General features: G+C 42.8%; 6 protein-coding genes, 1 long non-coding RNA gene and 9 other non-coding genes across 20 annotated transcripts; 9 read left to right on the top strand and 7 right to left on the bottom strand.

Moving 5' to 3' along the window:
- Positions 1–8,487: 8,487 nt before the first annotated feature.
- Positions 8,488–16,889, top strand: CPOX (coproporphyrinogen oxidase). Its single transcript, XM_066572071.1, has 7 exons — positions 8,488–8,896; positions 8,988–9,131; positions 9,835–9,945; positions 10,343–10,484; positions 12,520–12,738; positions 14,438–14,542; positions 16,359–16,889. Exons 1-7 carry the CDS (start codon positions 8,488–8,490, stop codon positions 16,444–16,446), a joined length of 1,218 nt encoding a protein of 405 aa, XP_066428168.1. The 3' UTR covers positions 16,447–16,889.
- Positions 16,890–17,320: 431 nt separating this feature from the next.
- TRNAD-GUC (transfer RNA aspartic acid (anticodon GUC)) lies at positions 17,321–17,392 on the bottom strand. The gene has a single exon. It is a non-coding gene; the product is annotated as a tRNA-Asp (tRNA).
- A 284-nt stretch (positions 17,393–17,676) lies between these two features.
- On the bottom strand, positions 17,677–17,750 carry TRNAI-AAU (transfer RNA isoleucine (anticodon AAU)). The gene has a single exon. It is a non-coding gene; the product is annotated as a tRNA-Ile (tRNA).
- Positions 17,751–21,192: 3,442 nt separating this feature from the next.
- On the top strand, positions 21,193–21,264 carry TRNAD-GUC (transfer RNA aspartic acid (anticodon GUC)). The gene has a single exon. It is a non-coding gene; the product is annotated as a tRNA-Asp (tRNA).
- Positions 21,265–21,413: 149 nt separating this feature from the next.
- TRNAH-GUG (transfer RNA histidin (anticodon GUG)) lies at positions 21,414–21,485 on the top strand. The gene has a single exon. It is a non-coding gene; the product is annotated as a tRNA-His (tRNA).
- Positions 21,486–21,736: 251 nt separating this feature from the next.
- Positions 21,737–21,810, bottom strand: TRNAI-AAU (transfer RNA isoleucine (anticodon AAU)). The gene has a single exon. It is a non-coding gene; the product is annotated as a tRNA-Ile (tRNA).
- A 263-nt stretch (positions 21,811–22,073) lies between these two features.
- Positions 22,074–22,155, top strand: TRNAS-AGA (transfer RNA serine (anticodon AGA)). Its single transcript has one exon. It is a non-coding gene; the product is annotated as a tRNA-Ser (tRNA).
- A 313-nt stretch (positions 22,156–22,468) lies between these two features.
- TRNAT-AGU (transfer RNA threonine (anticodon AGU)) lies at positions 22,469–22,543 on the top strand. Its single transcript has one exon. It is a non-coding gene; the product is annotated as a tRNA-Thr (tRNA).
- Positions 22,544–23,105: 562 nt separating this feature from the next.
- TRNAI-AAU (transfer RNA isoleucine (anticodon AAU)) lies at positions 23,106–23,179 on the bottom strand. Its single transcript has one exon. It is a non-coding gene; the product is annotated as a tRNA-Ile (tRNA).
- A 290-nt stretch (positions 23,180–23,469) lies between these two features.
- Positions 23,470–23,552, bottom strand: TRNAL-CAG (transfer RNA leucine (anticodon CAG)). Its single transcript has one exon. It is a non-coding gene; the product is annotated as a tRNA-Leu (tRNA).
- Positions 23,553–24,051: 499 nt separating this feature from the next.
- On the bottom strand, positions 24,052–43,789 carry TTF2 (transcription termination factor 2). The gene is made up of 23 exons (XM_066572060.1): positions 43,762–43,789; positions 43,567–43,678; positions 43,266–43,352; positions 42,134–42,200; positions 40,713–41,669; positions 39,689–39,815; positions 38,652–38,834; positions 38,276–38,433; positions 37,299–37,380; positions 36,892–37,005; positions 35,801–35,951; positions 35,028–35,133; positions 33,854–34,044; positions 32,826–32,979; positions 31,955–32,046; positions 31,152–31,234; positions 30,552–30,691; positions 29,617–29,787; positions 28,985–29,043; positions 27,953–28,106; positions 27,763–27,845; positions 26,718–26,792; positions 24,052–25,857 (listed from the first exon to the last, which is right to left on the bottom strand). Exons 1-23 carry the CDS (start codon positions 43,787–43,789, stop codon positions 25,713–25,715), a joined length of 3,519 nt encoding a protein of 1,172 aa, XP_066428157.1. The 3' UTR covers positions 24,052–25,712.
- Positions 43,790–44,217: 428 nt separating this feature from the next.
- On the bottom strand, positions 44,218–55,155 carry GPR161 (G protein-coupled receptor 161). Its single transcript, XM_066568964.1, has 8 exons — positions 55,103–55,155; positions 54,412–54,502; positions 53,946–54,232; positions 52,479–53,073; positions 51,230–51,954; positions 49,619–49,723; positions 48,250–48,369; positions 44,218–46,911 (listed from the first exon to the last, which is right to left on the bottom strand). The coding sequence occupies exons 4-8, from the start codon at positions 52,916–52,918 to the stop codon at positions 46,664–46,666; spliced, it is 1,638 nt and encodes a 545-aa protein (XP_066425061.1). The 5' UTR covers positions 52,919–53,073; positions 53,946–54,232; positions 54,412–54,502; positions 55,103–55,155; the 3' UTR covers positions 44,218–46,663.
- Positions 55,156–55,289: 134 nt separating this feature from the next.
- Positions 55,290–67,051, top strand: TIPRL (TOR signaling pathway regulator). 4 transcript variants are annotated; one of them, XM_066572073.1, is made up of 8 exons: positions 55,290–55,356; positions 57,062–57,466; positions 59,814–59,993; positions 60,842–60,941; positions 62,046–62,177; positions 62,567–62,662; positions 63,259–63,321; positions 63,997–67,051. In XM_066572073.1, the coding sequence occupies exons 2-8, from the start codon at positions 57,069–57,071 to the stop codon at positions 64,066–64,068; spliced, it is 1,041 nt and encodes a 346-aa protein (XP_066428170.1). In that variant the 5' UTR covers positions 55,290–55,356; positions 57,062–57,068; the 3' UTR covers positions 64,069–67,051. The 4 variants fall into 4 exon arrangements, 2 of the variants coding, with proteins under 2 accessions (XP_066428170.1, XP_066428169.1); XR_010785716.1 differs by lacking the exon at positions 55,290–55,356 and having other exon boundaries at positions 64,011–65,990; positions 66,130–67,051; XR_010785717.1 differs by lacking the exon at positions 55,290–55,356 and having other exon boundaries at positions 64,011–65,990; positions 66,682–67,051.
- A 122-nt stretch (positions 67,052–67,173) lies between these two features.
- SFT2D2 (SFT2 domain containing 2) lies at positions 67,174–77,524 on the top strand. 2 transcript variants are annotated; one of them, XM_066572074.1, is made up of 8 exons: positions 67,174–67,313; positions 67,780–67,866; positions 68,185–68,270; positions 69,361–69,442; positions 71,568–71,603; positions 71,733–71,791; positions 72,539–72,568; positions 73,185–77,524. In XM_066572074.1, exons 1-8 carry the CDS (start codon positions 67,242–67,244, stop codon positions 73,222–73,224), a joined length of 492 nt encoding a protein of 163 aa, XP_066428171.1. In that variant the 5' UTR covers positions 67,174–67,241; the 3' UTR covers positions 73,225–77,524. The 2 variants fall into 2 exon arrangements, with proteins under 2 accessions (XP_066428171.1, XP_066428172.1); XM_066572075.1 differs by lacking the exon at positions 67,174–67,313 and adding an exon at positions 67,374–67,472.
- An 8,971-nt stretch (positions 77,525–86,495) lies between these two features.
- Positions 86,496–99,295, top strand: TBX19 (T-box transcription factor 19). The gene is made up of 8 exons (XM_066571749.1): positions 86,496–86,707; positions 92,084–92,348; positions 94,210–94,344; positions 95,089–95,150; positions 96,166–96,227; positions 96,863–97,051; positions 98,064–98,196; positions 99,043–99,295. Exons 1-8 carry the CDS (start codon positions 86,511–86,513, stop codon positions 99,293–99,295), a joined length of 1,296 nt encoding a protein of 431 aa, XP_066427846.1. The 5' UTR covers positions 86,496–86,510.
- Positions 99,296–110,977: 11,682 nt separating this feature from the next.
- Positions 110,978–113,639, top strand: LOC136568811 (uncharacterized). Its single transcript, XR_010785283.1, has 2 exons — positions 110,978–111,405; positions 112,790–113,639. It is a non-coding gene; the product is annotated as an uncharacterized lncRNA (long non-coding RNA).
- The last annotated feature ends 26,215 nt before the right edge of the window (positions 113,640–139,854 follow it).

A 139,854-nucleotide genomic window follows, 5' to 3' on the forward strand; every position in this document is an offset into this window, starting at 1 on the left:
TGTTGATAACATTGATCAAGTTAGCCAAAGTCCTCTCGGGAAGTCGCCAGAAAGATACATGTGAATATGCCACTTCCCGGATTCGATCAACGCTGGCTATCAACCAGCTCTGCACAGTGAAAGAACCAACTATGAATATGCAGAGTTACAAAAGAAACTTGGACTCCTTTGCCTCGGGCATAATAAACTGTATAAAACAGTTAAAAAGCCTGCTAGAAGTGGCTCTCGTGAACGAGGGCGGGATTTGATGCAATAGAGGTCGGATCCAGGTTCACCCAGCACCGATCCCGGGCTTGATGCTGTCTCTTTGGCTGTGGTGGTTTTGAGGACCATATTTTGGTCGCAGAAAAAGATAAATAAATCTTTTTGCTTTTTTGATAATTTTGCTTTCAATTGATCATTTATAACACCAATTTTCTATATTGTAAAATTATTCTTCAAGAAAGGTATCTGCTTTTTAAAATGCTCATGCTTTCATGAAGCACTCAAAGTCATCCAGTAGATAATACCACTATAATCCTGTGACAAAATTGCCATGGAAATATAACAGGAATGAGCCAAAATGTTTAAGAACAGTATCTTCCAGAATTCCACAGTCTAATAGAGAGTACTGTATATGGTTTGAATTACCAAGAGAAATGTTACAGCACTATTAAAAATAACTCACTTTTCACTGTTACAACAGACAGTTCAAATAATGCTCCACAAGTTTACAGAACTTGATACACAGTTCTGAGAGAGCTTAATATTTTATGTCCTGTATCTCTTCTTCTAGCTAAATACAACAAAAGCAGGCACCATGCCCCTGTGACAGGTGATATCTGACATTAGTGGAGAATGGGGAAGTCTAGAAGAGAGAAAAAGTTTGAAACTTGTGAGAGAGGAGAGGCTGCAGGAGTGTTGTTACACACAAATGAGTAGAAAATAGCTCTCTCATGAAAAGTAGTCTCAGGACAACAAATGTAAGGACTTGTGTTATCAGCAGACATGGGATCCATGGGGAAAACCAGTGATGAGCATGTGACAGTCTAGCCAGGGGTTTTCAAGGCAGTTTTGAATAACAGGGGAAGGAAGGCATCAGGACAGTGCTATGAAGTTTATTACACTGAAAAAGAATTAAACAGAAGAAGTACCCAGAAGGGAAAGATAATGCAGAGCCAAGATCCAGTATTGTCTAAGACATTCCATTTCATTTAAAAGTTGAAAAGACAATGAAATCCCACAGAACTCATGACAAGGCAAGCCCTGGAAGGAAGGCCAACTTTTATAAATAGACAAAAAAAGAAGTCTAATGCTGAGATGGTGCAGCTGCTCTACAACATCCTACACCTTATCAACATTTTTGAAGTCTCTGGTAGGGAGGTGTACAGAGTAAGCTCTTGACAGGTTCTAGCATCAGTTAGAATTTGACTCTGTGGTTTTCAATACACTGACTCAAATCCATTTCAGTCTTTGCAACCCACAGTTACCCAAGAGAGCTCCCTTGCAGGAGTTCAGCCTGCTTTGGAAAACTAACTTTTAAAAAACATTTGTTGTGTCCAAAAAAACTATCCCAACCTTTCCCCAGAAAATTTTGCTCTCTGCCTCTGCTTCTGCTCTCCTGAAAGTACCCCCATCTGTAGGGAGCCTGCTCCACCTCTCCACTCTAGCCCAGTCTCCAGCGCTCCTGCCTAGACTTGTCTCTGCAGTCCTCAGGCTCATCTCTGGCATGATATTTCCGCTTTGGTGACATTGCCTCATCCACAGACCTAAACCAATGTGAGGTGAAAGATTAAGAAATTCAGGTAATGAAGGAAGTGAAAGCTGTGATTCAAAAGGTGGTGATTCACTTTAGGCAAGACTGCAATCTGACTGCTGCCATGACTTTTACCAACTGGCCTTTTGAAGTGCTTCTTTTCAAACCAGACACAAGAACAGGGAGTAACAAAACACTGTTCTTTGTTTCTTAGAGTTTTGAGAGAAGAAAAACTGCTGAAGGCAGTGAGTTCACTTAGGAACTCACTAGCCTGCTGATGAAATTTCAGGCTGAGAAACACATGCATTTTCATGGGTAAGCAATGTGTTCTTGACACACCCTTTGCATGTGGATGGGGACAGTGGTCACCATGCAAGGAGTTAAAGGGTTATGATCCTCTACTCTGATGCAGAGACAGGCCTGATGGCATGGATAGGAGAAACTCTTCAGTGTCTCTTCATATATTCAAGAATAAGAAGCCATCAATGATGCCAAGAGAAGCCGTGTTCTAGGCAAGCAGTACAGATCACAATGCTGCTTTTCTGAGGATTTTTTAGCTGCAGAAAATTCTCAAGAGAGCCTGAACAAGGATTTAGAAGAGAGGCCTGTTGACAGTCACTAACTAGATCAATCACACCAGGTTCATGAAATCCCTAAAGTGAAAACACACTTAGTCTGGTGTTGCAGTGTGAAGCAATATCCTGTTTTAACTATCCCAGTTTCCCAGGTGTGCCAACCTCTCCCTTCCCCTCCCCCTTGCCCCCTTGCTAAGTGCTGTCTGTCAATCTTAACATTCCAGCAAGGGCGTCGTTTGGTTGGTCAAGTTCAAAAGATGCTTCCCAGCCCTGGGGTCATTGGTGTCATTGTCCCCTGAGACTGCCCCCCTTTCCACCTGGTTGGTGGCACACCTACCCCTTCCCCTCCCCTTTTCCCTGGGCTTAAAAAGACAGGGACCATGCGGTCAGCATTCTGTTGGAGCTGTTACTAAGATTCGGAGATCTGTGACCATGGAATAAAACTCTGGATTAACCCTCTGGCAGAATCCATCTCCTTTTCCTCTTCACCTCGCCTAAAGCCTTCCCATTTGAGGTAAAAACTGAATTCCTGCTTGCCTGGACTTGTTCCAAGTGCCTAGCTACAACATACAGCAAGCCAGGGGTGTCTCTGAGGTGAAAACACCACAGTTGCCGCCTCTGGTCAAGCAGCAAGGGCCAGAAGAGCCCAGGCACGTTCCACCCCGTAATATTGGGATTTTACTCCAATAGTCTGGGAACGTATCTGGCTTAAGTTTTGTGCCTTATTCTTCTGCTTCCTGGCATCTTCTTTTTGGATTTGGCTTGCTTTCAGTCAGGTCAGATGTTAGATCTGGTACTTGAATAATGGCCTTGGCAAAACCTGTAGTTACAACTTCTATGAACTAACAGCATGAAGAGTTACCTCTTACTTGACAGCAAATAATGGACTAAGCAGGCTTTATCATTAGTTTTCTGGAGGCAAAGCAGGAAAAACAGTTTATCTTCTTTTTCACTGAATTCCTGAACTTATCCCTGCAGTACAGTGTAAGGGTCAGATAAAGATGGTGCATTAAGCCTACAGTTCCACCAGATGGTGAATGAGTCCCACCAGTGGGACTCATTCACCATCTGGTATAACTGAGCCAGGGATCATCAAAAAAATGCCTGAGCTAGGGATCATCATGAGTCCCAAACTGCCAGCTTTAAAATGACCACCAAAGCCCTCTTGTGTGCTGTCCACAATTCTTAATATTGGTCACTTTCCTTGTCAGCAAGGGTGAGCATAGCACCTTTTTTCATAGAAATTGCTTTTCTGTCCTAAATCCCCCTACTGCTTCTCAACATATGCATCCCCACCCTTCCCTGCCTCTAGTCTTCCTGATAATCCTGAGCTGCCCAGGATTAAAAAAGTTTCAATTATACTGCCACAATGTATGTCTGTTACTCAGAACTAGCTGCAGACACAAGTCTCTCAAGACCTGTGAGCTAAACCAGCCAGTCCTTTAGTTTAACCATAAAAAAATGTACCTATTATTCCAGGGAGGACAAAAAGCGATGTATTTTGGTTGCTGGATGGACTTTCATAACAGTAAACATTACATGTAGTGTGTATAAACAGCTACAAAAAAAAAAATTGCGACACTGGGGCAGGGGAGTAACACAGAAAGAATTCTTGCCAACAGATCACTTCTGCCCATTGTTTCCCTTTCCTTGGAAACCTGGGAGAGAGGTCATGCTTCGGCTTCTTCTGGATGAAGTCACATGTACAATAGCCATGGCTGGGGAAAATTCCTAATGTGTTATGAAGATGGTGCTGTGTGAGAGCAAATCTGAAGGCAGAGCTCAAGGAAGGGCACAGAGGAAGTGGGAAAACAACAGATCTCATCACAGGGAAGATGTAGTACAAAACACATACAGGTATGAAAATGGACAACACGCTAAGAAACAAAATATTCAAAGTCATTTCACCATGCATATTTTCAGTCAAACTTATAAAACTGACATGGAGATTTTAAGGGAGGCCAAAACCTTGGGATTTCACGTAGCTCTCTAAAAAAGCAAAAGGTACATTTCCTCAGATTCAATTCTTGTTCAGGTAAATGCAAGACCAATTCCAGGTTTAAGTCTTGGCCCTAAGCTAAACTCCAAGTGCCTTTTTCCTCTTCTATTAGTACTTCCACAGAAAGGCCTACCCTACACACTGTCACTATGTACTGCAAAAGCAGATCAAAATGTGAGCTGTCATTTTTTTACCTTGTATCACTGCTGAGCATCTCACACACATCAGTACTTGGCTGACATTTCAGCCTTAATGTGCTGCCAGAGAGGAGGTCCTCACAAGGTGCTAACATGACAGTATTTAGCACAGAAACAGTGTGAGTGTTTTTTACACTTTGTCACTCTGTCACTCCTCACCACCAACAGAGAGTGAAAGCCTGACTAGGCCTCTGCATCCAGCCTGAGCAATCCCAGTGTGTAAAGCAGTCATGCTTCTAAACTTCACCAGCAAGACCAAGACATTGACCTGGGAATGTGGTCGCAGCAAAGGAATTCTCACCAGATTTTTCCTGCTGGGGGTGGTGGAGTGCTGAGGCAGGAGCCCAGGAAAAATGAGGAAAGAGGTTTTTCTAACTGCAGCTGGACAAGGAAGGCCTTGCACAACCTCATCCAGACTGGGAATGGTGAACCCCTGGGGCTGGACTAGAGACCTCCAGAGGTCCCATCCAGCTGAATTACCAGATGTTATCAATTAAAGATTGCATTCAACCTAGTACAGAAAAAAACCCACCAATATCGGAGGGAATGTGTTTTACCTGTCTTGGCCCCGACATTTATTTGTTTTTAATAATGTCTAAAAAAAACGCTACTGAAAGAGCAGAGCTTACTACAGTGAAGAGCTTGGAAGGGCAGTACCATCTATAGGGTTTTGGCTGCTCTTTCCACAGCTCTTTATCCAGGCTGGCAGTGATAGCTCAGTTTCTTCTTGAATTGTATTTTCTGAGTACATCTAAACGTTTTAATGCTAAACAGTATGCATTATGCACTTCCAAGCTATTTACAAGCCACAGACCTCTCTTAACACATTCACTCCTACCTCCACTGGGTCGAGTTTCCTTGCTTATCAGGGATCATGTTCTCCAGCTGATGGCAGAAGAGAGACGAGCTCAGAGAGACAAGCTGAGATCTGTTCCTCGTTGCAGAGCTTCAGAAGTTTCACAGTATCCTCTGCTGCCAAAGAGCAGAACCAGATCAGAAATAAGAACATGGACTATGCCTTCGAGCAAACATTATCACTTTATACAGAGAGACACTCCCCCCCAAAATCATCTGCAGTGAAAAGAGGCAGATAATGAAGCCCAAATCCTTAATAGGGATTAATCTCCACCCTTTCCTCAGAGCCATACTTGAAACTGATCTATGCTCTGGTAGTACAGGTGCAAATCAGTTAATGAAATAAATAGGGCAGGAGATCTTTCTCCTTTTTAATGCCTTTATTAAAAATCAGTTCAGGTGGGAAGAACCAACGGGTCACTGCCACCGCTGCTCCCAGGAGTGGCACGGAGGAGGAGGAAGAGTGCAGCTGTGTTCGCTGGTCTGCAGGCAGAGCTAGGGTTTCCATCCTCATGAGAGCACCAGGAGATTTCCGGTTTTTAAGTTTGACATTCGGGGTCCACTTTCTAGCTGATGTCTTTTTAGGTTAGTGAAACAGGTCTTAGAGGACACTGGATTCTGTTCTTCACATCTAGACATCACTTCGATCTCTTAATTCCGTGGTGGCTTGTTGTTTTTAGGGGTTTTTCCTGCTGGATTTGGTGAGGGGTTTCCTCATTTGCATGCCAACCCCGATGTCACCTCCTCCTCACAGTCCCGAGTGCCATCTTCCAGGAGGCAGCAGGGTGATACTCGACAAAGGGGGATTTCTAACCACCAAGAACAGGTAATTAAAGGAAAACTATTAACAACAGGTGATTACAACATGAAATTATTAACAACAAATAGTTAGAATTCCAACTTGGCAGCAATTGGTTTAACTTGTGAACTCTGCAACCTTTAAAAAATGGACAACTTTTCTACTCATAACAGTTCAGAAATACCAGATTACTGTTTCCAAGGAACAGTCCCATACCAAAGTGCAAACTTTGCAGGGCTAAGCCATTTTTGTGCTATGCAGTACTTCTCAACACCTGGAGGTACACAGACCTTCTCTTTGTTATTTTGAATTCTTATTTTCACAGAATCACAGGCTGGGTAGGTTGGAAGGGACCACAGTGGATCATCTGGTCCAACCTCCCTGCTCAAGCAGGGCGATCCCAGAGCACATGGCATAGGATTGTGTCCAGACAGTTCTCCAGGGAGGGAGACTCTCTGGGCATCCTGTTTCCATGCTTGGTCACATTAAAGAAGTTGTTCCTCCTGTTCAGGTAAAACTTCTTGTGCAGCAGTTTCTACTCAATGCCTTCTTGTTCCATTGCTTGGCACCACCGAGCAGAGCCTGACACCCTCCCTTCAGTTATTCATAGACACTGATGAGGTCCCCTCTCAGTCATCTCTTCTCAAGGCTGAACAGACCCAGCTCCCTCAGCCTTTCCTCATAAGAGAGATATTCCAGACCCTTAATCACTTTTGTTTCTCCAGCAAGGCCTGTGACTGTGAGGCTGCTTCAAGCTGTCTGTAGAAGACCTCATGCACTTTCTCCTGCATGAGGTAGCCTGTAGCAAACATGCACAACAGTGTTACTTCTATTAGCCTGCCCTTTTTTCCTAACCCATGAGATCTTGACTGGCTTGTTGTCCACCCAAAGACAGAACTCGATACATTCCAAGTGCTCTCTCACAGACAGGAAACTCCACACCGCACCTTTCTGATCTGTCTCTCCTAAACAGGGTGTAGCCCTTCATGACAACACTGCAGTCATGCAAGCTATCCCACCATGTCTCTGTAAATGCAGTGAGATCAAAACCCTTTCACTACACGTGTGTATAGTTCCTTCACTGTATTAGGAAACAACATGTGCTTCAACTTTAGAAAGAACAAAGGATGTATAAGCATGTGCCCTCTAAGATCCATGGGAAAGAATCCTAATGCACTAAACTGGTGGTCAAACAAACTATTCAGATCTAAAAACTCATTACTATGAGTAGAAAATCAGAAATGCCATACACAGAAGAGCAATTCCACATGGTTCACAAGACAGCTCAGTAAAATACAACTTTACCCCTATTCCAGCAATGCCCAGCTGGCCCTGCACAAGCCATTACTCACAAAATTACTCTGCAGCCCCATGTAGTTGCATCAACAATATCAGGTTATTTGTAAGCAGTATGCAGAGATGTTTTGCAGGCACAAGGACAGCACAGCCCTCTCTCCCAAAGCTGCACCAGGCAAGGTGTGGCACCTGAGTGCTGCATCCATGGATGCTTCTCCCTGTCACAGCACCCTCACACAATGGGCAGCCCAGATCCAGATGGCAGGGTTATGGGATGCTTGCACTCTTTCACAGCAGTCAGTGTGGATGGGCTTTCTTGCACACATGTATGAGCCAGCTGTGTGGCGATGGCATTCTGGCCTGTTTCAGAAATAGCATGACCAGTAGGACTAGGGAAGTGATTCTGTGCTCAGCACTGGTGAGGCCACATCTCAAACACTGTGTCCAGTTCAGGGTTCCTCAGTTCAGGAAGACCATTGAGGTGCTGGAGCAGGTCCAAGGAAGAACAATGAAGCTGGTGAAGGGTCTGGACGACAAATCTTATGAGGAGCAGCTGAGGGAGCTGGGGTTGTTCAGCCTGAAGAAAAGGAGGCTCAGAGGTAATCTTATCACTCTCTACAGCTACCTAATAAGAGGTTGTAGCCAGGTGGCAATCACTCTCTTCCAGGCAACCAGCGACATAGCGGACATAGAGGACATAGCGTTAAGCTGTGCCAAGGGAGGTTTAGGCTAACATTAGGAAGAATTTCTTCACAGAAAGGGTGATTAGACATTGGATTGGAACGCCTAGGGAGGAGGTGGAGTCACTGTCCCTGGAGGTGTTTAAAGAAAGATTGGACGTGCCAGTTAGTGCCCTGTGGTTTAACTGACAATGGGGTGATAGACGACAGACCGGACTAGATGATCTCAGAGGGATTTTACCTAATCGTTTCCGTGGGCAGACACAAATTCATACCCGGCCCGGCCCCCGCCCCGCCTCGCCCCGGCCCCGCTCCGCTCCTCCCCGCCCCGCCGGCACTGCGGCGCCGGTCATGGCGGCGGCAGTGCGCCTGTTCCGTGGGGCCGCCCGTGGCCCGCCCGCCCTCGCCTTTACCCGGGCACTGGGCTCCGCGCCGCCGGGGCCGGTGAGCCGGGGGGCACGGCGGGCCGCGCTGGCGGCCGCAGGGACGTTGGGCGGGCTGGGGCTGGCGCTGGCGCTGGGGCTGTGGCGGCGGCAAGCCGCGTTGGCAGCGGCCTGGGAGGACGAGGAGGAGAAGGAACTGCGGCAGCGGTTCATGGCGCCGCCGGTGAGCGGGCTGCGGGAGCTGCGGCGGCGGCGGCGGGAGCTGCGGAGCCGCATGGAGCTGCTCATCATGGAGACGCAGGCGGAGATGTGTCGCGCCCTGGCCGACCTGGACCCCGGCGCCTCCTTCGCTGTTGACAGCTGGGAAAGGAAGGAAGGTACGGGGGAGCCGCGGGGGAGACCGCGGATACCGGCACCGCGGGTTTGGTCACCCCTCGGTGACCCTGACCTGGAGCCTGGCGTTGGCAGGCGGAGGCGGCATCAGCTGCGTGCTGCAGGATGGCGAGGTCTTTGAGAAGGCAGGTGTGAACGTGTCCGTCGTGTCCGGGCTCCTGTCCGAGGAGGCAGCACGGCAAATGCGGAGCAGGGGGAAGTCTCTGAAGGCCAAGGACGGTAAGGCGTCTATCGCGCAGTTGGGATACGGAACCTGGATGTGTTGACCTGAGTATTCCCGTTCAGGTACTCTGAAAGCAACCTGGCCTTTGAGCAGAACATGAGGAAGGCCAGACCGATGAAAGTTCAAAGGCTTTCATTTGTATCATAGTGATTTCTAATCAGGAAGCTTGACAGGTGGACTTTCATGTCCCTAGAATGCCAGGTATGGGAGTGCTTCTCTCTCTGTCTTGTTGCTATGAGGAATGTATTGTAGGCACAGGTGGCCTCTCAATAATGAGGCTCTAGTGCAACAGTGAAACAGTGCAGGAATTATGTACCAAAAAGGTGGAGGGAGAAAACCAACAACACCTGAAGGCTAAAGGGGACTCAACACACCTTTGTGTAACAAAGGGTAATTGTGAGGACTGGGGGTGGTAGAAAGCCTTAGCAGTGCCTTGTGTTTTAAGTGGTCTTCATCTAGTGGGTTCTCCAAAGTATTGTCACGTTTTAGAACAAATACCAAAGACATCGCTGAGTTAGGTGCACAGAAGTATATGGGTAAGAAGTAACTTGCCCACCGATTAATAATGATGGTGACCCAAATGAGACACTTTCCTGTTGTGGCTTGGAGCCTAAGGGAAAACAGTGATATTCCTTAAATGATAACAAATGAAGTTTATTGAAAAACTGAAGATCTTTTCCTGTGCATCCTTTTATCCAGGGAAGCTGCCTTTTTGCGCCATGGGTGTGAGCTCTGTTATCCATCCAAAGAATCCTCATGTTCCAACCATGCACTTCAACTACAGATACTTTGAAATTGAAGAAGCAGATGGTAAGGATTATTGTCCAGTGAGGAATGTATGAAATGTCTGACTCTGCCCCAAGGAAGTGTGAATGCATGGCTGGGTAAGAGATCAAGAACCAGTGCGAGTTTGCTCCCAGGTATGTCAAGACTCACCAGCCCATCTTGTGAAATTGCTGTCCTGTAGTCAGGGTCAGTAGTCCAAAATGGTTTTCACTACATTGAAGTTTGTTTCATCTTTTCCTGAAGTCACTGATCATTGCACTACCTTGTAGTCAAATTTTTCACTATTGAAGTTTAGGGACACCGCTGAAAAATGATGTTTTTTTGTATCATAAAAGTAGTTGTTAGTTTTTGGTGAACCACTAGCAACAAGTTGCTGTTCAGAAGTTTAAAAGAAAAATTTTGCTGCTTGCCTCTGCTATAGGAACTAAGCAGTGGTGGTTTGGTGGTGGGACTGACCTCACTCCAACTTACCTGAATGAAGAGGATGCCGTTCATTTTCACAAGACTCTGAAAGAAGCCTGTGACAAGCATGATCTAAAGCTGTATCCCAAGTACAAGAAATGGTACGTGGACGAAGGTGTGCTTGGGGGGAGCAGAAAGCAGGACTGGGTGTTGGCAGTTAAGTGTATGCTAGGAACTGTAGGTTCTGATGCCTTTTGAAATGTATCAGAAAGCCCTAATGAAAATCAGAAGTGTACTGGGACAAAATGTTGTCTAAAGAAATGTCTTATTTACAGAATCCTGGATTTTTCAAGTCTGAGGGCTCACAAGTAGGATCGTAAGTCTACAGCCCAAAGAAAAACTAAGCTGATAAAATTCCTTTTAGCCTCTGGTGTTAAACTAGGATAAGACTTCTGCCCCATGAACTTGCACAAATTCTCTTTGCAGTGAACTCGTGGTAAATGTGCATGATTCAGTGTGAGCTCTTGGGCCATCACAGCAGTTTTGAAAATCCCATTTTTGTTTTTCTGCCTTCAGTCTGGCCTTCATAGCCAGGTAATTTCCAGGTATGTCAAGGACATTGTCCTTAATGTAGAAGCTTCGTAATTTGATGAAGCTGTATTTTTTTCTCTGGTGACACATTCACTAGGAGTTCAACAGCACATTTTCTAAGATGCAAGCTTTTAATGTTCTTGAGCTGAGAGATACAAGTGATGGGATCTTCCACTACTAAGTGGGAACTTGCTGTTCTGTGTCTGATAATCCTATCTGCCACAAGCTGTGTATGCAGGAAGGTGGGGGTACCCTTTTGTAAGCTACTAGGTCTTGTCTGAGGACAGGAGATAAAGTGGGTGTTATAGTTTGGGTGGCAACCACTTAGTAGAGAGACATATTGTAGAGCCTTGAGATTAGAGTCTTGCTGTCTGAGGATTTTTTGCATGGTAGTTTAGAGAATCTACCTTAATGGTCTGGTTCTTTGCTGCTTAAGTAGGTTTGCAATGCCAGCTGCAGGGGGTAGGAGACGTTTTCCCACTTCGCTAAAGAAAAACATTATTACACTTACCACATTGTCTACCTGATCTAGATTTAAGATTTTTGTCAGGCTTATTCTCTTTTATGTTTCTGACTCGGTGTTTTTCCCTAACTCTTCCTGCTATCATAAAATAGAAAACACTGATTATCCTAGTGAATAAAAAAAATAGTGTAGGTTATCTGTTATATCTCTAGGTCTCTCTTGTTATGGCCATGCCACATATAATGCTTGAGAACGATTGTGGATATATGGAAAACTGGTTCTGTATGGAAAACTAGTCCTAATGGAAGGCCAGGTTTTCTTGATGTTGATGGTTCCTGCTTCATACTTTATTTTGCTTTCTCCTCCATGTGAAGACTTGCACGCCCAAGCAAGGAATTATAAGAAAGATGGAGTTAAGTCATTCAAGTTACAGTAATTTCACAACTAAATACTCCCTGTAAATACAAAAGAGATTAATTGCTTTTAGGACAAGCTGTCCTTACTCATTTATAAACTTAAACATGAGTCATGAAAAGCCACTGCTATAATGACTCAGTCTTTCAAGTCTTAACTATTAAAAAGCCTTTTTCCAAGGGAGGGTGCCATGACAGTTGCTTTCTTATCTGGTCTTGGGGCCTTAGGTTACTTTTGTTTTGATGAAGAAAATTCTTTTACTTGGATGGCAAAGAGAATAAATTCTCTTCCAAGTCTGAGTTCATATGAAAGCTGTCCAAATAATTTGAGAACTACATATAATGCTGGGAATGGAATCTATCAAGAGCCCTTTGTTTTGAAAATTTTGAAATCAGATGTCTCTGTTCGGAGTTGGTTGAGGATATGGATTGGATTAACCCACATGGACGCATCTGCCAGGGTGTTCAGGGTGTTTGTGGTGATGTGTAGCTTTACAGAGACCATTTAATCAGAGCTTTTACTGCAAGTGACACAGGAGTGCTTTCCAGGTGATGCTGCACTGTCCTGCCTCTGGGTATCAGGGAAACAGTGGAGCACCCAGCCCTGCAGAAACTGACTTATGGGCAGTATTTCACTGGTTCTGTCCTGTAGCATGCAGCTCTTTAGAGTACTGTTCATGTCTTTGAATACTCTGGACCATATTACTAATCATCTGACGCTGCTTCTAGGTGTGACGACTACTTCTATATCAAGCACCGTGGCGAGCGTAGAGGGATTGGAGGCATATTCTTTGATGATGTGGACTCTCCCTCCAAGGAGGAAGTATTCCAGTTTGTAAAGAGTTGTGCCAAAGCTGTTGTGCCTTGTTACATTCCCATTGTGAAAAAGCACTGCCATGACTCCTTCACACCAGAGGAAAAGCTATGGCAACAGCTTCGGAGAGGACGGTGAGTACTAGAGGAACAAAAGTATACACAGGAGGTGGACTGGGCTGGCAAGAAAAAAATATGAGCTAGTTCTTCACAGTTACAGGTTGTGTGGGCCAAAAAAACGGACCAAGAATTTCAGCATTTTTGTGCATAGAACTAATTCTGAAATCCAATGCTAGATTGCTAAACAGGGTGCAAAGAAGGCATTTCCCACTCTCCCATGTTGCAACACAAGCAAAGCACCACCATTTCTTTTCAACTCCTTCAAAAAGCAAGAGAAGCTTCTGCTGTGTAACAGGCCAAGGGGTGTGGGTGTGCTTCATGTCCTGAATCCTGCCCTCTCCTGCAGCCCAGAGGTAGTGTATATAGGGCTGCCCTGTCACATGAGGAGCTAAGGGTAAAAGAATGGTGGCTTCCTATTAAGTAATGCAGGAAAACCCCAGAAATTCAGGAAATAACTGTACTTGAGTGTTTTCAGCTCCTTATATACATCTGATCCATCTGATCTTGGCATTGAAATTCCTGTAAAGGAATTGAGGATACCTGTAAAAGAATACAGAGGGTTGGATTTTTTTATTCTGGCATGGTCCAAGGTTACTGTAAAATACTTAGGAGGATGCTTAATGTCACCAACTGTTAATGCTGCAAAAAGCTTACGTACATTGGTTAATACAGTTGCACTCTGTTCTCCATGTCCTGTGACTGTTTGAGTGTATGGAGAATTGAAACTATACTTTGTGCTTTGTGCTCAACTAGAGTCTTTAGTTTCTGCCTGTTCTGCAGAGAAATGTGAGACTGGCATGGAAAGAGTGTAAGCATTCAAGTTCAGATCACTGGCCTGCAGCTGTTGGTCACTTAAGCAAGCATCCTTAATTTGGTGGGACTGTTCTTGGGAACATTGGACTTTCAGGATCCAGCCTGTGGATGGGATTTAGCAAACCTGCAAAGTTTAAAAGGCGAAATACCTTTTCGAACTTGCAGCCAGAACCAGCTCTTGAGGCCTGTCTATTTCCCTGGGTCTGTTCGCAGGTTATGGGGCTATGTAAAGCTTTCTATTTCTGCACGTGGATAAGAGCTTTTCCCTTCCTGTATCTTTAAGTACAAACACCCTGTACTGGCCCTCAAGATAATCCTTGATGAATTGTCACAGCTCTGTTCCTTTGCTGGGAGCAGAAAATGGTCTATTTCATCACTTACAAATCCCAGCCAGCACTCTGATGCTATCTGACTTTTGCTGTTTCTAGATCTTTCCAGGAACCAGGAAATACTTTTCTGGCCTTGCTGCTTATGTGTCCTTCCGCATGGAGGACTGCACAGTAGAATTTTTTCTCTGGTTATTTTCAGTACCTTTAAGACCTCTCTTTATTGCATCCCCACAAAGAGAAGAACCAAGGTAAATGTAGTGTCAAGCTTGCCAACAGGGCTGAGGCCTGGGAAGAGTACAGTACAGCACAGGAGCCTGCAGACTGCTCTCCTTAGAACAGTTGGTCTGCTCTAGTCTCTTAGCTGAGGTCACTTCTCCCTGTGCTCTGTGGAGTGGCAAGATCACACCTGCATTCCTATGCAGAGGATGCTGCAGAAGAGTTGACAGAACAGTTGACGCCAACTCAGCAGAAAGACAGACTGGTTTTGTTTGACATCTGCCATTTGAAGAAAGCACAACCAACTTCTGCTAATAAACTAGGGATTTTTCTGTTGCATCTCTTCATTCCTGTAGGTATGTAGAGTTCAACTTGGTTTATGACAGAGGTACAAAGTTTGGCCTCCTGACACCAGGATCAAGAATCGAAAGCATTCTTATGTCTCTGCCACTGACTGCAAGGTAAGGGTGTGGTTATGTGGAGTTGCAGCAGACACTGTTCTTAGTAAAATACTTCACAGGATTAAATCAAAGGTCTCTTCTAGTCTCTTAACAGTGACAAGTTCATGCCTGATACAAGAACTGGACAAGTACAGTTCTCTATTCTGCAAATGCAGCTGCTTCTCCGTTGTACTCACCTAGTTGCCAGTAGTATGTGGCATACAGATTTTCTGGCAAAAAAAATTATAGTTTTTTTGCTTAGTTCCTCTTGATAGATTTATTATTCTCACTCCATGGATTTTTGTTTAGTAGCCCTTAGAGAGCCTTTGGCAGTCCTGCCAAATGTGGGGCAGGGAGCTGCACAGTTTAACTAAGCGTGTGTTATATGAGAAAGTACCTTTTTGTTTTCTACTTGGACCTGATGACTTCATCTGACTTCTCACTGAGTAACATGATTTTCTTCTGTTCATTTTCTCCATAACAGTTTTTATTTTACAAGGCTTCTGGGGGTTTTTCATTGTTTGTTTTCCAGGCTGACAGTTTGTTTTCCTGCTCTTTTTAGTTTTTTGTACAGTTGATGTTTCATACTTTTGCTAGGCTTAAGTTTTCTGTGCCGTTTCTGAATGGGGGATAAGGAACAGACAATGTAAGCTACATATCTGGATACAAGATGCAGGTGTGCTCCTGACTTATAGTGGCATAGCAATATTTTAATTCATTATTCTTTCCACAATCCTAATATTCTGTTTGTTGGTTTTGACTGCTGTTCAGCATTGAGGTGGCTTTTTTATAGAACTGTTACAATGCCAAAGTTTTTTCTGGGCAATAAAATTTAACCCAATCTGTGTGCAACTTTCTTCTGTGTCCATCACATCAATCAACAGTAAATTTCACCTGCCATTTTATTACTCAGTTGCTTGGCTAAATACTGTTTTTAACTGTCCTTTTAGGTTTTAACCCATCTTGCTTATGCTTGTCATACCAGCAAATTTGGCCATTTACTATTTATTCCTGTTGCTTTTGGGTATCCTATTATGAATTCCATAAAACTCACTAGTGAACCTCCCTCTGCTAGGAAAACTGCCTGCTGCCTTGTAATAGTGAAGGCAGTGCTGTTCTTACCATATATTTTTATCCCACTGACACCACCTGATGTGTCCCTGACCTGGTGGTGTAGCATGTTCTATGTTGTGACATTATTACGGTGATTCTTTTTTTTCATCAGTGTAAGTAGCTCACTTCACAGCATGAAGGGGTCATTCCTTGGGGGGCAAAATGGAAGGAGGATGTACCCATCTCTCTGTGACTGCTGACACTTTCCTGTCTCTGTTGTGTCTCTTTCAATTGCTTTTTCAATGAAAAAAGGGATCTTTCACCACTTTTGTTCTTAAAACCATGATTCAACAAAGACTCGTAGAGCTTCCAGTCGAGATTCTGGAAAAAGGTTGTGTCACTGTCAGAATTCCGTGGGTTCTTGTTTTTGTTCATCTTCCTTGTGATACTAGTGTGTCACAAGAGACTGTTACAAGATTTTTGCAAATAAACCTGCATGCCTTATGGGACATAAGGTACTGCTCTTTCCTTTTTCCTTGTCCTTCCAGATTTTTCAAAAGTTGGTAAAAAGATGAAGCTAACATTTCTCCCATCTACCCTGGTGACATTATTTGTTTTTACTGAACTTGTGATTTGTAACCATATCTGTCATCTCAGCCAAGAGTATCAACTGTGTATGTAGCTTTGCATCCTTAGAAAAGGCAACTCCAGTCCAAACGCCGCCTGGTGCAGGAGAAGTGGCTGCCAGCTGGGCTATTTGAGTGAGTTTCCCTTCTCCTTGCAGGTGGGAGTACATGCACAACCCACCAGAGAGCTCGAAAGAAGCAGAAATTCTGGAGGTTCTGCGAAATCCCAAAGACTGGGTGCACTGACACGGATCATGAACAGGATTGATTGCTTCCACTGAGCCATTCTGAGAGAACAGGAATGCCTGCAAACCAGCCCATTCAAACTGCTGTTGCATGGTGTTTAAGTGTGTCTATTTATACTCTTACCTCGTGCCTTAATTATGCTGTAGACTTGTTAAAACTTGCAAGTGTGTGAACTCATTCTTTTAGATTGATGGGCTAACGTTATCATCCCTTGTTGCCGTTGCCTTGTGAAGGACTGGTGAACACCTCACAGGGCTACTCCGCATGCTTTAGATGACTGCAAAATGGCAAACCACTGTGGTGTCTTTGGGAAATGAAAGGACTATCTGTGCCTAAATAGCACTGCTTGCCTTTATAAAATGTTGGTATGCTTAAAAACATTTTTTTAAAGAACAAAGGGAATATTTGGTATTACATTAAACCTTACACTGTGCTTTCAGGAAGCTGTGGAGAAGGTAGTACTTCATCCTATGTTTTTTGATGATATCTTGTTGATTGTAGAGGGGGGAAATGGTTTAAGATGTGCTGCAGGAGCATAATTTGGCTGAAGTGGGCTGAGGTCTCAGTGTTTCCTCATGAGAACGGAAGGATGGCTGTCCGTTTGAGAAAATCAGCACTGAGCACCTGTGCTGCAGATCACACAGCAGAACAATGCTGCTCGAGCCAGTTCCATTGCCAGGGAGATTGACGGTGGAACAGGACGCTGTTGGATGTTGCCCTAAGGCATATCCACCTCTGCCTTCGCGCTCCTTCTAGCTTTGGACTGATTGTCTTGGTTCCCAGCTCGAACTTGGCTGAGGGGCTGGAAGGGGAAAAGCAAGTGGGGGTCGGGTTTTCTTTCCCCCCAATCGAGGAAAAAAGGGAACGGGTATTTCTCCCCGTCGGGGAATCGAACCCCGGTCTCCCGCGTGACAGGCGGGGATACTCACCACTATACTAACGAGGAGTTTAACAGCCGTTCGTTGTCTCCCCGCCAGCAGGCAGTAGCACCTCACCTACCGTGGGTTTCTCGTGTACAGGTGACGCCTGGCTTGGCCCCAGGGGCGGGGCAGGGTGGAGAGAGACGGCGGCCCGCCTGGCACTCACTGTCCCCCCATGATCACCCAAGTCCACCTTCCTCTTGGGAGGTACCGCGTTCGTTTCCGTGTTACCCCTCCGCCCCTAAAACAAAATGAAGTAATCCTCTGCTAAGTCAGAGATCTCCTCTCCAAGGGAAAAAAAAATAGATATTGGCCCGTACGGGGATCGAACCCGCGACCTTGGCGTTATTAGCACCACGCTCTAACCAGCTGAGCTAACCGGCCACTTTTTTAAGGGGGTTTGAGGAACAAGACCCGAGGCCTTCCCACAGACGTGCTGTGGTTGCAGCCACTGCTAAGCGCCGCTCTACAGCCATCGCTCTTCCTAGACACCGCCTCGGCGAGTTGTTCCATGGAGCCATGGTAGAGCAGCAAGGGGACCAATCGGGGTGACAAGCATTCCTAAAAAATTGAGACTTTCACACCTTTCGTTTTTCTCTGCCTGCTCCCTCCTCCGGTGCGCGGGGGGCAATTACGGGCGGCACGGAGCGGCTCGGCAAGGCTGCACCCCGCACACGGACGCGCACCTCCCGGCGGAGCAGCAGCACCACCGCAGCGAACCGCCACGCTTTGTAGGAACCATTCCCGACCATTCCCTCTCTCCCTCCTTTTGGCCACGCCGCGGACGAGGATGCGATGGAAAGAGTGATGGGTCCATTCCCCCTGTGAAGGGTCACTTGTGAAATCAAGGCATTGATTAGAAAAATGCAGAAAATATTTCAGAATTAAATACCTCTAAGTCAGTGAAAAAGTTGTAGAGGAAGAGGACATAATTAAATTCCCAGCCCTTCCCTTCACAAACCGTCAGTATGAGTGCTAAATTGAGCTCTTCTCCTTTGGTTCATTTGCTGCTAACACGACCTATCATTAAATACATCAATAAAAAACATACTAGGAAGCCAAATATAAGGTAATATCTGCTTAGAGAAGCATATATCAAGTTATCATGACAATACAAGAGCTTCCTCAAATCCTGGGCAATATTTAAGAGAGATGTTCCCACACGCTGCAGAAAAAGACCCCAAAGCAGCGACTATAACAATGACCAATACATCGTGTGAGGAGATGGTCACAGATCAGTGTAAGAAAATATGGAGTGAGGAAGGAAAAAGACAGGAGACATCTGATTGACAAAAGGGCAGAAAACTACAGATATACATGAAGAAGAAAGAAGCAGAAAGATCCACAATAAGGGGGCTTTTTAGAATGAAGAGGCATCATTTACCAGTGACATGCTGGGCCTTAAAAAATAAGTGGGCAGTCTACAAAGAAAAAATTATTTGATTAGCTGTAGAACTGGAAGAATCTGCAAAAAGTTATATACCTAAGAACACAACCCTGATGTGGTCTAAATTCAACAGGTGCTATTTTTCTTTCCTTATGCAGCAGCATTCAATCACTAATACTGTGGGATTCCAAGAGTATAGGTTTTCCTCCATCAGAAACCACAGTCCTCAGAAGCTGATCAAAAAATTTTAGGAAACAGCACTGAAGCAGTAGAATCACTCCAGAGGCAAGATGAAGACTGCCTGTTGTAAGCAGAATATGGATTTTAAACTGTGTCTCAAGTTTTCTCAAAAACACGCTTCTAATGGATTTTGTTAGATTTTCAAGCTCAAGAAGCATCACGACAAAGACAACAGTCAGAGAAGAGAGAAGCTGTACGGTTTCTGCTGTTGTGAGTAGACCTCATGTCACTGTAAAATAATTTCAAAGCTACTGGGACAAGACCTTTCCAGAGCAGATTGCTCAGTAAAGAAAGAACAACTGCGAATTTGTGTGCCAGGAGCCAGAAGATACAATGCAACTGCAATGAAATGTGGTGTCTTTCTGCAAGAGAAGGGATTGCAGCCCTAACTCATATTATAACCAACATTGATCCTTTTCTATTAGGTTATCTCTAATTTATTGACCACTCATTCCTTTAAAATACCATTTTCTAAGAAAATTTTTATATAAGTATTTCACTATTTTAAAAATGCAAGAAGCACAGTTTGTTTTGCTCCTATTGTGTCATTAGAGTTCAAAATACATTTCCAAATACATTTCCCAGTCTTTCAGGATAAGAAGAATGCCTAAGGAGAGGTTAACATTATTTTTTCTTTCAAAAGTAAGAAATAAGTAATTGTCTTGTCTACTGTTGAATCCTGAATGTGCAGGTGAAAGATGGTAAATCTTTGATGACAGATGTTTGTCAAAATGCAATACTTAGAACTACGTGTTTGAAACGCCTGTTTCCTTTTCCCTTCCCCAAGGAGTCAGATTTAATAAATTTAATACTTTCAATAACTATTCCAAGAAAACCACTTAAGATGAACTAGTCCAGGAATGAGGAAGTAAAGGATGACATTTACTTTCCCCCTCTTAATTATGGTACATTGCAGGTAAGTGATCATGTTCATAAAACTAATTTTTGAACTTCAGTTTAGCCAAGAACTCTTCTACCATATAATGGTTTTCATTAGACTTCTAATTAATTGTTTTTAATAAATCATAAGCAGTGTGTACTACTCATAAATATTGTGATTTTCCACTTTAACCAGCAAGCAGCTGTTTTTTTACAGCTGTTTTTTTACAGCTGTTTTTTAACTGCTATCGTTAAAATAGATTGGGAAATTCACTGAAACTTTAAAGTTTTGCTAAACTAACCCTGATGAGCTTCAGTGAACAAAGCCTGGGGGACAGAGGTATTGCTACACCTGGAATGCAGAATTTATAGCCTTCTAGGACATGTTGCAGGAACCAGAAGTTAAAGAAGACACTAAGAAAGACAATCCAGCATGTGTGCAGGAAATGCCTTATCAGGGAAAAAGATAGTAAGAAGACTGAAAATGTGCATAATGAGAAATCAATAACCAATAGGACATAGAATACTGTTTAATGAAAATAATTATATAGTTTATAACCAGTGGACATTAATTTCTTCGTTTGATAAAAATGCATAAATAAGTGAAAATTTTTGAAAGTGGCCCTGCATCTAGGCAGACCCATATCCATGCATGCCACACTGTGAATAAAGCAAGGCCTACTTTCTAATACTAAAACATAGTGTTTGATTTATCCCGACGCTTTCGGCGACAGGTGGAGCAAAAAGACACATGTGCATGGCAGAAACTGGTTACAAATGTGGCTTTAAAACGGCAGCTTCTGATGACAGCTTTCTGCAGGTTCCTGATTCCCCCCCAGACTGTGTAACGCTACAGGAAATGATACTTTTAACTTGTCATTCCTCCCACCCCCCTTTTTTTTGTTACTGAAATCAATGACACAGTGCCAACTTCGCCGCCTTTTCAGCAAGGAAAACCCAACCACCCTTGGGAGACTATCTGAAAGTTCTGAATGTAAACCACCCAGCAAACCACGCCTCTCATGATGGCAGGCAACAGGCTGATGGATTTGGGGTCACGGGGTGGATTTCCCTGTCAGCCATACCCTTCAAATCCGCTCCGTGAGGCGGGACTCGCCGTAAACCTCGAGTTCAAGCTTAGAGCAAGGCAAACGCAGGAAATCGCGGGCCGCAGGTAGTTACGAAAGCCTCGGTAGGGTCTCCCTCGGAGCTCACTCGGGCACCGCAGCGCCGACGACTTCCTGAAGCCCCCGAATGGCCACCATTGCCCGTCAGGCAGTTCCCCCGTTAGCACTGGGATCAGTGAGGTGTCTAGTGCGTTCCTCGTTAGTATAGTGGTGAGTATCCCCGCCTGTCACGCGGGAGACCGGGGTTCGATTCCCCGACGGGGAGACGACTCCAGCCGTTTTGCTGTGCGCTATCGGCGCTTTACTTTTTGCCGGTGAGATTCCCATCCACATCCTCTTACTACCAGGAACATGGCTATAGGAGTGCGGCACATACTAGCTAACAGCCGTGGCGGCGGCGCCGGGCGACGGGTGGCCGTGATCGTATAGTGGTCAGTACTCTGCGTTGTGGTCGCAGCAACCTCGGTTCGAATCCGAGTCGCGGCACGCATGTGGGCTTCTTTTTCTTCTCTTCCTGCCGCCGTCGTTGTCTGAGAACGCCTTAGCTGGGACGGGCAAGGTGACTTCCGTCCTCCCGACTGCGGGATGGGTACGCCCGGGTCCCGTCCCTGGGCGGGAGTGGTTTGATACCGAGAACGCTAAAACGGCAAGAAAAAAAAAAGGCTTAAAAAAACCCCACACCCAAACTCCAAACCGCAAATAACCAAGAAAACCCCCACCCACCCAAAAAGCACTAATGGCCCATACGGGGATCGAACCCGCGACCTTGGCGTTATTAGTACCACGCTCTAACCAGCTGAGCTAACCGGCCTGTTAAGTCTGCCCTCTCACGTGCTCAATTGATACCCTATCAGCTGCCTCGGCCAGCCCCCCCCCCCCCCCCCCCCTCCCCCCTTCCTCCCCGCTCGCGGGGCCTGGGCGGTCGCTCCGGGACCCGCGGACAAATCCCGGCGACCCTCGGCGGTGGGCGGCACGGAGTCGGGAACGTGCCAGAGAGAAATGGTGGAAAAAGTGAAGGGGTAGAGCCGCCGCTCAAACGGAGAAATATGGAAAACCGAAACAAACCCATATCTTGTAGTCGTGGCCGAGTGGTTAAGGCGATGGACTAGAAATCCATTGGGGTCTCCCCGCGCAGGTTCGAATCCTGCCGACTACGAGGCGCTTATTTTCATTCCTCATGAATGTTCATATCTCTCCGGTGTCCCAAATCCACTCGCTGTTTGCCTTTTTTTTTTTTTTTTGGACATATCTCTCCGGTGTCCCAAATCCACTCGCTGTTTGCCTTTTTTTTTTTTTTTTGGACACGATAAACATTTTCACCAGCAAGAAATAAACAAAACGAGGGAATTCGGAACCACTCCCCGAGAGCTCCAGCTCGGAGCAGGAACCCTCCAGCAGGGAGAGGATGCCCCCAGGAACGTCCCCCGCCCTTTAGGGCGGGGCGAGGCGGGCCCGCTCGCGGCCCGCCCGGCGCCGTGGCTTAGCTGGTTCAAAGCGCCTGTCTAGTAAACAGGAGATCCTGGGTTCGAGTCCCAGCGGTGCCTGGGTTTTCCCCGGCGTTCCTTGCAGGTTTATTTTGGGGGAGCCGCCTCTGTCCCCTGGCCGGCTGTCTTCCCACTTACCCGTGCTCGCAGCAGCCCAGCGTGGCTCGAGTTGCTCGTGTCTGCCCTCTAGCGGGATAAGTTGGGCAGGGCGCCGATCGTTTTTATCACTTCCATCGCAGAGATGGAGGGATCCCCCTGTACCCAGGTGCCGCCCCCTAGCGCAGACGGGGGGCTCGGCCCGTGTCGTTTCCTACAGGAAATCGGGCTACGCCCTCCTGCGGGGACCGCCCGTGAGAAGTCAGCCCTGGACAACGCCTTTCCTTCAGCCCCTCGCTTTATTACGTCCGGCTGGATACTGCCCTCCATAAGCATCAGCCCCGGCCAATCAAATCGGAACCTCCGCGGCGGCAGCTTTTACCCGGCTCTGCAGACGATCACGGCCGGGTTGGGGCACTTCCAAAAGAGGGGACTTCTCTCCTGCTTCTGCTGATCGGCCCAAGGAGTGCGGGGAGAAGCCGCACCAGCTGCCCCTAACACGGGAGGCAACGTCAAAAAGAGAGAGTGGCCCGTACGGGGATCGAACCCGCGACCTTGGCGTTATTAGCACCACGCTCTAACCAACTGAGCTAACCGGCCCCATAACGACTGTTTTAATCAGCATTCCACATATCGGACTGCAGCCAAGGTGATGCTAACTACAACCCGCGCGGTCGCCGTGACGCCTGGAGCGACTGAGCCAATCCGTGACGGAATCGCCTACACCGAACGGAGGGGCAAATGCGTGGCACCACGCATGCCTCCGGCGCACTTACTTCCTCCGCTCGCCCACCCGTGGCTGCGCAGGGATGGCGCCCCGTCCACCCACCCGCGTTTGGCGGGACCACGCATCAAAACAGCATCCCACGGGGCACCAACAGAAAAGGGAATGTCAGGAGTGGGATTCGAACCCACGCCTCCAGGGGAGACTGCGACCTGAACGCAGCGCCTTAGACCGCTCGGCCATCCTGACCACTACAGAAATGCCCTGGCCATCCGACTTCACTTGTGGTGCCCCCCCCCTCCCAACTACATATAAAATAAATGGGCGTCGTTTATGGCACCTGAACAGACGGGGCAGCGGCAGAGCCATGTCAGGGTGGCACAGCAGCCCGGCTGCCCCTTGCAGCCTCCAGGCATTGTATAAGCGCCCCCGACAGACCAGCCTGAAACACCACTCAGCAGCAGGAACCACAGTTCTGTCACCACCTCAGTGACCACAGGTGAAGGGAGCTCTCAGCCCTCAACAAGAGACCAAGGATTTTTGGGTTACAACGACCTGCTTAGATTAGAGCAGTCCAGAGACCTGCATTAACATTAGAAAAACAGTTTTGCTCCGATCTGTAGATAACTGTGCAAACCGAAGTCACTTATTTATTAGTACTTTAAAATAATTTTACTTTGAATACCAAAACCACACATTCACATCACTTTGTGTTATAAGTTGCAGTGAGGAACCAACCACCGACAAGTGAATCCAAATAAAATGTAATTTATTAATTGATAGAGCAAGTGATAATAGGCAAATTACAGTGCTGGGTGCAGCCAACAAAAGGCTTGCACTCACCCGGGAGTGCTGGGTGTAGCCGGGGAGTCACCACTCCACCATCGGCCCACGCCACTTGGCAGTTCAGTCCTCCTTTTTATCTGTTGTTGTTGGGTGGCCTTCCGGTGTTCTCTGCATCTGTGCCGATAGTTGCTAGGGGGTCTTATTCTGCCTTCTGGTGGTCGTCTGGACGAAGGCTCCCGTCCTCTTCCTTGAGGTCTTACAATAGCCTTTACCATATATAGGCACATAGCTACATATAGTTACACATTTGCTTAGTTAGTCTTTCAAAATATTAGCTTCTGACAGTTTGCAGTTTAAGCCTTATGACAGTTATTTTGCAATATATTAGCCCGTTATATTCATCTTGCAACATATTAGCTGGTTACATCTATCCTTGCAGGTTTTTTTCTATTATTGGCTTTTCCCCCTCTTATAGTCTTTTTAGCAACTTGATGAACAAACTAAGACATTAACTCATTACACTTTGCAGCAGAAATTTGCCAGTTCATGAGATGGCAGCTAAAGGTAGATGCTAGGCCTTCAACTTCAGAATGTCCTCAAAACTAATAGTCACAAAAAAATCCCCACAACAATTAGAAACTCAGGTTCCGTTTCATAGAAACATAAAAGAAATCTAGGTCCCTGCTTCAGTAAATATTTTCAGCAGGGTAGAAAACGTCCTCCTCAAGAACAAAGGAGAAAGTGAAGTATTTGTATTGGTGGAACAGCAGGCCAAAGGCCTTACACACTGAACCCTGACTTGAGCCAACAGAAGCTGTGAGAAAGCTGACAGCTATTTGTGAGAACAGAGTCCTGCAGCAGTGGAAAACAACCTACTTTCCTGCTTTTTTTCCTGAGAAAAAACTCTAGGATTGTGAAAAACACTAGCCACCTGTACGAACTGTTTTTGCAACCCTTAGGTAGAAAAATGAAACTATGTCACAAACAACTCTTTCTGCATGTACACACCAGGGGACTGAGTGACCAATCAATACGGGGTAACAACATGTTACTGCCCAATCAGGGATAGACAAAGGTGTTCTTTAAAACTCTATATAAAGAGACACGGGAATAAACCGACACCTTCTTTTGCTCCATTAAAAGTGTATCCCATGCCTTTCTTTAATGAGCTTAACAGCGATAGTATTCTTCTAAGTCCTTCCTTAATTTTGTTACTTAAAACTCTAAAATGCATATAGTCTTACAGAATCATGCTCAATTTTTTTCTCTTTATTCATGCCCACACAACCTCTGAACTTCCCTACCTCACATTTGTTTCCCTTGTTCTTGTTTCACTTAGGCCTGTGCATCTCCTGTCCTGAAAAGAAAAGTATTCTAAGTAGAAGGCATTCAGAGAAAACCAAGAACCATTTGTTTCAAAACAATACCTTAAAACTTTATTAACTTTTGTATAAATGATCAATATTAAAACTAGCTATTAGAAGTTGATAACTTTCCAGAACAGTTACAAAAATGTAGTTGTTTGTTCAAAATAAACGACCACCTCGGAACAGAAGCCTTATGATGAAATCTGCAGTTATTCACAGATATAAATTACTTTCTCTTGGGTACTGCAAAGGATAATTAGATGCCAAAGAGAATTTTAAGGTCAGCCAGAGTGAGCTTAGTGAAGCTTTCTCCTTTGCCTGACAGAACCTGCTGGGCAAGACCTTTCTTCCTCTTCTGGAGTTGTAGGATCTTTTCTTCTACCGTTCCTTCACAGACAAATCTAAAAAAAAATTTAAAAAGGACAAAACAAATCCACACCATCTCAAGTGCTAGAAAAAAAACCATCAGTGTTATTCAAACACTTCCCCAGTACATTTCAAAAGATTAATCTTACTTAGAAATTAATAATTAGCCAATTATGTGACTGACAAAATATTTTCCTCCTATTTTGTCTCAAACTGAGACAACCTTTGAACAGAAAACAGCTATCCTCATATCCAACCACAATAGCATTTCAAATATAAGTCCGATGCACTTCAGGTCTCAACTTTGGTCATCTGAAGTAACAGCAATTGTGTGACAAAATCCTGTAATTATTGCATGATAACTGATGGCACCTATTATACAAAAAACATTGTACCCAAAAGAACATTTTAGATTCAAGTCTTTGAATGTGCTGTGCATTTACAACAACTAATTTAATCTTTCAGTACTTAGCTACAGATGCTTTTTATAAAAGTCAACTTTGCCACTTATTAGAAACGCTTCATGTGTTTTTTATTAGTGATACTAGAAAGATTCCGGCTTAGGGATCACAGTGAAAAAATCTCCACTCAATTAAGAGAAATCTTTTGGTGCCCAAACTGTTCTCAGGAATGAACAGGACACCCCCAATAATCCACAGGCTGAAAAACAAGAAACCCTGCTAGCTGTCAGGACAGCAACATGCTGTCCTGTGCCACATGCATGCAAGTGCCACACAGAACACATGAAAACATGTTTATCTCACTGCCCAAATCTCAATGCCACTGTCAGACCTTGTGTCTAGCTATAAGTAGAGAAAACAAGGTCTCATCTCACTGACTAAAGCCAGACAGTATATAAGCAGCAGCTCCTCCTTCTGCAAAGTAAAATGCTGACCTGTGTATCACAACATCCTTCTTCTGCCCCACTCGGTAAATGCGGTCACATGCCTGGTCCTCCAGAGCAGGATTCCTAAAAGGTAATTAAAAAAAAACCAAAACAAAACAAAACAGTTCACTCATTTTCCTGCCTCCAGGGAATCCTGTTTTCTTCCTCTGTAGAACTAAAACTGCTCCCAGGCTACCTCAGGTTTACCAGCTTGATGGCCAGCCTTCACCCTAACTTCCCCTTGCCCTGGGAAAGCCAACTGCATGACTGAGACCACTGGTCCATGTAGCCCCAAGCCTGGCCAACAGTTGCTACTCAGAGAAAGCTGAGTAGGTGGTAAGGAAAGAGAGAAGCAAAAAGGCAAACCCCAGTGAAAAAGGCCATCACTCAGGAATATTTACATAAGAGGTGGGTCCATCTGATAAAGTTACAGGGAATACTTGTTGGTGTAACCTCCATATTGTAGAAGCATCTCCTTAATGCTACTACTTAGCAGTTGGTTTTGTATGAGAAACATTTCGTTTGCTTTTTAAGTTCTCATGAGTAACATTTAGTTTAAAAAACGCACGACTGTGACTTTGATGAGACAGCACAAATATCAGGAGCTTGCACACACTCTTCTCATATGTAAAACCCAAAGGTACTCTAGCTGGGCCCAGTTACAGACTATGCTCGACACCATTGATTTATTTCAAGCCAAACTGCCTGTAGGCATTACTGCACCATTTCTATTACTGTAAGAAATTAAGCCAGGGACTGCCAAGTCCCTGCAGCATTTTGTGATACAGAGCTGCATACCTGGATTGCTGTTATATTCCTGTATTTTTTCTTGCCCCTAGAGTACTGTACTTCAGGGCAGTGAGCACTGGATTGACAAATCAGTATCTCGGATGAAGGCCACAGTAAAAACACTTTCCCCTAACTAACCACTAACCCCAAATATAAGCTAAACACCTCCTGCCTAACCCAGTTGCATCAAACATTACATCCAGTGACAAAGCAAGCAGCACGCCCTACATATCCTCTCCAAGATGGAATTTGTATTTCTCTTTACCAGTGCATGTCAAGGAGAAAGAGATGGTTTCCTCCAGTCAAGTTCAGTCCAATGCCTCCAGCCAGCAATGAGACCAACATTACCTTCAAAGGCCAAAAGAGAGTTAAGGAACCTGTTTACAACCACTGAGTCAGACATCACAACTGCTCACAGCAGGGCTAGGGAATACTTCCCTGCCCTGAACGCATACCTGAGGCCCTTTGGGATTGTTATTGAACTCTTCCACCACATCCATCCTCTGTTTGGGATTGACAGAGCCATCCACTGTGGCATACTTCAGCCCCAGGCGCTGCAGGTGCACAGCTACAACTTTGAGCATGCTTGTCCACTGAGAGACAACCACGCTGGAGAGAGAACAGGGAGTTCATAACCAGCACTCGGTACTGAAACAGTTTGGTCATTACAGTGTCTCACCCAAGGGGACACAACAATTCAGGCACTCTTCCCCACTGCAAACTGGAGCCAAGCCCCTTCCCAATTCAGAAATAGAGGTGTAGTGGTAGAACTTACTGTGATAGACTAATAACCAATAAACTTCATATAAATTAAGTCTATAACTTTCACCTCTATTTTTGGATTTTACATTTTCACCTCCCAACCACAAACCTGAGTCACAACACAGCTTTTTCTGAAAATCACAAAAATCAATACCAACACCAAATTTAGATTCAGATTCACTATAGCCTCTCACTCTCCAGTTTGTTGGACTAAACAGTTTCTGAGGCAGTAACTTGTTTAATAGTTTCTTGAAAGGGAACAAAAGCAATGTTGGTGCTCCCATTCTTATGAAGGGAATACTTTTTGGAAAAGACTGGAAAAAAGCTTTCTATAGGTCCTCTGATCAATGCATTCCTTTATCTCTACCAGGTTCAGTTTTAATCTCTACTTTAGTCCTCCACTTTTGGTTGTAGGGTGGGCAAATACTTCTCATCACAACAAAATTATTCCCAATCCTACTTCTGGAGAATAGGCTTCCTGGGCCTCAAGGCCTGAGACTTCTCGCACATTCCCTTATGTTGACACTTATCTGTATCTTAAACTCCCCTCTTTTGTCTCAGACTTTTTTTTTCCTCAAGACTTATGTTCAACTACTGCAGTACCGACACCATTTTATCATACCATGAGTTTTGTATTCAATTATTTTAAGCTATTTCTGCTGTTCTCAAGAAACAATGTGCTTCTCTCAATCACTATGACTAAAGAAAAGGACATGGTTCCTAACCTTTTATGAGGCTCTGGGTGACTCTGAATGGTTTTCAATTCGGCCAAGAGTTGAGCTATCTGCAGGAAAAAAAAAAAAATCCAAAACATTAGTCTGCTTGCTCTCATAATCCAGCTCATGCTTGGATATTCTTTATTAAAAGTAGAAAGTGATCAAAATAGCTTTTCAACTGAAATTTCTTCTGTGTTTAGAGTTTGAAGAGATTTTAATAGTCATTGGTAAGAACACTCCCCACAGAAAACAGGGCCAGGAAATCAAATCATACAAGCCTGTCTTACGGATTCCAGCCTTCCTGTGGGAAGTTATTGCAACCTCTCCTCTTGCTGCCACCTCTTTTTTCTTGCTCATCACAAGCACCATGATCTCACATACAAGCTCTTCTGAGGTTCTGGGAATCCAGTGGTTAAGATTTTCACTTAGTTTTTCAGCAGTCACATTGTCACAGCTTTACTAAAAGTACTGCTCAACGTGTGAGAAGTTGGAGTTCCCAGAAGGGGCTCAGCAGGCTATCAACCTATTCATCTGATTTCATCTCAATTGGCAACTTAGCCTGATCTGCAATTACCATTTAAGAGGCAAAGTGCTGAAATCCAAGCTTCTCAAGGAAGGTAAGAATGCCACAACCAGAATACCTTGGTGCTCTCCCTGGTGATGTCAAAGATATCTGTTTCAAAAGCTGTGCCATTGAGGTAGACTGTTGACTTGGAATCAGGAGTCTGGAGCTCAGACAGTGTCAAAGCACCAAGCTGTTCCTCAATGGAGAGTGCAAGGCCTTCACTTTTCAAGTTAACTTGATCCAGAGCCTGTGGGAAGAAAGGAAAATAATAAGAGATCACAGTCAAATCTGAGATCAAATTTAGTACTGATCCAGTCAGCACAGTATCTGTTGAGGACACTGGGTTTGAAGGATGCTCTGCAATATGAAGACAGAACAATTAAGAAACACTACTGGATCAAATCGTTCCTTTGGACCTTTATTCTGCCCCAAAAGGGGCAGTGTAGGGAAAGCATGTGAGCTTAGCCATTTCCTGTGGTCCAGTCTCCTTGGACTCCCCCCGTGCCTCAGCATTTAACAACTGCAGGATTACAGATGTTAGCACATAAATTCCTGTGTGTTCCCCTAATAGCTGAACTCTCTCTACAGCTGATATATATATATATAGTTCAGAGCAGAGAACTCCTGAAAGATTAGTCTGCTTCATGCAAGGCAACCTCAAAGCACTGACAGAGCTCTCCAATACAAAAGCCCTTGAAACAGGCTACACTTGTGCACTTTTCAAGAGACTATGTTAAGATTAAGACTTTTTTACCATTAAAATTCTAGTTCCCTTTTTGTCCGAATAAATGTATTTCCAAAGACACAGCTGCCTGTATAAGTTATGCTGATGAACTCTTCCGTAGAAGGTAAGCCCATCTAAAACATCTTGGGCTTCAAAACAGAGTTCTAAAATTGACTCTATTCATACTCTCATAGCTAAGAGAAACAAAGGTGTTACCAAGTCTGTTAACTTGCATAAACACTTGAAAAAATCCCCACAAAACCCCCATACCACTACAATGCAATTACCACTTTCAGTAAGGAGAGATGGCAGCAGCACTGACGGAGCCTCAAGAGCATGGACAAGACATGGACAGTACTTGAGACCTGGGAGGCACTTTGTGAGCCTGCTAGAAATTCCTTTTGACTGACTCCAAACTCTTGTGCAACTGCCAAGGAAGGAAGACAAAACATCAAGAGCTCTTGGAAGCATTTCTGAGCACTGCCCATCCACCTCCAGGAAGAGGTTCACAAAGAGGAGTCAAGAATGAACAGGCAAGCAAATACCTGATTTAACACAGGAACTCATCAACCCCCAATTTAAGTTAAAAAAGGAAAAAAAGATAACACAAGTCAGAGTATGATATACCATACATTAATGCTGACATATGTTATCTGAGCAACTAGACCTTTATTTCAAAAGCAATTTTAGGCCCAGAAGGGTAAGAGATTTTCCCAGAGCCACAACGACGAGAACACACTTAGTATTCTAAGGTATAAGTCTTTGGAACACGAGGGGAGCATTTTCTGAAGAATTTCCAAGTCCTGACCCCAGGTCTGTTCCCCCTTCTGAGCTGTGCACTTAAGAGCCACTTCTGAAAATGTTTTTAGGCGAGGGCATGCTCAAACCTTTCTCAAACGGATTATCACCATCATACTCTCTGTCTTCATTTTTCTGCTCTTGTCTCTTTAGGTATGACTGTAGTGTTGACCTGTAAAAAAGACAAAGACACTGGGATTCACAGCAAGAAAAAAGGCAGGAGAGACCTGAGCTTAGCAAGCTGATGATGCATTAAGGTAAGGAAGGTTTTATTAATCATTCAGTCACAAAAATGATCACCAAAAAAACCCCAGTCTTGTTTAACCTGAGTATGATCAAAACCAAAGATGCATTTTGTAATTCACAAGAGAAAGCAAGTTGCCTTTTGAGTATGAGAACACTTTTAAATCCATATTTAAAAGGAAGGGAAAGTCTTTACAGTGAGACTGCTGAAAGAGCCTAGGAGAACACAAAGTGATGCTGGCTTGCATTACTGCTATCTGGAGAGGCCAGTATAATTCCTAACTGTACAAGAATCACAGAGCAAAGATTATAATTCTCTCATTTACAGGTGCTCACACATCATCATTTAAGAACTACTTGTTGCAATTCCAAATCTTTGGAGTCTTGAAATCAGTGAGATTAAGTGTAAGGCTAGAATACAGAGCTCATATAAGGCATGAATATATGGGAGAAAAGAAATTATTCAGTTTTGCCTGCTACCTGAACAAGCAGTGTATTTTCAAACACACTAGACAGATAAATCAGAATGGAAAAAAAATTAACAGGAATTTATCCAAAAGCCCTCCTCATCTAAGTGAATGTCTCCTCTGATTTCCATATCAACAAGAAACAAACCCACAAAATACCATATCTCTACCCACATTCATACCTGGATCTTGCAAAGAGCACATTGTACACAGATTGCTCCTCTGCTGTAAGTTTTAACTGATGCAACTGCGTCCTACGCTGGGGCAGAGATACCTGAAGTGAAAATTCACAGGATCAGATGTATGTAGTGCAAGTCTTAGAGAGCATCACAAACAGCAGCAATCCAAGATTTAACACAACAAACACACTAAATCTCAGAAGATAGCTGTTAGTTCACTAAAGCCAAATGTATTAACGCAGTTATGACAAAACAGACACTCACAGAACTCGAAGGAGCCTGGTTAACACTCACAATAAAATCTTTATTCCAGCTCATCCAATAACAAGTTCATACTATGTATGGACTGCTCAACAACTACCACAAAGGGATAAATTTTTGTGTTGTTAAAGTACCTTATTTCCCCTTTCAAAATCAGACAGTAGACTAAAACTATACCTTTTAAAGGCTTAAGAAACACCTATGACTAATATTCCATTCAACAGACTGTTTGTAAAAAGCAACGCAGAAAGCCAATGCTCCAGCACACACCAGGTCTATTTGACATGTGGCAGCTTGGATTCTCAGACCTAGGCTAGTCCAGTGATCTAGACTAACCTTCCACTAAGTGGCCATCTATATGCAATTACTTGGCATATTTTGGTCTGATATAAATAATATGTGATTTATAACTGAAAGGTTTCATTATTTCCTTTAATTCTGCTTTCTGGGTAAGCAACCAAATCATCCCACAGACATTTGCTTCTCTTGCTCAAGAGGCTGCAGCAGATGGGAAACCCCACCCATTAACAAATTTATGCATGTAAATAACTAACTGTCTGCTGCAAGGAAAACAATGGAATGATGGTACAGTTTTGGAGGGTAAAGCTCTTACCAGGGGCTTGCCAGCTGAATCCAACTGGTCCTTAGTTCTCTGCAGTAAGAGGCTCCTGGTTAAGAGGCTTAGCCTCTCCCCTCCCTTCCTTGTGTTGTTATCTACCTGGTACTTCCAAACTTTGTATTCATCAAAAGGAGAGCAACGTAGAAACCTGTGACAGGAAGGAAAGAGACTTCATACCAAGGGAAGAAGAGTTCTTCACTTACTCTGGAGTGACCAGAACCAAACTTCTTGTACCAAAACAAACCATTTCCAAATGCTGTAACTGCATGACCAAGGAGCAGTAATTAATTTCCAGTGTAATGGTGGTAATAACTTGTTTGCTTAGATGTCCTACCATCACTAATACTGTAAGTACCTCTTTCTGATTCTGTACCCATCACTTCCTCTTAGCCCATTATGTTTCAAGCACAACCAGCAAACAAAGGACATCCAGATGCACTTGCCAAAAAGCATATTCATTGGTTATTTCAAAATAGCAAACTTCTTACTTGACAGTTAATTTCAATTATCCAAAATTAATCTCAAATGCAAGTTCTCTCTGTTACCATTTGTAACTTTTCCTCCCTCAGCAATGAGGAGCACTGTTTATCATTGTTCAGAGAATCCAAAGTTTTCACTCTTTCCTTCAATGCCCTCGTAGCACAACACTCCAAGAAGGTCCTCCCAGGATGCCCTGGTAACAACAGGGATTAACTCAAAAAACCTCTGTTCATTAAAATTGGTTTTGTGCATACTCATCCTGAAGACAAAGGAGATCCAAGGTAATTTCCCCTTTGTTCTCCACGGAGGCAGAAAAGCTACATGCAACACATGGTCAGACTTTTGCAATGCCTCACCACAGCCTTTGCAATCCATTAATATAACTAATCCTACTACCTAATGGTGCTAACCATTAATATAACTAATCCTACTACTCCACATATCTTAAAGACATCTCAAACTTAGAAACAACTTCAGCACTTCATCAGAGAAGAATTACTAAAACTGGATCCCTGCCCATGTGTCACGTGCAGCCAGCTCACCTCAGCAGAGAGTACATGTCCAGCAAGTTGTTCTGTATTGGCGTCCCAGTGACAGCCCATCTGGCACTGGCTCTCAATTTGCACACAGCTATAGAGGTTTGAACCCGTGGGTTTTTAATATTGTGAGCTTCATCCAATATAATTCGAGCCCAAGCTACCCTGAGCAAAGGGGAACAGGGAGATGATCCACTCTGAAAGAAAAAGCATACTATAATCTGAATCAAAACCTAGGTTCTCTAAGGAGGCACAAGCAAACACATTTTTCCAGCACAAAGTATTTTTGTGATGTTAGTCAGCAGCAGTTTGTGTTCTTACTGTCATGTAAGAAATAGTCTCCAAAAATCATCCCTTTAAAGCTTCCACGTTTAAAGTTCATAAGCCAAAAACTAACTTATTTGCCTGATCTCAATAACAATTTCTAGTATTTTGTTCATTTTCTTGCTTTTAACATTTTATCTTATAATGTTGTTGTTTCAAGAGGTGTTTCCTATCAGTAAAGTTTTGCTATGCTGAGATGAAGGACCACATATAATTATTCTGATCTCTCAAAATTTTATAGATGCCACCTAGAAATTTCAGAAAATTCCAAGTCCTGTTTTCATCGAGAGCTACATCTAGAGCTGGGCAGAGAGGTAGGAGACAGCAAGAGACTTCCTCTACACTGTGTAGTCATTTCAGTCAGCACTCAGCAATCACATTGTTATTTTCATAGTCCAGCCAGCACACTGCTGTTTCTTCAAGGCAGCATGGAAGCTGCCTCAGTCTCAGTTCAGACTGACCCAGAGCCTGAGGTTTCTGGTAGTTTGGGGTGGCATTAGCGCTTCAAGCAACAAACAGAAGATTCTACTACACCTTCACCTCAAAGGAGAATGAGATTCATCATTGCATTCTTGAAATTACTTTTCAAGACATTTCAACTGTCTGAATTCAATGTAACATATTCTATAATTCTACAGAACATATATATTGTGAATATATCTGTTCTTGCTCCACTTCACAGCACTTCCTCTCATCACTTTGCTTTTACAAAAATAATTAACAGGGGTTTATGAAAAAAAAAATCAAGTTGCTGCTCACTGTAGCACATATAAGGTGCTACTTCAAACAACAATGGTTTGTAACACCTGAGAACAAAACTTTAAGGCAATTCCCTATTGACATTATGGCTTCTCACCTCCACATCATGGTCCTGAGCAGGGACTTCCCCCTCCTCTTTGGTTGTGGGAATCTCCTTGGAGAGAAGGCTGTAGGTTGTGACAACAACATCATATCCAGAAAGCCTGAATTAAAAGAAAGTAGTAATCAGGAACAAGAACCAATAAGAATTTTTTTTGCAAGAGAGACTACATGCATGCTGAAGTATGCATTTAAGAACAACACAGTGCGACACAAGCTGAAACTCTTTTACAGAAAACTGAGCTTCTTTGCAGTTAAACAGGAAAAACACATTGTCCCCATTTTAAGGATACTGGAAGTAGACACATCAAGCTCAAGATTACAGGAAAAGCCCATTGATCAGAATGCACACCACATGGCATGAGCAGTACTTAGAGCCAGGCACCCAGGAATACTGCTCAGCATGGCCTGAAGAGGTCTAGAAAACACACTGAATTATATACATTAAAAAATACAACTACCAAGCACAAGCATGGAAGAAACTGCCATTGACAATCTTTATATTCTCTTTTGGAGAATATACACCTTTATTTTGTTATCAAAAGCAACAACAACCTCCACCAGAACCACTGAGCATGGGCACAGGCCATAAATGTTTTACTAAATACACCTTGATAGCACACATCAGTCTGACTTTCTGGCCCTTCCACATTTTAATACTTCACATTCTCCCATCATTCTACATCCACTTTCATTTCAATTTTGATAAATGGTGTCTCTTGCTACATCGTATTTTGTTTTTCTCAGTCATATTTATGGTTTAGCACTTACACCTCTGCATGCTTATCTCGATTTGCCCCGTGGTACAGACAGACCCTCAGTTTGCCAAAGACCACACGTCTCTCAATCTCTTTCTTCCAGTGATGGATCAAGGATGCAGGACAAATAACTAAAGTGCCATGGGAAGGGATAATAGTGAAGTCTAAAAGAAAATATTGCAGACAAGTTTCAATGTCTTCACATTAGACTAGAACAAAGACAGAATTTTTGGAATTTGCAATTGAGAAGAGTGTCCAACCAATTCCATGAGGATACAGACAGTGCAAACTGTGGACACAGAAGCAATACTCTTTAAAAAAGCACTAACATCCCCAGTGTCTGTGGACAAGATAAAAATGATCTTTGGGGGAGAGTTGGAAAGAAAAAAGATCAGTTACAGAGAGGTGAGTAGTAACTATTTGAAGTCCCTATGAAAACTACGCATATGTTTAAAAAACTGTGAAATCTTTTGCAAACCCAGCATATCACTCTCTACAACTTCCTGAAAGGTAGTTGTAGTCAAGTGGGGGTTGGTCTCTTTCTCCAAGCAGCAACATACAGAACAAGAGGTCACAGTCTCAAGCTGCATCAAGGGAAATACAGGTTAGATATTAGAAATAAGTTTTTCATGCAAAGAGTGACAAAGTACTGGAATGGTCTGTCCAGGGAGGTGGTGGAGTCACCATGCCTGGACGTGTTTAAAAAAAGAGTGGATGTGGGACTCAGTGCCATGATTTAGTTGAGGTGTCAGGGAACAGGTTGGACTCGATGACCTTGAAGGTCTCTTCCAACCTTGTGATTCTGTGATATGCTGGCTTTAACTACTTCAGGAAATCCTTAAAAAAAAAAAAAGATCTCCAAACAATATAAAGTAATGAGTTGGAAAATCCTACACATCCAATGGGAGACAAAAATGACCCTGATCAGAGAAAGGCCATGTAAGGAGGCACAGTACAATTTAGCCAAATGAAAGCTTCCTGCAGAAGGAATATGAGCACAGATACAGTGTGTTGCTCTACAACCCCTTAACCTATAATGCTTTAGGTATTTCAGATGGCACTTCATCATAATGCATGTGCTGTAGAATGGAAAAAATTCTGTACCATTTTTGGATAGCCATATTTCTAATGTCTCCTTTCTTTTCTCTGTCTTCAGCTGCTTCTGGGCCAGAATGAGAGCAATCATGGTTAGAGTCTTCCCTAAGCCCATGTCATCCGCTGCAAAAAGACGCACGCAAGTTATCACCTGCAGAAATGAGCCCCCTTGGATCTACACTGAATGAAATACTACAACAGAAAGTGTCCTGGGGAACCCAGAAAATCAAAAATACACAGATGAAAATGTCAGGGTATGATTTAGCAATTGGTTAATAACTGTACTTGGTAATAGGGCACAGAAAACAAGCCCTTTTGACATGTCTACCAGTTATTGGCCTCCAAGTAAGTTACATGCACAACTTTGCTGCCATAGATCTGCCCCACAAAATCCACTTTGCCATTCTGTTGCTCACCCAGAATTCCTCCACACGGCCTCTGACTCTCTCTCCAGAGGAGCCATGAGAGCGCCTGTTTCTGGTGCTGCAGCAGTGGGACCTGAGGGGGTGAGTGAGACAGAGAATTTGAAGGAAATACCTGGCAAAATTTAGACACTTCTGCTTCCTGTACCAATTGCCATGTTCAACTGTTTTAAGAGGTGTTTCATATCAGTAAAGTTTCATATCAGTAAAGTAGGATTTTACTACAATCCAACTAAAAGGAGTTTACCTACCTGATCCTTTTCCATAGGGGCTGGGATACCCAAGGTAAGCAACTTCTGCAGACAGGAGGTAAGCAGTGCCATATGTGAGTCTTCCTAATGTTTCCTGCGCTAACCAGCCTAATGCCTCAGAGTGCTCTCAGAGAGCAGATAATGATGGCTTGTTGAGCGGGAAAATCCACCCCAGATTGCCTTGCTTACAACAGCTACCACTATCAAGGAAAGGGATTGAGAACACTTCCCCTTTTCTCACAGAGTCTAAGACCCCCTACAGACTCTTAAAACAGGAAGAGGGACTACATACTACCATCACAGGACATTCAGTGGCCTTCCCCACCACTGAAAAGGTCCTAAGACAAGTGACACAACATATATGCATCTACATCCTGTAGAGGCACATGCCTTTGTTCCAATACCTTGTATATAACCTCAAACAGATCAGAACTACTCTGGAGTCCATCACATTCCATGAACGTAAATCACCTGCAAACCTTTTATGAAAGATTATTTCTTGTAGCTCAACAGGAAGAATGAAAAATGAAGTTCTCAGCCTGTTCCTCACACCTCTGTTCTGCCAGTCACATACAAACAACATGGATGGAACTAAATAGAGTATCTCCTTCCAGCAGGATGCAAAGTATGTCAAAGTGGGAAGGAAGGAATGCTCTAGGGTACCACTCAGATGTTGTGATTCATTCATCAGCATGACAGCTTCCGTCCTTGCCAACCCACCTTCAGTCCAGAGGGATCTTCAGCTGCTGTCTCCTCTGTTGGACAGGATTCTAGAGATTTGTGAAGATGATTAATAGCCTCAAATGTGGCACTGTGTACAGCCCTGATTCGGTGTTCTGTCATTCTTTCTTCATACAGATTCTGCACACCAACACTCACTGCAAAGATACAGTACCAGAGATGTGTCTACAAAGCTAACTTTCCCAAACAGATCTTTCACCCCAGAGACTGACTTCAGTGACTACAGATGCCTGAGGGACAGTATGCAGCAACAAAACAGGCTTAGTACTCTCACATGTATCCATAAATTGCAGGATTATTTCAGAAATCGTACTTAACTGGGTTCTCTGTAATAGCAAAGTCTTTCTGTACTTACTTCCAAAACTTTGGCCACTGGAACCCAAAGTAGCAGCAGCTGAGAGGTGACTCTGTGAGCCTGCAGAGGCATTTGCTGTAGGATCCTGAAGCAGGAGAAGTGCTATCGACTTTGTACCACCTGGCCTCCCAACTGGGTTAGATAAAGACTCTTCACAGCAGCTGCTGCTTGTGCTATCCTGCCCTTAAGGAGAAAGGAATCACAGGCGGAAAAGGTTGGACAGTGAATCTCAAGAGCCTTGCTCTACAGCCCAGACAAGAGCCTTCATTTTGCCCAACAGTCTGCTTGCAAAATACTATGAAGTGGTGACACCAGTTTAATAGCAGATTACCACATCACCTGAGCTACTGCAACTGTGAACATGTGCTCTCGGCCTGCTGGTGTGACAGGCAATGTGTCCAGCTGCAGCCTCAGTATGTGGTTTACAGCAATACAGTGAATTCTGCAGCTGTGATCAGAGTAGTGCAAACAAGGTCAGTTTTGCACCCTGTTCCCAGATAATTTATTAATATTGAAGCCGTGTCTCTTCTCAATATTTTGGAAACAAAAACTATATATCCAAGAACAAATGGGCCAAAAGAGCTCATGAGCTTTTCTCTCTCAGGAGTGGCACACTGGAAGCTGCCCATTTTGAATCTGGTAGCTGGAATATTCAGTGATAACAAACATGCATGAACTACACAGATTCATAATGCAACAGAGGGAGTGAACACTTCATTGGCATGTTCTCATAGAGATACCTGTCTTAGTCATGTAGCCAAAGCTGGAAACCTAGATCCTAAGGGTGGGAGGAAATTCCCTTGGGAAGCCACTACATTACAGAGGAAACATTTGACTTGCTCCGTTCATCAGCTCCCAGACATGTACTTTGCAATTAACAATTTTCCTCTTCAGTAAATCTCAACAGACCCTGTTGAGGGTGGTTTTATAGACCGCAGGCCATATATAAGTATATGCTATGCTTCTTGCATATTAACAACTATTTTAAGACAAACTGTTTTGTAAACTTTTGGAGAAAAAAAAAAAATTAGCCCTACCTTTTTCACTAGTATCTGCTGTTGAAATGTTAAAACCACTGAGTGCAGCTTCCAAATCCTGCACTTGCTTTAATAAGCGCTCCCCTTTATCTGGCAGCATCTGAACATTCACTGTAGCCAATGTACTCTGCAAAAAAGAAAGAAACCAAAACTTGAGTGTGGTCACCAAGCTCTCTGCCAACACAGAACAATCAGGTCAGAAGTCTAAAAAGAACTAATCCTATCCCATTTTAATTTGCTTTTAGATACTGTTCTGTAGTCTCCAAAAGCTTTCCAGTGCCATTCAGTGCAATTAAACAGTCTTTTAGGAGAAAATAAACTAACCATTAGGGTTCTTTAGAAAACTAACCATTAGTGTTTCATTAGAAAATATGGAAGGACACAGGGATTCCTCCTTTTTATGAAACAGGCAGTCAGGTGAGTCAGACAATCTTAACATCTCTCACAACATTCAAAACATTTAACCTACTTGCACCTTTCTCTCTATGCTTGCACAAACAACAGTTATGACTTCATTTCAAAGTTCTGTTCTGAACTCCAGACAAAAAAGGGGGGGGGGGGATCATAATGAAAACTGTAAAACATAGTGATTGGCAATTTTTGGGAAAAAAAAAAGCAAACAGGCAAGTAGTTTATTTCACCCCAATGTAAGCTTTCATAGCTAAATCATTCCTACTGCACAAGGCCAAGAGACAGCCATGTTATTTACAAAGGTTAAACTGGCTGTGCACTATTCCATTTTATGCAAATTATTTTCAGGGTAAAAGGCAAGACACAACCTCAGGTGGGTCAAAACTGAGCATCCCCAAAGGCAGAAGATTGTACTACCGTTGAAGTTATTGGTCTGTATCTGCTTATTGCAACCAGTCTGTACAAAGGCTGAATTGCCTTCCATGCCACATCTTCCTAAGCCCCATTTTGAGTTTCTGCTGTGAGGATACATATTCTGATGCCTGTCATGAGTAACAGAAATCACCTTGAAAACAGAACAATAAAACCCCCAAATAATAGGTGCAATAATGACCTTTTTCTGTTTCAGCTGGAGTAGAAGACGGTTATGAAGCACTTTAGGGTCCTGGGATCCTTCCATGTGATATGATGCTGCTGCTCCTGGCAAAGGTGTCCCCTGCACACTCTTTCCTGATTTTCCTGAAGGAATCTCAACTGATTTCTCAGGTTTACTTTCACCTGATGAAGAACAAACAAATTGTTCTTTATCACTATCACTGGCAGAGGCTTCACCAGGAGACTGTGGCAGCCCTGGCCCGAGTTGTGTGTTGGGCAGCTCTGCCTCTGCCCTTCCCCTCAGGGCAGCACACTCTGATGCCAACTGTGCTCCTGCTGGGGAAGGGACATCTTCCTTAGACATTGGTGTCATTTCACCATTGTTCTGACCATTGCAATCTTTCTTTCTTGTGTGTTTATCCCTACAACTTTTTAAGCTTTTTTCTCCAAGCTGCTCCTCTCCTGGAGGCTTGGTACTTGTACTTTGCTTTCCAAGACTTAGTGGTAAGAGGTTTGATCTTGTGCCTGGCTCCTTGTCCACACAATCCGAAGGCTTCTTGGATTCCCTGGCACTGCCACCATATTTCTCTTCCTCTGAAAGTGTATTTTTCCCTTTCCTGGTCTCAGAAAGGCAAAGTTTGGATTCAGACACTGTAGTCTCCTGAAGTTCTGGGTCACTTTTACTTCCTGTGGATGATTTCTTTTTATTTTTGAGCTCTTCCAGAGGTACTGTCTCTATGGAGGAATCAGAGGTCAATTTCTTTTCTTTATGTGATACCAGCACACTCTCATTCTCTGCTTTATCTCCTTTTGCTTTAATTTCCTCTCCATTTCTTTGCTTCATTTGTTTCCAGGATGATGGTGCATGATTCTCATCTAGCACTTTGAATGGATTTCTTTGACTAGTGGGATTGAAGAAAGATTCTGTTCTGGACTGGGATTCCAAGGGGTTTGACACTTTGGTAGCTTTTGGATCCTGCAATATGTACATGGCAGTAAATGCTACTGTACAAATTATTAAAGCCTGTTAATAACACATACAACCTTATCACCTCAAGCAAGACTTCATCCTCTACCAAGATCATCTTTCCTATCATTTTAACAGAATCAGGATAACATTTCATAAGAAATCCAAAATAAATGCTGGTTTTCTACTTTTTCTTGCAATTCCCATTGTTTTTTGGGATCAAGTCCCAATAGCACAATCTCTAGAAAAAAAGCTAGAAATCAAATCCAAGCTTCTTCTAAGACTGAAGAATACTGATTACTTCACACAACTTAGAAGAAAGATAAATCTCATCTAGAGGACAGCAGGCCTGATACACTTCTTGGCTGGAAAATATAAAATCTTCCACTAAGTAGTTTCAGAGGTGATTATGGTATATGGAATGAAAAGCCATGCCAGAGTAAGGCGATATAATACAAACAAAACACTCTTACCTGCCATGGGAAGCTTCCACACCATTTCTTCCCATTCAACTTACTCTTGAGGCATCGGTAAAACAACCTACCAAGGATTAAAACAAGACTTCAATCCCAGAAGCCAATGAAGAAGCTCTAAGCATTATTTTAAAAGTAGTTTGCACCAAAAACATCACAGACAAGTTCTAAGAGTCTGTACTTTATATTCAGACCTTTGCATAACAAAAGGCTGTGATCAGAGCTTTTTACAGGAGTAGTGTTCTCTGAATAAAGATTCCTAGAGTTTGAGGTTTTTCTAAATTTTAGCAATATAAGAGTAACTGCTCAGGCAAAAATACTGTCTATGTTTAAAGCCTTAGAAGCATCTTATGATTTCAAGGTGCAAGGAAACAACTCTTCTTTTAGTTACACTGCACAGGCTACCTCATCTTTATAACAACTCTTTTTTTAAATTAGCAGCCAACCAAGATTGCTGCAAGTACTTTATCAGAACTAACATTGGGGAATTTGATGCTGAGTTTGGATGAATCCAATCACAGAGCCATGTTCAATTCTGTTAAAAACAAACATTATCTGATGACCCAGGTTTATACTATTGGATGTAACTGCTAATAAAAGTGGCAAACATTTGGAAGCAGGGTAAGTGAAGGCCTCAGGGCTCAAAGACTCTCTTCAATTCTAGAAGGAAACTGCAAGTTCTCTCTGGTTCTCCAACATGATTTGTTTCAACATGTGCAATAAACCCCTGTTTTCACTTTGAATGATTGGTAGTTCAACTCTCACTTGTTCATAAATAATAAAGAGAGCTAAGAGCCTCCTGATCCTAAGAATAACAATCTTTATTTTTAAGAGGCAGCATCCTACAAAGTCTTCAAAGATATCATAAAAATGAGATACTCTAAATAATGGGCCTCCTTTCCCACAGAACGTAGGTACAGCTTAGGTGGACGTTAAATCCTCATTACAGAAAAACTACTTAATCACAGGATTCAAGATTTTCTGACGTAAATGACTAAACGGCCATTAGTCAGAATCAGTTTGAGAACATATTATTTTAAGCACTGAACATACGATAAAGAAGTAAAAAGGAACACAGGTTTTACCCGTTTGAAGGCAGACATTCGGTTTTTTAAAAATCTGAGGAACTTACTGGTATTCATCTCTGTCCGGTTGCTGAACCAGGACTTGCAGCTCCACCACGCACCCCTCATGGATCAAGCAGTGAGAAGCAGGAACCCTGAAGGGAGGAAAGGAGAAGCGGAACAATACAGCCAAGACGAACTGCTCAGGAAACTGCCACCGCAAAGCAATCACTTGCGACAAAACAAAGGCTACGTAAGAAAACAAGTTTGCGACTGCTGACGCAGCAGTGAACTTCCCTCAGGACAGCCAAGTGTGTCCCCTGTCCCATCGTCCCCCTCCTGCCGCCCCTGCCCCTGCCCTGCACCTACGGCGCTGGGAGGACGAAGCCGCAGGCAGCGGAGTCTTGCGTCCCGCACACGTAGAAGCTCTTCCCTTTGTTGGGGCCATCGCGGACGCCCGTTTTCAGGAAGCAGAGGGACCCTGCGGAGCAGGGAAGAACGGAACTGGTCAGACCAAGCCCCCCACACACCGCCCCTCATGGAGGCCCCCGGGCCGCCCCTCACCGTGCTCGGAGCACAGCACGACCTCCATGGCCGGGCAGCACGGCCGCGCCTGCTCTTCGAACCGGCCAATCCCGCCGGGCCGGCGCTCCCACCAATCAGCGCGGGGCAGGGGCGGGGCAGCCAATCTCCGCTGCGCTGTGCTCTCCTCGCGCCCCCGAGGGCCGGAGCAGACGGGAGGGGAGATGCTAAGGGGGCGCGGCCACACAACAAGGGGCGTGGTCTTGCAGGGGTGGCCTCGGGCCCCGCCCCGGTGGCGCACCCGGCGCGGTCGCGCTCCCAAAGCCTGCGCGGTGCGGAGGGAGCCGTGCTCCACCCGGGACACCTACCTGTCCTGGAAACGGCTCTAGCTGCCGCGCCTGACAGCATCATCCCGTCAGCTGGACACACGTTAAAAAGTAAAATACTTAAAGGTGAATGTAAGTTGAAATAATAGTACAAACACCACAGACCATCAGGAACTGGAAAGCAGTTGGTTTTTTTTCTCTTCTGTATTTAAGATGGGAATACAGTTTTACAAAACGTGTGCATTTCTCAATTACTGCTTTTGTTAATGACAACTCAAGTGAGAGAACGACTCTGGTAATAACAGAGTTATGGAAGGGTTATAATGTCGGTACAAAAACATGAACAATATTTACACTAAATATCAGATTACTGACATTAACACAAGCAGCCAAATTCAGCCATGGTGTAAACTCTTGCAACCCCCCTGACCTTCTTGAAGGCTGCATTTGTCTCAGTACCTGTGTGAAAAATGTACTTTTTACACAATACTATCAATTTTGTGCTTCCACACGTGCCTTGGAATTTTTTCTCCTAAACACAGCATTTTGGGCCAGCACCTACTCCTCCACAATGCATTCATACTAGTGTGTGTCCTTCTGACATTCAGCAACGGCCCTGCTCAACTTGTTTCAAGCAGCAATACAGAATAAAAGGGATGCACAAAAAAACCTTCCAGGCAAGTGCACAGCTTAACGAGTGTTGAATAAATGGTAATGACAGCAATAATGACCACGATGCAGAGCGTTTCCTGGCAAATACTGGGATTTTTGGTTTTTTTCCTTATGAGTGCCCACAGATGCAATCTCTCTAACACATTAGATGTACAAAATGCAGGAGTTAGAACCTCCCTATTATTAATTTATTTATTCCTGCATTATGCTAAGAGACAGCTTTCTGGAGCTTAAGAGTTCTTGCTCTAACAGCCTGTTCTTAAACCAGCAAACCATGTACTGAATTTTAAGCATGCAGTTATATTTTACATGGGAACGCAATGGGATTCAGGCTAGTTCAGAAAGTTAAGTTGCTTTGTCCTGAGATGCATATAAGCTTGTGCTGAAATACATCTCTGAATCAGGAACAAAGACAAATAGGACATCTAAATATAGTACTGGACCGAGGCTCTGCCTCATAACACTTTGCTTCTGTGCCTCTGAGTAAGTCATACAAAGACAAAACTCAATGAGTGTACACCCCATTTTTGCCCAGATGGAAACATCCTGATCATGATTTCCAAACAATCTGCAGCAAAACCTCATACAAAGCACTTCTGGGGAAAGGTAGAGGCACAGGCGAGCAGACACAGAGTAAACAAATGCAAACCCTTGGTCCTTAAGTCCATTTGCTACTGACACCCACCCTCAAGGAATTATCCTGCTCACTTACATCTCCTCTCTGGCATACACAGTAAGGCAGGGTTTTAACCCCACAAAGTAAGGAAGGGGGTAGCCCACAAAGGCACAGAAAGGTTCCTCAAGCTGGATATACTCGAATGATCCACCTCATCCCTCTTTTTCTTATAAAACTTGCCACCTTTGCATCTTGTTTCACTGCCAGCAGCTTGGCTGTGCCAAGTTCCCCTTCTTTGGCAAGCAGGGCAGATCAACCCTCTCACAAAGGCCTAACAAGGTAATGTCTGTACAGTGTTTAAGAACATGCAAAGTGCAATATAAGTGCCAAATGTTCTTATTTTTGAGATTAATGAATTAATACTCCAAGAAATAAAAGCATTGAGGTAACTACAGCTTAAATACTACATTCCCTCATGATTAGAAAAACCAAACAAACAGCTAACTGTCTCCTCTCTAGAAAATGAATCCTGAATATGAAGTGATAATATCTCATTTATATTCTGTCAGGTTTAGCACAGCCACAGTGTGCCCTTTTAATAACAGCAAAACATGAGCTGAAGTTCTCAAAGAAACCAAGAATTCTGCAATAATGATTTCCTGAAATCCCACCTCTGTGCTGTTCCCAGCACATGTTTACTCCCATTCATTACATCCAGAGGAGCTGGTGTTCCATGCCGCTGAAGCAAAACAGTCCAATGTCAGATATGGCATTCTGATGGCTGAACAGACAGAAATATCCCCCAGCAAAGGTAAGTAGGACCATAATCTGCATGAGCTCTGGGAAAAGTTCAGGTTTTGTCTTTAGTGAAGTCCATGTTGCTCAGCTGGGAGTAAGGCTTTATGTCTTATCCAAAGCACAAGCTCCTTCAGAGCACTACAACTATCAAGTATCAGCTGATTATCCTGGTGGTCAGAAGAGAATGGATGTAACAATGAATTAAACACTGCACATACCTTTTCTGTTTTGTTCCAGTATCAGCTTTGGCCAATGGACCCAAGATTCAACTGACTAATGATGTGGTCAATGAAACCAAGCCCTGCTTTCCTTATGTGCTGTGTGATAATGACGTGCAGAAGAGTCAGTAGCACCCCAACCAGTAAAAAAACACTGCTGTAAAATGCTAATGCAAGTAACAGAACTCAGCCATTTCCATGTGAAAAAACACTGGAAACATTCTGACAAGGTGTCCTGGTTCTGGTGAAACACTACCAGCTGCAGTAGGACCTACTTAGTGGTTTCATTCTGTTTTCCCACTCCAGTGCTCATGTCAAACGTTCCCTTCATCGATGCTCTGCAGCTTCAGTCTTTGGCTGGCATGGGGCCTGGCACCACGCCGGATGTTCCCACTGCTTCCTGCCAGAGTCCATGAGGGGAACAGGGCTCCTGGTAAAGCATCTTCCCCAAACAGGCTGAGTTTCACATCAGCTTCTATAGCTCGGGCCAGACTGGCTGCATAACTGTCCAGAGATTTATGCACTTCAGCTTTTACATGAAGAACAGAATTCTTTGCAGCCTCTGAAAAAAAAAAAGGTAACAGTTGGTAAGCATGGCTGTGCAAATGCTTGAAAACTAATATAGATCCTGTTGTAAAGGCATGATCATGCCCTCTGGAAAATAACTACAGAGTTATTTTCCAACAATTATTTATTTTCCAACAGTTATTTACCAATAATACTCAAGCTTCCTACACCATTCTATGAACACAAAGCTTCCAGAGCTTCAGACCTGGGATAATCTGCAGCTATTTTTGTAGCATCTGTACAGCTCTCTACCCAACAACATGTTGACCAATACAAGAGTTCATCCTAAATGTAACTCTTCAGTGAGGCTGCTGAAATAATTTAAAGCTTCAGGGATGCTGAAAAGCCTGAGACTCACCAGGGAGAACTGCTAAACCTGTGGGGAATTGTGCACTAAGACTTTCCTCTTTCACTCTCACAAGAAATTAGATGTCTGCTCCTAGGTAATCACTCAGAAAGATAGTGGGAAATGTATACTAATGTGTTTGTACAAGGAAATATTAATCTCATGCTGGGAAGAGGGCAAAAGGGAATTTTGCCAAGATGTTTAAAAATTCCATAGAAAGAATTTTCTCATTATTTCAGGTTTTATTATTACTTGATTCTTAAAGGCATTCTGCTCATTTTCATCCTGTCCACAATCACATATTGTTTAGAAAACTCAGTTGTTATTATCAAGTCTTCTACTGAAATTTTTGTAACTATTAGAATAAAATCATGTTCTGACATTTTACAGATGATCATTGCAATGTTCTGCAAGCCCAGAATCAACAAGCTGACTGAAAAAATTGCATGTGGTTCATCTGTTTTCACCCATACATGCTGAAGAACACACCCAGTAAAGCAAAGTAGAATTTAAGTAAGAAAAAGTAAATTAAACAGAATAAAATTATATTCAAATCATTGAAGTCTGTAAATGGAAGAATTTCAAGTCTGTAAGTGACAAAGTTGACAAGAGAGAGCAAATGAGAAACACAGAGATAATGCAACCAAAATATGAGGGCAGGAAAATATATTTCCCAAGAAACACAAAACAAGCAAAACTTGTAACAGTCACTAAGATGAGTGGAATTGCAGAGAGGATACTGCTGTGCAATTTAATTTTTATATATGCAGGGAATCCCAGCTTCTAACTCTTGTCCTTGACTGCTGCTACTTGAGATCTGGAAGAAAGGCCTGATTTTGCTTTCTGTTGTACCTGCATGAATGATCTGGTCTGTCAGGGCACACAGTGGTCAGATACTTTTCAAGACAATTCTCAAGGTCCTGTGAGATTTCCTAAACATTCAGTATAGTTGACTCGGAGCATTTTCATGCTTACCCCTCCACTCACCTTTGATTTGTTCCACTTCATCTTCAAATGTCACTGAACTCCTCCTTCGAGGAGGACAGATGCAGTGTGGGGCATGAGGGCCATCTGAGCTATAATCTTCAAGAAGCATTGTATCTGTTCCTGAAAAGAGCAAGAAACCCCAAGTAAAACAGTAACAGGGAGATACAATATGGTAACAAAACATTTTCAGCTTATTTTCAGCAGTTCCTTCAAAAGATGTCTAAATCCAGCTTTTGTGAGTAAATTTCAGCTCACATTAAACACTGCACAGGAAAAGAATGAGGTCAGTTTTCATTGAAAGGATTGGGAAATATTTTGATTAGAGACTGGGCATTGCAGGCCCCAGGATCATGTATTACGTGCAGCAAGCAACACGCAAGAGGGACTAAGGCTTCCTTCTGCTCTTTAGTAACTCACAGTAAAAGCATACAAAGTGAAACAGTATTTCACAGTAGATCACTGTGTATCTATTCCCAGGCTATGAACTGTGCTCCCTCCTTAACCAGCAATGGCACTTCTAACAGCATTTTGGCATTACTTTAGTTTTGTTCATTTGTTTAAACTGCTGTCACAAGATGGTAACACCACATTCTCTTAACTGAGGCAGGTTTACCAGGAGGCTGCTCTCTTTTATCACATATAACTGCAGAATATCTACAACAGACAGAAAACAACTACCAAAAATAAATCCCAGCTCCACAGACTTCCTTTACAAAAGTAGGAAACAAACTCCTTACACCAAGCAACCCTTAAAAGATCACCCTCTGGTGTCTCTAGAGCAGAAATACTCTCTAAAATAACTACTGCAGTTAAGGACTGGTAGCTGCATTAACTGCCAGAAAAATCTAGCAAGAGATCTGGATAGAAAATTACCATCAGAACTCTTTTTTTCCCTTTTCCAAGCCATCTTCAACTGAGAGATCTTAAGTAGTAATGAAATCATAAGCTGAAATCATCCTAAATGTTTATGTTTACACTGCAGGATGAACAAGACAAGGTATCTTACAAAATAGGAAACAGAGAAGCACATTGTTCACAGCACTTTGTTGCTCTGTTCCTTGTGGATACAGAGAAAGTCTCCAAAGAACAACAGAAACTGAAGGAGAAGGGCACAAAAGCAGTGAGTCTTGTTCCCAGGACACATTACCAAGAGAGTGTCACCATTCCATAAGCACTATTTTGCAAGTAAATCTATTGAGGGCAAGGGAGGAAAAAAGCAACTGCAGCAGTTTTGTTGGAACAGCTAGAACAGATGCTTCATGTCATTTGTCCACCAGGAGACATGTGCGGCTGTAAATATTGACTGTCCACAAGACTACTGCCAAGTGCAAACTTCTGCCCAAGTAGGGATCAAGAAACTTGCAGATACCTGAATCCTGTGAGCAGCTGAAACCTGTATCTCCTGTGCTGCTGCTGTTTCCCAATGGCCTCCCACCTGCCATGAGGGCAGTAAGGTGAGGTGATAGTCCCAAATCTGCAAGAAAGTTTTGTTTTTGTTACACAGTGAATGGTTAAGAAGCTTGCAGAGGTAAAAACCTCTTCTAGTAATACCCACTCTACTGCCTTATTTATTATTCTGCATATAAAACTTACCTTGGTGAAGCAGAGAGCACAGCTTCTGGACTTCCCATCTTAGAAATCCAGTCAGCACCTTTCAGGTTTGGAAAAGCAAGTCTCCTTTCTCTCTACACCATCTCCTTCCCACTCTTGCTGCATCTGTGTGTTTTATCAGCCAGACAGGCTGAGCACCAAACATATGCTCTCACATGGATGGGGAGATTGGCCAGGCATCTTCTAGACAGACAATGACCTGGTAGCCACAGGCAGCTGTGACAGGCCATTAGTGTGGGAAGAAGCTCAGGAGCAAGGTTGGGGCACAGAGATGCCCAAATTCTTTCAAATCTCCAAAACAAGAAGGGAGGAGATTGTGAGACTTTTACAAAGGTGCTGCTTTGGGTCCCACCTTGAGATTTTGTTGTGAGTTTGTTGGGAGTCTTTTTCTCCTCCCTATCAGCCTCCAGCTAAGACATCTGATAGGAAGATGACAGCTTCAAGTTTATCGCTTGGAAAAAGAAAGAAATTTCCTGTCTTTTCCCTCCCCACCTCATTTTCCAATGTATTAATCCATAGCATTTCCTGGATACAGACTGGCCACAGATCCTGGAGATTGTTATGTGGCTAAAGCTCCATAACTCTTTCATTTGCATGACAGTCTCTCCCAATGTTCCCAGGTTGCAGAAAAGATAACAGATGCCTTGTTGCTCTCATCTTCTTTCTGCATTTTAGATCATCCTTCCCAATTTCAGTTCATGCCTTTGCATGAAATATCCCTTGAAGATGTTCTATTTTTGGAAGCTTCTGAACATGATCAGGGAAATTATTAAAAATCTGAATGTCACTGCGTTGCTACTTTAAAAAAAACAAAAACAAACCAAGCCACCAAACTGAGCAACTGGAGGTCTCAGTCTGCAACTTGGGGACACACCAAATAGTTTTATGGTTTAACACAGTTTTACTTTGTTTATGATCTTTTCTTCCCAACAATTAAGCCTAAAATTTGAACTTGCAGAAAGTTATGGCAGTGGAACCTTAACAGATTTTAAAGAGTTGTAGCATAAGGCCATTGATCAAAGAAAAAGTGCAGTAAAAAGTACTTTTGGTAGAGCTCAAATCTGGGCAACACAAAATGGAAGGCACACAAAAGGAAATGCTTGAGAAAGAAGAAAATAAATTATTTTTATTGACCTCATCACTATGTCTTCTCTACCTTAGAAAGTTTTACTATAGTAGGAGAACGATGTTAACTATAAAAAAAGAGAAAAATTCTCCTCTGAAATGTAACCTGACTGATAAAGGACTGCTAAAAATTCCAGAAACATCCAACTCTCTTTAGAGAGCCCTGAAACATTCCAAACACAGGCAGACAGGAAGCCTTGCTCTTGGTGATATTAAGAAAGTGTCTTTTGCAGCCACATCTTACCTGTGATCCTGTTGGAAATGCTGAAGAGCCTCGATGTCCTGTGCTGCTGAACAAAGGACTTGCGGTAATACCGATCCCCAAAGCACATTCCCAGGAGTTCCTTGCGCACTGTTTTGTTCCACAGCCCATAAATTAAGGGATGGCAAATGGCACTGGAAAAGGACAGCCATGTAGCCAATGTCTCCAAAGCAGGGGAAATACTGTTTTTACCCCAAAGTGCCTCTGACGTTATTACTACCATATAAGGTCCCCATGTAATGACGAAAGCCCCAATGACAACCAAGATGGTTATGAAAGCTTTGCACTGGTTGGCTGAGTAAACAACGCCTTGGAAAGCATTCCTTCGGCTGCCAGAGGATGACGTGGAGGTGCTGGAGTTCTTCCTCCCATTCCTCTGCGATTCCTCCTCCACAATGACAACACTCCCACAGTGAATTTTGCGGGCCTTAATCCTTGCCACACGGAATATGAATCCGTAGCAGATCATCATGACCACGAATGGCAGCAGTGCGCACCAGATCTGCCAAAAGGCCGTGTAGGCAACCTCCTTGTGCCAGGCTGCCACACACATCCACTTGAATTGGTCAAACTCCAAGGAGGACCAGCCAAAAAGGGGAGGGAGGCAGCCGATAAGGGAGTGCAGCCACACGTACACAAGAGCTACCACTGCTCTGTTGCCCGTTATCTTCATCGGATAAACCATTGGGTACAGCACAGCGTAGTACCTGCGGGGCAAGAAAATAAGTAGTCCATGGGAGCATAAGAGACATACAATAAAGAAAAGAACATGCTTTAATGATGCTGATATCTAGTTATTTTTACTTCAAACAGGCTCAGAAGCCCTCTTTCTAGAAACAGTTACATGTAAAAGTAGGTATCACCGCAGTCAAGACTGTCAAACGTGGCTGAAGGCACATATGCAACCATTAAATCTGCTCTTATGTGTGAGTGTGTGCTTAGGGTATAATCTGGAATTTTAAGTCACTATTTCATGTTTATCAAATAGTATGCTATTATACCATCAAGAGCTTTAAAAAACTCTGGATGAATGTCTGCATTTTCCATTATTGATGATATCACTTTCTCTTGCTCCACATCAAAATTTCATGAGGGGCTGAAGTAAAAATGATACTCCATCAGTACACTGTGTAACCCTCTGCAAGTGCTTCTCAACTCTATGAACAAGCAGTGGTTACTCTATGAGAGGAGCAGACAATTTGTTACAATTCATTACCAAAGAGCAGCTTACCGGTCTATAGCTATGAGTCCCAGAGTGAGCATGCTGGCTGAGCTGATCAGCATGTAGAGCAGGGCTGAGAAATTGCACCAAACAACCCCAAAGATCCATTCTCGCCTGATGGAGCTGGTCACAACAAAAGGCAGCACCAGCACGGAGAGTAGGAAGTTGGAGAGGGTCAGGCTGAACACAAACTTGTTGCTCAAGGTGAGAAGGTACGACTTGCGATACAGAGTGACAACAATCACCAGGTTGCCCAAACAGATGAAGATGGCAATGACAATTATAGCAACGGACTCAGTGACTCTGACTGCCCCATCTTCCTCTGTGGTCAGGTTCCTCAGGCCCTTCCCATTGCTGAGGGAGGAATTGCTGCTCATGGTCAGAGTGTGCAGATCTGGAGCAGCCAAGACATGCTGAGCAGCTAGAAGCAGAACAGTGCTCAGAAACATCCAGGTAATAGTTCTTCAAACTCTTTCCGAAGACTGGAGGCCCTTTTGCCTTTGTTAAAATTTAACTGTAGCATGCAGGGAACTACATATTTTAGATGGGCAAGTGAAGGGGCAGTAAATTGCCTGTGGGCACACCAAAGAGGATAACACCAAGCCTAGAACAGGGAAGACAAGAAGAGGTGAATGGGAAGGGAAATAAGAAAGAAAATAGGCACTTTTTACTTTAAAATTTTCTACAGATCTTACTTGTTTCTAAGTCCTACTTACCAGCCCCTTCATCTAGGCTGTGAAGAAACAAGAATATCACTTGTTTCTTCAAGAAACAAGACAAATATCAAATATCTTTGCTTATCTTACTTTAAAGAAAGTCACTTTTTAAAAAATTTCTGCCTATCCTGATAGTTACCTTGTATTCTGCCTATACAGCATTTGCTGGTGGTCTATGGATGCCAGGCTAGTCATACTCTGCTATTGTATTGCACTAAATAGTTTATTTAGTTGTTGTTTTGCACTGGGTTTGGTATTTACAAACATACTGAATAGTATATTTGTATCCTCATGGGATTCCCCTCTCATATCACATGGTCTTCCCCTCTCCCCTAAGCCCCAGTGGTGGTGGTTTCTCCCTGATCTACCCTTCCCCTCGCCCCTCTCCTCATTTGTATCCCATTGGCTGTAGCCCCTCTCCTTCACCCCCCTTCCCCTGCGCTTAAAATCTCCCGGGAGGAAACTTCCAACCTCTCTTTGCCTCCCTTGCACTTCCTTGGAGTGGTTCCACAATAAAGTGGGACAATGGATCATGATGGATTGTTCTGAGAGGAAAGAGCGCCTCTAGTCTTTTACTTTTGTCCTTGTAAGACTGTGAGGAGCCAGGGTCCAGAGCTAGCTGGATCGGACCTGAACGGCCCCAGAGATCAGTCTTACATCCTGCTGACTCTTCCTTAACAGTTGCTAAGTAACATTCAAAAACTCAGGGACCACCACTGCATGTACTGTCCCAACATAATTTCTGCATGTTCATAATCACCTTAGCTACACTGCTGATTGCATTTTACTGCCAACGCCAAAGGACTGGAGGAATTGACTTTCTGTACATGAGGTTTGAAAGACACTTCCTTGCATTAAGATGCGGTCCATGCTACAGAAATGCTTGAGAACCTTTAATCCTTGACTTCTCAGTGTTAGCATCCATCCATTGATTCGCAGCCTCATTTTGTGAAACCTTGTTATTTCTTCCAATTCCTTAGCAATTCCTCTTTTCTGTGCTGCCTTCACATGGCAATCACTTCTTACTTCATTCAGTCCTTCACGCATCTGTAGGATAATGAATGAACAAACAAACAAAAAAAATGCAAATATGCAGACCAAAAAAAAAGTAGAAGAGTCCATCAATGAATGGAAAGTTGATTTTAGCATTTCTGGGAAGGGACTCAGGAAAGTTATCTTAGCTAATTCTGCAACTGTGGCAGACATGGGTCCCAGACAGTACTCACAGAAATGCTTCCATCTGCGTGGCTGTTGTGGCATTAGGCAGCACTGTCAGTCTGGAAAGAACGCCTTTTTCCCATTTTTATCTGTACTTTCCTAAGAACATAATTAAAGACATTACTGGGCCATGCTTTGAAAAAAACATAACTTGGCTCTTCCCTAGCCTGTGACTGAGGACGTGTGCACAAACACTTCCCCTCGAGTTTCTTTCTCAGCATGCCTGCACCACCTCTGTGTGCCTTTCTAACACTTTTTGGCCGGAGCGGGTTTTGGAAAGGCGGCTTCCCCTGCGGCCGCACCCTGCGATACCGATGCCCGGAGCACCTGGCGCTCCCCGTCCCCTCACTGCCCTGCTGCACCCTGCGGGGGAAAAGTGACCTCGGGCAGAGGTGGCCCTCCCGGGCCAGGGCTGTCCAGGTGGGGACAGCATCGCATCGCATCCCATCCCATCCCATCCCATCCCATCCCGGCCGCGGGCAGCGCGGGCAGGCTTCCCGCACACCCACGAAACGAGTGGGACCGAGTCGCAAATACGGTGGGGAACGGGGGTTTCGCCATTTTGCCCCCGCGCTCCCTCCGGCAGCGAACAAAGGGCTGGAAAAGGGTCCTCCGCCCCGGGCATCCATCGCCTCGCCCCCACCCGCCGGGAGCCAGCGCGTCCCGCCGTCTTTGTCCCCTTCCTGGCTCCGCACTTACCGCCCGCCGCCGCCAGAGCGGTACGTTCCTGGTTGGGGCGCCCGGGACCCCCGTCAGCCGCCGTGGTCCCAGCCTCCCCCGAGATGGGCACGGCCCCAGCCCCGTGCCTGCCCCTCCCGCCGTCCCGCCCCCCAGCCTCAGCCCGCCGCGCCTCCTCCCCGCCCGCCATGTTCTCCGCGGCCGTCCCGGGGCGGTCCGTGCACTTCCCGGGAACTCGGTTTAAAGGCAGAGGAGAAGTACTTTCCATGGATAAGGTAAAGTAATTTGCCCCGGCTCGTAGTGCCAGGCAGCCGTAGAGCCTAAATACGAGACTTCCTAGACCCCCCAAACACTATTAAAAGTAACACAAATAAGATTTGGGAAAGAGTTTTTCCCCACACACACATCTGAAGCAAGACATTGGATATAGTGTCAGTATAAAGGGCACAGTGTAAAGGGTGAACAAAAATGAAATGCTGTGCTTGTGCCTCCCTAGTTCCTGCCTTTCTCTGGCAATGCCCTTGAGCACAGAGGGTGACTGCCTTGATGTGAGCTGTGCTATATTTTGATTGCTTTGTGGAGGTTTTAATGCTGTGGACATCAGTTTCCTCTGGCTGCTGCCTCAGTTTGCTCCAATGTTCCAACAGCAGGAGCTGGACTGAGTGTCTTGCTCCTGTGCCAGGGAAAGTCCATAGGGAGTTAGTCTGCCCTTTTGATGATGCAGAAAAGCATCATCAAGACAAGCACCTACCCATCAGTGCTAGAATACCAAGCTGATGTATCATTTTCAACCAGTTCTACTGATATTTTTCTACAGGACTTTTTAAAGCTTACTATGCCATTGCACTTTGACGTTTTAAAAAGACCGTCTTTGGACAGCATTCAAAAATGTATCGAACCAGCACAAGAGATTCCACAATGAGCAAAAACTGATGCACAGAAGTTCCACCTGAATGTGAGGAAGAACTTATTTCCTGTGCGAGTGACTGTGCACTGGTTGCCGAGGGAGGTTGTGGAGTCTCCCTCGCTGAAGATATTCCAGACGTGTCTAGGCACAATCCTATGCCAGGTGCGCTCTGGGATGACTCTGCTTGAACAGGGAAGTTGGACCAGATGATCCACTGTGCCCCATTCTAGCCTTGCCCAGATGTGATTCTGTGTGCACACACGCGTGTGTTCTAACATAGCACAGGGCACCTGTGTGATGGAGCCAGGTAATGCTTGCTGTAACTGTGAGTGTGGCCATGGAGATGGTCCAGGGCTACCAGAGGCTTCAGAGCTCCCCAAAACTGCTCCTACCCAGCTGTCCCACTGCTCTTGGTAAAGTACCCATGGGGAAGTACCTGGAGGCACAAGCACTTGTGGGGCACACATTCTCCACTGGCTTCTGCAGCCCAGCTTTGCTGGAACAGGGTGAGCTTGCTGGCTCTTCATCCTGGGCAGAGGAGATTAGAGAGCCCACTCTCCCCACAGTGGCTCCAGCAGCACAGAGAAGTGTGGACTCCCTTCCTCACCCATCTGCTCCCTCATATCACCTCACAGAATCATAGACTGGGTAGGTTGGAAAGGGCCACAATGGGTCATCTGGTCCAACCATCCTGCTCAAGCAGGGTCATCCCAGAGCACGTGGCACATGGTGGTGTCTAGACAGGTCTGGAATATTGCCAGTGGTGGAGGCATCACAACCTCTTTGGGCAACTTGTTCCAGTACTCGGTCACTGCACAGTAAAGAAAGTCTTCCTTATGTTCATGTGGAACGTCTGTGCATCAGTTTCTGCCCATTGCCTCTTGTCCCATTGCTTGGCACCACCAAGCCTGGATCCATACTCTTGGAATCCCCTCTTTAGATATTTGTATACATTGATAAGGGCCCCTCTCAGCCACCTCTTCTCGAGGCTGAACAGGCCCAGCTTCCTCAGCCCTTCCACCTAACGAAGATCAGTCAATCATTTTCGCTGCCCTCCGCTGGACCCGCTCCAGGAGCTCCATGTCTCTCCTGTCCTGGACAGAACACTCCAGATGTGGGCTCACTCGAGCTGAGCAGAAGAGCAGGATCCTCTACCTCGCCCTGCTGGCAACGCTCTTCCTGAGGCATCCCAGGATTCCGCCGCCGCCGGGGCTCCGCGCCGCGCGGCCCTGGAAGCGGAAACGCCACGGGGCGGCGGTTCCGGGGGCGCCGGCGCTGCTGTTAGTGCTGTGCGGGAGGAGGCGGGAGGAGAGGGGCTCCGTCACCTCCGCCCCTTCCGCCGCCTCCTGCCTTCTGTTCGGCAGAGAGGAGGCCGCCATGCACCCCGTTTTCCAGAGCAGCCGGCGCGACTTCACCTTCGGGCCGTGGAAGCTGAGCGCCGCCCGGACGCATATCATGAAGTCGGCGCAGGCCGAGAGGTGGGGCGGGCTCCGGGCCGGGAGCGCAGGGGGACACAGCACAGCACGGTGTCCCCGCTGCTCGGGGAGCCACCGCGGGGCTGCGGCCTCAGCCGTCACAGCGAGGGGCTGGGGGCGTCGGGTGGCCTTGCGAAGGAAACACGCAGCGTTCCCAGGGCGGGGGAGACACTGTTTGGTTCCCGGGATTGTTCCTTCCCCTCAAGCTTGATTCTCTGGCTGGAGAACTCGGGCTATTTGGGTTACAGGTAATTTCCAAAATTTTGTTTTAATGATTACAGAAGGCAGCCTACAAGAAAGATGAAGAAGGACTTTTTACAAGGGCATGTAGTGTGGGGAAAAGAGGGAATGGATTCGAACTGAAAGAGAGGAGATTTGGATTGGACCCTAGGAAGGAAATTCCTGACTGTGAGGGTGGTGAATCGCTGTAATGGGTTGCCCAGATAAATTGTGGATGCCCCATCCCTGGAGATATCCCAGGGCAGGTTGTATGGAGCTTTGGGCAACCTGGTCTGGTGGAGGTCCTTTCCCATGGCAGAGAGGTTGGAACTTGACCTTTAGGTTTCTTCCAACTCAAACCATTCTGATTATATGATTATAACGGTTTTGGATCTCTGTGAACTGAGATCCGCTAATTAGAAGCCTGATTTTTAAAATTTTTTTGAAAAAGAATATTTCTAACATCTCATACCATGTCTCAGTAGTAGCTATTTTAAGATAGTGGTTTTCATTAAAAATTTATAATTTGCTCTCTTCTTGTAGAACTTTCCAGTCCAGTGAAATCATTGGAGGAAATGTTCCTGTATCAGCATCAAGTACTTAAGTCAGATTTGCTAATGTGGAACTGGAGAGTTCAGCTGTGCCATACCTTAAAGACAGATGGATTTGGCAGATATTTCTTGGTTTCATTTTCTGGAATAAATTTCAGTATACATAGGATTCTCATTAGTCTTGTTAATGTACTTTCATTTATCTTGCTTTTACCTTTTTTTGAGGCTAATAAGGCATTCTCTGTGAGGAACTGGCTGCTTATGGCTGGGATGGGTGCTCTGTTTGCTGAGTAAAACATTGTCTGGATGACTGAACTCAAAGACTGATGGTGAATGGAGTTACATCCTGCTGGTGGCCCATCAGCAGTGGTGTTCTCCAGGATTCAGTATTGGGGCCAGTCCTGTTCAGTATCTTTATTGATGGTCTGGACAAGGTGATTGAGTGCACCCTCAGTAAGTTCACAGATGACCCCAAGCCAGGTGGAAGTGTTGATTTACTGGAGGGTAGGAAGGCTCAGCAGAGGTATCTGGACAGGCTGGATCAATGAGCTGAGGCCAGTTGTAGGAGGTGCAACAAGGTCACAGTGACCCATATTGTCTTTTTTATTGCTTGGGGAACATTATTAGTACCTATAGGAATTTTATTTCTGGCAAATATATATTGCAAAAATCCCTCAGCAACCTGTGTGGAAAGGTGAAGGATTAAATGTGCCATAGCTAAGAACTCTTCTATTCAGGGGTTGGGTTTTTCAGGTCAAGGGTTCCTACACTTGATGAAATGGAAAAGTTCATAATGTTATTCTGCCTTCTTTGGGAAAAACATAGGATCTTATTTTCCAGGTCTGTGGAATTTACTATTTTTATTTTAGTTAGGTTGACACTGTTCTTTTGTATTAAGAGTTACAGAAATAACCACTTTTGTTCAGCCTTGTTACCAATGTGAACATTATGATTAGGACATTCTTCTACCTCCCCTCACTCAAATAGGTGTATTTCCCAAAGCTTTTTCCTCTCCAGATGTGAGATACTCCTTTTTGATCTTGGGAAGTCGGGTAGGTGAGGAGGAAGAGTTTAGGAAGTGTGCCGGTACATGTCTTCTACCAGCAGAGTACAGTAGTGTCTTCTGCACTTTTTACATTCTCTGCCAGGGTTGTCTTAAGCATCTTTTTTCTAGGCTTCTAAATTTGGAGGAATGGACCATTGTGCAGTGAATTCAAACTTGCTTATGATGAGTCCTAGTTCCTAAAAGTTTCTTTGAGCACCTACTGAAGTTGGTCCACTGACCATCCAGGGATTTGCTAGCACAGGTGGAAAATGGCTTCTACATGTTTCTCAGATACTCTTGATTCCTCATGTGTGAGAATTTTGTCTGAGCCTGATGGTGTGATGGAATGTTTTAGGAGTACTTTTTTGGTGGAAAAGTCACTTCAGATCAATGAGTCTGAATTTCAGGTGAAATGATTAACCTGGTGATGTGTCTTCTAAGTTATCATGGTCTAAAGAATCCTTGTTCCAAAACAAGGACTACTTTCACTGAGCTGTGATCAGCTGATTGATGCCTCTTTTATTTTTCTCTGCAGGTTGGCTGATGAATTACACATGCCTTCCCTGCCAGAGATGATGTTTGGAGACAATGTCCTAAGAATACAGCATGACCATGGTTTTGGAATTGAGTTCAATGCTACAGATGCTTTAAAATGTGTCAATAATTGTCAAGGTATGATCAAAGTCGCTTGTGCAGAGGAGTGGCAAGAGAGCAGGTACAGTATTTTATCACCAGTGGGCAGGTACTGGTGTGTTGTATATGAAACTGTCATACAGTAGTTAAAGGAACAAATTGAACTCTTGAGGACCACATTGCATTTGGTTCTACCCTAGATATGGCATGTGATCACAGAGGTCACTTTGCTTTTCTTTGCTGTCATCATCCTTTCTGTTAAATTGGATCAGCTGTATTTTTCAGCTGTGTCATGGCTTTCTTAAAGTAAATGTCAAGTTTAACATGACCTAATGCTGTTTCTGTTTATTTAAACTCATAGAGCCTTGAGCATTACAAGACTGTATTGTGTGGTGTTGGAAAGTGCTGTATGTGTTCAAAATCTTAGCCTTAGGAACAAAGCAGAACATGCTTTGTTCCTAAGACTAAGATGCATGAGAACTAATTATGATGCTTAGTATTTACCAAATTGGATTTAGTTGTAGAGCATCTGGAAATAAAGCACAGAAACAAAGCAAAGTTATCATGAAAACTAAGCTAAATTGCAGTGTTAATGATTGCTGTGAGTTGTCAAGAGATCACTTTCTGCCTACTTAAAGAGACATTGATCTTGAAATACAGATTTTTCAGCAATATTGCCTGAGAATCTTTATTTTGAGTCATAGAACTGAAATAGATCGAGAATTTTCATAATTGTTTTCAAAGTTATTATGGAAACAGATGTGAAACCATGATTAAGTCTTGACATTGTGATTGCAGCTCAGACAATGCTGCTGTTTTTCGTTTGAAACAGTGTCAGAATTCTAATGCACAGTCTTATGTGAGGTTGTAATTTTTTGAGAATTGCTATAAAGCAATTACTACAAAGCTGTTTTCTCTTTCACTGTTGAGGAGTGAGACTGAGCACAGTAAGGAAGTTGTCAAGCCATATGACTGGACTTACACTACAGATTACAAAGGAACTTTGCTGGGAGATACCGCAACATTAAAGGTAATAATTTTCTTCTTGTTAATTGCTGACTGCATCTTGCTTCAGTCAAACTTTTTTTGAAGCTGTCATTTACCTTTCAGTAGGCTTCTTCAAAATCTTTTGTGCTTCATAATTTTTGATTTCAAGGTGTAATTTGGGCTTCTCATGTTTCTCAGCTCATGATTTTATCCTAATCAAATCATGGCTTATTTTAATAACGAGGGTGGGTGGTGTCTTAAAGCATTTTAGGATTAAAGCAGCTGGGAGGCTTCAGCTCTTGCTGGGGACTGCTCCAGAGCCCCGAGCTGCTCACGTACAGCAGAACTATCAGCTGTGTCATTCTGTAGTGCCTTCATGCTCTGCTGCTTGCATGTTTGTCTGCTTTTTGACCTGGCTACTTTCAATGGCCTGATGTTTTTCTGCAACAGCAGCTCAGTAATTCCTCATATTTAAACTCACAGGCCCTCCCATGTCTTTATTTTTGTGAAAATAAGACTGAAGTTTGCAGCTTCTGTTTACTGCATGCAGATTGCTTGCTACTAAGCAGATGTATTAATTCACTAGTATTGCTTTAGTTAGAGATCATTTGAGTTGTGCTGGAATTAAAAGTACAGCATAGAAATAAACAATGTTGGTCCATAGTATTAGGACACCAGAACTGTCTATGGAGACCATGAGATAGAAAACATACAGGTACTTGATTTCTGTGGAAAGGCTTTATTAGAATAATTTTCAAGGTGTGTTGTGGGATAGGGGTGTTAAATGCACAGAAATCTGTTTATAAACCTGAATTTCTCATATGTATGTTGAACACAAGATATCTTCAAATGTTTTGAAAGAAAGCGGAATTGTTTGCAGCTGGAACCCTACTGAGCCTGGTACCCAGGGAGAAGTTTAGTCAGAATTTTTCACTCTTAAATTTTGTTTTTGCTTGATATTACTTCCAAGAAGAAACTCTTGGAAACTCTGATTTTAATTTTTTCTCTTACAAATTTGGGGTGTTTTAAGCTTAGTGCCTGAGAAGTTTTTTCCTTTTTAAAACTGTGGAATGAAAAATATCAGAACAAACTTTATGTAGTTTGGCAAGAAATTAATATGCTAACTGCTCTTAATATTTTTGTCTAGGTTGTTCCTACAACAGAACACATAAATACAGAGAAATTGAAAGCCAGGGAACAAATTATGTTTTTTGAAGAAGTACTCCTGTTTGAAGATGAACTCCATGATCATGGAGTATCAAGTTTGAGTGTGAAAGTAGTGAGTATTGGGAGGTGTCTAAAAGATACCCGGGGACTCAGTTGGCTGATTAATGCAAAAGACAGCTGCTTTTTGCATGTTGTTCCTTCTGGGATTTAAACGTTAAAGCACAAAGGTCTTCATCCTTGCTCTTAGAAATATGATCTTACTGGAAATTATGTTGTCTTGAAACCTTTGTCATCTGTCATTTGTTCCAGGGGACAATCTTTTCCCTCCTGCTTCCTGCCTAATAGGCCTTTGAGACACTGTAGCAAATCAACTGCCCAAACTTTGAGTTAATTCTTGAAAACTTCTTATATTGTCTTACATTGTGAATATCTGATGTAGACAAGTACATGCTTAAAGTAAACCTTTGTAAGGTGCTGAATGGACCATCTTTATTTTTGCAGAGAGTTATGCCTTCCAGCTTTTTTGTGCTGCTGAGGTTCTTCTTGCGAGTGGATGGGGTACTCATCAGGATGAATGATACAAGGCTTCATCATGAGGTAAACCCTTACTTTCCATCATGAGTTACTTTACAGAGGTTCCCTTGCCATTTTACTTCCAGTGACCCAGTGATATTCCTCTAATTTAATACTGATGTTTGGGGCACAAAAACTTCGGAGTGTATTTTATTATTGTGGAGGTGCTGAGCTAGCAACCAAGTCCTGGATGCTATGTGTATGAGCAGATTAGGCTACCCGTCGTGTGATGTAATCATTTAAATACATTTGACAGACATAGATTAGAGAAAGAAGCACAAGAGGAAAAATAGGCAGCGGTAAAGAGTTCAATACTGTCTTGTCTTCAAATAGGTTATTGTAACTTGCAAATAACTGTCCACAGTACATTGAGTTCTGGTATCTCACAAATAATACAGGATGTGAGTAAAAATTAACAAGCATATTCAGTCATAGAATTTTTTTAAACATGCACGCAGGTGGTTTTTGGAAAAAACATTGTTGTCATCTATCTTCATGAATTTGAATGTCCATTTCTTCTATGTGACAATTTGTGGTCAACCAAATTCCAATGCTTCCTAAATTAAATGTATTTAAAATGATTGTTTTACTGATACCAGATGATTGCTTTTTTCCATTAGGCTGACAAGACCTACATGTTGCGAGAATACACATCCAGGGAAAGCAAAATATCAAGTCTAAAGGTATTGTATTTTTAAAACTTTGATTCTTTTCCTTCTGTCTGCCTTTTAGTTTTATGGTCAGCATAGAAAATACTGTGTCTCTTAAGTCCTTCTTTGTTCAGTTTGGAATTAATACAGAAGAAAGTTCTTTCTGCTTATCCAACTTTTGTTTTGGTGATTTTAGAGCAGATTTACATTTTGTAAATGCTCAGATCACATGACAGGGTGTAGGATTAGGTCACTTTTTCTACTATTGAGTTAACAAAATGTTTTTATTATTTTATTTTTTCACAGAACTGTTCAGCTTAAAAGTCAGGTAGTCCATGTCCCATGATGTTAAATTTCATGTGTTAAATTTGTGTGCTTCCAAGCCATATTAGGGATTAAGATCTGTTTGGTAATAGACTCTTTCAGTTTTTCTCAAATATTTGAGGTTAATAGGCCACTTTAAAACTCTAGTAATGGCTCAGAATAATTTGTGGCACATTTGGAATTGCAGCTGTTGATTTTTATTTGTGACAAATGCATGAACTTACATTTTCTTGAATCTTTCCTCCTCCCTTACTTTTCATTTGCCTCTAAAAAGTTTGCCTGGAGTGGTGTTTACATCCAGTAAATAATAGGTTGTCTGTAATAGTTTGGGGTTGGAATACTTTTTCTTATCCCCTCTTTTCTTTCACTCATTTCATGTAAAAGTTTTGCTTTTTTAGAATGTTCCACCTACCCTGTTCACGGAACCTAACGAGATCTCTCAGTATCTACCCATAAAGGAGACAATCTGTGAAAAACTAGAATTCCCAGAGAAGCTGGAGCCTAAACCAGAAACATCACTGGAAACCATATGTGCTAAGTCTAAATAAATGTGACTTCATAAGGACTTGAAGTATACTGGAGATTATGTGGTCACAGTTGTTGACATGGGGGGTGTTTCACTACTAGTGGAATAAAGAATTTGGCTAATTTTTCTGTAGCCATGAGAGAAAACATTTCAAGCAGATTTTGCTAATGGTGTTTTTGGTTTGGATTTTTTTTTAGCCTGTATTTGGAGTTGATGATAGACTGGTGGTGAGTTACAGTTTTCAACAGCATTGGAGAAATGACTATTGGGGGTCTGGGTTCTGTTTAGTTCGCCAAGCAGGCAGGAGTATTGTCTGGACTCCCATCCACTTACAATTCTATGAAGATTTTGTTATTGCTGCTTCAGATACTATGAAGCTACCAGAGTTGTAAAACTGGCATGATTTTATTTTTATTGAGAAATAATCCACAGTAAAAAAAAAAAAAAAAAAAAAAAAAAAAAAAAAAAAAAAAAAATTCCTCTGCATTTATTTTGATCTGTCCGTCCTAAACTACCCATTTTCCTTGGCTTCCCCTACTGGTAACCAGCAAAGTTATTTCTTGTAGTTTCTGATCCAGAGTCTCACCTAAGAATATTCATTTCATCTGAGATAGGTTTAAGTGTAGAGAAAAAAGTATATTTGTTTGACACTATATAAAGGTAAAAATTATTTGTGAAGCATTAATTCCAGGAGAGCTGGAGGTTAACAGGAGCCACTGCTAAGTCTCTTCACAAATGCTGGTTTAATCTAGTGTCAGCTGGAGTTCTGTGGGCAGTTCTAGGACTCTCACTTGAGGTCCCTGTGCTGCTCCAGTAATGTACGCTGCTGGAAAGGCATCTCCCTGTGCTGGCCTTCTCTTGGATGTGCCCACATGGGACAGTTCTACTGCCCTGACAGCCAAGTTGCAAAACAGCCTTGAGGCTTAAGGTTGGGTAAGTGTTCCCTAAAGGATGCTGGTATTTGCAGTTTGAGAAATGAGATCCTGTATGGCCTTAGAAGGATGCTAACATATATTCCAGATATATAATTTTGGTTTATTTTAAAATTATTCTAAGTTCTAGTATTGATAGAAGTGTGATCACTTGTATAGTCATGGTTTCAACACTCTGTAGATGAAACTGAATACTTGTATTGCTTTTGGAAATTGTGCAATATATTACTGGTTTGGCCTAAGAATGAGGCAGTTAAGCAGGCTTGTCTGGGTTTGCTGCTGACACTCAGTGCAGGAAGAATGTAACTGCAGTGAAAAGCAGGCCTGGTGGTGCAAGGTGCTTGCAGATAAGAACAGGGACACATTCTGATGTCTTGGGGTTTTTGTTTAAAACTCTTCATATTCTACACCACATGGCTTACTAGAAGCAACCCACCACAAAACCTCGTATTTAATAATATATTTTGTGAGGTTTTCATGTAGGAAAGACCCTGAGGTTTTTATTGGGGGAGAAAAGTGTACTGCCATCTAATTGACTGTTACTTATTAAAAACAAATAACACATTGATTTCACTTTTATTTGAGGCAGCCTGGTCTAGTGAATTCTACTGCAGGTGGAAAGGCAGGAACTAACTGCAATTTTTCCTGTGTTACTGATTTACTCTAGCCACAGGGAAGAGCACATTTTTCTGTGCCTCCATTCCATGTATGTAAAAATGAGAGTTAATATATGCCTACCTCACAGAGAGACTGTGAGGATTAGTTTGTACAAAGTTATTGATTAGACTTTTTTTTTCTGAATACACCTTCAGCCTTATCTTTCGAATCCTTTGGAAAGGATTACTGCAAAAAAATTAACTATAAGTGAAGAGAACTGAAACAGTTTCTGAAAGAAGTTGTCCAGCTGTGATAATTACCAGGTAATTATCAGACATGATCTGGGTGAATGAATTTATGGCCACTTTGAAATAGAAGCAAGGTCATCTATGTTCCCCTTTACAGTCCTAAAATCTGTTGGCTTTTTTTCATCTTCCTGCCCTTTTTTCCTAAATATTTTAGTGTCAGGATGAAGAAAAGGACTGCAAATGGATGCAGCACCGAAGAGATTAAAATCCATTTATTAATAGAAGATTATTTGGGTCCACTCCAGTGTTAGAGGGAAGTGAGGAAAGAGTAAAAAAGAAAGGAATGACAAATGGAGGTGAAGAGTTATTTTTCTGGTAGAAGTAAATCATGGCACTTACTCTAAGCATATATTAGTATACATGCTTTAGAGCTTATAAAACCACACTTTTACAGCTGGTATGACTGGGAGCAGAGCTCATGTAGTGCTGGCATGAAGGAAACTGTATCTGCATTTGTTAATTCAACCTGTGATTTGAGCTTGGTCAGTGATGCTAACATTAAACTCCTTTGGTCTGAAATACAGTGTGGGGGGGAAAGCCACGGAGTGGGGAGGGAGCAGTGGAAAGGGCACTCTGCATGATTAGCTTATACTGTGTGTTTTCTCTTGTCCATCATACATCCTAATTTGTGACCTGTGATAAAGTTTTATGGAATTGACTTTGTATGTAATTGACTATAGATATGTGCTCTCCATCTATTCTAAAGGGTGCTGTGCATTTCAGTGGGACACGTGTTGGGGAAATCACAAGAGCACCTTTAGGAAGTTACAGTTACAGCAAGTTCAAAATTGGAGCACTTTGTGACTTTCTTACGCCACACAGATTACCAAGAAGCAGCGGTATAAACTGGTGTACAGCAAGTGCTCTGACACAAATTTTCCACAGAAAAGTACCACTTTGAATAAATAACTTTAGGGGGGGAGGGAGTTGGGGTGATTCTCCAGCTGTTTTGTGTCGAGTTTTATGTGGCAGTTTATATTGTTCCTTGTATGTTGCTAAATAAAACGTACCAAACATTCTGCAGTTCTATTTTTAACTGAGCAAAATAAACTGAAATAACTACTTGTGATGCTGAATTTTGGCTGCTAGTAGAACTTTGCATCCAGATAGCTTTGTCTGGCAGGAGACTGCAAGGCTCATTACAAAAATAAAGTGAGCGGGAGAAGAGCCACGGTCGTGGAATTAAAATGAAACCTCACTGACTATAGAACGAGTTTTGCTACTGCCAAACGATGGAGTGGAAAGTGCTGGGAGGAGATAGGCTCCATGACAACTGGACTACATTCCCCGGCAACCTTCGCGCCGCCCCGTCGGCCTTCCCCTACGTGCGGCATGCAGGTGGGCGCGGTGGCTGCCGGGGCTGGTAGTCCCTGGGGAGGGGAGGGAAAGGACGGGCATTCCAGCCGGCCGTCTGGGCGTGCGGAGTGCGGAGCCATGGACAAGCTGAAGCGGGTGCTGAGCGGTCGCGACGCGGAGGAACCGAGCGGCCTGGCCGAGGTAGCGCTGCCGCCCCAATGCCGGGTGGGGGGACCCGGCCGCCCGTCCCCGGTGTGCTCGGCGCGGTGGCGGAGCCGCCGCCCCCGAGAAGGCGCCGGTGGCATGGGCGGGCGGTCTCGTGTGGGCTCCGCCAGCGCTGGCCCCGCGGGTCCCGGAGCCGCGGCATGGCCCGCTTCCCGCGGGACACTAGGGAGGGTGCCTGAACAGGACACGGCGCGGCAGCGCCTGAGAGGAAGTTTTCGCGCTCGGTAGGAGGCAGGAGCTAGAAGTACAGAACTTTCGCTTTTGTTTTTCTCCTCGTTTCCAGGTTATCGATGCGACTTCCTTAGGTTGGGGCACCCGAGTGAAAGGTTTCATTGCGTGTTTTGCGATCGGATGCCTGTGTTCGATCTTGGTAAGGACTTTTTGCCAGATTCTCCCCAGTGTTTGAGTTTCAGGAGCCCAGATAATTAGAGCCTCCGTCTATGCTGCTGCTGGATTTTTCCGAGTCTCTGTGGAGACCTTTGACTCATTTCCAGTTAGATGGAATACACTGACTCTTAACAAGAATGCCAATAAACGCGATTTACTTTCGTATGCGTAATTCTGCAGTTTGGCTTGGAGTTTTCTTAAGAGTTTTTTCGTGACGTGACACTTCTTGGATATATATGTTTGTTTCAATTTAAAACCTGTTAATTTCCCCCTCTCCCTTTCTCTAAATGTTTCTTTTCAGGGTAGTTGTCTGCTATGGATACCAAAGAAAGGGCTGGTACTCTTTGCTGTGTTTTATACCCTGGGGAATATTGCATCCATTGGGAGGTAACAATCTTTATATATAATTTCCCTAATACAGATGAGAAACAAAAGCAGAATGATAGTGCATGAGTGGTAGAAGCTGTTGCATTTGTGACTGATTTGCTTTTGTAGATAATTTTCTTGTTGAATTCTACAGAACAGCATTTCCCCAGTAGTGCCCTGAAATGGTAAAGAAAATTTTAATTTTTTTAATTGTTATTAGTAATGCATTCAAGATAAATTTGCTCATTAGTAAACAGGAATCATAATCATGCTATAAGCATTGAGGTTTTTTGATTTTGTTGGTTCCTTCTCCCCCAGATAAAAACAATTCTTTGCCATTTTGCATTTGGCAGTGTTCTGTGTGTTTTGGTGAGTATGTTTGGGGCAGTCTGTCTGTCAGGGCAAGCATATGTAGTAAGACTTCCTGGCCTTTGAGATTCCTGAAGCAAAGCCCTGCATACTCTGTGATGAGCCCAGCTTTCTGTGATTGTGGAAACTTAGCGTGATGCAAGAAAGCATAAATGATGGAATTGGAAGAAATATGCTAATGAGGTAGAATAATATAGAATATGAGGCAAAATATCACTTCAGATGAAACTTTCACCTTGTGTAATTCATCCAGTATCCATCACCAGGGCCCTAAATGAGGCTGCAGACCTGGTAAGGGATCAGAGAATGGATGCAGGCATGAAAACAGCCTTTTATGTAGAGGAATTGAGCTGGATTACCTGGCAATCCATGGAGGAGCCTCTGTGGATGGTGTTCTTGAAAAGCAGATTTTAAAAGCATTTTTGAAAAGCAGGTTAGAAAAGCATCTGTCAAGGATGATCTGATTGGAGCTGACCTTGGCCTGTGCTTCTAACTTGATAGTTGTGCTCTGCTTCTGTTAATTTTAACGGAACAAGTGTGAATAAAATTGTAAATACCTTGCACAAAGAAAGGGGACTATGGATTTTGTCTTGTTGTATAATCCCATTTATTTTGTTTTGATGCACTGATTGCCATAACAACACAGTGTACTGATGCCCCTATGGCAGCAGACAATTTAATCTTACCGAGTTTCACTTTAGCCTTTCTCATTTCCATGTTCATTTTGACTTGTTTTTCACAGCACCATGTTTCTTATGGGACCAGTGAAACAACTGAAGCGGATGTTTGAGCCTACACGTTTGATCGCTACTATTGTTATGCTAGTAAGTATCCAAGGAGTCACTTTTAACTCATACAAACCTGGCAACAATTTTTTATTGTGAAGTCCTTTCATATCCATGGATCCAGCTATGGCTCAGGATGTGCCTGGGGGTGGTTTTTTGGTTCGTATTTTTTTGTCTTTTCTTAAATTGTTGAATGCTGCACATCTACTTTGGTGGAAGGGTAAGTGTGGCAGCAGAAAAGCAGCTCTCTGTTAGGCAAGACTGAGCTGAAGCCAGCTTGTTTAGCTAAATGAGCATTAAGGGTCTGTGGCTGGTGTGTGTGAACCATGCATGTGCTTTTTAGGGTGCTTGATGTCACATCATCATATTTATGTGTCCTCTAAGAAGTGAATGATGGGAAGCAAATTTTTTTTAAGTTGTCCTATGGATATTGCTAGATATTTTATTTGGCATGATTTTGTCTTTTTATATTGGGTCTGATTGCTTTGAAGGAGCTGTAGGTAATACCTACACTACCTATTTTATTAAGAAATATCAAGGTATTTCTTGATAAAATAGGTAGTGTAGGTATTTCCTTGATAAATGTGTAGGTATTTCCTTGATAAAATCATCTCTTTGTAACAAAGCAGCTGGGGAAACTGTGCCTTGATAACCTTGCATTAGTGATCTTCCCAGCTGGCTGATAGCTTCAGGTTTTGAAACTTGTATGACAGAATGAAATTGTAAATTGAACATTCAGTGGAGTCACCCTTGGGATTGTACTATTTTCAGAAGATGGAAGTTATAGCAAACCTTGTGTTATGTGTGTTTCTGTGTCTGAAAATTGCTGATGAGTTTCAGACTGACTCTACTTTAAAGTACACAGGTTTTTTTTTTGTCTCTGCAACTTTCCTGTTTGCTTCTGGCAAGTCAAAAAGTTGAAAGGTGGTTTAACTTGCATGAAACTCCCATTTTCAGTCTGAATGTCTTCAGAGTGCTTGCTTGCATCAGCACTTCCGAATTTCTCTTTACACATCCAGAGATGCTGCAGAGCTTGAGAAATTGACTGTGATGCTTGCAGATCCAAGCAAGAAGCTACTGTGTAGTGCGTATGTGTGTGTGTTTTGTATGCATTCAGGATGCCTGGAGTCAGGAGAATTCCTGGAATGTTGTTCACTGCGAGTCATCAGATATATGATGCAGTATTTAGACCAATATACAAATCACCACCTTAAAACTAATGAAAGAACTGCGTTTATTGTCAGTACTGGTTGAGCTCAAGTGTATGATTTCATTGGCAGTGCATGTCTTAGTGTCTGAGCATGCAGTACTGTATGGGTTTTTTTTTCCATTCTAGCAGAATGCATGTTATAATCTCTAGTAGCAGAATGGTGCATGTGAATCTAAAGGCTGTTAGATGCTGATGAAGGAAGATGAATTATCAGCATCTGTCATAGATAAATGAGCTGGCATATCTTAAATTGAAAATGAAAACTAATAGGAGCTGTCTGTTAAAACTGAGGATTAAAGCAGAAGATGATCTACTACTCCCCAAGATTTTACCTATAGTAAAGAAAGACACAGTGCAACTCTGAAAACAGAAAAAGTGCTGGTTTGAATAACTGTGCATTACTTCAATATGCACACAGGAGAGCTACTAAGCAATAGCCCAAAGTTCTTGAAAGTGTAGCATGGTTTTAATTGGTGAGTTTTTAAGTAATGACATAACTTCAATGCCATGGTAACCATGTAATCATCGGGAACTGTGCAGAAGCAGAAAGACTAACAATGGTAACTGAAAAGTATTTGAAAAGTCTTATATGCAAAATGATGAAATGGTGTGTGTGACTGTGACACCAAGAAGTGTGTGGGATGGAGTAGGGACCTGCAAAAGAGCTTCAGGAACCTCTTCCTCTTGCTCCTTTGCAGCCATAAAATCATTTTCTGGAGATACCACCCTGATATTTCCTGATTGCTTTAATTCACTTAAGAAATCTAATAGCGAGAACATTTTAAATACAAGAAACTTTTAAATATGAGGAACTCTTATGATGAAGAATTGAATAAAACTGTGAAATTATGTAATTCATTTATGTCTCTGTGAAGGACCTCCTTACAGTGTTGCAATATTTATAGAAACTGGAGTTGTTTCTATTTTTAATTAAAATAATTTGTTTTCTTCTAGTTGTGTCTCATACTAACACTGTGTTCTGCTTTCTGGGTGAGTACTGGAGTCCTGTATATATATATAACTGGAGTTAATGTAACTGTAGTATATTTTAAAAGTAAGATTCTTACACTGTTGTCTCTGCTGTGTTTCTTTCCCCCTCCCCTCTCCTCTCCCCTCCAGTGGCGTAAGGCAGGACTCGCGCTGCTTTTCTGCATCTTACAGTTTTTTGCCATGGCATGGTGAGTGATTTCCTCCCTACACACTCCACACTCCACTTTCTGTTGCACCTGACACCAGTAGCTGAATCGTAAGTGGATTTTGACTTTGAGTTAGGTGGAAGGAAAATTTTTACCTTGTCAATCCCTTAGATTCAAGACAATGCATCAGCGAGGAGCTGATCTGTTCACACTTCTTGGTCTCTCACACCCCTACAGAGGCTGCGGAGATGGAGCTCAGGGCTCCATTTCTAGAGGAAGTTCCTTTGATTTCTCTGAGCTTGAACTGAGCTTGTTTTTTTCTTTCCCTTTTAAATCAATTTGTGGCCTACTATCTGGTATTCCTCTTTTACACTCTCCTGAATTTGTCTCATTCAGAGACCCAGTTATGCCAAACAAACTGTCAGTGTTCTTCATGTTAACATATGGTCTGTGCAAGGTCACCAAAGGAGTGCACAAACTGATATAGACTCCTAGCCAGCCCTCAATGCTAATCTTGCCTACTTGTAGGTGTTGGAGCATGAAGAATACTGGATGCAGGAGAGCTGTGTTTAAAATGCTTTTACAACATCCCCCTCTATTATGCCCTAGTGTTTCATACCCTGGCTGGGCTAAGATGGCTTGCAAGGATGCTCCTTCCTGTTACGCATAAACTCTGAGCTTCATTTTGGTTATGTAACTTGCAGTTTAGAATATCAGAGGGGTTGTTCTTATTTGTAATTCTAATAAAATCTGACATGAAAAGTAACTTTCAAAATCTTTCCTTTTTAGGTACAGCATTTCCTTCATACCATATGCAAGGTAAGTTTCTCTACTCTCTTACTCTTTGTCATTTTGAGGTTTAATCATATAGAAGATTACCTTAGAGAAGCGTTGTCATGTGTGGCTTTAGAAGGTTTTCCATGGTGTAGGAAATACAAGTAGTTACATCTGAAAATGAAAATAAGCATTTTCTCTAGTGGGAGAACAGAAATGGAGAAAATGAGAGGGCTTCCCATAGGAATATGTAAGGCTGCTGACCAAATGCTGAGCATTTGGTATAACATAAGGCTTACCTTTGGAATGCCTGAATGTTGGTCCAAACTGCTACTAGACAAGTGTATTCTTCTGTGTCCCTTTTGTCCTGTTCTCCCCCGTGAGCACTGTTCTGTACGAGCACAGCTGTGTCTCCTGCCCCACCCTTCTGCAGTGCCCTGCCTCAGTGCAGCCTTGCAGGTGTCACTTCAGCAGCAGCTGGGCACTGAGCAGAAGGCATTTGTGTAGTCATGCAAATCATGTTAATGCAATTTATACATGGTCAGCTGATCTCTACTGTCCTCAGTGTCAGTGGGATAGCAGCATAGAATGACTCTTATCAAATCATGTAACTCAGGTGAGTCTGATTCTCTTGGTTTTTTTTTCTTTCTCCTGCCTGTAGGGATGCTGTGAAGAAATGTGTTTCAGTCTGTCTGTCCTAACAGGAATACTGGATGCCTCACAAAGTTCTAGGAACTGTGTTGGATCACTGTGCTGTGTAGTTTCCTACTTCTGTCTTGAACACGTGCCTTTCAGCTGCTTCTTAGAAGCTCCTTATGTTACACCCAGTGTCTGCAGTTGCTTGGGTTTGTAAGCAATGGTGTCTGTGGGACAGGGGGCTTGTGATCAAATGAAATTCAGTCTGGCAGAAGAACTGGGCAGAGGTCCACAATTTGTTATGGTGATTCTTGCATAAATTCATGCATTTGGTTTTGCAAAAGTTTCAAAGTAATGTGTGAAATTTGTAAAGTGAAGACCTTGGCTCTGCTGGGACTGTGCCAGTTCTAGAGTTGAAACAACTTGGGATTTTTTAAAATAGCCTTATATCACTTAATCTTTGCACTTTTTGCCTTAGATAATGGAATATTCGTATTCTTTCTTTTCCTGTCTCTCTTGAAATATTTTAGGTTTATGAGACTTCTAAAAGATGTAATTCTAAAACCAAACACAGTTTTGGACTAACCATGAAATGTTTGCATCTTTAATGAAATATTAATTCTTAGTCCATACTGATAGTCTTTCCTTAAAATACATGAAAGGGACATTTTCATCTGAAAAATCTTGTTCCTTTTGGAAAAGCACTCGAAAAATAAGGTCCATTGACATTTTCAGCTAGCAGAAACCTGAGTTCTTTTCCTTGCTCATGGTTGCAAGGGAGGAAGTGACATTTTTCACATGAAGTGAGGTGCTTCTCTTCTCCTCCAGCTGTAGCATAAGAGCAATGCAAAGGGCATGGTAGGCAAGCAGTAAAATAATTTATGTATGTCCTTTCTCAAAGGACAAACTGTCATAAGGTAGAAGTGGGCTATTGTTTTTAAGCAGCCTGGGTCAGGGAGAAGACATTTTCTTCTGAATTTGTAAATAAGTTAAAACTCCAACATTTCTCTTTGTTTCTTTGTAAGTGGAATCAGTTTTCTTTCTGCTAAAACTCTTGTATACACCAGTGAACTTCTCTGCATGGAGGAGAAAGCACAATACTCTGTTTCTGTGGTAGCAACAAAAGCGTGAAACAATCCTCTGCCAGCTCCAAACAAGTGCTGAGTGGTCTGTATCCAAATTCCAAGGCCACTCTGTTCTCTTCATCTTCTGAACTATGTATAATCATTTACTCCCGTGGCATTGCAGTGGTCAGTGTAATATCTGAGCACAGATTCTTGCTTCTGCTGTGTGAGATAATGTTTTACTACTTTCCCCTTTCCTCTTACCAAATTGTCTTGCTGAAGCTAGTGTTTAAGATTATGGTTTTCCAGTGCACTCTATTGGAAGCTGAAGCATCTCTTCCTCAATCTACTAAGTGTTTAGTTGTTTAAGAGCATTGTGTTTGCATGGCAAGTGTATCCCTGACTTGTACCACAAAGACTTTAATGCAGGAAAAATCTGAACCTACTTGGCTGTGAAGTATAAGCTCACAGTGAAGGCAAATAGTTCAATGGCTTCCAGAAAGTTACTAAGAAATTAATTAATCCAAAATCTTAAATTTAAGTGTCCTTCTGATAATTTATAAAGCCTGGTACCACCCACCTGTAAGGATCCTCTAAAAAAAAAAAAAAAAAGATTCCCTTTGTAGATGGTATGAAAGGGAGATTTTGACAAGCGTTCTGTGGATTCCAGGTGCCAAAATTACTGTTGCAAAGGCATTTGAAAGGGAAATGCCACCTTGGAAAAACAGCACTGATGTTGGGATGCAACAGTTATGCAGATTCAAATACTGCATCCTGGTGCTTTTTTTACCTCCCAGGATTTAGAAGTTAGTGTTGAAATAAATATGTTGACTATCACTCTTCTTGAGTAATAGTCTACTCTATATACTCTACTCTACTCTACTTCTGCTTCTACTCTAAATTCCCAAGAGAGACTGGGAATTAAAGAAAACTGATCCTTCTCTTCCCTGGCTGGTCTAAGTGTCTAAACTGATGTATCTTTTTTTATCAGGGACTAAGTTCAAAACCTAATTTATATCAGTCAAAGGACCTATGCCAGTCTTTTCTTAGAACTTAGATAATGTTTACAGAATTCCTTTTGTATAAGGGAAATTGAAATGCAACCCTAATGCCTTTTACATTCCAATATTCCTTTAATTTTAGCATCTCTGAATGTCTCTGGAGAAAGCTACAAGCACAGTATCCATTGTTTCTCCTTCCCCTCTCCAACGAAGTTACGTAACTCTGATCATCATCCCAGGTTCAGCAGCCACGATAACAGAATTTGACTTTTGGGGTTCTTTTTTTGATTACTTCAGATTAGGAGGAGTACATGCCTTTTGTTTATTCTTTGGCCTGCTTGGGCAGGGTTCTGGTAGCCTGACTCTCTGGCAGTTCTTCTGGAAGAACAATTCTTCTGGAAGTACAATTGGGTATGGTGAATATTAGTTTTTCAACATGCACTAGTTCTAGCTAACTAGAACCTTTTAGCTGGCTCTTGTGAACACAGCCAATTAGAAGTAGGAAATTTATGAAAATACCAGTAGATAGTACATAAATGGATTTTTGTCCTTTCCCCCTTCTCTTCTCAGTTTAAAACTGTAATTCCAACTTCACAGCCTTTTATTCAGGAAGAGAGAAGAACAAATCTTCATTTGACTGCACAGCATATGAGGCTAAGCAATTGTGCCCTTACAGGAAGGGAACTCAAGGGAAGATGGCAAGGACACAAGGATCACAAGAGGGCCACTGGGGTTTATGTTGCCCTTTGGTGTTGTATTCTGTTCCTGGGGACATCAGACAGTAGGAGAGACTTGCCATATTCTTACCAATATGTGAAACATCCTCAGGGTTTGTTGCTTCATCTACAAGCAGTTTTTATTTAAAATAGCTCTCCAAGAACAAAACTCTTTAGATTCTTACTCACTTTTAAATAGTTGTAGTGAGGCTGTTGACATGTTTATCAGCAAAAGAAATTTCCCCTTTACTGAAGTACTTTATTTTATATGATTTTTACATAACTGGGGAGTAAACTATATAAATATTCCCTCTTGAATTGTTTTCAGTCTGAATTAGATTATATCATTATACCTTTTTTTTTGGTCATTAAACCTACTTGGTGTTACGTTTTGATATCATCAGCTTTAGTTATCTGCTTGGCAGGAAGCATGGTGGGTATTTTTGAAGCTTATCATCTTACTGTCCTTGAGGGCAGGAATGTTTGTTTTGTGCGCTCTACTTGAACAGAGAGCTTCTGGTTGGAATCAAAAAGCTCCTTCCTTCCCAAAGTTGTTGCTCAGTTGCCTACAGCACTTAAGGCTGACTTCTCAAAGGAAACTTCTTTGATGTTGGGTGCCCATCTCAGTAGGATTTGGTGTTCTAACAGAAAGTGCTTTTTGCTCAGCCTGTCGACCAATTTGTCCACTTTTTTCACTTTTTGCTGTACAGATAACATAACCTCAACCAAGCAGCCTTACTGTACAGTTCTAGCAGAAAATTTGTATATCCTGGATCACCTGACTTTCCAGCCATATTAGAAAGGGAAATAGGGAGGGTGGTAGTCATCGGTTCCCAAAGTACTGAGACTCTATACATTGAAATATGGGATTTTTTTTTTTCTACTACTTCAAAGTTTTGCTCTGTTTCATATGATGAAGTCCATGATGAATACCGGTACTATCTGAAATGGTTCAACGCTGATGATGTGAACAATTTAATCTCATGTAGTATTTATAGTAATAAAATTGTGCATGAGCTGTTATGAAAACCAAGGAAGAATTTTCTGCCACAAGTTGAAATTCTTTTCAGAAACCATGTTTTTAAAAGGAAAATGTGTTGAGCTCTATGTGTGCGTCCAGCTTCCTAAAAACAGCTCTTCCTTCATTTTGGTCATTAATCATGTTCTTGAAAGTGAGATCACTGTGCTATTGTAAACTGAGGAGGAGGAGGATGTTTAAACATGTTTGTCTTAAATATTGATGTTTACAACAGTAGTAAATGATGACCATTTTGGAGGGAAAGCACACAAATAGTTTATTGTCTTAAAACCATGTGCCTTGCTGTAATGTGACTAAATTTTTTACCAGCTGTGGAATTGTTTTGTAAAATAAAAACCAAACTCAGAAAAATTCTTTGCAATGTTTTATACTGTTACTGGTTGTGTTTGCTGATGCGCTTTTTCTATGTATTTACACTGTTTGATTTCTACTTTGATAAATGTCTCTTTTTCTGACAACTTTCTCTGTAATGAAGTGAAACCCTTTTAAGTGCTGTTTATTTCCTTCAATAAAGTTATCGCTTCATTAAATTAATTGTTCTTATAGTTAATGTCCTTAATGTTCCTATGGCCTTTTAAATGATGCTGAGTCTCCAGATGATGCTGAAATTGAGAGTAGTTTGTTTCCTTTTGTTTGTGTGTTTGGTTTTTTTAAAATTATTTTTCTGTCCTTACTTCCTTTCCTGTGCACAGAACTTGTACTGCTGGGGGGAGTTTTTGTGTCACCGGTGTTTTGCAGCAGCTTCACCCAGCAGTTGCAGGGACCTAGACAACTGGTTGGCATGAGTGGAGTTGTTAAGGTGAGAATGATATTTTTATTACTTAATATTTATTTACCTTAAGAGTCAACCTAGTATGCCAACAAGCTATCCTTAGTCCATGCTACAGAGGAAATAATGCCTGGTGCTATTCTGTCAGCAAAGACAACAGGAAGCAACCCACCTCTGAAATAAATCTGCTCTGAGCGCTGATGTACACTCAATAAAATGTAAAGAAGTAAAATATCAATGATTTATGAAGTTGTGTTAAAAATAATTAGAGGTAATTATTTTATTTTTCTTAGCTTTCAAAGAGCTGGTCTGTTTAAGTGTGTGCTATGCATCCAAAGACTTGCCGTGGTTTAATATTCTTTGGCAGCATATCAAGACTGCGTGTCCATCAGGCTGTTCAGGGTATGTTACACTGTCTCCTAACTGACAGGCAGGTGGGTTTTCTTCACTGTCAGTAAGGGTGGAGGTGTGTGCTGTGGGAGACTATGTTAAGTTTTCAAATTTTTTGTTGTTGTTGTTTGCTTGGTTTTTTTTCTGTTGATCTTTCTTCTAAGCAAGCTCTGTCTCGCAGCTGACTGAACTGAAATTTCTGTCCTACAGGAAATTCCAAAGTTGCATTTAGAATACAAGCACCAGCCTGTCTTCAGTAGTACAGAAACCATGGGGTTTGCATTTTATCTTTTTGAAAAGGTTAGAGTGTCCCAGGAATGTCAGGAAAGCTGGATACATCTGTGTCATATCAAGGCAACTGCAATTTCTCATAGGACAATAAATCCTTTCCGTGTCTAATAGCTTAGAGGTATTTTGCTTGCCTAACTCAACCTCCTGCATAACAACAAAGCTGTTGAACTTTGCCACTTCATTGTCATGCTGAGGTCTTAATACTTGAATGATTAAAAAAAAAAAGTGAAATCTTCATTTGAAATCCATAAACAATGATCAGCTGCCCTAGAGAGCATTCTGTTGATTAATGAATTTGCACTTTAGAATGCTCTGAAAGGGTTTATCAGTTTTGCTACAGCATCTAGTCCCTGAATCCCATTATCTTGCAAAGTCACCAGCATTCAAATTCAGTTACAAGACTCTTGGAAAGCTGCTGTAATGTCTGCCCCTTTCCCTTCTCCTTCAAGGTCTGATTTGCAAGAGAAGGTATTTAATGGATGTGAGCCATTCAAAGGTGGGGGTTGATAGTTATTTTCCATCCCTTGCCTGTACCTTTCTTGTTGAGCTCAGCCTTGGTTGCAATATGTGTCGTGGTACAGGCTTGTAGCTGCCCAGCCATGAAGTGCTGGAGATTCCTAAAGGGAAAAGAATTCTGGTTTTCTTACTTCTCAGAAGAAAGCTGCTGGTGAATTAGAGATGGAATAGTCTATCCAAGCTGCCAATCTTTGGGATTGCTATTTTAAGTTAGCCTGGTTGAAACCCTTTTAAGTTTCTCTTGCATTCCCTTGTGGCATCTCTAAGAGAAGTTATTTCTGAGAATTCATGCTTCAAAACCTCTGTGGGAATAAGTGTGGGGTAACATGGGTGTAGTGTAAAAATGGTACAATGAAAGTGTCATCTAGTGTCCTAGGGCGATGTTAGGATGCTTGTATCCCCATTTGTGTGTTCTGTTTATGCTGGATATTATGTGCTGTGCCTTCAAGACTGGCTCTGAAGAGCGAAAGTTTTGTTTTGGTTTCTTATCAGCCACTCGCCCACGGTTGCAGGACGCAGAGACAAGGCATTTCGCTTTGCTCTTGCTTCTGCTTTGCTCCTGCTTTGTTCTCGCTTTTTTTCTCCTGCTCATTAGTTAGTAGCTAAGTAGTCCAATTTTTTTTCTGGACTGTTTCTCCTTTCACTTTTTTTGGACCTACTCGAACCTGCTCCGGACTGGGACCTGGGAAACACCGAGAGTTTGCACCTTGTGGCTGCAGCAGCTACCCCAGCACCGGAGGGACTGATAACAGAGTGACCACCCCCAAGAGAGACTTTCTGAATTTGTCATCTTTTTCAGAGTGGTGAAAGAGTGGTGTCATCTGGTATTGTTCATTTTGTGTGCTGGGGGGTGCTGTGCTTGTTAAATAAACAGGTTCTTTCCACTTCTCTCTGAGGAATCCTTCCTGAACCGGTTGGGGGGAGGGGCTGTGTGGGTGGGCTTTCTGGAGGGGCCCCCCTTTGGAGGTTTTCTCCCAAATTTGCCCTAAACCAGGACACTTGGTCAGTGTGATTTCATTGCAGCTCTGAGGGGCTGTCATGCCCTAAAAGCTGGGGAGATACTGAAAGGTGTAGGAGGGCTTTGTACTGGGCACATAGTGACACAGAACAAAGGTGAACAGCTTCATACTGGAAGAGGGGAGGCTTAGATTAAGGATTAGGAAGAAATCCTTTACTGTGAGAGTAGTGAGGCACAGGAACAGATTGCCCAGAGATGCTCTTGATGCCCCATCCCTGGAAGTGTTCAAGGCCAGGCTGGATGGGGATCAGAGCAACCTGGTCTAGCAGAAGGTATTCCTGCCCATGGCAGGGGGGCTGGAATGAGATGATCTTCAAAGTCCCTTCCAACCCAAACCATTCTATGATGCCATGTGTGATGTGAAAAGAAAACATTTTAAGATGGGCATATGCTCCTGTAGTTTCTGTTTGTGTGCAACAGGATGTGTCAGGCTCATCACTTTTGAGAGAATCAACTGCTTCAACTGAGTTATAATCGCAACTTGTTACCAGAAAGCTTTAACCTACACATCCAGGTCAAAAGTGCATGTTTGGTTTGCCCAATAAACACTGAATATATTACTTTCATTCTGAGCTGTTGTAAGTAGAACTTAAAGCTTTGCTTAGAATCTCTTACTTTTAAAATTATTTTCTGATCTTTAAAATGGGAACAGTAATAGTTTCTTCCTCTAGGTGATAATTAATGTCTTAAGACATCACTGAACATCTTCAAGTTAAAAAAAAACCAAATTAGAAAAAAGTATAATTATTGTTTAAAGCTAATTAAGTTACATTTATCACCAGATTGACTATATATGTATTTAGTTTGCTGGTAATGTCTTGGTGAGGGGGCTACAGGGGTGGCTTCCCTGGAAAGCTGCCATAAGCTTCCCATACATTGATAGAGCCATGGCCAGCTGGTTCCAAGATGAACCCACTGCTGGCCAAGGCTGAGCCCACCAGCAACAGTGGTAGCACCTCTAGGGTAACATATTTGAGGAGAAAAACCCCTTACAATAATGCAGCCAAAGAGATGGGAGAGAATTTGTGAGAGAAAAAGCACTACAGACACCAAGGTCAGTGGAGAAGGTGGGGCAGGAGGTGCTCCAGGTACCAGAGCAGAGATTCCGCTGTAGCCCATGGTGCTGACCATGGTGAGGCAACTGTGCCCCTGCAGCCCATGGAGGTCCATGGGGATGCAGAGACCCACCTGCCAGAGCAGATGGATGCCCATAGGAGGCTGTGATTTGTAGGAAGCCCAAGCTGGAGCGAACTCCTGGACAGAGGAACCCACACTGGAGCAGGTTTGCTGCCTAGGTGATTTTTGACCCTGCAGAGAACTCACACTGCAGCAGCCTGTTCCTGAAGGATTGCACCCCATGGAAGTGACCCATACTAGAGCACTTTGTGAAAAACTGAAGGCTGTGGGAAGAACTAATAGAGAAGTTCATGGAGGACTGTTTTCCATAGGAGGAATCCTATGCTGGAGCAGGGGAAGAGTGTGAGGAGCCCTTCGCCTGAGCAGGTCACTGGGAGGGAGAGGGAAGAGAAAACCAGGCAGAAAGTTAGGCCTGAGAATAAATGAGGGCTGAAGGGAAGGAGTTTTGACATTTGGTTTTGTTTCTTATTAGCTAACTCAGTTTTGATTGGTAATAAATTAAATTAATTTCCCCAAGTCAAGCCTGATTGTCCCATGATGGTAATGGTGAGTGATCTCTCTCTGTCCTTATTTCAACCCATGAGCTTTTTGTAATATTTTCTCTGTCCCTGCTGAGGAGCGCAGAGGATGGGAGAAACAGAGCAGTTCCCACCCTTTGGTGGGTACCTGGTACCCATCCAGGCTCAACCCATCGCACTACATTAGGTTTTTTCCTTGGGTTTGGTTTTTTTTTTCTGCTTTCTCTTTGTAAAAAGCATGGAAAGTCTTCCCTGCTCCCTGGGCTCAGAATTAATCTCAGTATTATCTCAGTTAAAACACCAGACAGGGAGGTACCACCCAAAGAAGTCGCCTGCCTTTCTGCTAAAAACATACCCAGGGGAAGTTACTGAAACTGTGCCCTCACCCCAACATTAATGAAAAGACTAATCTTCTTAAAGTCTCCTCTAGCCTAGCAATCTCTTAAGAGGCTGGACACATGATTAAAAACAGAAGGAAAGCAGCTGTCTTTTTATCCGTTCTCAATTATTCTGTGGTAGTTGATAGGTGTTGATTTCCTGGGAATGTCATGGTGACGGAGGTTACATTTCCCTGTGTTGTTGGGACTCACTGTTCAGAGGGGGGGGTTAGTTGAATGCTGCAGTGGGAGCTTTGGAGATGGAAAGAGTGAGTCTTATTTTCTGCAATTTCATCTGATGATGAAGGGCTGTCTTTTCTTTGGAAACATGCAGCTAAAGGCCAAAAAAACAGCTATCCAATGTCAGGGCAAGAAAGGCCTCTTTAATTACCTTTTTTCTTGTTTGCTTTTTTCCCTCTCCTTTCTGTGTACCTCACCAGCTGGTGGCCAGGGGCATTTAAGAACAAGCTTAATTCGAAAGTCAAAAATAACCCCTTGCTTTTTCCTGCTGTAACTTAGTGAGTGAAGTCCAATAAGTATTGCAGGATTGTTCTGATTGTTCTTTCACTGCTCTCCCCAGTCCTCATTGCTTCATTTAAAATGTGAGTTACTAAATTATTATTAGTAAATGGGAGATGATTGTGAGTGTTTTGCTTGCATTCTGAGCTAGTTCTGCCTGTCTATGAGCCACTAGGAGTCTGCTTGGAAGTGCCCAGCTCTCCCAGCTGGGTTTCAGGGAAAGCTTACAAATTTGCAGGTTTTATAGGGGCATTTTCTGTTCCTTTTGCCACCCCTACTGATTTGCTTGTCTAAATAAATGGGTGATAAGTGCAAGTAAGAGGGGCAATAAACCGTCCCCCCTTGCAGTGGCACTGGCTGTCAGTCACCAGGAACACCTACTGTGCTCCTCTGTAAGTCCAGCTACCTTTTCTTCAAATGTCAGGTTCATGGAAATTTAACTTCCAGCCCAAGAAATTACTCAGACCTGAGAATGGATTGGTCTCCGTGCCCTGGCAATACCTACAGCTGTTATGAATCTGTTTGGGCCTCTGTTCCAGCACCTGTAGACAAATAATCTTGCAAGAAAGTAAGAGAAAGAAGGGTTGTTTGGAAAGCATTCCAAGTTGTTATTTAGGTGAATAGAGGGATAAAAGATTAGAGGATGTCTCTCACTTCTCTTAAAACAGGCTAAATATTCAAAGTAAATTTCCACACATAGTATTTTTGTTAAATGAAAAGCCAACAAAAACCAAAGAACTGTGACTCTGGATCTCTCTGGCTTCTGTTCTGCAGCCCTCTCTCATGGCAGCTGTGTGACACAGAGACAGTGCGCAATGCAAAGAAGCGTCATTCACGGAATCTGGAAGTGTGTTTTAAAGTAGAATCTCAGGCCCAAGTACATTCAGCTGGTCATGTGCTTGCATATGTGTAAACTTCTTTGGCTAATTCTTTTAGATTGGAATGATATGTCAGTGGTGAACTGTGCCTTCTGCTACATCCAACACAAATTGCTCTTAAGCTGAACTCTCAGAGCTGAAACAACCTTCCTCATGCTGAAAATAGTAATTGGGCTGTTCCTACTAATCAACCACAAGTAACTACTCTCATTTTGGAAAATTTTGAGGTTTCAGGTGTCCTGAGTTGTGGTAACATAGTTACTAAAATTCAAACTGTGTGAAAGTCAGGTATTTTAAGTTGTTAGATTTGTGGTTTATTTTTTCCTCTGGACACTAGACTTTAAAGAATCAGACACCTTGCATGAGTGATAACCTAAGCACACAAGTGTTACTCACTTCTGGGATCTGAAAGTGCATTTTATTACTGTGCAGGATACAAGTTTTAGTATGATACCCCAAAGTAAAAACATTCATGCTTCTCCCTTAGGGATGCTAGCTGTAAAAAAATCCAGTCTTATTGATGAAAAACTCTCATCCCTACCCATTACTGGAACAGGTCCATTGTCCATTCCTTCCATACACCTCTCCTTCCCTACAGCTCAGTCCCAGGAGTGCTTTGGGCAAGCAGTGCACTCCAAGCAGGATTTCCCTTTCTTTTGCTTTGTGCAGCCTCCCTTTCCCATCAATTTTTGCTGAGAAAATCCTTTATCTGTAGTGATGCATCTGTGTCTGCTGGTGAGAGAGTTTCACTTACTCATTTAGAAACCCTTCCACCAATGTGAACATGAATGTTGTTGCTTTTTTGCATGCTTTTGGTTTCCTTTTAGTTCTAAGCATCTTGAGGAATGTAGATAGGATCTGATTTTTTGAGGCTCTAATCCAGTATCACTCGAGTCACTTGAAGCCCTGCAGGAGAGATGGGCAGTGAGTACTTCTGAAAGCCAGGCTGCTTCTCTTTTTATTTGTCTGTAGAAAGAACTGATTGTAACTTCTGGAATGTTATTACTTTTATGAGCTGTTGATTCTTTACCTGCCTTGACTTTGAATCTCCTGATTTCTGAGCAACTATATCTAAGAAGCCTGTATGGAAATAGGGCGTCAGCTAAAAAAAAATTCCCAAAGTAACATGTACCTGTTTTAGAAGTTCCTGAAAACCTGAAAATGTTTAATTAAAATTCATGGCACTTCCACCAGCACCAATTTCTCTGTCTATTTTTGTCTGTAACATAATAAAATTTAAAACTGTCTCATATAGTTTCCTATGCATTTCCTATGCCATTTGATCACATGCATGGAAAAATTACAGTAGTAACTTCTCTCTCCTCTTTGAGTATTTGGAAAAGGGAACCCAAACATAAACACATTCCATTTACAACAGCATACCTGAGATGCAATTATTTTTACAAATGCAAAGTGGTACCCTTCAAAGTACCTAAATAGCCTATAGATTTTGAAGTACATTCTTTAGTTGTTCAGCAGTGAAAGTGGGCTGTTTATCAACTAGAAGTTGCTATCTGGCACCTGCTAATGTAACTCACCTGAGTTTACTTATAAAATAATCTAGGTACTTTGGTTATGAGTTGACAATTAAAAAAAAAGAAGAGGGGAAGAGGTGTCAGAGTGTGAAGTTTGAAAGCAGCATAGAATCACAGAATGATTCGGGTTGGAAGGGTGCCAAATAAGGTGCCATCAAACTCTGGCCATTGTTGTTTAGGTGGATGGTGCCTCAGTTTTTTTAAAGGCAAGATCGGTTGGTCTTGTCAAATGATGGATTTAACTTAAAATCTCTTTTACAAAGTCTGCCATGCTCTTTTTTGTCTGTGAAAATCCCAACAGTGATCCACCAAGTCATTTTGTCTTTCTAAAAGAGACAGAAGCACAGAAATTCCACAGGGACTATTGAATTGAAAAAATGCAGTTCTCAATAAGCAGAGAGAAAATGTATTTCTCTAAAAATGACCTCTAGGACTATGTTTTCATAATCAAGTCCCTGACTATGTCATGTCCGACCAGAAATTTAAAAGACATTATCAGAGGTAGATGTATCACGAGAAGTTAGGTACTCCAGTATTTGTTGTATACCAAAGCCCAGTGTTTACAGGTCACTGTTATTTGTGGGGTTTCCACTTAACCCTCCAGCAGGGGACTGAGCCCACATCTCTTGTCTCCTTGAATGCTGAAATTGTTGGAGTCTTCAGTAAAATGGTGGGTTTTTTTGTGGAGGGTTTGTGTTGTTGCATAGGACTTGTCAGAGAATATCTCAGGATGAGGTGAGAGAGAATGACTTTTTGGGATGCTGAGGGAGCTTTTGCATAGATGGACCTTAAGCTGGTCAGCAGTGCCCGGCCTCAGACAGTTAAGCTCATACCAGCCCCAGAAGTGTGCAGTCTGTCCCTGGAAATGCAGCCAGAGGGGTATTCAGCTACCTGTAAGGTGCAGGAGGGGTTCTGTGAATGACAGTGGGACCAAGGGATGGACACAATATCCATCAGCAATTGAGGGTAGGGATGCTGCCTTCTCCTTGTGCACTGAAAACTCAGTGCTGCAAGGTCTCTTACTATTATATTTTGATTTAGGAATGTAGAGGAATGAGGTTATTGCATTTATGCAACATTCATGGTGAAAATATTTTAAGACAACCTTCTCTGTGTAACTATCTTGACTCTTCCCAGCTCCTTCAGTTAGAGTCCGCACCAGCGTGAATGCAATTTCCATGCATTGTCTCAGTCTGGAAATGAAACAATTTTCATTAATGGAAACCTGGTTCTCAAGCAGAACAATTAGACCCACTTCAGGTTGAAAAAAGATAAAAGCATGCTAATTTGGATGGAGGACTCTTCTTTCAAGGCAGCCAATTGAGTCATCAGCCAGCCACCCACCTGACTGTCTAACAGGTAATTAGGAGATAGTCCTCTTTTTAGTGTAGAGCGTGTACGTAAACCTCCACACAGTGGTGTCACTGCCCTTGGGACTTCCAGGGGAAATAGCTAGGCAGTGGCAAAAGAGTGAGGAGAGCACGTTTGTCAGACGGTACCCAATGAACTGACTTCTTTTTTTATTTAGCTTATTATTTTTGTCTTTTCAGCAGCTACCTGAAGTTTCTGGCAGTAAAGCCATCATGGCAGACCTGGGCTGCAAAAAAACCAGTGACTGCACTGTCTCCAGGCTCCTCAGTGTAGTGGAGAGTGAACTCCGGGCTGGAAGAGACAAAGGCGACCCCACGGAGAAACAGCTCCAGGTTGTCTTGGAGGATGCGACGCTATGGCAGAGATTCAGGGAAGTCACTAATGAGATGATCGTGACCAAGAATGGCAGGTAAGTGATCTGCTCAGCACTGCGGGCTCAGTGGAGGTGACAGCCAGGGAGGTTAAGCTCTACAATAATAAACTGTGTGTGCAGACTCGACAGAACTGCAATGAGCACACCAGAGTTTATAGGGGACTGCAGGCTTGCAGTCTGCTAAAACCACTGTATGAACAAGATGGGGTGAACCTGCTTCTTTTTGGTCACTGCCAAACCATTCCTCCTATGAAGCATGCTGGAAAAATATATAGGTTAACTTGTGATTGCACAAAAAGGAAACTTTTGCAAGGGAATATCTCTCAAAACCTTTGTAATGACTTTTAATACTAATAACCATCAGTCTATATTAGCAAGTCCTCACCTGTAGGCTTCAAATTACTGCACAGAAGCAGATTGGTGTTGTTAGACCCAGCTGCAGTTCCCATCCCTCTGGCCTTGGGTATTAACAGCTTGTATAAGCAGTCTGTACCAGAGTGGATGCAATAAAACTGCCCTATGTGCTCTATGTGTATGTGCAGTCTGAATTGCATGGTCCCACAGTTGTTGCTGGTGCCCTTAGAAACAAGTGTGGAATGTTGTTTAATATACACTGTTTTAGAAGGACAAAACATTGTGGTATAAATGGATCACATGTCTTACTATTTGGGAACACAGAAAGGCACAGGAAAAGAGTAAAAAATCTGTGAGAAGGATGCTAATTCTGAATCAGGCACTAGCTTGAAGAAAGCTCTCCACAGAGGTTCTGCTCTGAACTGGGCTGACAGCAGAGTCCAGCCCATAACAGACAACCAGCTACCAGAATAAGATTTGCACAGTGGTACTAAGGTTTTTATTTAATTTATCCTCGCCAGCCTTTTGCTGCCCCCCACCCCAGCTGTTCCTTCAACATGCACATGTTTTATGAGACCTCTCAGGAGATCCACCTAGGAGAGAGAAATTAAGAGATGGAGAGAAAGATTTACTCATGTGGTGTAATTTTGCCAGACTTTGACTTAGCGGAATTTGTGGATGAAATTACTGTTGTCCGTAGCTTGATGAGGGACATAGGTGAAAGCAGTAAATATGAAAAATTTTGTCTGTTGACTCAGCAAGGTGATTCTGCAGAGAGAAGTTACCATCTCAAAGGACCAGCTCTTGGTGTAAGAGCACTATTGCCATTCTGATTCCTCCTAATAACCTACTGATAGACATCTGCTGCTGAGATTCTTTTTATATTGTGGAGCTGATTATACTTCATTTAAATTGCTTTGAAAACTGCTGTTAGGCTACAGATAACTTCTAAGTGGACTTTCACTTGGTGTACAGTAGCTTAGACATCTGCTGCTGAGATTCTTTTTATATTGTGGAGCTGATTATACTTCATTTAAATTGCTTTGAAAACTGCTGTTAGGCTACAGATAACTTCTAAGTGGACTTTCACTTGGTGTACAGTAGCTTAAACTGTCTCCTTAACAGTGTAAGTGACTAAAAATGAGGTAGGATGGGTTTGTTTCTGATTAATTAAATTGGTACAAAGAGTCACACATTACCAAGAGGGTTTTTTCAGTTTCTTTCCTCGCAGCTAATGAAAATTGTGACTTCATGGTGATACTAGTTCTTTCCAAAATGTCAGGGTGAGTGTGTAGATAAAATATTTTTATCATGTTGATAAGGGAATATTTTGTTATCTGAATACGCCTGGGTACTTTTTATTTCATTGTGTAAGCTGCCTGATTTTTTAATTTTAACTTACACACTCCTGATCAGCCTGATTCTACTTTTCCTATAGCCAGTGACATCTCTAGAAATGTCAGTGAGAGCAGCAATAGAATTCTTTATGATCAAACTACAGTGAAATTAAAAATTACAAAAGTATGTCATGCTGTCATTTGCATTAATCCTTTTAACATAGTTACTGTAGCAGAGACTATGAAAAAGGATCTCTGTATTTCTGAAAGTATTTTTCATCCAAAAACACAGCATCACACTAAAACAAAGGAAATACAGACTGTGGCGTGCAACAAAGAACTCTGAACCATGCTATTCAAAAGGAGACAAACTTGAGACAATTTCCTGTGATTGCTGAGTTTTTCTCAGGTTCGGGATTCTTCAGTGATTGTCTCCAGAGAGATTCTCAGTAGAAAAAATATTGATCTTATTCTGCTGCTGCTAAATGAGTACAACTAAACCATTCTTGCTGAAGGGTAGATGAATGCTTTTGAAAACTGTGTTCTACAATGAAAGAGAAGAGTCAGCCTGAACTTTTGTTTGTGAAAATGAAAACAGTTGGTGTGGACAGACACATTGTCAGCAAAGCTCAGAAATTAAACAGAAACCCAATACAGGAGTGTCCCAGAGAATGAAAGTCTAATTGACTAGGGATCCTCAAGTGTCAAATTCTAGCATGCACAATTCTATCTGCTCTGAGTCATCTCCAATTGGTACTGAGGGTCCCAAAATGTCACAGTTAGATGAACCAACTTCAGTGTTAATATACAGATATGCCTCTGTGGCTGTATCATACTTCATTATAATAATCACCTGCCCTAGCAATATGCCTAGGGGAAATAGATATATTCTGAACAGGATAGATATCATTAAAATTGAAACATGTGCTATATCACAAAATGCATCTCAATGGGTAGAGCTGATACAGTGGGAAACCATCTCCTATTTTACTCAGACATATTGTATTAAATTGACACTTCAATATCAAATGCAGTGTTATCTGACTGAATAGGTTTCCTCTCTCAGTGTTTATACCATACTAGCTAGGCAGTATCCTGAGACTTTGCAATCCTTGTTATTGCCTGGAGACAGGTAGATTGCCACTATTCCCCTCTGCGTATGGGGAGAATCCATAGGGGATCAGTGCAGACAGCCATGAGTGGGGGAAAAGAAGGAAAAGAAGCCCTTTCCAGGTTTGAATGTTAAAGCAACTTTACTGGTTACTGCGCATCCAAGTTTGATATCAAACATCTTCCCACTCAAGGTCTGTACTGTGGAGTAATTGCAGCACATTTGCTCTAAATAAATAGAAGAAGCTGAAGTGCTTAGCTATTGCAGAAACGGAGGTCACGTGTGCACCTACCTGATCATTGAAACAATCTGACTGAAACAAATTTGGAGAAATCACAATTTGCCATGCTAAAAGACAGATTTTAACAGTAAAGCCACTTAATCATCAGAACATGTTAGATGGTAAGTTTTCCATTGTTAGAGTCTGTACAGTCAAAACATGCTGGTCCAAGTGAGGCAGGGAACTACTGGTAGTGAAGCTGGTTAACACAGGGAAGTGCTCTAATCTTAGTGCTACAAGAGGTTAAAATGGATGGTAACAGTATTCTCTTCTGGATTGGTCTATAGGTCCTTTGGGGATAAACTTGAGCCTCTCAAATAAAAAGGCAGAGCAGCCTGCCTGCATTGTGGGCAGAGGAATTAACAATCTGCATGTAACACAAACTGCTCGGCATAATCTAGTGAAATTAAATTTTCATGTGGATTAATTTTCTCCACTAATTCAATTTCAGCTATGTATCTAAATATGTTCCTTTGAACACTGGGGGAGATCTAAGTGTTGGAAGGAGAAATGCATCCATACTTTTTATCACATTCCAGTTTGATAGCTGGTACATCCTGGTCAGAAAGACACATGTAGTGTGTAAATCCTCAACTAAGCTTCTATTTAATTAGGAAGGTCATGGTTCACAGTACCTTGGAGACCAGTGAGGAGTGCTGTTCCTCAGGGGTCAGTACTGGCACTAAAGCTTTTCATTACCTTTGTTGGGGACAGGGGCACACCCTTAGCAAGCTTGCCAGCAACACCTAGCTGTGTGTTCTGGTTGACATGTGGAGGGAAGGGATGTCATCCAGAGGGATCTGGACAGGCTTGAGAGCAGGGCCTGCACAAACTTCATGTGAGGAAAAGCTTAGGTAGCTGAGGTTGTTCAGCCTGGAGAGGAGAGAGACCTTATAGCAGCCTCCCAGTACCTAAAGGGGGCTGCAAGAGAGCTGGAGAGGGACTTTTTATAAGGACATGCAGTGATAGAAGGGGTGGTGAGGCACTGGAAAAGGCTGCCCCAAGAAGCTGTGGATGCCTCATCCCTGGAGGTGGCTCAAGGCCAGATTGAATGAGGCTCAGAGCAACCTGGTCTACTGGAAGGTGTTGGGGACACCAATCCAGGGACTGGGACAAGATGATCTTTAAGGTCCCTTTCAACCCAAACCATTCTATGATATCTTCTTCAATACTGCACTGACATGGTATCAGCAAGTATTAATATTAGATGAAAAATCTCAAATTCGGTCTTTTCCTGTCAGCAGAAGGTGCTGAATGTATGCAGCAAAAACTATATCAAGGTATCCAGAAAGGTGAGTGGGATGCCATGGTTGTTAGCAATTTGCATTTGTGTGTCACTAGACAGTATGACTGCAGGGGCAGCGACTTCCAGTGTCCTTTAAGACAGCCTGGAGTTTCAGCTCCCTTCTTATGTATTTTGGATGTCTTATATGGCTACCTAAGCCTTGAGAGCTACCTTACCTTAGCCCCCTAGCTATGGACCTCAGGCCATTCCTCTGGTTGCTTGGTATACTCTCTCTATACCCATAGAGAAAAGGAACCTAGAGATTCATTGGCTTTCATTGGAATTTATGGTCCATAAAAATGTGGCATGCAGAAATGGCAGTTGCCAGGTGAGGTCAGTCTGGAGATGTCTGGGGCAGGGAGGCCGGTTACTCATGGAAGAGGAATGTAGGGGGTGATATGTAATAGCAATTACATGTATTCTTTGACAAGCTAAGAAGCTTAATAAATAGGATACCTTTGCTAGGACAGACCTGTTCTGATGTCCACACTTTATTCCCAGTTCCTCCAAGTGTTGGAGCCCTACTAGCTCTATTGCTGCAGACTTTCAGGTGCCAATTCAGAGCTGTGTGACATCGATCACAAGCACTGGGACAGACAGAAAACCACTGAAAGTCAAGCTGTGAGCTCCTGCAAATCTCCTTTACAAAATAAAGAAATAATAATAAAAGGGGATTGAGAAAAGGTGGCATTGGACCTTTGGGCACAAAAGGAGCATTTTCCCAAAACTAAACAAAGGCAGGATTTCAGTTTTAAACACATGAGATAATGGAAGGTTGGGTAGAAGTTAAGAGCTTGTGTGTAAGATGAAACTAAAAGCAATAGGACATGGTCAAGCTGCTGAGGTCAGGGAATATGGAAGTATGGGACCAAATTACTGGAGAAACTGCCAAGTGCAAGGTCTGATGGCAAGGGTGGATTGAAGGAAGGGAGGATGGATTTTTTTATACTGAGCTAGTCAGTGAGCATCTGGAAACAAACATACTGAGGAGAGTCTTTCAACAGCAGTTTCCAGCGGTGTCACCCTTTTTTGTTTCCCTGGCCAGGCGGATGTTCCCTGTTTTGAAGATCAGTGTGTCAGGCTTGGATCCAAATGCCATGTATTCCTTCCTGCTGGACTTTGCTCCGACTGATGGCCACCGCTGGAAGTATGTCAATGGAGAATGGGTGCCAGCTGGGAAACCAGAGCCACCGAACCACAGCTGTGTCTACATCCACCCAGACTCTCCGAACTTTGGGGCCCATTGGATGAAAGCTGCCATTTCCTTCAGCAAAGTCAAACTTACCAACAAGCTCAATGGGAGTGGGCAGGTATGGCCTGATGTTTCCACACCACCTCTTGGCTTCAATTGCAAGCACCTACCAATCAAGAAATATCAAGGGTCCATTTATGTAATTATAGAAGCCCTTACAGGCCTCTTCACCCACAGATGCCAATTATTCTCTGGAGGCCAAATGTAAACAGGGATAAACAGGCCTTAATTGGCACTTTCAGATTCTAATGGACTTCTTGACGTTAAGAGAGACAGAGTGCTGTGGTTTACTTAATCGTCAGGGGTCTTTTCAGAGTTGGTCTCGTGTGCTGTGGATTTTTACATAGGACTTCAGAGAAAGGGAAGAAAAATGGCCATGGGTATTAGGTTTTTGTTGTGCTCCCCAATGTTGTTTGGTGTAAGTGGAATGTTGGCAGGAGTCAGATGGCAGAATAAAAGGCTGCTCCTAAATGAAATAATTACTGTGTCTGCTTCTGCATCATGATAATTATCAATATTCTATTGAATCAGCTTTGGCCTTTGGAAAGAAACCACATGTACCAGAAATAAGTGAATTTCTCTTTGAACTGCTTAAAAATGCAAACAGGAAAATTAGTTTTGTTTCATATTTTATTTTTGATGATGCATCTAAAGGCAAAATGTTGCATAAGACCTTTTGTTCACTTGTTTGTTTGGTACAAAACTCCTACAGTGGATGATACTTGTCAGCCCAGAATCAACCTCTTTCATGTAAATGTTATATGCTCTCAATCTATTATTTCCATTAGGTTTATGAGGTACCTCTGTAAGCTTAGTGCTCTAATGAGGTAGGAAATTATCTCGGGTTTTACTGATTGGAGAACAGGAAGATGATCTGACTTTTCCTTAGTCATAAATGGAACCAGCACACAAGAATTACTGTAGAGCATAGAACAGGATCTGAATTTGCAAATGCTTGTTGTGTGTCCAGGATTTCAGAAAAGTCAAAAGCCTCAGAAAAATATGCATGGGGGGAAAAAAGCTACAGGAAACTTGAAGCGTCAAAGAGTCCCTGGAGAAAAAAAACAGGGGAACACTCTGTATATATATGAAGGAGAGCAAAATAATAGAAAGCAGGAGAGGAAAACCATATGAGAAACAGAACCCAAACAAAAGTTACTAAACAATAAATGACTGAAGCTTCCTTTGCTTTCTTTTGAAATCATGACCACAGTGTTAAAGTAAACCATGTCCCCACTCTGTGCTTCAGCTGCCCCTTCTCTGATGGTTTAGAAAGTAATTGGTGACTGTCAGTTCTTTATGCTAATAGCTGTGTTCTTTCTTTTATGTATATATATATATATATATATATGTATGTATGTATACATCACTTTGCAAAGTACAAATTTTAAAAGATAATCTTGTTCTTGCACTAGACCCAATTAAAGGACCTAATAGACTTCCTGGAATCAATGCTATTCACACCTTTTAGTGCCAGGTTAGATGATCTGCCAAGGCCTGTTTGGATACACTTCATCTTGCCCAGAGAGAAGACTGGGTGACTGCCTCAGCTTCCTCCTGGCACCTTTTCTGTGATGGTGATTCTGGTCTTCCAGACAGCAGAAGCAGGATCGTGAGTGCCCCTGAGCTGTTTCAGCAGCCTCTAGTGCAGCGGGAGCCCAGTGGTTTGAGGGCCATAGCTGCTAACAAAAATACTCACTGCTGCTGCTGCTGCATCCAAAGCCTTAAATCCAGTCCAGTGAAATCTCATTCTGTTTGGCCTGTAGTTATTGCAGGGGAGGGAGGCACCTGCCCTTCTGCTTTAGGAGTTGCTGGCTGGGGAGGTTCAGCAGCAACAGCTGCTCTGTCACAGAGCCAGAGGTTGGCTGTGAGGTGCCAGAGTGACACTGGGGGCTGTCTCTCTGTTTTGTTTCCTGCAGATAATGTTGAACTCCCTGCACAAATACGAGCCCCAGGTGCACATAGTTCGTGTAGGAGGCCCCCACCGGATGGTGATGAACTGCTCCTTCCCTGAGACACAGTTCATAGCGGTGACTGCCTACCAGAATGAAGAGGTAGGCGGTGCCACACTGTGCACCACTGAGGAGATCTGTTAGGAGCTAATTAACTACAAGACCAGCATGCCTTTTTCTTGTTTCCCCACCAGTCCCATGCAGTGTAATACTCCATCTACTCTAATACTCTGTCTTTTCTCTGCAGTAGAACGTTGACTAATCTAGTGTCTGGCTTCAGTAATAAGCCAGGTTTAGCTTAATATCCTGCCACAGCTATTCCAGACTGGTCTATCTGTCTTGGCATCTCAATCCTTTACTGGAAATAAAAGCCAAACAGCCCTAAAATATCTTTCTCCAGCAATAACTGATAGTCATAATGATAACCCTCTCTCCATGTCCCTATAATGTGTACAACTGCAGAACAACACAATACTGCATGAGAAAATTTCTGCCCTTGAGGGATGCTTTGGACTGTAAGAATTGCTAACTCCTGTGCCACATCCCTTAGCTAATGTTGCTGCAGATTTTGATAGGAATTCAGTGTTTAAACCCTCTTGAAAGAGTCCACCATTCCATCACATTTACCAGACAACGTCATGCCAGGCTGCCCCAGCTGGTGTTTTGCCTGTGGCACTGATCAGTGCACAGAAAAGCTGTCTCCTACCCAGCCTGGGAAACATCAAGTGTGGGGATATATTTTAGGCTAACCCAGACAGTTCCCCTCAGATTACTCTGGAGGATGTTTTGTCAAGTTTCTATTTCAAATTGCCCTCACTAACATGCCTTGTTTTCTGTAAATTCAAGATAACAGCTCTCAAAATCAAGTATAATCCCTTTGCCAAAGCCTTCCTGGATGCAAAGGAAAGGTAAGTTCATCTTTTGTTTTTTTGATCCAGTAGCTTTTTGCTGCTGATATGGTTAAAACCATGACATCACCACACGAAAGATAAATTACATAACTGAATCTTGTTTCTGCTAAATCCAGAGTCCCTCCAATGGTATTATCCAGGAGACTATGTTATTATTACAATAGATGCTGAAATGGGTGAATGTGCTCTTGGGGATCCTGGCACTTATGTCTGTCTACATAGAAAGCCTGAAATGAGATGGTGTGAGCTTCCTTAGTAGTGTTATACCCTACATATGTCCACTACAGTGTACTTGCACTTCAGTGAATCTTGTAATTTGATAGGTCAGGGAGAAAAAATGTTAACTCCAAGTGTCCAAAAGCATAGTTGAAGTGAAATTACAGTGTAACTGTAATGTAACTACACTGCTGTTATTAAGCCTGTGTGATAATTTATGATAGGTTTATTAAAGTTAAGACGTCAGAGATGCTTCCATCAGAAATTAATTGTAGTTTATCTTGCAAAATTTTCCTTGCATCACCCATGTTAATGCACAGTGGCATCCAAATGATGCATTCCATCCCATAATTTCTAATTAATTTTGTTTGGACCTGCTTTATCTCTGACATGTGAAGTGTCCCATGTGCCTGCAGGAGAATCTGTATTTCCTTTCATTCCTCTCACCACTCAAGAAGTTGCTGTGTCTCAGTATCAGGGTTTCCAGCTGGGGAAGGGGGAATGCTGCCTTCAGCTTGCCTGCAAGCAGGAATGGTGCTCACAGGCAGATTTAGAATTCCATGTTCAGCTCCCAAATATGGCAAAAAATTAGGAACATTTTTGCTTATGTCATTAAACAAAAGCTCCAGCTTCCTTTATGGCAGAATGTAGGAAGGTCTACTGCTGCCTAGCAAGGTTAAAGGAGAGGGATTTCCCTCTTTTTCACTCACTTCTCCAATTTTTAATGAATAGTTCTGGTTATAACTTTTGTAATTTTTCAATGAGAACACTTACCACTAAGAATTTTGCTTTTCAGAAACCATTCTAAGGATGTTCCAGAGACAGTCTCTGAAGGTCAACATATGACATATTCTCACTGTAAGGTTTTTATTTATGTCAACTGCAAGTTTTGTGAGATATGATGGGTGCTGGGAACCTGGGCCTTGCTTAACTGGTTCGTGCTGGTCACTTACTGAGTCCTGAATTATGTTCATAGAGAGGGACCCTTTAAAAAAAAAAATAAGATTGAAGAGACCTCACCATAGGAAATAACGTGAGAGGTCCTGCAGAGAGATGATTTTCCATAAATTCCAGTTTTTCAATATTAAAAGGAATCTAGAATCAAGATGATATATGACATTTTTAGGATTTTCTTACCCCTTTGTTTTTGTATTTGTGAATGTTTTTATCGCCTATAAATTTATCTTTCATGGGTAAACAGGTAAAAAATGAGGGGAGGCAGAAGTTGCATTTGCTTTACTGATAGTTTTTCTTTCGTTTGTTCTTTAATGTTTGTGACATTTTCTGGTTGCCTTCAGGACTTGTTTTCAGTGTTGGTGGGTTGGGAGGGGAGTGGAGGGTTGCTATTTTTTTGTCAGTTGTTTCACAAAACAGTATCTTAGCATCTGCTTGGTATTTCTTAGGCACAGCTAATTCTGCAAGAAGGCTGGTTATTTCTGAATTGTACTGTAGCACTTGAATGCAGCAGTTTTGTTCTCTCTTTTCCCTCAAAGTGGGTGGCTGGTTGATTTCCAACCCAGATCCAATGTGTGCCTCGGGAAGCTCTAATTACCAGTACAGTGGAGCTTTGCCTCTGCCCGCTCCACAGGCTCCCCACAGCTGCGAAAGATACTCAGCCCTGCGAGGCCATCGGGCTGCTCCATATCCACCCTCCTACATGCAGAGGAATCACTCCCCTTCAGGTATTCCTGGAGCACTGCTTTGTTGCCTCTGCCTGCCTGCCCTGTGCCTTAGGTTAGCACAAACCCTGGAGCAAGGCTAAGCTCAGGCTAGTAAAGGGCGTGGTGATTCTCTGCACAGAACCCTTCAGGCACCCAGGGTGACCAAGGCAGCAAAACAAGAGGGACCAGGAACTTGGTGCACTCTTAGTGATAAACCAGAGTGTATGGTCTTGCTTTCACTACAGCTTCCAGTTATACAAAAAGAGCGTTGCAGGTCTTCTTTTGATGCCCTGCCATGACACAGTTGAGTTCTCAAGTCAAAGCAGCTCTCAGGTAGGAGCTGAATTGAGGCAAAGGCATTTTGGTATTGTCAGAACATCCTTTGAGTCCCTTTCCCTTTCTGGATCTGGGTGCAAATCCAGAAATTGATTGTACTTTGATTAGAAGAAGTGGGTCAGAAAGCAGAGAAGGGATAAAGTAATCTGCTTGCTAATTATAATTTAGCAAGAATTCCTGTTTAGTGGAAGTATTTCTCATGGAAGGATTTGGCTTGAAAGGGATTCTAAAAATCATCCTGTTCCAACCTCCCTGCCATGTGTAGGGGCACCTTCCACTAGACCAGGTTGCCCAAAGCTCCATTCAACCTGGCCTTGAAAATTTCCAGGAATGGGGCAGTATTTATAAAATTTTATTAAGTATTTTAGCTCAAATTATAAGGAAATCTGTATCAAAACATTGTCTGATATATGTAAATTATGAAAAAAATATTAGTCAGACTTGCAGAAATGCAAATCCTATGTCTGTCATGCTGTACCTTCTCATGTATCACACCTGGGATTGCCATGGCACCTAGCTACTCTCTAAACAAACACGGGAATTTTGCCTTTTTACCTGTGGTTGGGATTTCTGTCCTATTACCTGTGGTTGGGCACCTCATGATCAGATTGCTGCCTTAAGCCTGCCCATGTTTTGCTGTCTTAAGACATTGTCTGTCACTGAGGATTTGTTTGTTGCTTTTTTTCCCTCCCCAAAGTTAATTTATTGGACAGCTCCAGCAATAATCTTCAGGTATTCTCAGGACACGACAGCTGGACTTTGCCATCCTCTCCACACACTAATTTGCTCTCAGTGCCACATACAAAGGGAGGTGCCAGCCCTGGACCCAGGTAAGGTTACAGGAAAACTGCTGCTATGAGGGGCACTGAGGCTGGTAGGACTGTCCTGGTGATTTGCCCTTTGTTCCAAACTTTAATCAGTGTCCAGGATTTGAAATGTGTCCTAAGTTCCCAATTCAAGATTCCTGGGCAAATCTTTCTGACAAGCTAATCATCTTCTGCTCTATGGGAGCTTCATTTTTCCCCAGCATTGCTGAAAACCGGGATCTTGGAATACCTACAAAGAATTCTGGACTCTACAATCTGTGAGCATTTTAAAACCAAAATATTTTTCTTCCTATATTTCTCACTATTATCCTACATGAAATGAGGATCCTATTCTAGGAGTAAACGGAATTTAGACCTAGAGAATCAATTAATTATCAAATCTTTTTCCTTATTTTCCCTAAAAGAATGCAATAATTTCTTCTCTAACTTAGGTGTCAGGAAAATCAGCTGCAATTTCAAATGCACTGTTATCTGATTGAGTAGATTTTCTTCTCAGTGTTTATACCCTAGTAGCTGGGCAGTGTCCTGAGACTTTGTGACCTCCCTCTCTAGAAACTCTTCTGACTCAGCTCCTAAGATGGGAAGAAGTCTCAGAAGCCCATAAAAAATCCTTACACTTTGAAATCTCACATATACTTGTACATTGCTCTCCATGCCTCCCTCCAGGGTCACCAGGTGATGGCTACTGGTGATTTTTCGCTTAAGATCTTCAAGGCTGATCTAGTTTGGTAACCTGATTTGAACAGCTGCTTTTGAACAGATAGTGAAATTGACTCTACTGTGCCAAGGCTTTTGCAGGCTAAATGCTTTGAAATAAGTCATTCAATCTGTGCTGCTTTTTTTTCCCAGCCACTACCCTTGCCTGTGGACAGTGAGCAACAGTGCTGTAAATGCTGCCAACCCAGGAAGCGAGGTGAACAGCAACCCTCCAAGTGTGTTTTTAAGGGGTAATATCCCCTTACCTGCTGCATCATCAGTCCAAATCCCTCTGCAGGGTATGGTGTCTGGCAGCATGGAAGCACAAGGGGAAGGCACTCTCACCAGACTAACTGACTCTGCGTGGACATCCTCACACTCCTTTCAATGGACAGGCAGCTCCTGAGGGAAGCTCAGCCAACCAAGACTGACACAAATGGCAAATGTTCCCTTAGGAGTGCGATGCAGAAATGCATGCAGGAAAAGGACTTCATCACTTCCTATAATGTACCTTTTGTGTGCCAGCTAAGCCAAAATGCAAAGGCAGGAAATATTATACGAATTAGCTTGTTACTGCAATTTTATGCATCATTCAGGATAATGTCCAGAAAGAACCTTTTTAGTTAGCTTTGCTTCTATATCACGTTAAAAATGATCAGAGACATGAGACTGAGTGAAGCAGACATGGCAGCTGGATACCCGCATGTCATTTTAGAAGTTCCCTCTGTAACTAACAGCCAAGTCCAGGGAAAATTGTGAGCAAGTTTGCAACTGGTCATTTGAAGGGACAGCACTGTTTTAAAGGCTTTCTGAATCTTTTACATAGAGGTTTTCACAATACCTGAAACTAAACCCCTCAGGGGATGAAATTAGTCTGACATCCTAATGCCACCTGCATATAGCATTCTCGTCCCCTTCCCTTCTCCAGTTGCTGTTTGCTGTGTGTATGCCATGGGGACAGTGGGCACACTCAAACTGCTGAAGTGGCCACATTGTAGCAGCAGGGTGAAGGGTAGCTAGTTTACCATTTAGAGTCTGATGTTACAGTCTTGGTAATGGAAAGCTCCAGTGTTTCAAATATGTGCTATATTTGAAAGAATGGAGGGAAAAGAATTATAGAAAAAATGTTCAGCTTACATTTCCACTTTGCTTTATCTATACAGTACAAATAAACTATGAATACATGATGTAGTATCTCCTCAGTGCCTTTCCAAGGTGTATACACACCTACAGTCTTTCTCACCTAACAACCTCTGAGCTATTTAAAGCAGGTGTGCCAGAAGTAAGTTGACAGAAGAGGAATTTTCTATTCCTTGTCCAGTTACTGGGTGTAAGCTCCTGGACATGGTATTTCATGTCTTCACACCTGTTTCCCTTTTCACTTTGTCTGCTTCAGCTTCCTTTTTCAGGCTACTGCTTTTCCCATCCTGCATGAGTGTACAACATTTAGCACAGTGGAGTCCTGATCCTGTCTGGGATTTCTAACCACTACTGTGATGCAAACAACAAGAGTCATCCCCCAGTCTTCCTTGTCCTTTCATGTATGTCCTGAGGCAAGCCTTATCAAATTCTCAGAGAAGAGTTTTGCTGTTTGGTCTCTATAAAGAAAAATGAAAGAAATCTGCAAGCTAACTCATGGAGATATGTTCCTGTATAATGTAATGCCCAGCAGCAATTCTGGTCTGTTTAGAGTCATGTGCATTGGTAGGGCACCATCCCCAGCATAGAAGAAGATTCTCTAAAGCTCCTGTGAACTGTGGTCTCTGCTTCTACTAGATACAGCAACATTCCCTTTGTTAATACTCAGTTACTGCATGCAGACTCTGGGAGCAGCATTCTATTTTGGGTAGACATTAGAGGCAGCAGCAAGAGGGGCCTTTTGATACACATCTGCCTGGTGAACTCAGTATATAATATATAACTTACGTTATATATTCTATTTCATTTATATTCTGAATGGACATTCTGGGTGAATTTGATATTCTATTACCTGGCCCGGAACCCCCCCCTTAAGTTGCTCACAGTGTTATGCATTTTCATGCCTTCCCCATCCGGCTTTTCAGATCATCTGCAGGCAAGTTCATGTGCCAGAATGTACTCAATAACACTGTTAGCTTTGCTGACTTGTGCTGCAATCCCCTAAGATCAAAGTAATACAGTTGCTTTGGGTGTGCATTTTTATTAATAGTGGCATTGGTCAAACAAGAGTCAATAGAGTGCAAAAAGCTCTGCATCCTGGTCTCAGTCTTATCCTTGTCAGTTCTGACTGCAAATCTGCCTTCTCAAGTTCTGACAAAAGCTTTGTGATGAGTTTGTCAATGTTATGTTTCTCTACCTTGTGGCAAGAAATGTAAGTAGGTGTTTCTCTCAAAAATAACTCTGCTTTACAGATGAGGTTTATTAACTAACTTATGCTACCCTCTTCTGGCTGTTCAGCTCCCCATGGACACATCACACACAGAGTCTACATAAAGATGCTAAAAAACAGGCAAGTGGTGACTTCTCTGTGTTCCAGGACTTGAAATGCTTCTTTCATGGTTAATGAATTGGATAATTTCTTATCCCATATTACTGCATTACAGTAATACACGAGTGTTACTCAAACTGCATTTTTATTTCACAAACAAACAATGTAGGGGAACATCTAATTAGCTTTCCTGACAGTCCCATAGGATTGAAAGAATTAAAAAATGATCAAAATGAACAGTCAAAGTGTTTTTTCTTCCTTTTCACTGTAAAAGCAGCCATGACTCATGTCACAGGAGGCAAAAAGTTCTGAGATCTCAAAACTGAGCTAAATCTTTGTCATTGCAAAAATCTGATTTATCACGACCCTGAAAAATGGCACAGAAAGATAAAAATACCCTTGGTTTGCTCACTACCCATGCCCCCATCTCAGTACAAGCTGGTATTTGTAGCCCAAAGCCTTGGGCTTCAGAATAGCAGGCAGTATACTGATCTCAGGTTTCGTGTTGGGGGGTCCTGCAAGGAACAGGGAGTAGGACTCAATCTTTTTGGGTTCCTTCCAGCTTGAGATCTGGGATTCTGATCTATAATTTTGAAACTCTGGTGAATGATTTGGGAACTGCTCCCTGGTTTGGACAGATTACTTCTAAGCAGCAGAAGCACTGGAGAAAGTTTTTGCTAACTGTTCACAAGAAAAACTGCTGTTCTATCTTCACAGCTCTCCTTTCTCAGCACAATGGACTTCCCCACAGCAAAGTAACAGGCTGGGATGCTGGCTGCAGTGTTCTCCTGTGGGAGGCGGATTCCCTTAAACTGTGTTTAAAACTGTTCCTCTCCTAATAAATAATTACTATGGATTTGATTTTGCTTAGTACATCATTACTATGGATTTGGTTTGGCTTTAGTACACTTGTTTCTCAGCAGATTTCTGCTTGACATTAAAACCCATACAAGGGTAATTTCTGAATGAGTATTTCCCTGGTTGTTGTAAGAAGTAACTGAAATGGCAGCATGAAAAGAGAGCAAAGAGCCTTCTCCACAGTTTTTATATATGTTTGGTAAAATCACTTCCTGACTTTGTGGAAAAGAAATATACTACAAGACTGGAATAGCTTTTTAAAGGTCTCCAGGGTAGATATGCTACCTGTTATTAAAGATAGTTTGTAACTTTTAACCTGATTTGATCACAAAGCCTACATGGTAGGTTTTTGTCCTGCCAGAAGCAATGCTGGGTATATGGCTGGTACCTCTCAGGCCTTTCCCCAGGACAGCCAAGGTGCCAGGGCTTGGGAACACACCTCTATGCAAATCTCCATATTATTAGAGGAAGGAATCCTTTATTTTCAGTTTTTGCACTTTAGCACTGCACTCACCTATTAAACGTGAGGATGCAGGGTGGTTTTTGTGACACCTCATTTAAGCATATAAAAAAGAAGTGGACTCTAGGTACACAGTTTGTGGTGATTGGGAGTGGGGCTGCAGCCGAGCGACACCCCTAATGGGCTACAGCTGTGAAAAGCAGGTGACCAGCATTGAAAGCAACAAGGCATGGAGTACCCATGTGCACTGACCCATCACCAAAGAGGGGAACAGAGGGCACACAGGTGTAATGAATGTAAGATGAAGGGTATGAAAGGTTGGGCTAAAGAACAAGAAGGGTAGATGCTTGAAGCCTTCTGATGGAGTATGGTGTTACTCTGTATGGGGATGCTTAAAGCTTTCTGGTATCGTATGGTGATACTCTGTGGGTTGTGGCCATCTTGACTGGGATATGTGCTGTGACATATGCTGTCATAGCAGGGGAAAGTGGTTAATGAAAGCAGAAGAGCTATAAGGTAAAAAACCTAAGATGTCAGGACAACCTGGTTGCCTCTGATGCCACAGGTCCTGCCCTGAGGTCTGCAGCTGCCACTGGGCCTTGGTGTCCCTGTCCTGAGAGCCTGCCCTTAAATTTTTCCCAGGGGCTCCAGTGGCCCCTGGACTAGGGCTTCTCCTTAGCTTTTCTGCCAGCCTGAGGCAGGTGCCTTTTGTCTCAGGCTTTTCCCTCATGGTTTATTTTCCTGGCTCTGGGACATGGGTGTCCCAAGAAGGCAAGGAAGTGCATCTGGCTATGCCGAAGGAGGTGTGGAGCAGGTTTTCTCTCAGAGCCCACAGCTCCCCAGACACATCCTTTTGTGAGCCCAAATGGAAGGCTGGTGCCTGCTGCTCTGTGGTGGGTGTGCTCAGCAGCCCGTGTGTCCTCATCCCAAAAAGTCACTTCTCTCTCCTGTGCTTCACTATGTCTCTTTGGGAGATGGGCTGCTCTGGCAACACCTCACTCAGGCCAAGAGAAAGGCTTAACATGTGGCTTCAGGTGCCCTCTTCCATGACTCTGGAGTCTTAAGGGAATGTCCCTATGCTCCCTGATAGGCAGAAAACCAGAGAGTGATAAACACCCCTTGCCTGAATTCTCCAGTGTGAGCCCAGATGTTTCCTGTGAGCCAGTCCTGAGTGCTCATCAAGACAGACACCAGTGGGTGGCCCTGTCAGTTTAAGCTTAGCTGCTGCTGCTGTTTGTCCACACTGGGTGCTTGGTTCAGCTCTCGGGTGTAGCTTTGTTGTGAAGCTGGTTCTGGGTTCTCATCCTCAGGCAGATCCTCTACATAGCTCATTTAGGCTCTGTGTTTCTGTTTGTTCTTAAAATAAGCTTTTTAACAACTGCTAATATTTAACCATTTAACTGCTAATATTTAACCATATATTTCAGCCATGTATATTGGTTATACAAGTTAAAAATAAACCTTCTGCATTTAACTCACTGCTACAGATACACTGTTTCTACCTAATGGTTGTAGCTGTTGTGAGTCATAGTCTGGTAGGTCCACAGCAACAATAAATAACAGTCCTTACCACTGAGATGCTAATGCTTGCTTTGTTGTTTGGCAGTGTCTCATTTTGAGAAGTTGTCAAAACATAAATTGAGTGATTTTAATGGATAGCTCATTTTTTAAATGAAGAATTAATAGAACTAGGGCATCATGTGAATTGTATGGACTGAACACCTATAGTTTTCATAGACTTTCTGCAGGACTTTGTATAAGTTACTAAGCCTCATAGGTCAGGCGCCTGAGCATCTTTTTAATTGTCTAAGTGGCAGTGTTGCATCCCACATCTCAGTTTCTTATTTGAAAACTGGACATTTTACCTTCCTCTCAACCTCTGTAGTGGAAGACCTCTGGGGTAGGAGTTCCTCTTACTGTCCATATATACAGAACTGACAAAATGAGTTCTTGTCTTGCTGGGGCCTTTTGGTGTAGTCTTTCATGTAAAAATTCCATATCCTTGGAATGTTTGTATGTGTATCACCAGCAGAGGAAGAACCAGTAGCACTGTGGTCTTAATACTCTGTGTAATACTTAATACTGTGAGTTGTGCTCTGAAGAAGACATCATTGCTGCTCCCAAAACATAACTTGAGTCCGAGAAGGAAGCAATGTGTCCAAGTAATCTGTTGTGGGGAAGGATGTCCCTAAAAATGTTTTAGTAATCTGTTTGCCAGGCTGTACATTTGCAGTGAAATTGAGGTAAAACTGTCTTCTGTTGTTCTAGGTTGCTCTGGGAAAAATCAGGGAAACTTCCATGTAATTCACCTCACCTTTACTTTTGTGACAAGTCTTGTACGGAGGTCAGATGCAGCCCTGTACCAGGACAGAGTGTAGGCTTTGTGCATTGCACTGGATGTCATCACCAGGAGTACCAAACACTGTGAGGATGGAGGTGCTCTTACAGAAAATCTGTTGCAAAAAGTGCTGTTTTACTGGTCATGTCTGGAGTTGGTGTCCTCATGTCACTGTGATCTCTGTGGCTGTAGCTGGCACAATGCTCCTAGAAAAGGAGTGAAGAGTCAAATTCCACAGGCACAGTGTGCTTGCTGGCTGCTGTAGCCTGTACATATTGGATTTTACTATTAGATTGCTTTTCAGAGAGGATGTGGCAAAATACTTAACCATGATTTCTGGTGATGAGACATCAAAGTGCCTAATTTAAAACACAAAAATACACTGTGACCTTTGCTTTTTGACAGATTCCTGGGTTCATTAATTAGCCTTAGTTGTCCTGACCAGCCCCACCTGGTGCCTCCACCCACACTCCTGGAACCTTATTTAAGCTCAGCCTGAGGGTATTAGTTCCTACCTGGGATATTTTAGGGAGTTATGTGCTCTGACTCGAGTTGGTGTTTGACTTCCCTGGACTTGATGCTTGCTGGGCTGTTGGTAGGATGTGTTTTCAATCCCAGTCCTGCTCTGCCTGCTAGGCTCAGCCATGATAGGTTTGTGCCCTGCTGCTGAGAGGCCTGCCTGTGCTGGGGCAGCCCTTGCCTCCCCATCCTCTGCTTCTGCTGCCCCTGGCAGGTTTGTAGAAGTTTAATTTCTGTCACACTTTTATGTAGTCTCTGCTGGTGAATGAGGGGTTCAGCAGGGCAATTTTGAGTGTGTCCTGACCACTTGCAAATGCATGTGGCTTTGCCTGTATAATAGGTATGACTCTTGAACCTGCAGAAGGATGACATACTTAAAATGTCCCTGGTCGTGGGGTGTTGGCTTCTGTTGTAGATGCTGCTAAAAGGCCCAAGGGAGGGCCATTGTAGGAAAGTGCTGTTTTAGTGTTCAAGTCTATATTTTGCTTGGTAACAAAATTGTTCCTCACTTAGATGGTGGCAGCTGTGGAGTGCTGGTGCTCTGAGCCAGGTCTCTAGGGGAGAAGAGGAAAAAGAGGTATAAACCTGCTTAGCATCTCTGTGTTGCCTGTTCTTCTTTGAACTGCCTCTTCAGGCTCTGAACCCTTCTGAAAACGAACATGTATACATGTATTTTGCTTTGTTTTCGGAAAAACAGTAGGACTTCTCGCCACAAATGTAATGACAAATAACTGGAGTGTCTTAAATCTGCATTTATTGATAATGTGGCAAATTGGGTGTGTATGTAAAGAGGTAAAGATTTTTCATGGCCAGTATATGTTGCTGCAATTACTATGAAGGGCTGGTTTTGTCAAATAAAAATTTTCTTCTTGGGAAAGGTCTATTTTCATGGATATAATTGTTTTGGAGAGGTGGAAGTTGCTTAAAATGTTCAGAAGGGGGACTGTATGATACTATTGTAGCTTAAACTGACTTTCACTTTGGAATTCAGAATTGTTATGGCTTAAAAAATTAATCAAGAGAAACTTACTTTGAGTGTACTGAGCTCCTTCAATGGAGATTTCTGACATAATTTCTTTCTAGATTTGTCTTATACTCTCTGTCAATCTGGAATAGAGAGTCTTCCAGATTATTCTTTTGGGGCAGGAAAGACATAAACAAATGCTAGTTCTGCCAGATCTGTATGATCTGGTAAGAATAAAGTGTGATTGTACTTCTGAAGAGTTGGTTATTTTTTCTTGTAACTACACACTCTAATTAGAAAGGACAAAAGTCCATGGATTTTAAGAGTTTTCGGAAAAACTGTTTTAGAAATAGGTGGACTAACATGAAAGAAAGACTGAAGTGTATATACACATCTGCAAATATTTATGCATGAAGTTTCTTCTTTCTTCCAGCAAGGTCAGTGAAAACATTTTAAAAATTATTAAATAAAGCTATTTTCTGTACAGCTAATCCTTGGTTCAGAAAAACCAAAAAAACCCCCCAACAAATCAAAACCAACCACAATTAAAAAAAAACCCCAAAAAATCCAAATCAAAAAGCTTTTGAAACAAGTCTGCCTTTCTTTTGTTTATATATGCCATTGCAAACAGTTATGACTTTGCTCTTTGGATGCTGAATGTCTTATGCTCTCTTCTGTTCATTAGTTGTCCCCAAGGGCAGCATGAAACACAGAAGGTGCAGACTCTGTCTCTTGCCCAGAGGACTAAGGCATTGTCAGAGCAGAAGTATGGCAGTTTAACCGAGGGTAGGTGTGAGTGTCAAGCCCTGCTGTGTTTGAGGTGGCTGTGTAACTTGGCAGAAGGGCTGAGCTGACTCTGGTGTGAGGATCAGGGAACTGAGTTGTTCTGAGGCAGGCTTTCAGTTACTGTGCAATTCCACTTTGCAGTGGAAAGGGTTTCACCAGCTGAGCATTTTCCTTTGTAACTCTAAAGTCTCCAGCCCTAGGATAGCTGTGTGCATGTGTGCCTGTGGATAATCTGTATGTGTAATCCTTCCCCTAACAGTAGCTGGCAGGCAGGAAACTGGACATGTTCTCTATCTGATGTGTTTAAATATCCTCAGGTCCTTGCTGTCTCCTCCTATAGAAGTTCCTCTCTACCCAAGAAAATACCCAGGCAAAAGATTACATTTGTGTAACATATGCTGGTCAATTGCACTAATTTTGCCCTGACAAGTCTAGTGCCCAAAATGGACGCATTGCTTGTTTATTTATTTGGTCAGCTGGCGATAGAATGTTTTGTCAAGATTTGTTCAGATCTTAGGTTTGAGTCGCCTTGAGCAGTTTTTTTGTTTGTCTTTTTGTTTTGCTTTTTATATTGCTTATAGCAATCTAGTTTCTGGAGCCTTTAAATGTGTTCAATAATTTCTCTGTTAGAAAGTTTGATATAAATAGATGATCAGCATAGGAATGTAGAAAGGTCCGGGAGCTCCAGGAGTATGCTCTATTCCCCTGCCATTGGAAGGAAAGCGTGATTCATTTTATAAACTAATCAAGATCTGTTGGAATATTAATTCATGCTTAGGACCCAGCAGGCCATGGAGAAAAGGCAGACATTTAGAAAGCTTAAATGTTTTTATGGCTAATTCATAAATATTAGTTCTTGGACTGGTGCTGTCCTTTTGCTGAAATTATTAATTTCTTCTTACATTTTGTTTAATGTGGTATTGGGTTGTTTGGCTGTGTGTTTTTGTTGGGTTTTTTTACTGCTGTGCTTGGCAGCGCTTCACAAATTGCCTTCTGAATACAGTTTTACACTACGTCTCATTTGGTCTTTCTCCTGCTGAAGGAGGAGATGCTTGCTTTTTCCTCAGCTGCACATTCCTGCTGCTCCTTTTGTCCAGCCTATCCATGCTGCAGCCTCAGAGTGAACTGCATGGACTCGTGATCTCCCTCACTTGATGCTGGGGCACGGTGGGGACTGGTGCAAGCGGGACTTCTTTTTGATGGGCAGCTGCTGTCAGAGCAGATTAAAAGTGTTTTGTAACTGCAATCCCAGTATCAATTTTGCTGCCCAACCAAGAAAATGTTTTATTTCACTCCCTTCTGAAGTATTTTGTTTTTCTGTTGCTGTGTTCATGCTAGTGCTCTTTTCTGTGGTGACTCAGTTGAAATCCATCCATCCTGAACTTGGTGAGCAGAACTGTCTGCAGCATTTCAGAGTCTTTCTTACTAGTGTTTTGTACAGTGCCACCCTTTTTCTTCTGGAAATACCTCAGATTCACCCTATGGTCATGTTTGCCTCTCTCACAGAAGGTAAGTTTCCATTTTGGGCAGCACTGATACATAAGGAATGACCTTTATTTCCCCTTGCTGCTGAGGGGAACCTATGATTCAGGACTCTTGCAGCTTTTTACAGTATCATCTGAACCAGCCTGCCTTACTGCTGTGAGGTTTTGCTAAATTATTGGTGCTACCAAAAAAGCTGTAGCAGAGGGAGGATAAGGGAGAAGATGCATTTCACCTGCAAAGGGTGAAATCCTGGCAGCACTTGTGCTGACATAAGAGATGTGCAATAGGAGTCAATAGAGAACTTGTCCTTTCCCCCAGGATCTGACTGACTTAACCAAGACCTTACATAAAATCTGATGTCTGACTGTTGAACATATGACTCATCCCTAATTTCAGTATAGAAGTAGGAAAACAGAGGGGGAAGAAAAGCAGGGGGAAGTAGGAAACTCAACCTCCACAGCAGGCTTTATACCCGATGTAATTTCACACAGTGTTCACCTCAGTGAAACAAAAAGCTAACCATTGCATCGCATCTTGTAAGGAGCCAGGTGATGTGTGAAATCAATTTGAAGAAACAAGAAAGTGGGTGCAGTCTCCTGCCCTAAATAACTAATTAAAAGCTATCATCTTGTGTCTGAAAGCAGTGGCAGCTGCCTAATTGGATGTCAAAAATATGCCTGCCAGTCTTTGAAAAGTACATGTTTGCATGGCAGTGAGAACTGGTCCTTTGGCCTTTGTACAGGATGTTAAAAACCAGTGGCTGATGTCTGAGATAATGTCTGAATAGCTGCTTCCTCTTGCTGCATAGATCCGCATCCCCAGCTTCTGACTCATACTGAGGTCCCAGATTTCAGCAGAAAGCCAGCTCATTTTTACACTCTTGCAGGATTCTATCCTGACTTTGCGGAAGCCTTGTTTACAGGATAGCTGTATGTTTTTCTTGGTTTTTTTTGGTGTTATTTAATCAGGAATGGGTAAAGCTGGCGCACAGGTCAGTGATCCAGAAGTGCATGGCATAGCCCCCTGTAAAATCTGCCCCTCTAGAGCTGGGGACTTTTTGTCTGTGATTGCCTGTTAGTGTCAGCAGCCCAGATTTACCTTTCAGAAAGAAAGGAAAAATAAGGCATGGGTGAGGGAGAAGGGCCAATTCAAAGCAGAGCCACAGACACCTCAGTGTTTGGGCTGATATCTTTTTCCCTTTCTGCCTGGCAGTGAGTTGCTGGTATAATTTTATTCTTCCAAATCCAGCAGATGGTGTTAGTTGGCTAATTGATGACTCGCATGGGATGGGAAGATCCTGGTGATAGAGCTGGGAGGATGCAAGAAAGAACAGTTTAGTAGGGATGTTCAGTGAATCTGAAAGCTGTGATAGGCTCCTGTTTTAAGCATCTGTGTGTATGCTTTCAGCTTACTACTACTAGGGGGTGGGGAGCTTCAGAGCTGTAGTACTTGATTTAAATTGAGGTTTCTGTGACACCTATCATATTTTCCCTCTAAAGGTTTCAGTGTGCTTGAGTGCAACGGAGCAAAATGAATATAACCAATGGACCTCACTGAGTATTTTGGGGTTGGGAGGTGTATAAGTTATTTTGGTATTGATTTTTTTAATTGGATTTTTCCTTGTGTGCACCTTAAATGGATAAGTGAAGTGGTACAAACTCTCCACAGTGTACTCCTGAGACAGAACTATTTCCTAAAAGTCTCACAGTCCATACAAAGGAGATAAGTGAGGTGGAATGAATAAAATGTGCGCTCAGCACTGTCCACTGTCCAGCCAGGCTAAAACGTGGCATCAGTTTCTGACTGCTGTTAGCTGGGGTGATGAGTGCACTAGGCCTTGATCAAGCTCCTAGAGAGGAGTTGTCTGTCTATACTGACCTGAATCTGTTACAGATGATATTATGTGAGGAAACTGATGTCTGAAATTTATGAGTACCTTCGGATAGAAAAAAAGATCAGCCTGGATAGATATAGCTACAGATGGGCTGTAATTTGCTACCGTTCAGGAAAGCTTTTGAGGTGTGGGGAAATATCGCGAGGTCATGCAGAACCCCTCCCCTTTTACTGTTGCTGACCGTTACCCCCTGTTATAAAAGACCCTGTCTAATCATTAATAAAGGCCAGTTACTGTCCACCACATTGGTGTATGAATGTGCTTGGCCCATGTGGCAGAGGCGCCGCCACTGAACCGTCCTTGACCCAGGACGCCACGCCCCAAGCGGCGGCAACAAGTGGTGCCGAAACCCGGGAACAATCCGGGAAGCGGGAATTGCCTGGGCGAGTGGACGGCAGCTGGAGCAGCAGGACTGTCTCCGGTGGGGAGGACGCTCCCAGAGGACTGGCAAGAGGGAAGGGTTTCCCACTGGCATTCGGCGAAGGAGGAGGGCTCGCGCCAGGAGTGACGAAGGAGGAAGGCTCGCGCCTAGGACCAACGAAGGAGGAAGGCTCACGCCGGGGCGGCAAAGGAGGAAGTCTCATGCCAGAAAATTGGCGAAGGAGGAGGGCTCGCGTTGCAGCCGGCGGAAGATGAGGTCTCGCGTCGCGAATCGGCGAAGGAGGAAGTCTCGCGCCAGGACCTGGTGAAGGAGGAAGTCTCGCGTCGATAGCCAGCGGTGGAGAGGATGGAGCCCCTTGCTAAGGTCATTTTTAAAATTCACAGAGATTGGGGCATAGATTGTGAGCCGGGAGATTTTGTCCTCGCAGTGTCGAGGCTCCTGCGCGCTGGGGTAATCAGGCATCCGGAGGATATCTTCTGCCCGGAAGTATGGGATGGTTGTACTGGGGCCCTAGCGGAGGAGGCCATGTCCTCAGGCTCGGGGCGGAGTCTAAACTCATGGGGCAGGGTCATGAGGGCACTGAAAAAGGCTCAGCCGGTCCAGCGGGAGCGGGGAAAGTGGAAGGCCACCCAGGACTGCTTGTGGGAGGGTCCCCGGCAGGGTGCGGACGATCGTGGGTCCGCTGAGTGTGGGGATTCGCAGCCGCGGGAGCGCTCTTCGCAGCTCCCGAGCCCAGGCACCCCATCTACGGGGAAAAAGCGGTCATTTTGGGACGGGCTGCTAGAGGAAGTGCAGAACGCGGCCATTAACTCAGAGGCGCAGAGCATGGCTGTTGGTTCAGAGGCGCGGGGTGCGGCCGTTAGTTTGGTGGCAGAGAGCGCGGTCGTTAGCTCAGAGGCGCGGAGCCCCGCCGTTAACTCGGGGCCGTGGGGCCCCACCGTTAGCTGGGAAGCGCGGGGCGCCGCCATTGACTCAGAGTCCAAGGGAGCCTGCGCGAGGCCTCCGCCTTACGCGACGCAGGGTGACGAGCCCCAGAAGGGGCGGTGTCACCATGGCGGCCCGCAGCTGGCGGGGCTGGCGAAGCGGTGCGCCGGGGGTTGAGCCGCCGGCCTCCCAACCAGCCGCGGCCAACAGCCGCTGCCTCCAGGGGCCGCGCCTACGCAGGGCCGGCAGGCAGCCTGGGCGGCGCGGGGCGGCCGGACCCTTCCGTGGGCTGGTGGCGAGCGGAGCCGGGCAGCGCGGTACCGATGTCGGGGCGATGCATCGCACTGGAGAGCAGAGACGTGCGGGGCAGCGGGAGTCCTGCCCCGCCGCCCTCCGCAGCAGCGGCGGCTGGGCCATGCTGGGGGTGCTGACGGAGAACAGGCAGCAGCAGCAGTGGCCCGGCGGCCAGGGTGCTGCTGTTATCAGTCACTTTTCTGGCTTTGAAAACACCATCACTTCATGTAGAAAAAATGAAGTGCCCAACTGCATCATCAGTATGAATTTGTCTATGTAACAGATGATACCTACACAAAGAAGCAGCTGCTAAGAACGGAACACTTGCTTCTCAAAGTGCTGGGTTTTGACCTAACAGCCCCAACCGTCAACCAGTTCCTCCTTCAGTACAGGGTTGGAGACTGGTACTCACAGGGCGAGGGTACGCAGCCGTCAAGAAAAATAGTAAAATCAAATGGTGCCTGCTTAAGTTGATGAAACCGTACCTTCAGGGCAAAAACTAATGAAATTTGTAAAGTTTGTTTTGCAGGACTGAATCCTCAGACGCCCCCGCGGCCTGTATACCTCGCTTCCTAAAGGCCACAACGAATCATCAAGCAGCCCGATGGCAGACCATACCAGGGTCGTGAAAGAACTCAGTGACCAAACTAAAGGAGCGGCTGGCACAAAGAAGGACGGGGGGGATAAACAGCTCAGCAAAAATGTTGAGGTATCCATCCAGTAGAGTTCAAGCTCTGGCCAGGTTCTGGCTCTACTTGGATGGAATGCCAAGTAACCCAGAGTTCTTCCCTGCGTCAGAGGATCAAAGGGCGATTTGGAGGGAACATAAGTCTGGACATGGACTCTCCAAATCCTCTCTAGTTTAAGATCAAATAGGTTGCAGACTCTGGGAAAATAATTCAGTCCTAGGAGGTCAACTAAAACAAACAAACAAAAAACCACCAACAACAAAAAATAACCCCAAACAAACAAACAAAAAAAAGGAGATCCTACAAAGATATTCAAAGGCAGGGTTCAGTCAGTCCCATGAATGATCGCCTTACATTTTAAAGACGTTTGTGTTGGTTTTTTTTAGAAAAAAGCAGTTAGAGATAGTTAGCCTTTTGTTTGTTAAACATTTGCAGTTACAAGTTTATTGCAGTTGTGTTATGTTGTTCAAGTTAATTGCATTTTGCCAGTTACACATGTTTCCTACTTGTCAGTTTTGCTTTATGTTTTTAACTGGTCATAAAAGGGGGGGGAAATGTGGGGAAATATCGCGAGGTTTTGAGATATCGCGAGGTCACGCAGAACCCCTCCCCTTTTACTGTTACTGACCGTTACCCCCTGTTATAAAAGACCCTGTCTAACCGTTAATAAAGGCCAGTTACTGTCCACCACATTGGTGTATGCAATGTGCTTGGCCCATGTGGCAGAGGCGCCGCCACTAAACCATCCTCGACCCGGGACGCCACGCCCCAAGTGGCGGCAACATTGAGGGTACTGTGGATATTTCATAGGCTGCCTGGCGAGTATGCAGCAGTTAAGAATTGTAGGGAAAGGTAGTTAAACATCTGTTCTGTGGCTGTATATGTCAGTTGTTTAACCCACCTCCTGAACACTGTAGCCAGTCCTAACAACTGTCTTAAAAAATATTTAGAAGAGCAAGAAAAGATATGGAAGAGCACATAACTAGTTTGACCCTTTGCCCTGAAGATGAAGAGACTGGGGTAGGATATGGGGGAATGCTATAAGTAAGGGATATGGGGATATGCTAAAGATTAACAGGGAAAGATTATTGCTATTTATTAATGTAATTGGAGAAAACACCTTAAAACTTTGTGCGGTTTTTTTGTTTGTCTGGAGCTTTTTTAAAGCCTGCTGGTTCCCACAGTGTGTGAGGAAATTGTGGAACTTGTTTTCACTTGATTTTTCTTTCTTCTTTGTGGCATTAGGAGAAATAAATGGGCAAATTCAGAAGATCCATTGTTGGCTGTGAGGTATGTCTGCATGAATGCACGTTCTTGCAATATAAGATGAGAGGGGTAAGCCTACAAGTTCCCTTTCTAGTCTTTTGCCAAGCATAGCGTTTGCTGGCAATTTCTGATGGGTCACTAAAAGTGTTCAATGGTTACTCTGAGTGGCTACTGGAAATGGGATTACAAACTTTCTTTCCTGTGAGATGCACTACTTAAGCAACAGATTTTAGAAGAGGGGCTCTACAGGTCTGTTACTGTAGGCCTGGAGGTACCTCCTGCAGCCTGTGACTCAGCTGCTTATAGAGCTCAGCCTGCATATGCTTCTGCCTTTCAAGCAGCCTTCAGCCCTAGGGCTGGGCCAAGGATGCTGGTAAGACTCACATTAACATTAAACAGCTAACAGGCTGACACAGAAAATCATCAGCACAAAAGTCTTGACATGCCAGTCAATGGAATAATTTATACAATCCCAGGAAATTTGTTTTTATAAAATGACAGCTTTTAATGGTGGCATAATGTAGTCTACTTGTTAGACTTGTTCCTGAACAGTCACTAGAAATAGCACACACAGGGGTACACAAATGTCCTGGGGAGAGGCACAAGAAATGAAAGAAAGATAGACTAGTATGACTTGTCTGTTAATAGACTGCAGGACTGCTGGGTTTAGCTAAGATTTTTATTTTAAGAAGCTATTCCTTTGACAGGATGGAGCTGTTTTCTGTCCTGCAGTTCATAAATCCACACCCAGTGATTAGAATAATTTATAGTATGGTATTTAATCTTAGAGCATCCTAAAGCAATTTACAGCCTACTGTCCACAGAGCCTTATCAGTATTTGATCTGGAAAGATGAGTCATCCCTAAGTGTGACCAACCCCTTCCTAGCTGGAAATCATGCGTCCATTCTGCCTGCAGAGGGAACCCCCCATCTGCCCCAAAGAGAAAAACATCCTCCTACCTATATTCTGTTATTCCTAGCCAGCTTTCAGAATCCTTTTGAGGAGGGAGGGCTGTGATTTTGCCTCATGCTCTGAGTTTTCACTGGGGATTAGCTTTCCTCCATGTCTTTCCTTGTGTTGGATTGCTCAGAGACAATAAAAGAAAAACCTGTGTAAGGAAAGGTTAAATGCTTCTGGTTAGTGCATCTCAAAGGCCTTGCTGGTTAGAAGGAGAATGTTGTGGATGCTAGTACTATCTTGATATCTGATACATGGGCAATTCTGCATTGCAGATCTGATGTAGATGAGCTGGCTGACTGCGTAATGTACTGTGCTTGGGCATTAAACTTCCTTAGGTTTGCTTAGCTCTTGGTTACTTTTGAAAATTCTCTTAACTGCTTTCATCCCTTCTGGATGTCCATAGATGGTGTCCTTAGCAGAAACAGACTCATCCTCACATTTGCAGACAATAATTCTCGTAAGTTAGCGGGGTCTTGTAAAGGCTGATCCCTCCTGGGGCCGTTTGGGTCTGATCCAGCTAGCTCTGGACCCTTGGCCCCTTGCAGCCTTTACAAGGACAAAAGTAAAAGACAGGAGGCACTCTTCTCCTCGGGACCAAAGTCCTATTTCATTCCTTGATAGGAGTCACCTCGGGATCCAGGCGACTTCCCAAGGAAAAGAAAGACTTCAGGGGTCTCCTCCCAGGAGATTTAAGCTCAGGGGATGGATGGTGGAAGAAGGGGGCCTCAGCCAATGGGATACAAGTGAGGAAAGGGTGAGGGAGGAGTAAACCTGGGACAAGCCATTACCACCGGGGCTTTTGGGGGGAAAAGGGAAATGGGACAGACCATGTGATCAGTGCAAACCACCAAACACTCAGTACAAAACCAACTAAATAAACTATTTAGTGCAATACAATAGGGTCTGATTGGGTTTTTTCATTCTGCTGATGTCAATTTAACTTAAGAGTTTCTGAGGCACCTGTAAGTGTCCCCACACTGAAGGGGAACAGAGGCTCTCCAAATGGCCCTTGGCAGCCAAGAGTTGTTAAGTTCATAAGTTCATAAATAACTGTTGCTGTGGTGACACATCAGCACTGTTCTTGTGCTGAATTTTCATTGGTAGGTGCTAACACTTAAAATTATTAACCTGGACTGGGAATGGTGGTGTTGCAGAGAGATGCAAAATGGGATTAACCACTTGAAGTGTGTTAAGTGAAAACATTCAGTCCTTGCCTATATGGCTCTGTGGATTGGTGGCGGGATAACACAGCTTTTCGTGGGTTTGGGCTCTTTAGTGATCCAGACAGAAAATGTGGGTATACAAGTGGATAAGTCCCCAGGCTTTCTTTTGTCTTCATATTGACAGTCTAAGCAAAAAGTCCAAGGGCTGAGATGAGAAACTGGCACACGTGGATGTGTTCAAAATCCTCCCATCCTTGCCAATCCTCCCATCCACTAACCAAATACTGTTGAGAATTGACAGAAGCACTGTTCGTGCTGAGGCCAAGCTGTCAAAATCTTTGGGATGGTTTTAGCACAAGTCCACTGAGAGTGAAAATTGAAGCATTACTTAGGAATCTAAACATCTTAATTTCTTCTCCTAGTTATGCTTCTTGAAAACAACTTGTTCTATTTTTAGAAGCCAGCTACAAATAACATTTTTAGTCTTACATGTATTAATATTCTCTCTGGAGTGGAAGAACAGCATACATTATTCAATGGCCTGTATGTTTGTTTGTGTTTTGGTCTCCATTATCAAATTGAGTGAGATTTGTTTAATTGTATTTATATTCAGTTTTATTTTCTAGTGTGTATGGATTAACTCTGTTCCTAAACAATCTTCCTGGAATGAAGAAAGGTTTATTTTGTCTTTTTTTTCTGGATGTATTCTTGTTTGTTTGGTCTTCTTTCCCCCCTTTTTTATGAAAATATGTTTGTTACTTCTAATCATATAGCAGCTCTGGAGCTTGAGAGGTCTATGTTTTTCTAAAATATCTCCTATTTTTAGGATTAATTAAATTGTATATGCTTCAGTTTATATGAAGTACCTTTTTTCTGCAGTAGCTTTGGATTTCATGGGTTATAAGCCTGGATTTATAATGAAGTTTTTAATAGCTTATCTTCTCACTGCTACTTCATCTTTTCTCACACAAAATATGCTTAGTTAATATGAAATATGATGATTTCTTCTGGACTTCTTGATGGTGTCTAAGATATTTACTCCTGTACTGTGCATGCAGGATCACATTAATGCACCTTAAATTGCCATGTTTTGCCTGATGATTAGGTACAGGGCTTTCAGAAGTTTCAGATACGGCAATTGCTATATGACATTGGATCTTATTTTATTTTTATAAACTGTTGATCTTCTTTGAACTTTTGGCACCAGCAGCTTTTGTTTGAAGAATTTTACATCCCCCCGTGTATCTCCTTATAATACGTATATCAAGCTAATCTCTTATTCTCCCTAGTAAAGCAGTGTTCCTGTTTGGTTTAGATTATTCAGGAAGTGCTTGTCTGCCTTTGGTATGAAATAACTGCAATAACTCAACAGCCTCATAGTCATTTGGTGTCTGAGAACTGATACTGGTGCTTCTTTGCCAACATGGGCAGTGTAAGCCTGTAAGCTCCTCTGTCACCATTATTGAAGAATACATATATTTTGGAGGTGCATCTGGGTCAGCATGCAGCCTTACAACATGGTTCTTAAATTTATTAACTCCATATTTAAGCCAAATGTCCTTCTGGAATGATTGGAACTGATGGGAATTACCTTTCCTGCAAGTGTGTGATGCAGCCTGCCTGTTCTGCAAAACCTTCTGAACTTTGACCAGGTCAGAAAACCTGCTGTGCTAATTTGCTTTTGGCTGCTTCAAGGGTAGAGCATCAGCTGAGGGATCTCCTCATGCTGTTAAGGACTGAGTGGAAAGAACTAATAATATTTTTCCACCTATGCTACAGGGAGCTAAAGTATTTCTCCCCACTTTTCTCATCTGAGACAAAAAGATGCAGCTTCATTCTAGAAATCAGAAGGTAATGAAGATAAGGAAAGCTTCTCACTGCTGAAACCATGTACCTCTGTAAGGCTCAGTCTTTAAGACTTCAGCTTTGCAGTCTTCCTTCAGTTCTGCCCTCAGGCCTGGAATTATCTGTTAGCATGTTAAGGGAATTTAAACCATGAAATGAAATTTGGGTGAATTGCAAAATGCCTGATGAATTCAGGAAGGGAGCCAGCACCGACTTTGTCCTTCTCTGATATCACGAATAAGAAACTACTGCTGACAGCTGGAATTATTTCCAGTATGAGTGGAAAGTCCCATATTCCTCCCTCCTCTCTCTTCTCCCTGCCCCCAACCCTGGGAAAGAACAGGACAGCAGCACTCCAGTTAGTGGGTTAGAATTTGTGCTGGTCTTCCTGTGATTACCTGTATGGTGTCCAAAGCAATGTAAATGGCACCAGAAAAAGGTGTCTGTACTGAAGATGAAGTTTTTGTGCACAGTAATATTAAAACCATACTAGTGTAGTCCTGCTGAAAAATTCTCCTTTGTAGGGAAGCTTGATGGATGTCATACTTTGGAGTTTGATCTGAAAGGTCACACTAGGCTTATGCTTTGCATGGTCAGCAAAATAGTCCAGTCCTTTCATATGAGATCCAAAGATGCTATTGTCTCTTCAGCTGTTTATGCCAAAGTGCTGGACATGAAAGACCAAATTATGTTTCATTTTTTGTAAAGCTTTCACAGTCACTTCTGCTTTCTTTTTGCTATGACCTCCTTACTGAGTGGCTGAAGGGTCTATTGCCATTCCCACTCTACAGCAACTGTTCTAGCTCAAAGATACTCAGCCTCTCCAACATTGCAGACATCTTTTCACCAGCTCATCCTCCCAGACCTGCAAGTGCCGTCTGACAGGAGCCATTGGGCACATTTTTCACCCTTGCTGCTTCTCTGCTCAGTCTGTAGGGCAGGCTTGGACTGTGGCTCCTTATAAAAGTAGCTGTTTTCCTTGACTTCCAATTGTATATTCCTTATGCTTTGCTAGTGGGAGACTGCAGAACAGATTGGTTGGTTTTTGTTTTGAAACTGTCACTGAGCCTAAATATAAGATGGGCTGGAATGCTTTGCTTAAAGTATTTCCCTGGTGGCATTACAGAAATTTTAATCTTTCTTGTTGCTGTTGTCTTGCCGCTCTGTGTGACTTGTTTTCATAATTTGATTACTGCATGATGCTGGAGAAGGAAAGAAACAGAAATTTGTGAGAGTTGCAACAGTTAAAATGTCACCAGCAAAAAGTCACAGTCTGCATGGTCAAAACAATAAACTTTTTTGAAGGATGTTAGCAAAGATTGGTTTTGTGTAGAGAAGCCATAGCTTCAAAAGCAATTTTAAATGAATGGGTCATGATCATGTTCATATATCATATCACATAGTGATATGATATCTACACATAAAGAACATCTGATTGTTTTTAAAAAAATATCTGATTGTTCCTCTCCAGAAAAAAACTCAGGAGAAAAGAGCAGCTTACCCCATCTACGCTTTCATAAACAAATACCTAAATACTGTACCTAAGCTGATGCTTGAATTTTAAAGCCAATCTGGGAGGTAAACTAGGGCGAAGTGCCTCCTCCTGAAAATGCATGTCTGCCTACTGGATTGCTTCAAAAACTTAATAAAAGGGAAGAAAAACAGGGGGAGGGGGAAAGAAAGACTGTAATGTCTTAGCTTCAAGTTACCATTAGATTGCTGCTGTGCTTTAAATTAGCCTGTCCTGCCAGTGCAGAAGCTCCTCTTTTAGAGAACTTACTTGCACCTAGATGCAAATCTTCTCTTCAGATTATATGCTTGGAAGCAAACCTGGCAGATAAGTGATTTGTAACTCTTTCAGGCCTTGATGTGCCTATATGACTTCTCTTCTTCCCATCATGGGAACTGAGTCAAAAGAGTTTCTAGAGAGAGAAAAATCTGTGTTCTTCACTCAGTTTTTAAATGACTCTGAAGAGTAGCACCTTAAGCTAATATATATATAGATAATAGAAATGAGAGCTGGATGGGCGGTTGTAAGGTTTGGATGTTGTAAGCTTCAAGTGTGTCCACTATATGAGCACACCAGTCAAGGATCAATATTAAAATCAGCATGAAAAACATGAGTCTTGTCTCTGCTTGCAGTGGAAATGCTGCCCTGGCTGACTTTCCCTTTTTTGTCTCACAGGGAGGTTTGCCTTATCAGTAGTTTTCACATTCCTGTAGATTATCTTGGACAAGTGCATGGCAGGGCCATTCATTACACTGACATGACAGCATCAGATTCTTAGCAGTAGCCATTTTAAAGTGCCTCAGGGAATAAGTTAATTAAAAAAGAAGGTTCAAAAACCAATACTTCATGGGAAGAATTAAGTGAGCTCTATGATACCCACAGAGTTGACAAATACTCAGATTTCCTTGTTTCAGCAGAGGTAACTTAACATCCAACCCATTTAACCCAGAATTTTGGTAGAGAAGGGTTAACTGATAGGTCCTGGGGGACTTGAGTATTGCTTAGCTATAAATTTCCAATCCCTCTGCAACTCTGTTTTTGCACATAAGAAGTGGTGAATAGGGTATTTCCAAGGTGAGCTCCCTTGCCTGGGATCATTTTGTCAAGGCTGGAAGGGAGGGGTTGGGTGGAGAAACATTTTGCCCAGCTCTTGCCTCTGTGCATTGGGCTGTGCCAGCCCCTGCTTCAGAGCATGAGTTTAAATTATGGAGCATCTGACAGGGATGGACATTGTATGTTAATGTCTGGGAGAGGGTATTGTTTTATTTATAAGTATTGGTTAGTGGGAAATGGTAGCAGGGTAATTTGTTAACCATTCCTGTCTGGCAGTGGTATGAAAGTTGACTCAAACCAAGTGTTTGCTGTCTCTGCCCTTCTGTTCCAACTCTTATTTGTCTTTCTGTAAATCCCAGGACTAGCACATTCAAAATGTTAATAAATACTCTTGGATCGGAATTTCTGTGTCTTTGTTGCATTATCTGTGCAGCTCCTGCTTTCAGGCGACCTGCATACAGAGAAAATTGATCAGCGGCTGGAGGAGGAAAGCAGCGGTTGCTGTGGCAACCAGTGATGACTCACCCGGGTAGCAGGCAGCAAAAGCTGTGAGGCTGCAGTAATTTTCCAGATGCTTAATCCAGCTCTTGGGGCTTTTTTTCTCTTGCTGACAGGCAGAAATCTTCCTCTGCCTTTCTTTGCTCAGAGACCCACGTAGCCTGCAGCCGAACGTGATCAGAGTAGTCCTTTGTGGTGTTAACCGAGGATGGCGTCACAGAGACGTGTCTGAGCGATGTAGATGAGCTACTCCACTGACTGAACTGTAGCCCCCAAAGGTGGTAAAAATAGAACTGAAAACTGCCTATCTGCAAAAAATACCCCAATGTGTCATTGGTTGCCCTCAATTTTCTATTTCCCAACTAACAACATGTTTACTGTAACTACAGCTAAGAAATATTTAATCAGTTCATCTTGTTTCTCTCAGTAATGAGACTGTCCCTGTGCCACATACAGAATGTGCTAAAAAGAGAAAAGTGAGCTGCATTCAGCACATGCATTTCCATGAATTAGCTTCCCATTTCTATCACCTACTAATTTTTGGGCACAAATTTCAGTCTGCATGTAATGAAATAGAGCAGGTTAAGAGCCTTACCCAGGACAAGGGCAGTTAAAGGAGCAATGCCTTCCATGTTACTCAGGAGATACCTGCCTTGAGGTTTTCCTGCAATGACTGCACTGAAATGCAGGCCTTGCCTCAGGTGGGGCACTCTTATGAATATCTGAGTAGTTATTTACCTGCTCTGGTGGTGATGTTGAGTTCTTTGTGATTGCCATAGGATGCTGAAGAATCCAAGTGCAACTGGATTAAAAGTAGCTTCAACTTGTTTATGAAGGAGGTACACATTCTTCCGTAGAGCTGGGGGAGCAATTAGCACAGAGTGGTGGTGGAATTTAGTTTCCCTGTTCAAGTGAGTTCATCTAGCTGTGGGGAAAACAAAGCTGCTCTGCAGCATGTGGAGAAGGAAGAGCCTTTGGGGAAAACAGGGAAAAATAGCAAAAGAACTAAGTGTTTGCTTCATGTAGGGGACAAAAAGTATTGATGCTGCCAGCTGCTGTCTCATGCAATCCCTGGAAGGCAAATGGCTTTCTGTGGGTGAATCAAGTGAGGCCATCAACTCTTCCTTTCATAATGCAGCCTCTTGCCTTCAAGTCCTCATTGAAGATTTATGAGGGTGTGTAGCTGAACCAAGCTGCTGCATTGCTGACAGGCTCTCCATTGTGTTGCTGGCTGAAGTTAAAGCCATGTAAAGCCACCAAGTGTGTGGGGCATGAGAAAGCTGTCTGTGATGGTTTTTTGCTTCTTGTGGTTGTCATCTGCTAATAGGTGCCCATATGACATGAATATGTATTGTCTTGAGTCTGTCTCTTGTTAGTAGGTGGGATGTGTAAGCACTTAATGAGTGTGCTGTGGCTGCTCTTCAAGAGAAACCAGTTTGAAAGATCACCAATGCAGACTCCTCTTGTTCTTGTGAGATCCACAGTTCTTTCTTGGTGTGCAGCTGTTCCTAACTATGGCCAGGTCTTGGATGTCCAAGGGGAGATCTGTTCTATGATCAATGACTAATACTGCAACCTTGTTCAGGTTAGAATATTGGGTTTAGGACACTAACTCTGCTTCACTTCACATCCTTTCTTGAGAACTAAGTATACTATGCACTGGTGAATTTGTTGAAAGATGTCCTTTCCAGAAGCAGACCGTTTTAGAAATAAAAAAAAATGGAAAGCCAAATATGAGATTTTTGATTGATTCATCTTGCCCCTCAAGATGGGGAGGATTTGCTACCTGGGCAGCATTACATGTAATAACAATACTGTTAGTTAGATCTGCAATTTCAGCACTGATTACTGCAGGCCTGCCTAGCTGTGCTAGTTTTATTATAAGGTGTAATATTCATGTATTTTAAGTTAGCACCCAAAGCTCTGCAGTTCTAGCAAAATCCTTATGTGAAATCATCAAATCATCAATTGCATTAAGCTCATATATATTTTGTAGGTTCTCTGTCTGTTTGGAAAAGTATTTTTAATGCTGTTATATTCACTACTGATAATGATATATTGACTCGCTAATGCATTTTCTAATCAGTTAGACTTCAATAAGTTTCCTGAAATTTCATGCAATGACATCTTCTATGCTGAGTGTAGATAACAGCATTTATAATTAGTTGTATGCGGGTTTCTTGGGTAGCTTGTTTGCCCAGGCACATTCTGAACAGAAGCTGGCTAAGGCCACTGTACCCCCTGAAGGTCCCCAAGGACCTCTTAGGGCAGTGAAATGAATTAATAAGTGATAGAAGCCTTACTTCTTTACCGGGTAACACTGTATTTCTAGATACCTTTTTGCTCTTGGAAAACATAATTAATAATAATTGTGACTGGATAAAACCTTTAATAATCAGGGCAGCCATGGGATGTTTGGAGTTGATGCACAAATCATATACTATTACCCTTGCTGCTTCTCAAAATATGTAAAATTACATATTTGAAGTCTTTCTCCTCCTTGATATTTTCTTTCTGAAGGCTTTTTGTACTGGGAGAACACTCTTCCAAATCTATTTATTGGACATCCTGTACTATGGGTGCCTTATGGGAAGGTAGCACCCATCTCCCTTTCAAAGTCATCCAGGGCAGTACCAGAATCAAAGAGAGAAAAGCACTGCTGAAGCTGACTAAGATGTCTCATCTCTCTTCTCTATCCCATGCTATGGATGAGGTCAGGCATCTAACTTTGCATGCAAGCAAAGGATCCAACCTGTGTGTCAAAATCTGCCCCTGCCATGGACTCCCAGCAGTGTCTTGGTTTCCTGGATTGCAGAAACAAATATGAATAGATTTGGAAATCAAAACAAGCTTTGCTGGTGGTTGAAGTCTCTTTGTGGAGTAAGTTAGGTGTGAAGGAGGTGTGTTCAGTGAAGGCAGAAGAATGGTAGAGTTCCACACATGTATATGTGATCTCTGACCCAGTTGGCAGCCTGGAGGTGCTGGGGCAGGAGCACCATCCATCATTGCTGTGTGCTGAGCTGGTATCAGTAAGCGCTGAACCAGTAAGCGCTGCAAAAAAAAAAAGGGTGACATCGCACCTCTGTGGGAAATCAGTAGTTGCCCTTGACTTCACAAAGCTCTAGGCTCAGTTATCTCCCTGGAAGTGCTGTACAAGTCGGTTTTATTTTTGCTTATCTTAAAAGACGTGTGGCTTTGTTAGTTTACAGGAAAGAAATATTTAAGTGTTGGGAACAGCATGAACTAAATCCCAGTTTCTAAACAACTGAGCTTATATTTTCATTTGGATTTTGAAACTGCCTGTTCTAATAATGTGCTCTTTAAAACCCTCTGATCCAAGTTAGTGTTTACAGAAAATAGGAATCTAATGTCTTTGGGATATGAGACTCTGGGGAAACTTAAAAGCCAGGTTTATCATACCTCATGATGCCCTATAACAACAAGGGAGAGAAAAGCATGCTTCTCATCTTGGTTGGTGCTTGGCACCTCTGTATGGGAACTCCCAGTCAAAAGCCCTTTACTGCTAATTCAGTTTCGGCATTTGTATGACTGTCTTTTGAAAACAATATTGTAGGCTGTTGAAGAGACCACAGTCATCCCACTAATGAGATTTATAAATTTGTTTGCCTTCATTTTACTGCATAATATTTCTTGGTAGTAAGACGTATCACTTTGATAGGTTTGCTGGGGAAGCAGTAGAAACGCTACTTTCTTAAATTTTAAAAGCTACAATTACTGAATTTTTGGGATAGGTGCTAGATCTCCTTGAGTAGGTGCCGTGCAGTGTCTGGCATGGCAAATTCTAGTGGATATGGCTACTGCATCACCACGGAATAGCACCAGGACTCCTCACAGTGCTGTGAAGTTATGCCCTATTTGCACAATGTCTTCTAGTACCAGGATGATGAGTGAGAAGATGTGTTCAGCATTACTGGATGAAAGCAGAGAAAATCAAAGTCCTGTAGCATTCCTCGGCTCCTTGTTTTTCATGAGATTGTTTTTTATCCTTTGTGCTTCTTTAAATATGCCTGCTTGAATTTCCTTTGTTTAGGGATGCATGGAGCTGTCTGTCAGTAAATCTCCTGTATAAGAGACACAGAAGAAGCTGTTTGTAGTTAAGGTCCTGTGATACTAAAGTTTCTGAAGTATTTAAGAAAGAATAATCTAGTGCTTTAGGTAATCTGTTATTGCACTCAAATTTAGTTCTATTTTGCGGGGGGAAGTAAACCTGAGCTGCCTATACTTTCCACAGGATAGAAATCTCCTGTCTGCTTCACAAAACAGTTGCAGTTCAGTCTAGTAGAGGTCTGGCTTATTATCTCTCTGTTTTTATACTGTGTTCCTAGTCAAGTCTATTTATTTCTCCTCTGTGTGCCCCAAATATCTATGCCACTTCTGGGCACTGATTCAGAATTGAATGCCATCTCCTATCTTTTGCATTGTTCCCTAAGGTGTGGTGAGACTTCTCTGCAAATCTGTCTCTGAAGTTTGGGCCAAGTCTGCTTTGCCTAGATAAGAACTGTCAGTGGTGAATGCAGTTGTCTTTAATAGTGAGCAAATTTATCTTTAGCTTTCTTCCTGTGCTGGCTCCTCATACATTTTCACCCATGAGCACTGCAGAATTTCCTCTGCTCAGCAGCTGTGTGTCACCTCTGAAGCTTAACTAGTACCAGTGTGACAGGCTTCAAGTCGGGGGGGGGGTTCTCTTGATTCTTCCCCACCCTCCCTTTTATTTTATTTTTATTTTTATTTTCTTTTTTTCCCCCCATGTCTTCATTATTATTGCACTTGTGTCAGTGCCTCCTTTGGCTTTGCAGGTAAGTTCACTTAAGACCCATCCTGTGCATCTCTAGTACAGCACAAACTGATTTGAATGACCTGTCAGTGCAAAGAGTTTGGGTGAGCACTGTATTTTAACAGCAGCCCTTTCTTCTAACCTTTTTAACTGGTCACCTGTGTACATTGTGTAACAACACCCTGTCACTCATTTGTCTGAAGTTTTTGCTGCCAAGAGTATTTGGCACCTTTTGCTAGCATTAGGTTCTCCATAATACCTTCTTTATTTTAAGTAGCACTTATATTTCCCAGACTGACAACCACTGCCTTGGGATCCCTGGGAGCATCAGTAGAGAGAAAGAATTTTCTTCCCCCACAGAATTCAAATTTCTGTGGTTTTTTTCCCTTTTCTTTCTTTTTTCCCCCCCTATGATATGCCATTTGAAGACAGTAGATCTAAACGCCTTTATTTTAGGAGAGGGCAAAAAAAGTAAAAATAAGCTTTCAAAAGATGCTTCCATTTTGCAGCTCTCACCAATGAAAAGGATATTTTTCAAGGATACTACTGGGGAAATTAATTCTGTTGTAGAAATACCCCACACTGTCCTCCTACAGAATCCTTCAATGCTTCCATTTTTACTTGGAAGTCAGTTGAGGGCTAGAGAGCCTTTTGTTGTAGGGAGGGTATTAAAGCAGCCCTTGAAGTGTTTTCAGTTTAGAGGAGCATAGCCTGAGGCTGCATTCCTATTTACCCTGGGTTTTTGCCAAGTTCTGCAGCCCTTGGCAAAGTGGGGAAGGCAGTGCCACATCACACAGGAGCTTCTCTCTTCCTGAGTTACTGGGGATGAAACATATAATAATTTTGCTAATACTTGAAGACCACTGTCCTTCAGCTCATTGGAAGTGTGAGAACATTACACAGGCACTGCAAAATGAAGCATGAGCTTGCTGTATCATTTACCTTTACTAATTCAGTTCATCAGCTTTACTAAATGTTCTTGAGATTGCTGTTTATGACACTTGTAACTCTTGGTCTGGGTTTGGTTTTTTTTGCTATGACTTTGAAGAGGCAATTCTTTCAATAAGAATTTATGCCTTTATTGCCTACTAAGTATAATTTTAAAAGTGAATAAACAATAAGGTGAAATCACTCTTATTTGAAGAACCAGCATTGCATACCTTCCTGAGCTTTACACAGAAGTGCTCTTACATGGAAGCTTTATATGCATTTAATAGACCTGGCCAGGATTTGACCAATGCTATTGCTATAAACGTGGAAACATGATGGTTTCTTCCTTGAGCACAGAGAATAACTCATGGGGGTCTAAATCTTATTCTGCATGCTGAGGGATGGCAAAATGTTGCTTATTTTTCAGAGGATAACCTTTTTATTCCTACACAGTGCAATTATGGCAGATCATGCATAGAGTGTACCATGCAATACTTCTTCACTTGAAATGGTGGGACCACACCTAGAATATGGGCATTCATGAGCTCAATGAGCTCTCTGCAGGGTAGGTGAGGAAAAGTGCCTTAAGGAATAGCACTTGGATGCAGAATGCTCCATTTGTGTACTTGGCAGTGGAGGAAAGCCCATACAGCTTCCTCCTTGAGAGGATTGCACTCAAGACTGCTGCAAGGGTTTTGATGGGTGTGGCAGCAGTGACCAGGGATTGTCACTGACGGCAGGGAAAACAGAAGAGACAAGTCTCTTTGTTGTTTAGCACGAGAGTCCATTTTATTTCTCCCCCAGCCCCCGTGCTCCCCGTGCTGGGGCGAGGAGGAGGTGGAGGCCCGGGAGCCCAAACAAAGCCCAGAGAGCGGGCAGACCCCAGGGCCCTGGGGTTTTAGCAGGTGTCCCATGGGAGGAATCTTAAAATCAGATTACAGCCTCCTCAGAACAGGAAGGCTCCACAGGTGGGTTGAGAAAACCAGTTTTTCCCCAGTGTGTCTTACTTTGGGGCTACAGCTTTTCATGTGATGTACAGGGAGGGTCCCAAGCCTGGACTTTGTTCTGGGCTTTCCCTGCTGCTGTAGCAGCGTGTGGTTCCCGGGAGGGATCCTGGATGATGTGACTAGGAGATGGTTAGGGTGCTGCTGCCTCCAAATGGATAGGCACCTCCCTCCTCCCCTTACACCTGCCTCTTACTCACAAGAATGTAATGATCTACACAAAGTGAAAGGCTTGGAGGCTTCCTAATGGATGCAAAAGCATCTTAACCATTCAGTAGTGTTGGTTTAGCAAGTTTTACCCGACAGGCTTTCCTGCTGTATCCTAAGAGTAAGCAAGGCCTGGATACCATTTTCAGTCCCCCTCTGAAAGGTGCTTTTAATTATGAGCTGCCAGAGCTTGTCAACTTGGCAGATGTCATCAAGGGCAGACACTTTCTGGACCCAGACCATCTAATCACATTCCCACTGCTGACAAAGCAGAGGGAACCATCAACTCATATTTTTTTTTGATTGGTAAAAATTAATTAGTCTTTCAAATGAAAACCAACTGAATTCACTCTGGGAGTAAAGCATTCAAGGACAGTCCTTGACAAACAATTCCCAGGCTTCAGCTGAAAATGCAAATGGTAGCTAGTGAAAATGCAGCTGAAAATGCAAATTCTACTACGTTTTCCTGAAGCCTAGGAAAAAAAAGTGCCAGAAAAGGTTGCAACCTAGAAATGTCAGTGCAAATGGTATTCTTGTTGTAGCATTAATTTGATCACAGGTGCAGGGTTTTGTTTATTCTCTAACATGGGATATTTAGTATAGACTTTCAGGAAAAAAAATCCATTATGAGATCCAGTAATGTTGGGAAGTTATAGTGTTTGATACTGGAGGTGTTTTAGAACTATCATACTAACATGTTGGGTATTATCCTGGTAGACTTGATCTTGTGTCAAACATATGGACCAGATAACTTGAAGAGCTCCCCTTCATCTGTATCTTTGGAACAGGCAGTTTCCCTTTTTAAGATAAATCTGGCTGTGATGATGTGCTACCATTAGTACCTGATAGGCACAGAAATGGCTTTAAATAGCCAGGAAAAGAGAGCTGGAAGGCCTAGGTTCTATTCCTGCTCTGCAAGTTGACTGTGGACAAAACCTCTTGCTTTCTAAGTTAACTTTCTGGACCTTATCCCCATCTCTCTAACTACAGATTCATTGGTGTGGGGCTGCTTCTCAGCATGTGTTTGCAGAGCATTGAACAGAGCACAGCTCCAGTCCTCTTGGGGCTGCAAAAGGATGATAATGTTAATTCTGAGTTTCATTTACGGGTGAGGGAAGTGTAAAAGGCAGAACTTGGAACATTTGAAATGTCTTAATAAGCTAGGTCACTATTTTTACTAACAGGGTGTGATTCAAAACATTGAGAGCTGCTTTTGAGAGCAGGCTGTACACCAAAAGGCAGAGCCAATAAGATGGGCAAATCCTGGCCTTGTGAAGTGGTGTCCTGGTTTAGGAATGGTATTCTCAATTTAGTACTCCCACTGAAAAAAAATCATGTTCTGCTTCTTCTCCTCTGCTCCTCCAATTACAGGCACAAAGGGCAAAGTTTACGGGTTGAAATAAGAAAACATTGCAGTAAACAGAAATGAAGAACATAAACAGTAACAGCAACAATATTAATATCAAAAGGTATAAGGAAAGGAATGATTCACAAGGAAATACACCTAATAGACAATGTAGATGTCTTCCTCCACTACCTTTTCTCTACAGGAAGGAACCCTATGTCCCCAGAAGAGTCCCTTTTCCCTGGCCATGATGTGAGGTGGTATAGAAAAACCTCCTTGATCCAGCTATGCCCCCTTCTGGCTACTACGAAAAATCAACCCTGTCCTGTTCAGAACCAGTACAACTGGATATATTTGGCTGTGTTTCATCTCACGTGCAGGCTAAGAGATGCTGTAATGCTGGCAAATGCTTACTGAGTAATCAAGATCTAGAGTTACTAGGATGAACTCAGCCTGCAGGTTTGAGTACTGAGTTATTCTGGATTTGTGCTTTGTGCCTTTCCTCTGGTCTACTAACTAGATGTGGAATTTTTGTTTTGGTTAAGAGGAGAAATAGTCACTTTGAACTTTGCTTCTGACAATTGTTTAGTGAGGAAAGTAATTGTGTAGAGCTTTCTACCCTCCCTATACTTTTGCCAGGTGCTCTACATTTTGCCCTCATCATGAGCCAGTTGGGTAGTGGGAAGAGAGATGGGAACAGAGCAACACTTTTCCTTAAAACAGTTCCACTGTTCATATTCTTTGTGTCTTTGCTCCACTGAGTGCACATGTGTGAAGGGTTTTCCAGGTGCTATGAACATGGTGTATAGTCATATCACGAAATTAGCATTTGAGTAGTTTGGGTTTCTTACAACAGCAGTTTCTACTTTAAAATGCACACCAGCAGGAAGCCGTTCAATGATTGTTTTGATTTTTGTCACTGTAATGCCTCACATTCAACCCTTGTTAGTTTTCTTTCTATTCCTCACATGTGTCCTGCTGGAGTGACAAAGTCTGTACCTTGCTTCAGTCCTGAAACACAAGTGCTGTACAAAGGAGGTGGTAGAATCAAAAAGGTTTCCTTGGTTCTGCCTGCCACTGCAGAGGCTGGAGCAAAATATCTCTACAGGGGAAAAACGGTGATTAATTAGCACTGGTTCCCAAGAAAATAGCACAGGGTGGCTGAATACAGCCCAGAAGTGGGAAGCTTTGTTTCTGGCAGCAGGGTGCAAGCCAGAGGCTTGGCTGTGAGGGAATTCAAAATGCTGAGGTGCTTGCCTGTACTCCCTGTAGGCGTTTGGTATGGCTTTGCCTCCCAGCTCTCTGCTTCCAGTCCTGTTGAGATACCAGCAGCTGGGAGAATGCTCTTTCCCAGGGGAAGGAGGAGATACTGGTTTTTTGCTCTGCTTAGAAACTTCTTCCTGTCTTTTTATTTATATCTATTTGTGTATAAAGCCAAACACCCTAAATGAGCATAGATAAATAAATTCAAGCTTATATGAACACATTTTTACTCAATACTGCTGTAAAAAGGGGGTAAATTTCTGGACTGGAATCTTACTGGCTTTTATTTGCTCTGAAGTTAAATGAGATCTTTATTCTTACTATTAATGTAGCAATTCCTTTTTAGAGAATATTTTCTTCTAAAACACATTGTGTATAGAGTCTCTGAGAACTGAGGCACATCAGTGAAGTATTCAGAGATCCATGAATGATTCTTTTTTGAAGGTTACTTAAATCTCTTGGAATAATTATATGCCCCCCACCTGGCTTGGATGATGAAAATATTGAATGTAGATGGTTGTGGTTTAGTTTAATCTTGCATTTTCTTGCAAGACGACTTTTAACTGTAGCTTCTTAATAATGGTGTAGCTATATTGGGATGTCAGAACATGATAGGGAAGGGGGATGGGACAAGAATGTTCCTTTTAAAGTCAAGGAAGCACATATAAACCTCATCCACAAATGCCAGTAGACCTGTGCAATTTGACAGATCTTTATTATATGTAATTGATGACATCCCTTATTCTATCAGTAAGCAACAGTACCCTACTGATAACATTTCTGCTCTTAGTAGTAGCAAGGATGGTAATTAATAAATCATCGGGTATGAGGCACACCACAAGATGATGTCTGTAGAAGAAAAATCTACAGTAAGAAAGACCAAAGTTATTTCAGGTTGTTCATTAAAAAGATAGGCTTAAAAATAAAATGCAGTGCTCAGCATGATTCTAATACCCAAGCTGGCCGGTCCCACTCTGATTATGCTCTCTTAACAAAGACTCGTGTGTTGATTTTGTGATGCAAATATAGCAGAGGCAGGCAGCCATTAGAAAATAGCAGTAATGACTAGGAAGAGCCATTTTTAACTGAGTATTTTTGGAAACTATCTTTCTGTACCTTGGAAGAAGTGAAGACATATATAAGTTTACCAGCTATTATCCTGCTACTGCCATCTGGCCTCCAACTCCCAAGTAACTATCTGAAATAATGGAATGGCTCCTGGGACATGATAGCTGTCAGGGAGCTCTTGGCTGTAGAAGACATGTGTTACTGCCACTGTTATTGGGTAATTGGGTGTTATCTTTTTCCCTCTGTGACCTTGTAGGAGAGTTCAGAAACTGTGGAAGACACAGGGAATGAATCTTTTCTTGGTACCTGGGATAGAAACTACCAACCCCTTCAGTGTAAAAAGCTTCCCAGAACACGTTATGTTTGATAGAGATGCCTTTAAAATGCAATCTTTCTACTTAAAAAAAAAAAAAAACCCTGTACTAACCTGATGCTCCTGTACCAAGTATGCTCATTCTGTGAGTAGAAACCAGGGAGTTTTTTACTTGTATTACTTCCTCTGCAAACTCAGGCTCTGGCTCTGTGTGATGATGAGCCCCATGATAGAAAGGTACAAGACTGTCCACACACAAAAAAAAGGCTGAACTAGTACAAACTCTGCCAGTTAAAGTTTGTTTGGAAAATGTCAAAGGGGCAGTTTTATCTCATAGATTTTATGCCATGTCATTTCATCTCTTCTTTGGTAGCTGGGATAAAAGAATAAAGCTGTTTGACAGCATCACATGTTCTGTACTGCTTCAAACTGCAGCTGAGCAACTGCGCCAAAAACTGGTCTGCTGTGGGTTTGCAAAGCCCTTCCTCTCAAAAGATGTTTGCTAAGAATATAATTCCATGTATACTTCTTCTAGTGCTGGTGCCATATTAAAAACTTAAAGTCCTGAGGTTCAGCTTCCCCCTCACTTTAAATAGTCATCAAATTTGAGTCTGGCACAGTTGAGATCTACGACATCTCTGAGGTAGAGATGGGAAATGGAGAGAAGAGAAGAATGAGAAAGAGCAGGGACAAGCAGGAATCTTTTAAATCAGCTTTGTTATCAGAGAAATAATGGAACAGAGCTTTGATCTCAGAGGGATGTGTAGTCAAAGAAATCAAGACTGGGACATGATAAACAAATCTAATGATGTGGAGTAGATCTGTGTGTGCTTCTTCAGAGCTGAGTTGCCTCTGTGTGGTGAATAGGAACAGAAAACAAACTCAGGACAGTCAAACCAACTACATTTTCATGTAACATTTTGAGGGAGAAGAAATAGCAAAAGGGGTTTTTTTGGGGTAATATTTTGTTCTTTCTTTTACATTGGTCTTTATAATGAAGCTCTGACACTTCACAGTTTCAACATTAATCATTGAACATAAGTATCATTTCCATGTTTGAGTTCTTATCCCTATCTTATGCTCACTGTGAAAACCTCAACCCCACAAAACTGGGATTCTGAAAACTTGCCTCCTGCCTTTGGGATATATTGTGCTTTGGGTCTGTATGCAGAGCAGACAGATTCTGGGTCCTCTCTGAGGAATGAAATGAAGAGGAGACGACACTGCAAGCAGGTTGGATGCTGCTGGTCTTCCCTTTGGAAACCTGTTCCTATTCCAGAATGCTAAGAGGATGATGTCAGGCTCGGCTTTCTTCTCTACTCCCAATGAATGGGTGTAAGATCATCCAAATGTGTTGCTATAGCTGTATCCTTTCTAACACCAAATTGTCTATTTTGCTTTTCAACTTTTCCTTTGTGTTTACAGCACTTCAGTATTTGTATTTGTGACGTTGCACTGCTGTAGAAGTGTGATTTCGTAAATTCTTGATCTTCTGGTGGTAAAACTGGGCAACACTGTGCTTGGTGAGATCAAGCCACAAATAGTATTGCTGCAGGCATAAATACAGATGGGATCGGCAGTGTGGCTGTGCAAGTCGGGTAGAAAAGTAAATTGAGGCAGAGAAACAAATATGGTTGTTACTGCAGGAAGATACCTGTGTCTGAAATAAAAAGTGCAAAGAAATTAAGTCTTTGTGGCCCTGTATTGTAAATTCTCAATGAATCTGGTGATGTAAATGTCAGTGCTCTGCTGAGAAGATGGGATAGGTGTCTTAAAATAACTTTTCCCCTGCCTGTCCCCATACCCAGATCAAAGGTGCCAAAACCTTCACTTACATTTGAAGAACCACCATCAGGAAACAGAAGCAGTCAGCTTCTTTTGAGTTCTATGAATTTTTCAAGAAAAAGAACAGTTGTGTCCCATCATTTGGCTAGTGAAGCCCTAATGTGCTCATGTAAGTAATCACATTAAACTATAAATCCTTCATGTACCAAGTGAAACCCATTTTCTAGAGGTAATAGCTGTTTACAGACTGGTCATGATGGGAAAATGGATCCTCGTGTTTTGAAAATGAGACAGCCATGGTTCTCTGACTTTATTTGTAATTTCTTTCTCCATCATCCTTCAATGTAATTTGTTTTTTTACTTTCTAGTGTAGAGTCCTTCATTTTCTTCCCTGGGAAACAAAATTTCCAGTACTTGTTTAGGAAGTTAGAGAAGCTCTCTTTTAATATTAGTGTGTGCGCTTAAATCTTATCACAAGTGTTTGTTGGGAAGTATTAGAGTTGATCTGACAGATACAGTTTGTCTCTTGCACTATAGTAGAGATCTTTCTAGAAAATCTGGCAGGCAGAAGGACTTTAAGTGGTTTAGTACTTGACAATATATTTTCTGAGTAAAAATAGTGTTATTTTAGAAGTGAGTGAACTGGATAGAAGAATAGAGGGGGCTGGTAAGTCACTGTGGTTGGGTTGAGAGGCTGAGCAGAGGGGTGTCACTCATTTGTAGATTTTAATTCTCTATTTCCTTGCTCACTGTTCTTTGTGATGGGATGTGAAGTCCAGATATCTTGTTTGTGAAGAAGCAGCTGAGTGAGGTTCATTTTTAAATAGGTGATGATGGTCTGAATTCTCCATGATAGTCTCTCTTCACTCTTCATACTCCAGCATGCAAGTATTTCCTGGCCAGGTTGATTTCCTCATGCAGGCAATCTCCAGGCTAGTAGCCGATGTTCCTGCTGGCACTGCTGCTTGCTTGGCACCAAGGAAGGACAGGCTGAGAGCAGCCTGGGGCTGGGAGAAGGGGAGTTTGTGGGGTGACCCAGGAACAGCTCTCAACTGGCAACAGGTCTTCTCCACTACAGCTTATTCTCTTTCACCAGCTGATGCTGGAGCTGTGTTGCAGATCCTTGTTTGCTCTCAATAGGTCAGAGCCCAAATGTATCTGCAATAAAACAATTTCCAAGCTGGTCCCTATGCAAATCAGTATGAACTTTGCTACTTGCATGGCCATAGGTTCTTTCTTCATAGAAGTAGGAGAAGAGAATGCAGTGCTCCTTCAGCATATCTGTGCCTTGCCATTTGCATCTCTGGAGAGACAATGCTGGACTATGAGTATTCCTGACCTTTCAAATTATCTATGTTCACCCAGAGATTAGGTTTTCCAGGTAACTACAACACTGGAAGCTTTGTAGCTGTAAAGCATGGTTTCTTATGTTTGAAGAACAGTAAGCACAATGGGATGGCTCTGTGTGTGTGTATGAACAATGACATTCCTTGGGTTCAGACACCAGCAGAAGTCTGGATGCAGAACATGGAGCAAGGGAAAGGTTTGTCTTTCCTGATGGGGAGCTATAAAGGAAGAATGAGAGTGTAATCTTTGAAGCTGCTGTCAAGATCAAATGCTGCTGTCAAGATCAAATGCCTGCTTTGTTTGCTCCTTCAGCTGCTGTAATGAACTAATGGGTGTGCCTAGGGGGTGAGATAGCAAGGCCTTGCAGAAGGATTGGGCTTGAAATGGCAAGTGTCCCTTGATATTTTGGCTTATCTGATCTCCTGAAAGGGATAGCCTTGCTTTTCTGTGGGCAGCAGGAGCTGGATGTTACACAGCCCTCTAATTGCATTAGGCAATGAAAATACTGCTGGCATGCATATCTTAATGGATCTAATTTCCTGCCTTGATGAAGTTTGTCACACCTAGAAAAATGGTTCTGAGAAGTGATGTCTTACTTACTAAGGTGTGTTTTCATATGGAGCAGATAGGTTGTTGAAAGCCCACCAGAATGGTCTCAAGGGGAATTTTTCATCCAGCCTTTGAGCAGGCATTTGTAAGCTTAATTAGAGTGAATAGTTAGTAGTACTGCTTTAATTGACATGAGGAATAGCTCCATCCCCCAGTGGCAGTGAGGGCTCTGTCACAGGGATTGTTGACCTGGCAACCTGCTGCTTGAAATCTGGCTTATTTGCTTTTAGTTTCTGTGGGCTGGCACTGTTGCTTGGGTGGGATTCCTGCTCAGTGTCCCCTGAATGCTCAGTCTCAGCAGTGGGCAGGTTTTAGAGCCATTGCAAGCTTGCTAGGAGTTCTTGTGGTATTGCTACCTAGTCTGAAGTGGGCACAAAACATGAATGGAGATTCTTGTACTCTTTGTACAGGGAAACAAATCTGTTTCTGAGAAGGATCATGCTTGGATCTCTTCCTGGAAAGTCACATGGACTTGTATGTACTCACTTTCCCCAAACATCAAGAAATTTACAACATGTAAAAGAAAGATCATAGATATTAAAGTACTTCTCAGTCTAACAAGCTTGTTTCTGTACAAGTGTTTTATGATGCTACAGAATATGCTAGCCTGATGGTCCCCTCTGGTCAGCAGTTTCTGAATTATGTTTGTTGTTCTATTTCTATTTTTTTTTTTTGTTTTGTTTTGAGAGGTTTGTGAAAGCAATGGGAGCCTTCATCTTTCTGACTGGCAGTTAGTATATGCTTTTGCCTTTCTTAACTGAAGGTAATCTTTGCATATAAATGTGGACTTCATTAGACCCTGCTTTGTGGGAGAAAAGCTGATCAAAGAATATTAGAGTGCTGGATTATTTTATTTTTCCAGGGAATGCTGAATGAGGGAACACTGTTCTTTTGCAGGCTGCAGCTACTTCTTTTGTTTCCTTTTGCTATGTTGGTCATGTCTTTAACTGGGATGTGCATTGAATGAGCTGGGCAATTCTCGTGCTTAGTTCAAATAAGTAATTAGGCTCTCTAGGGAATTCAAGCACTGTACTGAAATCCCATTCCTGCCTGCCCTCGAGGCTGCTGAGAGAGAGGAGGGAAGGTATCTATTCAAGTTGCTGCAAGGCACCCTGGCTAGTATAACAGTACATTTCATTTACACTCATGACAGCTCTGTGTATGTGCTGTTTCCCTTATTTTATGGATGGGAACCTGAAGCACATACTGTCACATTTCCAAAGGAATTCAGAGAGGTTGCTTATGGTTTTGCATGTGTGTTTTGTTCTGTTCTTCACATACTATTCTGCATTAAAATAATTGAACTCCTTGATCTTGTGGAAATACTGCTGAAAACCTTTCTGTAATTTTAGGTATCTGAATGCATTGCAGAAAAATCTCCCAGGAGCAGGCTTTCAAAGGTCATGCAAGAAGTTTGTGAATTAAACCTGATTATGAGGGAATACAGAGCTGAATTTTCTGCCTGTTTGTCTTCCTGCATTTTCATTTTCCAACCCAGGTGGTTTGCTAAGTGCAGAAGGGAAAGGAAGTGTTAAGAAAACAGTTTCAATGGTCTTTCTGTGGTGGCCAGCCCATTCTGCCCACTACTTGACACAGTGCCAGTTTTCTGAGGAAAATGCACACCCTTCAGTGAGGCATGCTCTCACTAAAAGGAGCCAGGAGCACAGAGCTGTGCTGCAGACAGTGCAGCTCTGCCTCTTCTAAACAGATCAGCCCAGGGTCTGCTGGACCCTGTTACACCATACAGTTATTGTAGCAGTGCAGCTGCTGATGCGGAGTCCCAGGAAAGCTCCAATGAGGAGCCTCCTGAGCACTAGCAAGCCCACAGGGTGCTGACAACAGGGTCATACATCTCATACCTTTCCTCATACCTCAGCACATAGCTGAGGATGTATGTGTGGGGGTTCCCTCTGACAAAACGATTGCATGGTTACAGCAGGGAGGTGAATTACCTGACAGTTTTCCAGTTAAAACTGTATCATCACTTCCTTGGCTTATTTTGGTGATAATTTTATGGCTGACAATGGGCAACAGTGTCGTCTGGAAATGCAGTGAAGTATTAGCTGGGATCTTGGTGAAGACAGAGGATATGATATCAAGGTAGAAGTAGCAGTAGTTGCTGTAAATACATCTCCTCCTCCACTGAGTACACTGAAGGTTGTATTTAACAAGTATTTGCCCAACAGCCCTGCTCATGTCCCAGGTTGTGATCCAAGCTAGATGGTAGTATTGCTTCTTGTTTTACAGCTGATTGTTCAGCACAGTTGTTGCACGGTGTTTTTGGTGCCTCAGCCCCTTCTATTGCTCATGGCCTTCTCTTAGTGGCTTCATAAGCTGCCTTGCACAGGCAACTCCATGCCCTGGCCTTCAGGCTGCCATGACTCTGCTTTTGCAGAGCCTCTGGGGCTTTATTTCCTTTCCCTTGTTGTTTGTGTTATTCTCATGGCCTTGCACTCACAGCCTGAAGAGACAATCACTGTGAGCATTATTTGCTGGGCTGCAGCTCTTGCTCTTATCTGAGGGCACACAATGCTGTGTGCACAGCACTGGCACATGGCACCTGCCCCTGCTCAGCATGTGCTCTGATCTTTTTCTGTGGGAAAAGGATGGGGAGAAGTGACCTGCTGCACTGGAGGTATGCCTGGCAAGGATGCTCGTTTGGGGACACCATCACTTCTTGTCCTGTATAGCCACAGGAGAGCGTTTTCCCTTCTCCTTCTAGTTCTGTCTCTCTGTTTTGTTTTTTTTTCCCTAAAAGGCAAGGAGCTTTCACCACTACAGTTGATGTATAGCATCAGCTATGGGTGCTATAACAGATATTTTGTGAGTACACAGGTTGCACTGCTCTTTGTGAGGGTGCTCTAGTCCCCAGTAAGTCAGTCCTTTAACAGATTAAATGCATCTGATGCTAATGATGATTAGGACTCTGGAAGCTACCTTTGTATCTTCCAAGCATGGCTGTATAATAATAAAATAAAATCTCTTTAACTTTGAGTAGTGCTTGAGACTGATTGTGTCGAGACCCAAGGAACTACTGCAGCCTCACATATGCTGAGGAGGACCTGCATCACAGACACATTTTATGAAAAATCCTTTCCTTAGGATTTTTCTCCTGAGAAGCTGAGAGGCCTCAGGAACAAAATGTAAACAATGATTATCTGCTGCTGTGGAATGCAACAGGTGGATCTGTGATTGGTCTCTTGTGGTTGTTTCTAATTAATGGCCAGTCACAGTCAGCTGGCTTGGATTCTCTGTTCGAGACACAAGCTTTTGTTATGATTCCATTCCTTTTCTACTCTTAGCTAGCCTTCTGATGAAATCCTTTCTTCTATTCTTTTAGTATAGTTTTAATACAATATATATGATAAATTAATAAATCAAGCCTTCTGAAACATGGATTCAGATTCTCATCTCTTCCCTCATCCTAAGACCCCTGCAAACACTGTCACAGAATAGGCTCTGCATTAGATTAATATTATATGGCAGCTTGTTCAGATAGGCTTTGATGAAGATTAAAGTGATCTGGACTCTGCTTTCAAGCTGTGTGCCTGGGAGCAGGACAGGAAGCAGCTACCGAGCTGTCATTTTGCTGATGCAGTTCCACATTGACCCAAACTGAAGTTGTAACAATCTCAAAAGGGCTCATTTGTGTCAGGCAGAGAAGGCTTCATTCTCCACTGGTGTTATTAACCTGAAGGAACAATGGAGTTAGTGATGCTGGAAATGCCTGTACTTCCCTATTTCTAACTGACTGGGGACAATTGTCTAACTGGGTTTTGTACCTTGCTTGCAAACCCTTTATTCCTATTTGAATTTTGCTATGGCCCTTCTGCTTATGATGTAGAAGGACTAATGGCATATGTGAGGAGCCTGCACACTGAAGGCACAGCTGCAGGGGCTTACTGCAGGCATTTATTCCTGCTTCTGTTACCTTCCTGCAGCT

The sequence above is a fragment of the Molothrus aeneus genome, chromosome 2, assembly GCF_037042795.1.
Source record: "Molothrus aeneus isolate 106 chromosome 2, BPBGC_Maene_1.0, whole genome shotgun sequence".
Lineage (NCBI taxonomy): Eukaryota > Metazoa > Chordata > Aves > Passeriformes > Icteridae > Molothrus > Molothrus aeneus.

Bases quoted from the DNA above. Each gene is read 5' to 3' on its own strand.
- CPOX (XM_066572071.1), top strand. From the start codon at position 8,488: ATGGCGGCGGCAGTGCGCCTGTTCCGTGGGGCCGCCCGTGGCCCGCCC. The intron at 9,132-9,834 runs GTAAGGCGTCTA...CCTTTTATCCAG, and splicing joins GTCTCTGAAGGCCAAGGACG to GGAAGCTGCCTTTTTGCGCC. The intron at 14,543-16,358 runs GTAAGGGTGTGG...TTCTCCTTGCAG, and splicing joins TCTCTGCCACTGACTGCAAG to GTGGGAGTACATGCACAACC.
- TTF2 (XM_066572060.1), bottom strand. From the start codon at position 43,789: ATGGAGGTCGTGCTGTGCTCCGAGCACG. The intron at 35,952-36,891 runs GTACAGAATTTT...ATTTTCTTTTAG, and splicing joins AATATGGCTATCCAAAAATG to ACTTCACTATTATCCCTTCC. The intron at 29,788-30,551 runs GTAATTGCATTG...TTCTTCCCACAG, and splicing joins ATCTCTCCTTACTGAAAGTG to GCTCTGGATCAAGTTAACTT.
- GPR161 (XM_066568964.1), bottom strand. From the start codon at position 52,918: ATGTTTCTGAGCACTGTTCTGCTTCTAGCTGCTCAGCATGTCTTGGCT. The intron at 49,724-51,229 runs GTAAGATGTGGC...ACTTTCTTGCAG, and splicing joins CATTTCCAACAGGATCACAG to ATTTGGGACTATCACCTCAC. The intron at 48,370-49,618 runs GTATCTGCAAGT...TGCTCTTTTCAG, and splicing joins CAGCTGCTCACAGGATTCAG to GAACAGATACAATGCTTCTT.
- TIPRL (XM_066572072.1), top strand. From the start codon at position 57,069: ATGTCTCTCCTGTCCTGGACAGAACACTCCAGATGTGGGCTCACTCGA. The intron at 57,467-59,813 runs GTGGGGCGGGCT...TTTTCTCTGCAG, and splicing joins AAGTCGGCGCAGGCCGAGAG to GTTGGCTGATGAATTACACA. The intron at 63,322-64,010 runs GTATTGTATTTT...TTGCTTTTTTAG, and splicing joins GCAAAATATCAAGTCTAAAG to AATGTTCCACCTACCCTGTT.
- SFT2D2 (XM_066572074.1), top strand. From the start codon at position 67,242: ATGACAACTGGACTACATTCCCCGGCAACCTTCGCGCCGCCCCGTCGG. The intron at 67,314-67,779 runs GTGGGCGCGGTG...CCTCGTTTCCAG, and splicing joins CCCCTACGTGCGGCATGCAG to GTTATCGATGCGACTTCCTT. The intron at 67,867-68,184 runs GTAAGGACTTTT...GTTTCTTTTCAG, and splicing joins GATGCCTGTGTTCGATCTTG to GGTAGTTGTCTGCTATGGAT.
- TBX19 (XM_066571749.1), top strand. From the start codon at position 86,511: ATGGCAGACCTGGGCTGCAAAAAAACCAGTGACTGCACTGTCTCCAGG. The intron at 95,151-96,165 runs GTAAGTTCATCT...TTTGCTTTTCAG, and splicing joins TTCCTGGATGCAAAGGAAAG to AAACCATTCTAAGGATGTTC. The intron at 98,197-99,042 runs GTAAGGTTACAG...TTTTTTTCCCAG, and splicing joins GGTGCCAGCCCTGGACCCAG to CCACTACCCTTGCCTGTGGA.